This window comes from Trichosurus vulpecula, chromosome 2 (assembly GCF_011100635.1).
Source record: "Trichosurus vulpecula isolate mTriVul1 chromosome 2, mTriVul1.pri, whole genome shotgun sequence".
In the NCBI taxonomy this organism is placed as follows: Eukaryota; Metazoa; Chordata; class Mammalia; order Diprotodontia; family Phalangeridae; genus Trichosurus; species Trichosurus vulpecula.
This window is the reverse complement of record NC_050574.1, coordinates 370440635-370584813: the sequence shown is the minus strand read 5'-3', so window position 1 is coordinate 370584813 and position 144179 is coordinate 370440635.

The following is a 144179-nucleotide window of genomic DNA, read 5'->3' as shown; positions in this document are numbered from 1 at the left end:
GGAGATCAAAAAACAGAAGGATATCTTACAGAAAAGGAGTCTTTCTGATTACTTAGAATAGAGAGTGAGTTAGAGGTAGAGTGAAGACCTCAAATGACTGAAAGACAGCAATACTTTATTGTAAGCAGTTTACTTGGCAGAAAAAGAGCCCCACATTTTCTATTCTTATCATATATATATCATATATGTTCATTATTCAGGGACTCAGGATACTCTTATTCATCATCTCCTAGTTAAAGAAAAATATTCTAAGATATCTTACATTTCTGATATCTTGTCAGTGGAAAATCCAACATGCAAATCACACCCAGGAGTTGGTTAGCAATGAACCATTTCATATATGTATATGACATAATATGTAAAATACAGTTGTGATTATATAAATATGATATATGAGTATGTTACTGTTAAAAACTGTCATGTAATTATAAAAGATAAACTTTTAAGACTAATGATTTCTAGTGTACCATTTTGTGTTTTTATGCTAGTATAAGGGTCTGCGTTTTATCCCTACCTCTATTAATTTAAATAGAGAAAGCCCAGGGCTATCAAAAATCCAAATAATTAATGAAAGGTGCAAATATTTGCAAACATATTTTTAAGGAGTTTGAGATGAATGAAGTTCTTAGGTCATTGGACAAGAGCAGATGACTGCACATGACAATTTTTTATGATTAGCTGAAAAATCAGCCACATCTCTGGCTATATAATACAGTAATAACACACACACAGACACACACAGACACACACAGACACACAGACACACATATATAATACAGTAATACAGTAAGCCAGTTTGAAGGACAAACCCCAGCAGAGAAGGAATCAAACTTCAGAAGCTTTCAGTCTCAAGGGGCACCTTGAAAGGGCATATCCTTATATCTCTACTGGGAGCACTGCACTCTTATTCTCATTGACCAAGTCATCAAAGTTACTGGACAAATAGGAGCATTGCATCTAACCTGTGCTGAGAGATGCATCAAGAACAAACTAGACACATACAGGAAAGATAGGTTCAGGCACTATCAGAAGAACAGTGTCTCCTAGAGCCCAACAAAATGTTATGCCTATAAGGAGCTTCACAAGGGCTCCTCTGGGGTACAAAGAACTTCTAGTCACATGGAGTTGTGAGCAAAATTTTTGCCACATGTGTTCTCTACGTATTGTTGGACCTTAAATTTGTGACCACTTTCCCCAAGGGCCTTGTGTGTGTGTGACTGGGGAATTGTGTGTCCTAGAATTTTAGGGAATTATTCTTTCTGCTATCTGTTCTTATTGTACCATATTAACAAATTCACTTCCTTAAAAAAAAACCCCTGGGTAACGGTAACCAAAGACACGATGACATGTAAATTATTTGCCTAGATGTTCAAGAAAAAGGTGTTATTTTGTGCATCAGATCATATCGTGGGATTAAATTGCCTGACCATTTTATTTCAGTATAAGTATAAATAATTTTGGAATAGGAAGAGACCTTATAGATTATCTAATCTAAATCTATATGATAGTTGAAGAAACTGAGATTCAGAAAGGTGAAAAGGCAGATCTGAAGTTATACAGTGAGTTATTGGACTAAATAGAACTAAAGCTCAAAATTCAATCACTCTATGATTTAATACAAACTTATCAAGTGCTTACTATATGCCAAACATTGTGCTAAGCACTGCAAAAAGAGGCAAAAGACAGTCTGGCCTCAAGATTACATTCTAATTGGGGAAATAACATGCAAATTAATATGTACAAATAAATTGTGAACAGGATAAATGGGAAATAATTAAGAGAGAGAAGGTCCTATAATTAAGAGGGGTTGATAAAAGTAAAATATTGGATTTTAATTGGGACTTAAAGGAATTCTGGAGATGGAGTTGAGGAGGAAGAGCACTCCAGTTATGGGGGACAGCCAGAGAAAAAATGCCTGGAGCCAAGAGATGGAGTGTCCTGTCTGTGGAACAGCTCTAGTGAGCAAAACATTTAAAATGCAGAAATAAATGATTCTAATCTTTTTAAAAATTTTATTTTAGACTTAAACACAAATGCAGAATAGAGAAAAGAAACAAAAACACATCATAAACTTAAATATTGGAAATTAAATACAAACTAAGAAAGGAAAAAAGCATGCCATGTGCATAGCAGAACATGAGAGGATTCAAAATATGTAACGATAAATTTTTATTTCAAGAAAGCCTGTATGTAAATACTACACATTGTGTTGAGAGCTATCGATCTTTTCTTTGCTTCCTTTTAAGTTTTTCTTTTGTTCTCTTCTGTGAACTTTTTTACTTTGTTCTTTTTTCCCCTCTCTACCCCCTTCTACCCCCCAAAAGGCTACAATTAAGTGCTGATATATTTCTCTATAGCTACAGACATAGGTATATACACACATATACATATATACATACATATACAGACATGTACTTTCCCAAACACATTCTACTCCTGATCTTTGTTTTTATGTTTGTGCATATCTCTTGTTTCCTATCCTTCCTGCCTTCGCCACTTTACCTCTAGCTGCTATCTTGCCCTCCTATTACTTGCCTACCCCCTTCCAAGGGTCCCTCCCCTATTCTTCCATTCCCATAAATCTAAACACCCTTCTATACCCCACTTTAACCTATTCTCTCACCCTCCCCTCTAAAGATCCCTCTCTTGTCCTTCCCCCTCCTTATCCCCTTGCCATTTTATTTCTTCTGAATTTAGAAGACTTTTATACTTTTCTAAATATATATGTTTTGTTCCCTCTTAAACCCATTCCCAATGACAGTAGCTTACCAGAACTAACAACCCTCCTCCCCAATCTAATTCCTCTGTATCCATTCTTCCTCTTGCACTTCATTTGTATAAAATAATTACTCTTTTTAGCTGTTTCTAAATGGTTTTGCTTTTAAAGTTCTTAACATCATCAGGTTTACCCCAATCTTATGAGCTATCCAATTATTAATAAGAATCTTAGACATCCATTTTGCATTTTACATATATAAAAAGCAGATGGTCTGTCCTTATTGAATCCCTTATAATCAGTCTTTGGTATGTACCTTATGTTTTTCTTTGACTCTTGAATGTCAAATATTCTATTAAGTTCAGGTCTGACAGTTGATCACTCCTTTTCTTATTATAAAAAACCAAGCCCTAGTATATTCCATAATAGGGAATTACTAGAGATCTTCCATATGAAACCAAGGGTAAAGCAACAATGTTCATTGTCCCCATTACTATTTGAAAGAGTTCTATAAATATTAGCGATAGCATTAAGACAAGAAAAATAAATTATAATAATCATCACACTTTTTGCATTTGATAGGATGGTTTATTTACTTACAGAACCCTAGAGATTTCACTAAAATTAATAGAAACAAGTGCTGACTTCACTAAAGTAGTGTAATATAAACTGACAGAATCATCTGTCTCTCTGTATATTATCAAGAAAATCCAGAAGAAGAAAAATAAATTATATTCAAACTACTACAAAGTATATAAATCAAGGTAATTTTTAGCCATGAGAATTATGTAAGTAAAAATACCAGGCATTTTTTCCCCACAAAAAGTATGATATAAATAATTGGAGATGAATGAATTGGGTTGTGCTAACAACAATAATGATGATACTAATAAATTAATTTACAGATTTAGTTCCACATCAAACTACTAAAGAGCTATTATAATAAAATTTAGCTGGAACAACAAAACTTCAAGGATCTCAGGAGGAATAATGAAAAAAAGGATGAAAGAAGGTAACTTAACTGTACCAGATCTCAAACTATATTACAAAACAAAAATCATGAAAGCAATCTGGTAGATTGTTTAAAAAGTAGAAAAGCTGATCAGTGAAACAAATTATATATACAAAACACAGAAGCAATTAACCAGAATAATCAAGAATATGTTCATTGTGTCCTCAGCTCTTAGCACAATGCTTATCACATAATAATGTTTAATCAATATTTGAACTTTGTTCTTAAAGAGGACCAAAATGACATAACTGTGTTGGGCTCAAGGCACAATGGCTCTACAGAGCCATCTTTAGTTTGGTAGGCAGCTTTCATTCAGAGCCTCCCAAATGTCAAGCTAGCTCTGGCAACATGTGGGTCAACCTCATAACTTATATGCATATATCTGGAAAGCATACTGCCAAGGTAAGTGAATTTATTCATAGTATGAACTTCTCCATTTGCTGTAACCAATGGTTCCATACATGGATGGTGTGGTGTTGGCTGGTGCTGAACCTGTGTTTTCTTGGTGTTAGCACAAGTAGCATAGAATTGATCCATTCTTTGTTATACTTCAACCTCAGTAGCTGCATTGAGTGCACAATCATCTGCAAACAAAAAGTCATGCACCAATTCTCCCTTCACTTTAGTCCTGGCTTGGAGCCTTTTCAAGTTAAATAATTTCCTATCAATGAGGTAGCCGATTTTCATCCTCGTTCAAGGTGTCTGACAACGATATTGAAAACATCATGCTAAAAAGCAAGGGGACAAGCACATAGCCTTGTTTCTCTCTGTTGGTGACTGGGAAAGCCCAAGAGCATAGTCCATTATTCAGAACCCATGCAAGCATGCCATCATGGAACTGGCATACAATACTGTTGAACTTATCTGTGCAACAAAATCTTGCCATAACTTTCCACAAGCCCTCATGACTGACAGTATCAAAGGCCTTGGTCAGATTGATGAATGTTGTGTATAGACCTTTGTTCTGCTCCTGGCATTTTTCCTGGAGTTGTTGGGCAGTAAACACCATATCAACCAATCCTCAGTCCTTTCTGGAGCCACCTTGGCTCTTAGGTAGATGATCATCTTCCAGGTGAAGGATAAGTTTATTAAGGATGACTCTGGCAAGAACTTTGCCATCAATAACTAAGAGAGAAACTCCCTGTGATTGTCCCTGGACAACCTATTTCCTTTACTGTTGTAGAGATGGACAATGGCGGCATCCTTGAACTCCTGAAGGATAACTTCCTCTTGCCATATAACTCAGAAAATTTCAGTCACCTTTTTTTATGAGCAGTGGACCATCTGCCTTATAAATATCAGCTAGAATAGAATAGTACTAGGTGCTCTGTTGCAGGAGAGGGAACATGGCATTCAAAATTTCTTCTTTAGTTGGAAGTTTGTCTAGAGAGGTTTATCTAGAGACTTCAACCTGAGGTATACATTCAATGGCTTCAACGTTGATTGATGATAGTTTGTTGTGAATACTATGGAAGTGTTCAGCTCATCTCTCTGTGATCTTGTCCTTATCACTAATCAATGTGGCTCCATCAGTACTGAGTAGATGAAATGCATCATAGATCTTTGGCCCATAAATAACCTTCAAGGCATCACAAGAGAACTTTGGATTGTTACTATCAGCATAAAGCTGCATCTCATCTGTCCTTCTTACTGAGCCAAGCATCTTGCATTTCTCTTAAGTTTGACTTGCACTTTACTTTTGATGGAGTTAAAGGCTGCCTACTTAGAGACTGATGAACTATTCTTCTGGTAAACCCTGCGGAGTTCTCATTTCTCATTTAGCTGCTTCTCAATTTCCCCATAATTTTCGCCAATGCATTCTTGATGTTTGCGAGTGTCCTGGCCCAGATTAGTAAATACAATGCTGTACAGCAAATCTCTGAAAGTTGTCCACTCCTTTTCTGCTCCGCTGTTGCCAACCATGTGTTGGCTCAGCTTTCCCTGCCAGTTAGCAGTGAACTTCTCCTGCTCAGAGAATCTCTCTAATATTTTGACATTGTCTTCTAGTAGTCCTCTTGCCTTAAGGCTGCCACTTTTGTTGAATGAGAATATTCAGTTTGGAGAGGATAAGTCTACAATCAGTCTAGCACTTGGCACCACCAATATATCCCCTTTGTCACTTTCACTCTATTAAATGCCAATGTTTGCTCTGAGGGTACATCCACGAAGTTTCATCTTAAGGTAAGTGGAAGACATTGTTATGATGAAAAGGTCTTGAGGTACAAAAGTCTTCAGCAGTAAATGTCTGTTGCTATTGCCATTTCCAGCTCCATTCCTCCCAAGGACTCCTTGCCATGTTTGATAGTCTGTTCATACTCTGGGGGCATGGGGGCAAGCACATAGCCTTAAAGTAACCAAGAATTATAATCTTGTCCTCTTTAAGCACATTGATGATGAGGGTCTCCAAGTCTCCTTAAGTTTTTTCTTTGACCTCATCAGGGTTTGTCATGGTGGGTGCACATGCATTGATGACGGTGGCATAGCACTTTGTTGCAAGTGGCAGTCATATTGTCATGAGCCCATCATTCACTCCCTTTGGGAGGCATACAAGCTTGTTGACTAGATTAATTTGATGGCAAAACCTAGGCCAGCTTCACAGTGCTCCCCATCAATATGGCCACTCCAGAAAAACATATCCAACTCTGACTTTCTTAAGCTGGCCTTCATTTGCCAGCCTTGTTTCACTCAGAGCTGCTATTTGGGTATAATACTTGCTGAGGTTTCTTGCAATAAGAGGTGTTCATCTTTCAGGCCTGCTGGATTTCATGTTGTCTGTAAGCATGTGCACATTCCATATACTGATGGCGAATGAAATTATCTTTGCAAATGTTTCTGTACTTTTTTTTGTATTTCAACCTCAAGGTGAGATTCCTGCCTGCTGAGGTAAGCAGACTAGAGTTAGGTATAACAGACAACATTTGGGGCACCTTTTCTAGTCCGTTCCTCTTGTCAGGAGATGAGCAGTACAATCCTTTAAAAAGGCTGCTTAGATACCCATCTGCCTGCTAAATCCCATTGCTATTTCAGTCCAATGAGAAATCAACCTTATGACCTTATGGGCAGAGTTGTAACTACACCTCCCAGCGTATCTGTGCCTGTTATTTCATCACTTGCCGGCTTCCACAGGATTTTAAGATAGGTAAAAATGGTAAAACGGTACGGGTGATGCACATAAATCGAATTGAAGGGAGATAGAGTGGCAAGAAGTCTTTGGCCTCCCTCTCTTCCAGAGTCATGGGAGTCCAGTGACAAGACAAAATTCAGGACAACTGGTAAAGGCTCAGGATGCAGTGGATGACCTTGGTATCTTTGATTTCTAACCAAACTCTAAGCACTCTACAATACCTATTTCAGCTCCCTTCATGGCCATTGGAACAAATTATTCTCATCTGCCAATTCAATCAGGGGAAGTCTTCAAATGCTTGTGTAGACACCCACCCAACTCACTGAAAGGCTTGAGATGGCTTAGTTAGTCTTAACCTGGTTTAGCCTGTCTGCCAAAATGGTTTACTGGAGTGTGGCCGCTGAGCTTGCTTGGAGCCCCAGGGGAGAGTTGGGTGAATCAGGTAGACACCAAAGGTGGAAAGTAGTCTGGAAAAGGGCTCAGTACACTCTCATACTAGAGATACCAGTCTTCTCTGAACACACCCTACACCCCTATTATTACAGTACCTGAAGGCAAAAGTCATGAGCTAATGGTAGATGAAACTTAGTCCCAGGCAAAGGTGTACATGACTAAAACTCTCCACTAAGATGCAAAAGTGACAAGAGTCAGACCTTACCAATCATCTTGGCCTAAATACATGCTTGAGTAGACAAAACCAAGAAACCATATCAACCTCCAGCTTTAGCTTCCAGAAAAAAGCCAGAAGCTGCCTGAAGCATTTCTGGAAAATGATGGCACCTACCCACAATGTCAGAAGGATTATCTTTTCTACCCTGAGCCATAGTGCCAGCAGAAATGCCTCCCCTCTCAGAATCCTTTGTTTCAGGGGACCACTTGTTACTGACCTCTCTTCCACTGGGAGGAGTTTTTGGCTTAATCCAGGTAAATAGCAGGCAAGGCACCACAGGAACCTTATCCACTCCAACCTCCCTACTGTGCCCCACCTCCTGTTCTTGGTTTGAGTGTGCTGTATCAGGGTGTGGAGCACAGCTGGGACTGTTGGAGGAAGAGATGCTCCATTTTGAATTCCCTAGATCCTTCAGGGTCCTGTGTTTGCTAGAGTAGTTGGCAGTGTGTCTTTATACTTCCTTTCCTATTTTTATCCTCTACATTCAACCCTGACTCAGGTAGTCAGTTTTACCTCCCATTCTAGTTACTGCTTGGCTTCAAAGATAAGCAAATCTTATTCTCATCCTTAGGACACCATAATAAGTTTAGAAAAAAATTTTTTGTTATCTGTGAGGAACTACATATTTGAGAGAAAAACAAAAACTGCTTAATGACATAACTTATGAATAAGTATTTGTCAGATCTGTTGTATACACTCTTGGAAGATTTAAGGGAAACACTACCCTCACTTACAATTTATATAGCAATCTTTCTTGAATAGCACTTCCATTGATTTCCATTTTGGAATATACTCTGACAGTGAGTAGATGCAACTTTGAGCCAGACTTTTAATAGGCATAAATCCTCTTTGGAATTCTAGGCAACATTCTGGCTTTGTGTGCGTATGCCCAGAAGGTTGGTGTTGCTGGCTTGCAAGGGTGTTGATGTTTTAATGAGATAGTAAGTGCCATGTTGTGGCAGGGTACTTATCTGCTAATTGCCATTTAATCACAAAATGAATCTAGTTATTTCTGTTCTCTCCATCAGAGTGCCAGTTATGCTGCAATTACTTTTGAACTGAGTACTCTGAGTGCTGATGCTATGGAACTAAACAGGGCTGCAACCTCGGACAATGGTTGTGATTGCAAGACCTCTCCCTGAAAGAGCCTGGTAACCTAAACAGTTCTTTGAAAATAGAAACATCCATTTTGGTATTCATTCTTCATCCCCAACTTCTCATTTCATTAAAGGATAGGAACATGAAATATGAGACAACTAGAAGAGATCTTAAAGGGTCATCCTGTCCTTCCTCTCATTTTGCAAACAAGGAAACCCTAAGAGATTCAGTAAACTGTGCAAGGTAATACAGACAGCAAGGGTGAAATCTGAGTCCAGAACCATCACACCACAGATTCCCCCCCCCCCAGGGAAATTTAGATAACATGAAAATTATTTTTAGGCTGCATGTTGAGATAATGCAAAACAAACCAGTAAACAACATGCCAACCTTCCGAGTAACTTTATGGCTAAAACAAAATGCTGGAATTCGGGATACTCGATATTTTGTTTGATTAGTTCTCTTCTAAAAATGAATTCGTATGTAGAATTAGCTTTCTGCAAGGTCTTCATGGACAATATGTTGCTATCTACTACATGGGGTTGTTAAAAACACATTTTTAAAAAATTCTAGGTTTATGATAATGAAAGATAACATGGTGTAGTGGATAGTGTACTAACCATGGAGTCAGAAAACCTGGGTTAAAATTCTGGCTCCACTATTTATTAGATGAAGTCACTTAACCTCTATAAGCTTGAGTTTGTTTATCTGAAAAAGTGGGTTAATATGCAATATCTTGCATGATTGTTATGAAAAACAAATGCAATACTCTTAAATTTAATCAAAGATTTTGTAAGCTCCTATTACTTGCAAGGGACTTTGCTAGGTGGTAGATGTACATGAAAGTGCTTTGCAGACTCTCAAATTCTCTATAATTACAATTTGTCTTTATTCATCAATTTAATTAAGTAGAGGAAAGTACCACTTTTGTACAAGTTCTTTTTCTGAGTCATTCAAGGGCTTTATCATGGGGTGGGTTTTAATTACTTTTACTGAGAAGGCAACTAAATCAAAGTGGTTAAATGAATTGTCTCAGGCTACTCAAAGTGAACAAAGTATACCTACTTTTGAATCCTGACTGCCACAGACTGCCTATGTGACTTTGGGTAAGTCACTTTACCTCACTGGGCCCCAATCTCCTCATTTGTACAATATGTGGCTTGGACTTAGATGGCTGCAAAGATCTCTTCTAGGTCTAAATTCATGAACTTCTTATTCCCAGTCCAAGAACAGAAAGTGTTTTAGGCATCTGGAACTATACTTTGAAGACACTAGCAAAGGCAAAATGTGTGCTAGGTAGACAAAAGTGTAGTAGAAAAGCATCCAGGGTGTAGTGGATAGAGAGCTGATCTCAGAACAAGGAAGACCTCTGGTATTCAAGGAAGACCTTTAACATATACTGACTACGTGTCTCTGAGCAAGCTGTCACTTCTCAGTGCTCTACACAATGCTCTAAGACTATAAGTAGCAAAGAAGACATGGACCTGCGTTAACTGTTTCCACATCCAGGAATTCATTATATCAATGAAATCACGGCACAAGTTCCTATCCCTAGGAAGTAAGACATTCTTCAGTAGGAACAACAGAAAAACAGAGAAGTTTTTGTCTGAACTTTTGGAGGATTTGCAGTAGGGAAGGTTGAGATTTTGTTAGATTTTTAAAGTCTTAAATGGTTAATCCCCTTAATAATTAATAATAATTATAATTAGTAAGAATTATATTAGATTTAATATATAATAAATACCTAATATAAAAATATATAATATTTTATGTATACATAATATATTATATAACATAACACAATATAATATAATATATAATATACACTATATTATAATTCAATATAATATAAAATATAATATACTATATATAATATACATATACTATATAATAATTAATTAATTAATTGATAATTAATAATAAATAAATTAATTGATAATTGCTTTCTTTGAAGGGGATGACACTTTACAGTTATTTGCTTGATTTTTATAGCAATCTTTTCTCCACCTTTTTTCTTTCCCACCAGAAGTGCTGAATGACTTAACTTTATGAAACATCTTGAACTGAATGGGAGACCTACCTACATGTATGTAGTTCCTCTTTCTGAAGACCATGCAAGTCACTATACCCACTGACCAGATATGTTTTCATGTGGAGACAAGGAGGTAGAGGAATGTCTAGAGAAGCTAAGGACCACTGTGTACTTGTTGCATATCCTTGGTATATTAGGGCAAAGTAAACCTCCTTTTGTTTACTCTCCAATCATTTCTGAGTGCCTCGTTTCTTCTGAATATTGAACCTGAACTAGCAGATTGTTAACATTAGGCCTTTCCTCAATGACTTTCTTTTATGGGAAGACTGCTAACAAGACATAGTCAACTGAGGTGAATGATCAGCCTGAACTAGTGATCAGTATAAAAGTTCAGAGAACTCCCAGTTGTCTAGTGTATCTTTAAAACAAAATTACTTTTATTTAACATGTTTATTTTAAAGAGCAAATTTTAATCAGCACTGTGATATTATTTTACACCTAGTGGACAGTTATGGTATTTGTGGTAAGGTTTAATTTTCTTGCCAGACAGACATCATGTGATTGAAGAGAGATCATGAGGACAGAAGCAGGAAAGAATCCACATACTTATAAGTCAAATTATATAGCCTAAAGTCTTTATTTTTTTCCATTTAACTTAATTTAATTTTCAGTTCCAGGTTCTCCCTCCACCCTTTCTCCCACCACTGGGAAGGCAAGAAATACAGAGCTCATTACAAACATAAAGTTATACAAAATAAACTTCTTTATTAGTTGTGTTCCGACAAAACAAAACAAACAAGAAAAAGAAAGAGAGGAAAAAGTATGCTCCATTCTGTATTCTGAATCCATCTGCTCTCCAGCTGGAGGTAGCTAGCTGTAGCCTAAACTTCTAATAATTAGATTATTGGAATTTCAATAATCAGATTATTATCTGACTTGTATAATTGTATGTCCTTGACAGCAAGGAGCTTAGATGGCAGCATGAGGAATTAGTGAGTGTGCTGTGTTCCTGTGGGATCAATAACAGACACAAATCTTGCCTCTGGTGTTTTCTTTGGGCTATGTCTCAGGGCGCAACCATAAATGAACTATTTTCCACTAACAAATCTACTACTTTGGCTTGTTTTTGCTACTGCTGAAGCTATATTTCAAAAAAATCTAAAAAAAAAAGATAAAAATCATAGGAACCATTTATGGTCTAATTTTAGGCTTCAGAAAGGGAAATGTCAGGAGGTAGTAATAAGGAGAAATCCTAGTCAGCTTTAGCTATTTAGTATTTTGTTTCCTTAGAAGTGGATGAAATCAGGGTGATAGATGAAATTCAACTTGCTTAGCTTCTAATAAGTTAATCTCAATTTCTCAGTAAAGTCCTAGCTAAGGACTTGAGACCTGGGAGGGAAGAGCTCATACCTCATTGACAGTTGCTTACATGTTGTTGAGATACACTAGGAAGGTGCCCTTGATTAAAAATCCCTTCCCCACTGTCACAATGTCTGAAATTTCACCATTGTAGTTAAACGTTGCTCTTTTCAGGGTCCTCTTTTAAATGATAAGTCCTTAAGAGAGGAATAATAACTCACATTTCTATAGTTCTTTAAGATTTGCAAAGCTCTTTCCACACACAATGACTTTGTCAGATAGGAAGTATAAATATTATTTAACTCATTTACAGATGAAGAAATTGAGGCTGAGCAAAGTGAAGTGATTGGCTGAAGATCACACAGCTAGTAAATCTCAGCCCTGCTTCAAACTGAAGTCCAGGATCCCTACACTAGCCACACCCACTCTCAAAATAAAAAAAAAAAAGTGCCGATATTTACAGAAATCGCACTTTAAGATTTATAATGCATTTTCCTCAAGTAACCCTCTGAGGTGATCAGTGCAAGTATTATGGTTCCCATTTGGCAGTTGAGGTAATTTAGTGGTCACATGGCTGGTAGGTGTCACATTCCAACCCAGATCCCTATACTCTCAAGTCCCTAGATCTTTCCCTGCTTCAAGCATGCTTTATACTTCACTTTGGTGTGGGGTACTTTATCAGATCACTCTCTTCAAGGGCAAAGCAGGAGGAAAAATATTATTAAGAGGATCCTAGAGTCTCAGGAGAGAGGGAAGACTAGAAAGGATGATGGTGACTGAAAGGGAATGAGAATTTGAAAGGAAATTGAGTCTTGCTGAGGTTCTCAGTGCTATGAGACTCCAGCAAACTGCCTATGTGTTTTATGTGAGGCTTTCTCCCCATCCAACAGTAAAAAGACTGTGACAAAGAATGGAATTTACAGTGGGGTTTCTCCTGAGTTCTGCACACAGAAATGCCAATTTTAACTGATCAGTCTTTCAAAAGAATTCTCCATTGCTACTTTTGATTATTTTTTCTTTCTATGACGTTCTTTAATTGCTGAGCTCCTGATCTTATTCTTAAGTTGTCATGAATGACTCTTTAGGCCTGAAGCAGTTACTCCTTATGTAACATCTTTTTACTACAGGGACAGCGTGTTGAGATGAATTTATATCCGAATTGTAGGAAATTCTACAACTGTAAAAAAAGGCAGATCCCCCTCTTCATCTTCATTGAAAGTTAATTTGCTGGCCATGATTATGCCTTTATCTACACTTAGAATTCCACTCATTTACACTGCAGGAAGAAGGAAGACTCTTTATGACTCTTTTATTTAAATTATTGATGCTTAAAACCCTGAGCCATTCATTTCCTGCTCTTTTCACACTGGTAATTGACTAGTTCAAGTCAGGTATGGGTTTGTGAAAGCTGTTTAGTTGGAATGAGGAGTGATTGCAATGGAAGCTGGGCTGTTAATTTTGTCTACAGATGATTATAAATCTTATAAACACTTGCTTTGATTTTGTAGGCTACAGGTAATCACAGCTACATTTTTATTTTCTCCTAGCGCCGATGATTAGGTGTAGGGATGTTTAGGGCAATGAAATATTGAAGTAAGTCCATGAACTTATGTAGTTTTTACTACCCCACACTGTCCCCTACCCCTGCTATATTCTGCCTTGATCAGGCTGCGTTTAGAGGACTATGTTTTGTTCTGGACACCACATTTTAGGAAGATCACTAATAAGCTGGAGTGTGTCAATAGGAAAGTGACCAGGTTAATGGAAGGCCTCAAGATCATGCTATGTGGGGATGAGTTGCAGGAATAGTCAGAACAAGAGAAGACTTACGAAGGGCTATGGTAGCTGTCCTTAAGAGTCCTGCATGCTATTTAGACTAGATTCTTATTATAAAGGATGTTCAGTTGGGAAAGAACAAGAGGAGAAAAAACCCAAATCCCTTAGATTTGATTATTCAAAATAACCATGGCTTAGACCACAAATTCTTGAAATCTTTAAGTATTAATATACATTATTCTAACTCTAAGAGATCAGTAGCAATGAGTGCTATAGTTCATCAGTAATACAATTATCCCTTCCACATTGCAACTCTCCACATCATGTTTTTGATATATTGGGAACAGCATAAGAAATTAAATGGAATTTTTTGGTAGTTTTATGGAAATTGCAGATAGCACATGAAGGCCAGCAGATGACACAGAGCTTGTGATCAAATACTTAACCCAAATTTCATAAGGTACTATAAACACCTCATAAAAAAAAAGAAAAAAAATCAGACTGCTTCTCTGGTATGAAGGTAGGGCCAAAATATTTTATGTGGATTTTCCAGATCATGGGGGTGCTGTGGCCCTAGCCCCCATGATGTGGAAGGGCTAACTGTAGAATTACAGCCTTAGAGGTTGAAGGGAACTCAGAAGATCTATAACTCAAATCTCTTCATTTTATAATTTCCAATATAGAAACTCAAGACTGTGGAGGTTAACTGGCCTGCCTGAGGTCACACAAGTAATATGTATCAGAATAAGATTCAGTGGAGTGCTTTTTTTTTTTTTTACTACCCCACACTGTCCCCTACTCCTGCTATATTCTGCCTTGATTGGGCCACATTTAGAGGATTGTGTTTTGTTCTGGGCACCACATTTTAGGAAGGTCACTAATAAGCTAGAGTGTATCAATAGGAAAGTGACCAGGTTGGTGGAGGACCTCAAGATCATGCTATGTGGGGATGAGTTGCAGGAATAGTCAGAATAAGAGAAGACATATGAAGGCTATGGTATCTATATTTAAGTATTTGAAGGGTTGTCATATGGAAGAGGGATCTGATTGTCTCTGGAGGACAAAGCTAGGACCAATGGTTAAAGAGGCAGATTTCACTTCATGCGAGGAAAAACTTTCTAACTATTAGGACTATCTTAAAGTGAGATGGGCTGTATCATTGAGTAATGATTTCTTTTTCTCTTATAGTCTAGATGAGTAGTTATCTGGAAGCTTGTAGAACTGACACTGTTTCAATGGATGGGTTGACCTTGATGGCTTCTCTTGTCCCTTCCAAATCTAATATTCTGTGATTTCACTCTCCCTTAAACACAAACATTCCATGCTTATTCCTTCTTCTACATTTTTCATCATGCTTCCCTAGACTTTTTCTTTTTTTTCCATCTGTATCTAATCCTAATCAATCCTTCAAAGCCCTACTCCGGTTCCACCTTCCATGAATCCTTCCTTCATTACTTCAGCCTGCACTGAGCTCTCCCTTTCCATGTCATTTACTTTGACACATAATTATGTTCTGCCTATTGTTGCTATTTAAAGATTTTTTCTAAACCTCTTAAACATTTATTAAGTGCCTGCTATATATAGGGTATTGTACTAGGTTCTAGGGACACAAAGGCAAAATGGAAAATAGTTCCTATCATCAAGGAGCTTGTACTCTATGGGGGAGACACAACATATAATAGTGTAACATTATTCCTCTAATGCTGTTATATAACAACAAATCATGGAATATCACAGTCTCTGAAAAATTAAAATTAATGGTCATTTTCAAAGGTCAAGGGAGAAACACATGCTGGACATGAATAGGTAACAGCATATTAACAAGGAAATTTTTGGCACTTCTGGTTAAGATGGCTCTATGAAAGTAAGAAGGTGAGTGATAAGGGACGACAAGAAAAAAAAGAATGAAAATACCAAAGCTGTCAGGAGGAAGAAAACTCAATTAAAGAACTTGTGCATAAGCAGATAAAGCAGATAATAATATCAAAAGAGGATATAGTCTCTAGATTACATAAAAGAGTCCAGATATCTATGAATAAATATTCCAAGGAAAATGAAAATAAATTGACACCTGATGACGCAGGGGGACCTATGGATTCCCAAGAAAGGATTGAGCCACACTAGTGTATTACTATATCATTTAAAAAGAAAATAAGGAAAAAAAGAAAAGAAATTCTGTGAAAGCAGAATTTATGACCTGCATAATAGAAATAATTGGCAGAATAGAAAAAGTCAAAAACATAGTTGGCAAGTTTTCATCAAAGAAACAAATAAAGAATAACTGAAATGGAATGCAAATAGACAGAAGTGGGAGTGTTATGCACTGGGATACCCTCCCATGATTAAAATAATTCTCCCTTTCTTTCCCTTGTTTAAATTCCTCTTGTTATTTCCACATGCATTCTTTTGTAGGCCTTCTTCTTTCTGAGATATTATAGATGTTATTTCCTTCATTGTTAACCTTTAAATTGATTAAGATGTATTGTACTTTCCCCTGTACCTTCTTCCTTTTCTCTTCCTTTTTCTGCATTCTCCTCTTCTGTAATTTAGTGCCAAAAAATCATAAATTCAACTGTAGCTATGGTTATTGTGTGGTTTAATCTATGTCACTTGAGGCTAGTTCTGTTATAGTTAACTATTTCTTTTATTCTGGTCTCTTTGTGTATTTTTAGAAACGAATATTTTAGTGATATTGTTTGTTGTTGTTAATCCCTTAAGTTTCTTTCTCTTTTTAGCTTTTCTCCTTTTTTTTTTTGAGAGGGAAGATAAGTTATTTCATTACCATTACATATATTGTATACTTTTTAAAATATTTACCTTTATATTTGTTTACCTTTTTTTGACTTTCTGTTATTTGCAAGACAATTTGTTCAGGCCTGGTTTTCTTTGTAGAAATGCTTTGAATGGCTCTTTCTATTGAATATCCATCCGTTTTTCATTAACAAGCTTATTTTTGCTGCATATGTTATCTTGCATTGCATTTTCATCTCTTTTGCTTCTTGGAATATATTATTAGATTTCCTCCTCTGTTTTTTTTTTTTCTGGGTAGAGAATAGTCTTGTGTTATTTGAATTTCCTTCCCTTTATGTTTGATCACTTGGCAAAATTTGTTTGTCAATGGAATTGTCAAATTTAACCACTATGTGTCTTGGAGTTTGCAATAGTTTTTCTTTTTCTATGGATGGGGTAACATGGTAGGGGATCCATGGATTCTTTTCATTGACACTATATTTTCTGTGTTCAGAAGTTCTGAGTTTCTTTATATTAATTCTAGCATTATGGTATTAAAGTTATTTTACTTTTGTTCTTCTATAAGACCTTAAATAATAGATATATTATCTTCAAGATAAAATATTTGCCTGTGTGACAACCACAATTTCTCTTTACATTATTGAAGAGGTTTGGGGTTGAGGGGTGCTTGACACCCCAAAGTACTGACACACCTGGTCCTGCCAAAAGAATTCGACTCAAGCCTTCTCAGCCAAGGCAAAAGACAAAGTTTATTGAAGGTTTGCCATAATGGGTTGTCTTTAGAAATCCCACCTTTTGTGACAAGTGTTTTCACAAGCAGGCCAGATTCAATCTACTGAGCTAGATTGAATCTGAGCCCCTTCATGGAGGCAAGATGGAGATTATATACACAAAGACTGTGGGAGGGATTGAGCAGTGGGTCTGGGGTGACTAGTGAAGGGGTTTAGGGAGGGACTTGAGGTGGAGTCTAAGGAGGAGCTTGATGGGACTGGGATGAGGTCAGACTCCAGGGTGGGAAATAGCTGAAGGCTACATGGAGATGACAGACAATAGAGGGCTAGAGTAACAGAGCTAGGGTATAGATATTTTGATCAGGATTAAGGGTGGGAAAACAGCTGGACAATAGAGAGCTAGACTAGGCAGAGTTGGGCCCAATGATAATGCAAGGCCCATGGCCTTAGGAGAAGGCCAGATCCAGTTGGAAGACTCAAGGAGAGTTCAAGGGGGCTCCTAGAGACTGTACTCCAGATTCAAAGGGGTTCCCAGGAACTGTGCCCTCATCATCATTGTTTTTTGCTTTTCCCCTTTTATTCTTCATTTTTATGTATTCATATCCCCAATCAGCTGTTATCTTACTTGTTTCTTTGATAAGATCTGTCATCAAGTTTTTCTATTTTGCCAGTTTTTTGTACCCCAGAGGAGCCCTTGTGTAGCTCCTTATAGGCATAACATTTTTCTGGGCTCTAGGAGACAGTATACTTCTAGAGTCCTGCCTGAACCTATCTTTCCTGGATTCTCACAACTCCTGGGTGTGATTTGCATGTTGGATTTTCCACTAACAAGATATCAGAAATGTAAGATGTCTTAGAATATTTTTTTTTAACTAGGAGATGATGCATAAGAGTATCCTGAGTCCCTGAATAATGAACATATATGATATATATATGATAAGAATAGAAAATGTGGGGCTCTTTTTCTGCCAAGTAAACTGCTTACAATAAAGTATTGCTGTCTTTCAGTCATTTGAGGTCTTCACTCTACCTCTAACTCACTCTCTATTCTAAGTAATCAGAAAGACTCCTTTTCTGTAAGATATCCTTCTGTTTTTTGATCTCCCTTCACTTCACTACTTTAATTCGTTTTTGTCACTGAGTTATCTCATTGAGTTAAAAGAGAATTTACAAGTCACAACTATATTTTACATATTATGTCATAATATATGTATAGAGTTGGTTAAAAAGTATGGAACCAAGCAGAAATGTTCTGAATGGCTTAAAAAAAAGAACTAAGACTTGTGAAAACAGAATGTATTGTCAATACAGCAAGTATACATACTATAAGCTATAAAGTGGTAAGAAAGACAGTAGTAGTAGAATAGAAAAAGGTAATGGCCTACTACCTGCCTCTTGTTGCCTTCCCTCCCCATCTTTCTGCCATGTGACTATGAACACAGAGTGTTATTTTTGTTTTTTTTCTTTGTTGTCTTCGTTCTTTCCTAATTTTAGGTGAATGGGTATTAAAAATCAACTAGACCAAGCTATGACCTTATGAACTTTGAAAAGTTGAAAGAGCCATTAGAAATCTTGCAAAAAAGTAGTCACCTGAGTCATCTGGTAGCCACAGAAACTGAGCCCAGTGTGAATCCATCCTTAAAGAGTGACCAACTTGACCCACCTTTTAGTCCAGACATCAGATTCAAACTTTCAGATTTGAGTTTGAATTTGGCTTCAGACTCTTACTAACTATGTGACTTTGGGCAAGTCACTTAACCTGTTTGCCTCAGTTTCCTCAACTGTAAAATGGGGATAATAATAGTACTTACCTCTCAGAATTGTTGTGAGGATCAGATATGATAATATTTGTAAAGCACTTAGCAAAACGTCTGGCACATAATATGGACTATAATTACCTATTCTCCTTTCCCCCTGATGTTAACATTGATATTTATTTTCATATTTTCATTTCTAAAGATATCTTTGCTCCTTCCTTTTCCCAGAATTTGATTCTTCATGATGAAAAATTTAAAAAGAAAGAAGGAAAAAAGCACATCTACAAAACTAAAAAAATGCGCAAACTGAGCCTAACAATATATGCACTGTGACACACCAAATCTCCTCCTTCTGTCCAGTGGTTTTCTGCCACATGATTGGGAACCAATCCCTAAAGTAACTGGGAAAGGAACAGAAAGATTTTAACTATGAATACTCTGAGCTCTATCTATTATCTTACTTAAAGTTCAGGTTAATATAATACAGATTATTATAATAATTTGCATTTATATTGCACTTTAAGATTGACAAAATGCCAGACAAGTTATCTTATTTGACACTCAACAATGACTTGTTCTATTTGTTCTGGTTCTGACCTTCAACATGACTTATGGCATGATGCAGTTATGGTACATCTATGGAACTAGGTCTCTGTGTCCAGGACCAACTGACTGAGAGTAGATGGAGGGAGAGTAAGGAACTTAGGCTTTTAGGTAGCAAAGTGATTGGAGTAGTCAATAAAGATTTAATAGCAGATTGTAGAGGATGTCAGTGAACCTCTGTTGTTCTCAGTTTCCACATCTTTATAATAGATAGTTGGATGAGGTCAATCACTCAATAAGTGTTTAGTGATAATCTACAGTGTCCCGTAGTCTGTTCTAATTGTAACTCTATGATATAATCAAATAGTAGTAATTTTGGCAGAAAGCATATTTACTTAAAATGACTTTAAATATAACTTAACTTTGTCAGAAATCAGAAATAGCTGCTTAAAAAAAATGACCTCCAAGAATGTAAAGCCTGGTTCGAACAGCTGCTAGAGTAGAGAATGACAAACAGAGCTTGGGAATTTGGATTGGCTGGCATTCTGGCCATTTCTATAACTTGATTCTTGGGGGCGGCACCTCTTTCATTTTTTCATAATTGTATGAGGAGAGCAGTCACCTCTGTGCAGGGGATTTCAGCAGTTCATAGCCAAGATCAAGTGCTGCCCTGAGACTCTGTACACTGAGAGAAATTGATACACATAAAATGTAATTTCAACAAAACTCTTCTCTCTTTAGGTAGTAGAATAACTAAAAGGAGAAATACCATTACTATCCATCACTTAAGGCCAGCAAGGCTCAATTGCTCAATCTTCTGAAGGGTCTATGATGACATAAAACTGCTGTAGTGGAGAGTCTAAAACTAACAAGGGTATTAGCTTCATTGATTTTCTGAAAATGGAAAGAAAAAAAAACTTAGTTAAGTCCAGGAAAGAGATTTAATACAACTGTCTTTTAATAATATTAAATTTCCAGAAATCAATATTTTCTTCCTCTTATATTATAACATAGGTTGCTACACACTAGTTGCTCTGTGGGAGAATAAGGATCGATAGGAAGCCTACCTGTCTACACAGATGGTTTCAAAGACCTGCATTATAGACCCTAGATTCAGAATGGTTAGAATGCATTTTAAGCATACTAGCATAGTGCTGTTATTTGAAACCCTCTGAATTATAGAAACCCCTGGATTATAAATTGTTGGGAAGAAGGGTTGGCTGTGCCCCTCAAACACTCTTTCCTTCCATCAGAGTGTGAAGGAAGTGGAAAGGATTGTGTCATGGATTACTAGTGCTGATTGGTTCCACTGGGACTGTTTAATGAATCTTGAAGTTATTTGGATCCCTCAGGAGGCTTCATTTGTTTTAAAATCAACTTGAAGTACTGAACTATATGACTTGGATTCAGGCATTTATTGGATAGAGATTAATTTGTGTCTTCTACAAAAGTTAGTGCCTTGGCTTCGAAGGTAAAAGATTAAATTAAATTATTTTAGCCAAAATTTATGCTAGATCAAAACTCCTTGTCACTCCCTGTGTTTAATGAATAACTCCTCAATAACACCACTGGATTTTTAAGAAATAGAGCCAAAGTAATTTTTATGAGTATTTGTGGAATAAATAAATCATTTGTAGTCCTTTTCCCCAAAGGTGTTAACTCTGTCCAAATTATGGGAGGAATGATGGCTGATTCCTAAGGTTAGTTTTTAGGAATGGCATTACTAGTTCACCAATTTCTCCATTAACCCCCACCAGAATTGGTCTAGAAAGAAGAAAAAGAAACAATCCTTAGCATGTGCAGGTGTAATATTGAATGTTTATGAAATGATCCATGAACTGATCTTACTTAGAAACAGCTGAGTAAATATTTTCTGCCTATAAAAATACATACTGTGTCCTATATATGGAAAAAACATTACATCTTGACAGTAACATTCAAGAACACAGCTAAGTGATAGAGAATTTTAATTTCTCCTTAAAGTCATTTAAGGATTTCATTCCATTTGGGGGAGCTATAGGAAAGATTTCATTATATTTCATCAATATGGCCAAAGCATAACATAGAAAAAAAATTTTAAAAATTATTTTATTTTCCCAGTAAGTAAGTTTATCAAGCTACTTCTCTGCTTCTACAAGTGACTTGGACAAAAAATCAGATAAGATCTCTGTGCAATTATCATATAAACAACAGAATGTTTTAGTAATTGCGAAGAGTGAAGCCCTACACTTAATCCTATAGTGTCCCAGTCCTTTATCGTGCAAGGCTAACTACATACTGAAAAGTCACAGTGTATTAATGGGACATTGTCAGGTTCTGTTGAGGACATGGTCAGGAGTAGGAAAGTCCCATGGGCATCATAGTATAGGGACATTATTTGGTCAATAGAGGTCATGGTTAGGAGTAGGAAAGTTTAGGGTGCATCATGGTATACCATGAAAGAGAACTGAATGTCAGATGATCTGGGTTTACAGTTCCTGTTTGACATTTACTCTCTGCACACATTTGGTAAATCACTTAGCCTCCATGGGCCCCAGTTTCCCTGTCTATATAAGGAAGTGGTGGAATTTGATGACATCTGACATCCCTTCTGACTCTAGATTTATGATCCCATGATTTCCAGAAATAGATAGAACTATTTTATTTAACTTTTTATACTGTAGTTTTTCCATACTCAAAAAGCAGGTTTTAACTTGAATTTGTTTTTAAATGTATTTTTCCTTGGGTGAAAGGCAGTTGGTGAATAAAATGAACAAAAATGAAATGTAAGAAAGAAACTATAAGTGCCATGTCCAGTATGGCAAACCAGGTATCAGAGATGAATTCTGGGTTGCAATAGCTTTTCAGGTGCTTTGAGGGCTGGGCTCTGGTCTTAATCATTCTATTTTGGAATAAAGACTGAGTATTTTGTTTTTAATCAGAGAGGGGGCAGCACTAGCCAGTAGAAGCAATCTACATTTATTAGTGGAACTATGTTTACATGGAAGAAAGAGTAGTGTTTTTCCACCAGCAGTTACACAAATCATAAATCATAGAGTTAGAGCTTGAAGGAACATTAAAGGTCATCTAATACAACCCTCAATTTTTGAGGATCTTGGAGCCATAACCAGAGAGGCTAAATCATTTACCTAGGGTCATAAAGGTAGTAAATAGCAGAGTCAGGATTCAAAATCGTTGTCTTCAAATCCACTATGCCTTCCTCTGTATGATGAAAAAAAATTGATAAAGATATATTCTTTTTTAACTCACTTAATTACCTATTATTATTTAATATTAATTATCAATTATCAATTAAACTTTACAATTCTTTTCTGCTTTTAACTTGTTGCATCTGACATAAGAAGTATGATACAGAATTGGATTTAGAGCCAGCAGAGGCCTGAGTTTGGATCCTCGCTATTTTACTAGCCTACGCTACCTTGTTATACCAGTAAGGCAATAAACACAACATCGACGATAATCGTGAATATGCCTAGTTCTGTATTGCAAAGGATGATAGACTTTCCATAAAGAAGGTAAAAGAAGTATAACATTTATTCAGACACCAGAAAATCATATCCCATAACCCAATGTTCAGCTCCCACAGCCAGTCAGTCCACTTTATCATAACAAGAAGGAACTTAAAACACCATAGCACAGCCTGGAGGCTCACCATCCCAAAACCTCTCCAACCCCCTGCTGGGGTCTTCCCCCAAACAAACTCACAGTATAACTAAGTCAGCCTGATCATTTCTAACAATCATGATGGCAGCCATTAGTAGCCATTAGCAGCCATAACTGCTCTCTCTCTCTCTCTCTCTCTCTCTCTGTCTCTCTCTCTCTCTCTCTCAGCATTTCTCTGTGACACAGCTTCCTTTTCTTGTCAGGAAGCTCCTCCCACCACATATGTCTCAGGCTTCCTGTGACGTAAGCAGGTCACATGGCCTATTAATGGGTGGGAAAGATCTTCAAATCCAAATTGCTACTCCAGCTGGGCAAATCAATTAACCATTTTGCGTTTCAATTTCATGTATACATTGAAGGATAAATAAAAGATAACAAACCATGTAAAGAAGTGGTAAAGCAAGTAATCTAACCTCCTACTTATTGTAAGAAACATCTGTGGCATTTGTTTAAATAATAGTCTCAACCCTGCTGTCTTCAAAGACTTCTCTATTTCTATTTATTTATTAATATTTTTGAATTCCAAATGCTTGCCTCCTAGCTCCTCCTCTGTCTATGGAGAAGTAAAACAATACAATACTCATTGTACATGTAAAGTCATATGAAACATTTCCATATCAACCATGTTGCAAAAAAGAAAAAAGAAAAAAAAGGGAAGAAAAAGAAAATCAAGAAAGTATGCTTCAGTCTACATTGTGAGTTCATAATTTCTTCTCTGGAGCTGGATAGCATTTTTCACTATAAGTCTTTTGGAATGGTCTTGGATCATTGTATTAATCAGAGTAGTTAAGTCTTTCACACTCGATCATTGTTACATTATTACTGTTACACTATTGTACAATGTTCTCCTGGTTGCACTCATTTCACTTTGCATCAGTTCATATAAATAAAATTTATTTAACAATTACAAAATATTTGGTCACTTCCTCCTCTTTCCTACTCTTAAACAAGAACTATTTTCTTATTCTGATAAAAAGTCCTTACACCTATATGACATACATGCCCCCAGAAACATCTCCATTTGCATTGGCTGATTCCCTTCTCTCTACCTCTCTATCTCTTGTGAAATATTTTGCTTCTCTTTCTTGAATTGCCACAAAATGCTGATGTCTGTGTACTTTAAGAGGGCATAAAAACCAAATCTGTATCTGGGAAGTTGATGCTACTGCCAGCAAGTAGTCTTCCTTAGCATGATAGTATTTTTTTCTTTTCAATTTGGCTCATCAGTCAATCAGCAAGTATTTACTAAGCATCTACTATGTGTCAGGCAGTGTGCTAAGTACTGGGGGATACAAGAAAGGGAAAAAGAGAATCTCTTCTCTCAAGGAGCTCACAGTCTAAGGGGAGAGAAAACATTCAAATAGCTACATATGATATAGGTAAATTGAAGATCTCAGGGGGACTGGCACTAAGGAATTTTAGGAGGATTGGGAATGGTTTCTTGAAGTAGGTGAGACTTTATCTGAAACTAATTATCATATTATTTTACTCCCAGCTAGTGGATCCAGCTAGTGGGTAAAATTCTTCCTTGGCTCTCCAGCCCGGACTAAGAAAGTCCCCAGTAAGAACAAATGAAGTCTTTTCCAGTTCTAAATCCTATGATTCTACATAAAAAGTGAAAGAATGTATGATGTGGTTGAATTTGTGATTATATCCTAGATACATATAGCCTAGTTTAATGTGATGAAAACAGGTTAATTTCTTTTTTTGCATGGTATCATCATCATCACCATGTAACCCAGCCTTGTGGGGCCTTTGGGTCTGCCCAGTTTGTCTAATATGGAACCCACTACGTCCCATACCACCTGGGTAGAGGTTTTCTTGACTGGCTGCCTGTGTTTTAAAAAATGATGAGATCTAGCATTTGCTTTCTTTCCACCACCTTCTCTGCTATTCTCTTTTCAGAGGCTTCTATCTGTTGTACCCAGCATGGATGTCATGAACTGAATTGGTGAGAGGGGAGAGACTTGCCTTACCCAGCTTGCCTCTCTTTTACCCTTAACTCCTAGGAGTGTTTGTTTCTGTTCTATGTCATTTATCCTCAATTTCAAATGCCTGAAGTGACCCTCAGAACCCAGTAGTTCCAGCCATGATGATCTTGGAGCTAGGATCACAGGCAGGATCATGCATCCAGCCAGATTGGCATGGAAGCCCTGAGGAGCCAGGGTGCCAGGGATCTGAGCCCTGGGAACTGGCACTGTGCTGTCTGGAACTGGGGTAAAGTACGAATTCAGTACCCTTCTTCTCCCCAAAGACTGAAGTGTTCCAAGGGAGAAGGTGAATTATACCTCCCATGTGAATGGGGGAGTAGGTTTGTATACTTGTGATCACACTTTTGAAATAATTATTCCCTGTAAAAGCTACTCTCACAATAATAATAATGTAGTAGAAAAAGTCACTAACTTGAGAGTCAGAAGGCCTACTTTCAAGGCCTGATTCTGTTACTCTGCAAGTTACGGGATTGGAGTAAGTTATTCAGCTGATTTTATTTCATTTACCTAACAAGAGGGTTAGATTGGACAATCTCTAATTTTCCTTCCAGTGCTGACAGTCAACCTAAAGAAGGAAGAGACATGGAAACATTCGAGTAACAGTTGTGTGTCATCTCCCATTTCCTTGGAAAATATTTTTAAATGTTATAATCAGTAGATTTTCCAGAAATATTTGAGTGAACATTCTGATCAGAGCCAATTGGGAACCTATTTTTACAGGCTAGTGTAGTGAATCTTCCTCATAAATCAGTGTATTTTCTCATATTTCTTTGATGACAATGTTATATTCTTTATGTAGCTGTCCCTGGGTTATACTTCATTGAGAAGGCTGTGCGGAAGAAGAAATGGATTAATCCCTTTCTGTGAGCACTGCGGGTATTTATATTTCTTTTCCATTTTATCTCTTATATTGTTTTTTTTTTTAATGCAATTTATTTATTTAACATATTTGGTTTTCAGCATTGATTTTCACAACAGTTTGGATTACAAATTTTCTCCCCATTTCTGCCCTCCCCCCCCCACTCCAAGATGGCGTATATTCTGGTTGCCCTGTTCCCCAGTCAGCCCTCCCCTCTATCACCCCCCTCCCCTCTCATCCCCTTTTCCCTTCCTTTCTTGTAGGGCAAGATAAATTTCTACGCCCCATTGCCTGTGTATCTTATTTTTTAGTTGCATACAAAAAGTTTTTTTGTTTTTGAACATCTGATTTTAAAACTTTGAGTTCCAAATTCCCTTCCCTCTTCCCTTCCCACCCACCCTCCCTAAGAAGTTGAGCAATTCAACCTAGGCCACACCTGTATTATTATGTATAACCCTTCCACAATATTCATGTTGTGAAAGGCTAACTACATTTTGCTCCTTCCCAACCCATCCCGCTTTATTGAATTTTCTTCCTTGACCTTGTCCCCTTTCCAAAGTGTTTGTTTTGATTACCTCCACCCCCATCTGCCCTCCACTCCATCATCCCCCTGCCTTTTATTTTTTTTTTATCTTCCTCCCTCTTTTTTCCTGTGGGGTAAGATACCCAACTGAGTATGTATGGTATTCCCCCTCAGGCCAAATCTGATGAGAGCAAGGTTCACTCATTCCCCCCTCACCTGCCCACTCCCCTCCTCTCCTAGAACTGCTTCCTCTTGCCACCTTTATGGGAGATAATCCACCCCATTCTATCTCTCCCTATCTCCCTCTCTCAGTAAGTTACTCTCTCATCCCTTAATTTCATTTTATTTCTTTTAGCTATCTTCCCTTCATCCTCAACTCACCCTGTGTCTGCTCTCTCTCTTTTACATATATATATATATATACACATACATACACATACATACATATACACATAGATACATGCATACATACACATTCACTTATATATATACATAAACATATATATATGCATATATATATATGCATATTCCCTTCAACTACCCTAATACTGAGGTCTCATGAATCATACTCATCATCTTTCCATGTAGGAATGTAAACAAAACAGTTCAACTTTAGTAAGTCCCTTGCAATTTCCGTTTCTTGATTACCTTTTCATGCTTCTCTTGATTCTTGTGTTTGAAAGTCAAATTTTCTATTCAGTTCTGGTCTTTTCACTGAGAAAGCTTGAAAGTCCTCCATTTTATTGAAAGTCCATATTTTGCCTTGGAACATGATACTTAGTTTTGCTGGGTAGGTGATTCTAGGTTTTAATCCTAGCTCCATTGACCTCCGGAATATTGCATTCCAAGCCCTTCGATCTCTTAATGTAGAAGCTGCCAGATCTTGGGTTATTCTGATTGGGTTTCCACAATATTCAAATTGTTTCTTTCTGGCTGCTTGCAGTATTTTCTCCTTGATCTGGGAGCTCTGGAATTTGGCAACAATATTCCTAGGAGATTTCTTTTTGGGATCTATTTGCGGAGGCGATCGATGGATTCTTTCAATTTCTATTTTGCCCTGTGGCTCTAGAATATCAGGGCAGTTCTCCTTGATAATTTCCTGAAAGATGGTATCTAGGCTCTTTTTTTGATCATGGCTTTCAGGTAGTCCAATAATTTTTAAATTATCTCTCCTGGATCTATTTTCCAGGTCAGTGGTTTTTCCAAGGAGATATTTCACATTGTCTTCCATTTTTTCATTCCTCTAGTTCTGTTTTATAATATCCTGATTTCTCATAAAGTCACTAGCTTCCACTTGCTCCAATCTAATTTTTAAAGTAGTATTTTCTTCAGTGGTCTTTTGGACCTCCTTTTCCATTTGGCTAATTCTGCCTTTCAAGGAATTCTTCTCCTCATTGGCTTTTTGGAGCTCTTTTGCCATTTGAGTTAGTCTATTTTGTAAGGTGTTGTTTTCTTCAGTGTATTTTTCAGTATTTTTTTGGGTCTCCTTTAGCAAGTCATTGACTTGTTTTTCATGGTTTTCTCGCATCCTTCTTATTTCTCTTCCCAATTTTTCCTCTACTTCTCTAACTTGCTTTTCCAAATCCTTTTTGAGTTCTTCTATGGTCTGGGGCCAGTTCATGTTTTTCTTGGAGGCTTTGGTTGTAGGCTCTATGACTTTGCTGTCTTCTTTAGGCTGTATGTTTTGGTCTTCTTTGTCACCAAAGAAAGAATCCAAAGTCTGAGACTGAATCTGGGCGCGTTTTCGCGTCCTGGCCATATTCCCAACCGACTAACTTGACCCTTGAGTTTTTCAGTGGGGTATGACTGCTTGTAGATTACAGAGTTCTATGTTCTACGTTTGGGGGGGAGGTGCCAGCTCTGTCAGAGCCGCACTCCTCCTTCCCCATGGACCCCCAGTCCAGACTGGGCTCAGATCTTCGGCAGGCTGTGCACCCCTGCTGTGATCCGCCACTTAATTCCCCCCACCAGGTGGGCCTGGAGCCGGAAGTAACAACAGCTGTAGCTGCCCCACCTCCGCTGCCCCCGGGGCTGGAAGCCGAACCGCGAACTCCTTCCACTCCCGCAGCTTTTCCCACTAACCTTCTCCGCAGTCTTTGGTGTTTGTGGGTCGAGGGGTCTGGTAACTGCTCACGTATTCAGGGCGCTAGGGCCCCCTCCGCCCGGCTTCTGGACTGGATCGTCCACGCCGCTCAGGCTGGGCTCTGCTCCACTCCATTCCCAGCTCCCAGCTCCGTGTGGAATAGAGCTCACCCAGAGACTATCCGGGCTGTCCTGGGCTGGAGCCCTGCTTCCCTCTGCTGTTCTGTGGGTTCTGCCGTTCTAGAATTGGTTCAGAGCCATTTTTATAGGTTTTTGGAGGGACTCGGATATGGAGCTCTCTCTAGTCCGTGCTTACCAGCCGCCATCTTGGCTCCGCCCCCTATCTCTTATATTGTAAACAACTAATAGGAGCTTGTAGATAAGAATGTGCATGCTTTCTGCTTGGTGTGGATTGTCCTCAGGATCAAGAGTTATCTCTTTCTCTCACCTTCTCTCCCTTTGCTCCCTTCTTCCCTCTCCCATTCCCTAACTTATATAAAGGAAAGAGTGAGTTCTTTTTCCCTGCTTCAGGTCAGGGGTGGAGATGACAGCTTTTCCCCTCAGAAAATCTATAATTCTAAAGCATTCTAGTGCTATGGAAATGACACTTAGATTAATGCACTGGAATGAACTTTGGGGAACACTGTTATTCCTAAAATGTGGCATGAAGAATTGAACACAATACTTCTGAAGTAGTCTGACCAGAGTTGAGTTCAGCAGGACTATCATCTTCTTCTTTCTAGACCTAATTAATGTATTATTGAAAAATTGTATTAACTTATTTTGCTGCCATATCAAATGTTGGCTCATACTGAAATTGTAGCCAATTAAAAGTTTCTTTTTCAGAAAAAAAAAAACTGTTGTCCATTTTGTACTCATGAAGTCTATTTCTTGAATTCACATGTAAAACATTACATTTAGCTCTATCAGCTTTCCTAATTAGACCCAGTCCTGTACTCTAACTTTTTTCTTTTGTACCCTGACTTTATCTAATGTATTACTTATATTTCCCAGATTTGTAGCATCTTCATATTTGAGAAATACCATGTATTCTGTTATCTAAGTCACTATCCTGTCCTGTTTTTCTATCCATTTCCATATTTAAGTGGTTGTCGATATGTTAATGTTCATTGATTTCACTGTTATATTTTTTGTTTTTTAAAGTTATTTTCAAATGTCTTTAGGAAGAGATTATGGGGAGGCAGGAATTCTCTTTTAATTGATTTAAATGAAAATATCAAAGTTTGTTGTTTTTTTCCTATGGCATTCTGAGCATGATATTTGTCAGGCTTGGAAATCTGCTTTATCATTTTCATACTTGACAAATTTGTATTCCACATTATTTGACTTTATATGTGCAAGACAATGTATTAAAGCACAATCTTTATTACAGTTTTAAAATGTTTCATTTCTGATTTTGAACAAATATACTTGGAAAAATCACACTGAACTTTTCATTTAGGTTTTCTTCAGATCATCACCTTTGCAGGAGAAAAGTTACTACATGTTTCTTTAAGTTAATTAGTGATACAATTCATGATGAAAAATTGTTCTCAATTATACCATTTCTTGCAGAAATTATACAAATAAAATAAAAAATGATAACACTATGATAAAAAATTAGCAAACATAGAGCCACACAAGGTCACCATTGAAGACCACTCTTTAAGTTGTCTCTGTATCATTAATGACTGCTCTTTGGGTCTGAGCACTGTCTAGTCACTTAACCTTTCTTCACTCCATTTCCTCATTTACAAAGTGAAGGGGAAATCAGTCAAAATGATTTTTCAAGAAGGAATGCAGCTGTGCTCTCTTCCACAGCTCCTCTACAAAGATCTAGAAAATGCACTAGACCACTCCCTATTTGGGAAAGCCAAGGGAAAAAAAAACCTACAGTGAGTACTTTTTTCCTAGCCCAAATTGTCATAAAAGACATACAATTGGGAATGTGCACCTATGAGTGGTAGTGCAGGGTGAGTTGCATCACTGGGTCTTAGCAGTATACTGCACAAAAAGCAAGTTCAGAAAAAAGCAGTAGCCATGTGACTCTGAAGTCAGGAGTAGAGCAGGGTCTCAATTCCCAGTTCAGTCTGAAGCCTGAAGTAGAATAATCAGGGCAGACATTCAAAACCAAAGGGTAGCATGCAGTTCTGTGACTCTGAATCTGTAGTTTTCCAGCTAGTTGAAGGTGGCTGAATCCAATGGCTGAATCCTGAAACTACAACCAGGGATAGGCCCACAATTGTGTTCTCAGACTCAACCTGAGGTCAAAGACTTGCACAGTTCAGACTAAGGGGGAACAATCAGACTTTACTCTGGATCAAATCATTTTGAGAGCACTTATGTCACTCAGGTTCTCAACCTGAGATGTCCTTGAGATCATAGAATAACATGATGCTCAGTACCCAAATTAAGCAGGAACATGACCACAAGAACACAATCTCAGTCCAAACATTTCCCATAGAAGCTCACAAATACTGGTTCTGATATGAAGTCCAAAGTCTAAAAGTAGAGTGGAAGAATTAACTTCCACTGCCAATAACAATAAAGAATCAGACCTTAAAGAGGGATTATGGTGACAGGAGTGCTTAAGACACAAAATTAGAAGAGAATGACTCTAAAATAGCTACAAGGAAAGCCTAAAACAAAACAAAAACCCTTCATAGTTTAGGCAATCTAGAAATGAAGCAAGAGTTTAATAAAAAGAGCAAGAAAAAGATTTTATAAATGAAATGAGAGTACTAGAGAGAAAAATAGGAAAAGAAATGAGAAGTATGGAAGACATTATTAGAAATAAAGTTAACAGCTTCTAATAAAATATACAAAACCTTGCCAGAGCAATAAATTGACTTGAAATTAGAAAGGACCAAATACAAATGACTGATTCCAGGAGACAAAGTGAAATATGAAAACAAAGTAAGAAGACTGAAAAACAGGAAAAAAAAACACATATGCTATCTCAGCAAAAACTAATGACCTGGAAAGCAGACCTAAGAGAGATAATTTAAGAGTCACTGGACTATTTGAAAGCCATGACTAGCAACAAGAAAAACTAAACATCATATTTTAATAGATCATGAAGGAAAATGCTCCAGGTGTTTTAGAACTAAAGAGGAAAGTGAAAATAGAATTAATCCTCTGGTCTGGTTAAAAGAAATTCCCAAATAAAAAATTCCAGGGGCATTATTAGCCAAAAACAGAGCTTATGGGTTTAAAAGGATTACTTACAGCATATATCCAGAAAGAAAAATTTTGAGTACTGAGGAATCATAGTCATTATCATACAAGATTTAGCAAACAGCATTATAAGGAAACAGAGATCTTGGAATATTATTTCAGAAAGCAAAAGGTGTAGGCTTACAACCAAGAATAACCTACTCAGCAAAGTTGAGTATGGTATTACAGGGGGAAAATGTATCTTTAATGAAATAGAGGATTTGTAAGCATTCCCAATTCCTGATGAAAAAACCAGAGCTGAGTACAAACTGAGAAATTAAGCACAGGAGTCAAAAGAAAAAGCAAACAAAAAGCTAAATATGAATCAGCATTCATAAGGGACTATATAAAATTATACTGAACTTTAATAAAGAGAGATGATACATGTGTTCCCTCAGTACCTTGTTATCATCATGGATAATAGAGGGAGTGATTTCGTTATGTTTTGTTCCACTTTCAAAGTAGAAATGAGAGAGAAGAAAAAAAGAATTCACTGAAGCGAGAAGGTTGGAAAAATATATCTCATTTAATTAGTGTGCCCAAAAAGAAGACTACAAAGATAAAAAAGTGAGGGAAGAAGGCAGCTTGTATTGCCCTCACTCTCATCTGAACTCATCAAAGGAGAGGAGAAAACACAAAATGGTGTCTGTCGGGAGGCCACGATCCAAGCATGACCTGGCCCAGGTGATTAGAAAACCAGACCCAAGACTTACAACTGAGTGTAACCTCCCATTTAACCCTTAATTTCCTTCAAGTCCCACAGATTTCCCTGTGGAAGTTTCAGTGGGAGGCAGAGGTAGGAGAGACCTCAGAAACCATCAATTTCAACCTCCTCACTTTATATATGAGGAAACTGAGGCAGGGAAGCTAAGTAACTTTATTTAGTTCATAGCTCTATAGCTAGAAGGGAAGTGAACTATGATTAATTCCACATAGAAACCACAGAGAAAGGGAAGAAAGGAGAAGTAGGAATAACAAGGAGAGCAAATTAAAGATGGGGTAAGTACTAAGCAAAACAACCTCTAAGGAGGGTACATTGGGAAGAATTTAAAGGGACTTTGATAGATTTAAAAGGGATAAAATGATAAGAACCTTTTTTAAGTTAGACTATTGGTGAGGAAAGAGACAAGGGCAGCAGTGTAGAAATAAATTGCACCAAATCTAGAGCACTGTCACTGAACATATTTCTTCTCTCTCATCAGTCACTTCTTTTAAGAAGAGGGGAAAGGAAACATAGAGGAGGCAAACTATGAGAATAAGATGGTGGAAAATATAAAATTAGCAATTGTAATTGGGAATGTGAATGAGATGAACTCAGCCCCTTCCCCCCCCAAAAAAACCACCAAAGAATAAGAGAATGAATTCAAGAATTTATTCATTACAAGAAACTCTTTGGAAGGAAGATTCACACAGAGTTAAAATAACAGGCTGAAGGGTGGATCTATTAAACATTAGCTGAAGTAAACAGTAGAGATCATAATTGCACACTGGGTGACAGAACAAACAGACTTAAAAGAGATAAAAAATGAAAATACATTTTGCTAAAAGATATCATAGAAAAATACTAGTATTAAACATATACATCCTAAGTGGTTTAGCATCTAAGTACTTAAAAGATATGGTAAATGAGCTACTTGGAGAAATAGACAGTAAAACTATAATAGTGGGGGAAATTCATTTTACCTCTTTCAGTCCTAAGTAAATTTAACAAAAAAGAAAAAGGAATAGAATATTAGAAAGTTAGGTATGATAAAATTCTGGAAATTAATGAATGGGAAATATTGACATGGAAAGTGAGAATAGAAATATTCATTACTCAATACTTCTGAGATGTGCATGCCACCTTTACAAAACTTGGCCATTTATTAGTGCTTAAAAATCTCACAGCCAATGTAGAAAGGGAGAGATATGGAGCATCTTTTTAATGCCACACAGTGCTACAAAAGTTATATTCAACAAAAGAATGCTGATAAAGTGATTAAAATTAATTGTAGTGTAAATAACTCAATTCCAGGGAATTAGGAATTCCAAGGAATAAATCTTAGAAACAAATTGCTAATTTTATTTAAGAAAATGACAACAATGAGAGAGCATAATAAAATTTCGAGGATACCACAAAATCCAGTCCTTATGGGAAAATCTATAACATTAAACAATTTCATCAAAAAGATAGAAAGAGCAAGTCAAAGAATTGCCCATGCAACTAGAAAGCCCCCTCAAAATTAGTCACGTGAAAAAATGTTCTAGACCACTAATAATTAGAGAAATGCAAATTCCCCACAAGCAAATCTAAGGCACCATCTCACACCCATCAGATTGGCAAGGAAAGGAAAATGATAAGTGTCACAGTCGCTATGGTACAGCTTGATACAGTTGGTTCAGCTGTGAACTGGTCCAGCCATTCTGGAATTCATTTTGGAGTTATGCTTGTAAAATTTTTACACTCTGTAACACTTTGACCCTGTGATATTACTACTAGGTCTATACTCCAATGAGATCAAAATAAAGGAAAAGGACACATACACAAAAATATTTATAGCAAATTTTTTTTGTAGTAACAAAGAATTGGGAAGTGGATGGTTTCTATCAATTGGAAAATGGCTGAATAAATTATGGCGTACGAATGTATTGAACTATTAGTATATTGTAAAAAGTGCTGATGGGAAGAAGTTTTAGAGAAACATGGAAAGACATATGAAATGGTGCATGGTGAAGGGAGCAGAACCGGGAGAGCAATTTATACAATAACAACATTATAAAGACAAACAACTTTGAAAGATTTAGGAACTCTTACTAATGCAATGGCCAAGAAAGGCTCTAGAGGACTCAGGATGAAATATATTACTCACCTCCTGATAGAGAAGTGAAGGACTCAGGGTGAAGTTGGTTGCAGACATATTTGGACAAAGCCAATATAAGAATTATTTTTCCTTTGCTTGACATTTTATTCATGTTTGTAACAAAGTTTTTGTTGTTCTTTCTTTCTCAATAGGGATACAGGATGAGAGAGAGATATTAATTTTTGTTAGTTTATATGCATGTATTTGGGAATACATAAATATATATATGTTTCACATATAGTGCCTCTAATTTATCAATCTAGCAATCCTTTAATAAAGGATATATGATTAATATATCATGATTTTTCTTAATGAAGCTATGAAATTCTTTTTATCAATATTTCCTTTTCAATAAATTCACTAACTTTTAAATAATTTATTCTAGAATTTTGTCAGGATAAAGTTAGACTTATTGGCATATGGATTGCAAGATTTATTCTCACCCATTTATTTTTTTGGTGGGGCGTTAGGATATTTGCCTTTCTATCATCTTGTGGAGCCTCTCTTGTTCTCTCCATTCTTTTCAGAAATCACTACGATGTCCAAGCAATAACATCTGATAATTCTTTTGTTATCCTAGGATGTAGTTCATCTAGGCCTGGAAACAAAAACTCACCAAAATTATCTAGATATTCTCTTTACCTCCCTACATATATTTGGTCTTGAATTTCTGTTAGCCACTTTTGCTCAGTCCTTATCAGTCTAAAGATTATCTTCTTTGAAAGGAAAATAGAAGACCAATGAGACTTAAGCTACTCTGTCTTTTTTATATCATCCATTATCACTGTCCTAAAGATTCTGAGCTCTAGTCCTCTTCCTTTTTGAGCCTTTTCTTAGATTAAAAACATATTTTTTGGTCCTTAGCTTTTCCTACGGGCCTCATTTTACACTGAATGTTTGCTTTCTTGACATTACTCTTTTAAGAGCAAGCCATGCTTTTGAATTTATTCTCCATTACTTGCCCTTGCTTCCATCTTCCGTATGTGACTATTAAAAATCTAAGTTACTTTATGAATTTTATTTCACCTTGATCTATACCTTTTCTTTATCCTCTTCATCAGACTTATTTCTCTTTGTGTCTTAAGAATATTTTCTTGAGAATTTCTCATTCTTCCTGGCCTGACTCCTTCCATAGAGTTTTAGGCCATGGGATCCTATTTATCCTTTATTTAAAATTTTTGTAATTCATTCTTTGACAATCTAGCATGAATGTCAGATTATAACTGACTTTCCTTTCCTTCTCTTTTTCAAAAATTCTAATGTAGCATATCATTGTAGATTAGAATTGACTGGTGGACTGAAAAGTTTCTACTGCTTGTCTACAAATGATACCACCAAAGACCATGAGACTGTGGCTGATGAGATGACCATTTTCCCATTCATACAGGAGGGAGGAGAATCAGAATTTCATCAATGTGAGAAGTGTGCAGATTCATAAGAGCAGAAATCAGGAGGTCTGGAAGACCTGGGTCACCCCTCAATGCACTTGCATTCTTCTCTCACGAGAGTTAAACTCTTATATATCCTACAGTAATAGGAGAAGGCTACTCATTAGCAGGAATGGCATGATTTCCAGGGACTTAAGAAGACATGCACTGGTAAATTTCTTTCTCCTGGTGGACACTTGTCTCTATTCTTCCAAACCAAGCTAGAGCAGACAATTTCCTACAAGGTTCCCATTATTTCTACCCTATCAAGTCATTCTTCTTTGTCGGTGAGAATCAGATCCTTTTGAAGAACAGAAATTATTATTAAGATGAATTTTAAAAATCATTAGATTCTTTCTTTTAGGCAGAGAAAAATTTACCCAAATAGATGTGCAGATAGTTGAAGACCTACATTACTACTCTATATTGGGGCTTATGGGGTGTTCAGGGATGACTGGCACCTTTGGTGTAAGGGCTTGCTGAGTACTTTTTAGGGCTGCTCATTCACCTTTGGTGTGTACCTGGCACTCAACTCTCACCTGTGGCTCCAAGAAGCTGTAGCATGGCTAGTGGCTACAGCCCTGTCAAACCATCTCAGCAGATGGGCTAAACTAGGTTGAGGGTAACCATCATGCCTCAAAGTCATCTGTGAGTTATGGTGTATCTACCCCAAGCATGTGAGGATGTCCCCTAGAATGAGCAGATGAGAACAATTTGTTTCAATGACCATGAAAGTGGCTGAAGTAGGCACTATGGAGTGCTTAGAGCTTGGTCAGATTTTGAAGACTCCAAGATCATCCACTGTATCCCAGTCACCTTGACTTTTGTCTTACTACTGGGCTTTGATGATTCTGGAAGAGAATAAGGCCAATGACTTTGTGTAACTCTGCCTCACTTAAATCCAATTTACACTTAAGTGAAAATAGCACTCTGTGATGTCATTGATCCTCTTGGAAAAAGAAGGATAACCAAAGACAGCATAAAATACCAGGGAACCAAAATAAACCTAGGAACTATAGAAACAATTATAAAATACTCTTATATCAATAAAGTCAGATTTTAAAAAAATGGATAAATATTCATTATTCATAGGTGTACCAAACCAAAATAATAAAAATGAAAATTGTACCTAATCTAATAATTCAGTGCCATCCCAATTAAATTATCAAAAATTATTTTATTGAGCTAGAAAAAAATCAGAAAATTAATTTAAAAGAACAAAATGTTAAGAATATCAAAAGGATTAATAAAAAAGTAAAGAAAGGAGGTCTAGCAGTTCCAATTTAAACTGTATTAATACAGTATAAACTGTATTAAGGCAATAATTATCAAAACTATTTGGTACTGGCCAAGAAATAGAAAGATGGATCGGTGGAAGAGAGTAAACATACAATATGCACTAGTAAATGATTACAGTAACCTTGTGTATGTGACAAATTAAAGATTTAACCTTTGGGGATAAGAATTCACTATTTTGTAAAAATTATTGGGAAAACTGGAAAGCAATCTGACAGAAACTAGGTATAGACCAATTATCTTACATCATTTACCAAGATAAAATCAAAATGGATACATGACTTAGATATAAAAGGAGCTATCATAACTAAATTAGAAAAACATAGAACATATTACCAATCAGACTTATGGAAAGGAGAAGAATTTATGAATAACCAAAGATAAATAAGCATTATGAGACATAAAATGGATAATTTTGATTATATCAAATTAAAGAGTTTTTGTACAAGTAAAACCAATGTAGTGAAGATTAGAAGGAAAGAAGACACTAGGGAAAACTTTTTAATAGACTTAATAGACTTTTAATAGACTTTAATAGACTTAAGAACTTTGTCAAATTTATAAGAATATGAGTCATTCCCAGTTGGTAAATGGTTAAGGGGTATAAATAGGCAGCTTTCGGATGAATAAATCAAAACTATATATAATCACATGAAAAAATGATCTAAATCATTATTGATCAGAAAAATGCAAATTAAAACAACTTTGAGATATTATCTCCCAGCTATCATATTGGCTAAAATGATGCAAAGGGAAAATGACATATATTGGAAGCGATTTGGAAAAATTGGGACACTGATGTATTGTTGGTGGAGTTGTGAACTGATCAAACACTTTGGAGAGCAATTGGAATTATGCCAAAATAATTATCAACCTTAATATATCCTTTGACCCAGCAATAGCATCATCATCATCATCATCATCATCATCATCATCATCATCATCATCACCAAAAGGTTATCAGGGAAAAGGGAAAAGTACCTATATGTTTTAAAATATTTATAGCAGCTTCCTTTGGTGGCAGAGACCTGCAAATTGAGGGCACAAGTTATGGTATATGATTGTGCTGGAATACCAGTATGCTGTAAGAAATGATGAGCAGGATGATTTCAGAAAAACATGAAAAGACTTGCAGAACTAAGAGAACATTGGATATGGCTATTAGCAATATTTTTCAAAGAATAACTGTGAATGAGTAAGCTATTTTGAGTATTATAAATATTCAAATCTACTATATATGACCTATGAAGGAAGATGCTGTCCACCCCAAGAGAAAAAACTGATCACTAGAAGTATGCTTAATATGGTTTTACGTATCTACAAATATGTATGCTGTGTATGTCTACATACACATATATATATACACTTACATGTATGTGTGAATCTATAAACGTACACATATATGTATATGCATATGTTTGTATATAAATGTATACACACATATATAGATGTGTACACACATGTATGTATATATATATATATATATATATATATATATATATATATATATATATATATGTACACATATAAAAATGGTAGCCTTCTCTAGTTTAGGGTGGAGAGGGAGGGAGACAAATTGGAATGTAACAAAAAAGAAATTAAACATAAAAAAAGAAAATGAAGGACGAATAACAACAACATTGCTGTCATGCCAGGATTCTGATCTGTATTCTAAAGTTATTTCCTCTTTCTGTCCAAGCAGACTGTCATATACTTTGATAAATCATTTCTCTTTCAGTTTTTATCTTTACCTAAATATTACCTTGATCCTCTATTCTGTCTTCCTAGATTTCCCCACATGAGGATACCTTCTAAATATATAATGCCATTCTAATTACATTTTTAATCTATAGTGGTTGTTTGAACACTATACACACATATGTATGTATGTATGTATTTGTATGTCTATCTATCTATATATCTATCTATCTATCTATCTATCTATCTATCTATCTATATCTCCTTTCAGATTAATATTCCAGTCAGTCATTGACTTCAACCTACCATGTTTCAGGGATGTTTACTTCTTGTACTAGGAGCTCTCAGTTAATCTCTTTTTAATGCATCCTTTCATAATTTCTACATAGATATGTGGCTTTGAGTTTTGTTATTTCTAGGGTATTATCTCCTATGACTTTCTCCTTTTCTCTAAGGCTTTCTAGGTGTATCTATTTCTATATCTATTTCTATGAAACTCAGCAGATTTCTGCATCAATGTGAGTAGTTTTCTTCTTCCCTCTTCTTTTTTTCCAATTTAGACAATCTTTATTAAATTTGTAAGCTTCAGGCAAAAGCATTTTATCAGTCCTTTTTAGGTGTACTCTATCTGTAGCCAGAAGCTGTCATTCTTCTATTTTAAGTTGTAGGCCTGAATCCAAATTCACGCTACAACACTTCTTTTAGTACTACTTGAATACCATCTAATCCAGCTAGGGTAACATTGCATGTTAAATTTGGGGGAGGGGGGTTGATATGTCTCTGTGCCTTCTCTTTTTCACCTATGTCAATTTTACCCATCTTTAAAAGCTTATATTGTTTTACCTCTTTTATTGAATCTTTAGTGATTAATTCATCTTAAAATGATTTTCCTGTGTTTCAAAACCATCAAAAATAGTCTGCACTCTTTATTCTGGCATATATTACATTCAAGCCCTATCTGCTTCATTGAATCTGTCTTCTGCATTCATTCGTTGTGAGCCATTAATTCAATCATTCATTTAACTAACATTTAGTCTCCTCTCTTTTCATTCTCTCATCAACTTCCCTGAGTTTAATTATCCTCTCTAAGCTGTTAACTCCCAGGTCTATATATTCATTCCTTATCTCTATCCTGAGCTCCAATCCTATATCACCAACTGCCTGCTGGACTTCTCTACATGGGTATCCTATATGCATTTTAAAGTGAACATGTTCAAAACAGAACTCAGTATCATCCTTTCTGAAATTTCCCTTTCTCCTTTCCTATTTTTTTTATAGAAGGCCCCACCATTCTTCCAGTCATCCAATTTTATGATCTTTGTATCATTTTCTACTCTTCACCTTTTGTCATCCCCCCTATCTAATCCATTGTCAAATCATTAATTTTACCCGCAAAAAATATCTTTACTTTTTTCTGCACTCATATGAACATTACCCTAGGTCAGACACTTATCAGGCCTCCTTTAAACTATTTTTATAGCCTTTTAATTGATTTTCTTGTCTCCATTCTCTCTCCTCTCTAATATAAACTCCATGAAACTATTAAATTCATTCTTCTAAAGCACAAATGAGACCATATCATCCCCTGCTTAAAAAGCTTCAGTGGTTTTGTAGCCCTGAGTATAAAATACAAATTCATCTGTCATTCAGAATCCTCCAAAATCTGTCTCCAATCTAGCTTTCCAACTTTAATGTACTTTACTCCCTCTCATATTCTCCATATTTCATCCAACTGGTGTACTTGCTATGTCCTTTATATGATATTCTGTCTCCCTCTTCCATGCTTTTTGCAGAGATTGTTCCCTATGACTAGAATGTTTTCTCAACTCACTTCCATTTTTCTGGAGACTCTAGCTGAAAATTCAAAGCTCCTTCAAAGCTGAAATTAAGCTACTACTTCCAAGAGTTTCCTCAGTAGCTCCTTGATCCTGAAATTATTTTTATAATTCTTTTATTTATGTTTTTTGATTTACCCAAATGTATACATCTCCAGTAGATTGTAGGCTCCTAGTGGATCAGAACACTATATCCTTCATCTTAGGATAGCGGAAAGATTGTTGGCTTTGGAGTCGGGAATGATAGTTTTCTATCATGGCTCTCCCACTTCTACCTGTGTGACACAGAACAAATCGCTTAACCTACTTGGACCTCAGTTCCCTCATCTTTAAAGTAAGGAGATTAGACTAGATCTTCTCTAGAAGATAAGGGGGTTGGAATAGAACCTTCTTTGAAGGTTCTTTGCATCTCTAATACTTATATCAAAGATTTCTATTTAATGGTTCTGTTCTTTGTTATTATTTTTGTGGGGGAGGATGTTGGAGTGGGGCTACCTTAGTTGGGACAGAACTTGTCAGAAATTATGTATGGAACTAGATTCACAATGTAGAAGACATTTCTTGATAGTAATTTAGGAAATTATTTTTCATATGATTCATATGTTATAAAAAAGCATGTAAGAACCTTTCTAGGTACAGAATTTAAAGCAAGATTACATTCTAACAGAAACAGAGGTCCATTAAGTCTCTGGCTCCCCTTTCATTCCTTTATTTTCCTTGAATGATTTACATTATTATTAGAAACTACATATTTTATAAGAAAAGAGATAATAAGTACTTTATTGCTCTGTATAGTAATTCCTCTGTGCTTTTTAATATGTAATTCATTAAAAACTACAGCATTTTGCTAAACAATATCACTTTAACTGATTAATTGATAGATTATGATCCACACATCATAATTTCTGGGATACCAAGAAACTTTCCTGTATATCCTTCCTGTGACACATTCAACTTTAGGCCAGATTTTTCTGCTATAACCCTTTGTATAAATGAAAAATAATTTGTATTGGCAGGAAAACCAGGTTAATTTTGATGTTCCTAATTCAGTTCCCATCACTGCTAATTATATTTAATGCACTCAAATTATATTTAGTGCACAATCCTTTAAAAGAAAATACATGATAAAATTGCACAAAACAAGCATGTTTTATGGGAAAAAGCCTAGTTGTTCTAAATTATTATTTGGGCACTTGTGACTTTCCAGTGGGAACAGCAGTTGAAGTTGAGGTTAATCGTTGATTATGAATTAATTTTCTTCATGTTCTAGTGTTATTCAGTAAGGTCTTCAGAAGTATTATTTCTGTCAATAGGAGTAAATTTGCTATTTTCCCAGGATGAATAAAGATGCTGCACATCCTTCGATCCTTAAATTCTGTTCCTGGAGAAAGCATAATGGTCCATTCCCATCATAAAGATATGTCCACTTATAGTGACATTTCCTCTAGGGACAGCATTGATGGCAACACTCAGGCATGCTGCATTTGAACATTATGTAAATGCAGATACACACATGCAGTCTTACATTGAAGTTTTCTTCCTGTCCAGCATAGAACTGCATGGTTACCAAAACGAACGATTAATGGTTGAAAAAGTCTGAAAAATGGATATCCCTTTGACCTTTCTAAGGTTTGTCATTTAGTTGACATACCCATTACCTCAAAAATCAAATGTGTTTGTCTAAACATTATTCTGATGTTTAGTTTGGGCACTAAAGGGCAGACAGATGACCAGTAAGGCGCTGACAGTGATCAATTCAGTCTCAAATCTTGTCACTTTCACTGTTTATTCTGCTATCCATCTCCTCTTGGCCTGCCACCACAGCCGCTTTCTGCTGTTCAGGCACTTTTAAAACTAACAATAATCCAATTTGTAATTGATCAATGAGAATGTGTGGTCGGTAAGCAAAATGACAAAGTCTGCATGCAACCACTGACCACAATCAGGTGGTGTATTTTATATAGGGCTGAATACAAAATTGGAAATGTTAACAGTTTTCACTTTCCTCTCAGGAGTTTGCAACCAGACCTCTAACTTCCCTTACTTGGGTAGAGATCTATGATCTGAAGGAAAATCAGTTGTAAAACCACTTAAAAAAACTGATAAAATACGATCCATAATGGAACTTTGGGGATTTCATATTATCCAAAGAAGACACACACAGGATATACACACATATGTATATAATATATATGTATTCATACATATATACATGCATGTATATATGTACGTTTATGTATGTATATATATACATCTTGTTATTGTGGTTCAGTTGTTTTAGTTACTTCTGACTCTGTGAGCCTATTTGGGGTTTTCTTGGCAGAGATACTGGAATGGCTTGCCATCTCCTTCTCCAGCTCATTTTATGGATAAGGAAACTGAGGCAAACAGGATTAAGTGACTTGCCCAGGATCACACAGCTAGCAAGTATCTGAGAACTGATTTGAACACACAAGTCTTCCTGACTCCAAGCTTGGTGCTCTATCCACTATTCCACCTACCTGCACACACACACATAATGTATATTTATTTATATGTATATGCACATATGTGTGTATATGTATATGAATATATGTACATATATACTATATATGCACACATACTTCATTTTCATTCCAATGAATGTTTGTTTAATGGGATGCATTGTGCTAGGTGCTGCGATAGTAATAAGAGACAACAAAATAAAGCAGTACCTTCTGGATATGAAAAATAAGAAGTGGCAGGATGACTGAGTTTAAAATCTCAGTAAGTGCAAAGATGATAGTGCCCTTGGCAGAAATGGAGTTGTTAGAAAAGATACAATAATAACTTTTGTTTTGGATAGGTAGGAATTGGTTTATTCACAGAATATTCTGTTCTAAATATCCAATAATCCTCAAAGAATTAATAATCTATTAGAGAAATAATACACACATGAATACATATGCATATATAAAACAATGTTAACATAGCAAAAATATAAATGATCAAAATGATCACATAGAAGAAACACAAACAAACTTCTATGTGAAGTCTAACTAATCATTTCTAAAGAAGGGATGAGTGAAGTCTTCATAGAGAAGTTTGTTTTGAGTTGGGACTTTAAGGGTGGGTAGGAAGTTAAAAGGGTGGAGTAAAGGATAACTTAGGGAATTTATAGTAAAGACCCAGTGGTAGGAATGCATGTTTGGTAGATACTAAATTGTATAGTTTCATGAGGTCAGAGTGATATCAGAGTGTGAGGGCTATTGAATGTCAAGCTAAGGTGTACTCACTCTGTTAAGTAAGCATTAAGTCATCATGGATGAGTTTTGAGTAGAATTGTATAATTACTTCTATGCATTAAGAAGATTAATTTAGGAGTGATGTGTGGTTGTTTTTGTCCTTCATTTTCGAAGAGGACCATGACATTAGGGAAATGATGACATGACTTGCAGTTGACTTGGATTTGAGTGAGGGAGGGCTGTGCAAGGTCACCGACCTCACTTTCTCCTCCAGAGCCATCTGGATCTAGTGACCTGATATTCATCAGACTAACTGGAGATGACCCAGGATGCAATGGGTGACCCTGGCCCTTTTAGGCTAAGCCTTTTCATGCACTCCCTTAGAGTGAGGTAATGCCCATTCATTCAATAGGCATCTTTAAGAAGTGAGTCAAGGGATGGTCCCTTTAATTAGAAAAAAATCAAGCAGGTAGAGGAAGACTCTCAGAGCTGCACAACAGGTTCCTGCCCAAGTTCCATTTAATAGTGGTATTTTGGGCCCTCCTGGCTTAGAGTGAATGTCAATGGTAACTGTTTCTCTTTAGGAGTGATGTGAAGAAAGTATTGAAGGAGAGACTCATGGCAGAAAGCACCATTTTAGCAGGAAATATTCCAGGAAAGATATAGTGAAGATGTGGTGGCAGTGGGCCTGGAAGGGAAGGGAAGGAAAAGAGATCTAGAATCAACAAGATTTGTAGGAAATTAGGTAAAAGGAATCCATAATAATAATGGCTAATATTTATATAGCACTTTAGGGTTTGCAAAGCATTTTACATGCATTATTTCACTTTATCTTAATAGCAGATTTGTGAGGCAAGTGCTATTATCCTCATTTTACACATGATGATATCAAGGCTGATAGAAGTTAAGTGATTTGCCTAGGGCCGAACAAGTGTTTGAGACAGTTCAATACTCTCTCTTTTTCCTATGTTGTTAATGCAAAAGTAATGTCATGTTTGTAGGAATATAATTTTCCCTCTGATAATTGTTTTATGTTTCTCCCCAAAATGTTGGTATTCTTGTTTCATCATTGTCCTTTTCTTTCACATAACTGTCAATTGTTTCTTTGACTTGTTCTTTGAGTTATTCATTGGTGTCTCCATTTGGGTCCATGTCTTTTGTTTGTAGTTCCTGAACTAATGACTCATTTTGTTGCATTATGGTTTGTAGAGGATATGTTTACATATCTGCTCTTTTACATTTGCAATATCTCTGTGCTCTAATAGGTTGTCCATTTTTGTAAAAGTTCTATGTGAGAAATATATGTATATATTTATGTATATTATATACATATATGGTTCTATATTTATGTATATATTATATATTTCTGCATATATATGTATGTGTGTATGTATTAGTAGTCCCATTTAGAAGTTATAAGTTTTTTAGCTCTACTTTTTCCAATACTTTTTTTCAGTTCTTTATTTTTCCTTTTAGGTAGCTTTCTGTTAGATTTGTTAAAAACTGAGAGAGTGACATTAAAGTCTCCTGCTGTTACTGCATTACTACTTATGTTTTCATGTAAGTCAGGTCATATTTTTCCTTTATGAATTAAATGCTAAGGCATTTGGAGCATTTGTTTTCTATGATTCCTTCAAGCATAATATAGTTTCTTTGTTTATGTCTTTTTATATTGTTAATGTGTGTTTTTGTTTTGTCTGATAGCATAATTGCTACTTGTATTTCTTTATATTCACCTGATGCATAGTGAAATTGCCCTAGCACCTGATTTTTATTCTCTATATGCCTCTATTTTTTAGTTTAATCCACTTTAAGGCAACTCTTTTTCCACAAGTTCTCTTCCTCTTCCTCTCAAGCCCTACTCTACTTTGAGTTTGTCACCCCTTTCTCTAGTTTTAGAGTTTTGCTTAACTTATTAATTCCTTTTTCTTTCATCTATCTTGTGATTTAATTCTTCCCCTCTTTTTTTTTGCTCAGTTAAATAGCTAAAGTGTTCCTTCTATTTCTTTTGTTTGTTTTTTCATTTTCCATGTTTTTTTCCTAAAGATTTCTTCCCCTTATTCTATTTGTGAATCTTTTTACCTTTATGTTTATTCTATACTTTCCCCTTTAGATTTATTGTTCTTATACTTATTTATTCTTTAGTCTCTGTATTCTTATGGAATTAAAGTTTCTGAAACAATAATTTCAAGTTTTCTCTTTTAAATACATTTTTATGTGTTTCTGTATATGCTTTTAGATCTTACCTGTTCATTTTGATGTTGTTGAGTCATTTTTCAGGTGTGTCCAACTCTTCATGATCTCATTTGCACTTTCCTTGGAAAGGATACTGAAGTAGTTTGCCATTTCCTTCTCCAGCTCATTTATAGATTAGGAATCTGAGGCAAACAGTATTCGGTGATTTGCCCAGGGCTGCACAGCTAGGAAGTATCTGAGGCCAGATTTTAACTCAAGATGAGTCTTCCTTACTTTAGGCCCAGCACTACATACACTGTACCCCCTATCTCCCCATATCTATCTATCTACATATCTATCTATCTATCTATCTATCTATCTATCTATCTATCTATCTGTCTGTCTGTCTGTCTGTCTATCTACACATATCTCCCCATATATACATATAGATAAATGTATATAGAAGTTTTCCTGTGTTGCTGGTTGTGTTGTGTTGTTTTGTTCATTACTGTTATCTTCCCCGATCATTTTTTAAACATTTATTCTCTCTGAGACCAAGACCTTTCTCTACTCTAGATGTCAGTTGCCCCCAGGAACCTCAGTTCTCTTTCTTCTAAGACAGAATGTTCCCATTAGAGGCACAACACTCTCTCAGTGGTAATGAATTTTTTAAGCATTTAATGTTTTCTCCTATTATAGAACATTTCTTTCCATCAGGGGAGTTCTTCAATGGTTCCCTCTCTGAATTTGGAATTGAGATTTCTTTCTTTCTTCCCCTCACCTATTTCAGTTCCCCCTTTGCCCCTTCTCTCATCCTCCTGTAGCCTCTCCTCTTCCTGAGAGACTACAGAGATAAGTTTCCCTTTATTTCTTATTATTGACTCGATTAGGGTACAAAACCCATTCTCCTCTTTTGTATTTCTCCCTTCTCCTTTTTTATGTGCCCCTGCATTCTGCAGTTTTGTCCTCCCCTCATATAAAAATACTTTGATATCTTAGGCCTGTTCCTTTCCATTTCCATTTCCATCATTTACATCCTTTACACATCCTTTACATCATTTCTTCATTTGAAGTTCCACTCTCACCCTTAACTCTTTGTGCACTATTAGAAAGTCATCTCTTAATTGTCCTCTCGATGTTATTTTGTTCCTGTTGTTGGACTCCATAGGTATTTTCTCCTCCTTTTTAAATTTTGGGGAGGTTTCTTGGGGTGATTTATTTCATTACTTGTTCTTTCCTTCTTTGTTGTATTTGTTTATCTTTCCTGTGCCAATTCTGTTTATTGGATGATTATGTCAGGTTTGTAATTCTGTCACTTTGGTCATATCTTGAACTCCCTTGCTCTCCAGAACACATTATTCTATTCCTTTCTTCAGTTTCAGAATAGTCTTATGTTACTCTAATACCTTTTTCTTACATTAGAAAGTTTTTTTCCTGGTCTATTGCAGAATTTATTGTTTGTCATTGGAATTGTTCAATTTGACCACTATATGTCTTGGACTCTGCAGAATAGATTTCCCGTCTCCACCTCTCATGCAAGAGATGTGTAAATTCTTTCTGTTAGAAGTTCTGTAAGGTTTTCTTGTATCTTGTTGTCAAAGTTTGTTGACTTGTCTTGTTCTTCTGGAGGCCTATGATCCTTAAGTTGTCTCTGTGCATTGTTTCTTTGAGATCAATGTGTTTTGTTTGTATAGAAATCATGTTTTCTTTTACAATTATCACTTTTTCCTCCTCTTCTTCCAAATTTTCCTTTATTTCTGTGTATTCAAATTTCTAACTAGTCATTCCTTCAGTTCTTTGGAGAAACTTTCTATTATGAATTCATCTTGCTATTTTGCCAATTATTTGTTCTATACTGGAAAGACATTTTGCATTTATGGCTTTTATTTCTCTCTTGAACTTTTTGGAAACAACATGCTATGGCTCTGTTACTTCTTGGGAATTCATGGGGTCTTCTGCCCCATTATGCATTGATTAATTTTCCCTTGCCTTGCAATATTTATTCAGAGATGTATAAGAATCATTTTAATTTTAGTTTTTTCCTCTTTTATCTTGATTACTCTTTGGGGTATGAACCTAAGGGTGGTATAGCTGACTAAAAGTGTATGCAGAGTTTAGTAAATTTCTGGGCATTATTCCAAATTGTTATCCAGAATGGCTATACTAATTCACAGCCAAGAGTGCATGAATGTACTTATTTTCCCATGACACCTCCAATTTTTGTCATTATTCTTCAGTCATCATAGCTAGTATGATAGGTGTAAGATGGAATCTGAAAGTGGTTTTAATTTGTATTTCTCCAATAATTAGTGATTTTTTTTAAAAAAAAATGCCTCTTCTTTTCCTCTGACAATTTATATATTGGGCAATGACTCTTACTCTTATAAATTTGAATCAGTTCCTTATATATCTTGGAAATCGGACAATTATAAGAGAAACTTGAAGCAAAGATTCTGCCCCCCCACCCCTGCCCAACTCCATTATCTATTTCTCTTCTAATTTTGGCTGCACTGGATTTGTTTGTGTAAAACTTTTGATTTTGTGTGATCTAAATTGGACATGTTTATCTTGATTCTCTCTATCATTTTTTATTCATGTCTTCTTGCCCTATCCATGGCTCTGAAAGGTAATTTCTTCTGTGTTCCTCTGATTTGTTCATGATGTGTCCTTTTATATATTTAGGTCTCATATCCACTCTGAGCTTATGTTGGTATACTATGTGAGGTGTTGGTCTAAGCCTAATTTTGGTTAAGCTGCTTTCCAATTTTCCCAGTAATTCCATTCCCCAGTTACTGGAGTCTTTGGGTTTATCCCATGCTGTGTTTGTTTGCTTATGTAGGTTATATACCTAATCTCTTCTACTAATTGATCCCTCTCTCTTTTTCTCTTTCTCCCATTACTACTTTAATGATAACAGTTTAAGATCTGATACCAGTACACCTCCTTCCCACATTTTTCTTTATTATTTTAAAAAATTCTTGACATTTGTAAAATGTTCTTTTGAGAGTTTGACACTATGATGAATAAGTAAATTAATTTTTAGGTTGTCATTTCCTTTTTCTTATATTGATTAACCTACCCATGAACAATTAATGTTTCTGTAGTTATTTGTCTGTCTTTATTTTTGCAAAAGGTATTAAAGTCCCTTGGTAAATCTTAGTAGATCCTCCCCTAAATATTTTATAGCTGCTGTAGTCACTTTTCAAGGAATATCTTTTTTTCTTGGTATTGTGACATTAGCCTTCACTGAACTTTGGGAGTCAGTAACAACTTCTCTAGCTGCCAGGCCAATTTGCATGTTGCCTTGTTTTCTGACAATTATTTAAACTCCTCTTTAGCAATATTTTGCTCCTTTGTGGGTTTGTTTTTGCTTTGCAGCCTCCTTTCTCATCTCTCAGGAGTGATTAATCATATTTCATTGTAAGACTTGAATCCTTCTTGAAACACTTGACTTTCCACACCAACAGCTGCTGCTCTGTTTCTAATTTTGAAGGGTGCTCTTTCAGAACTTCAAGGTTTGTACCTTTCCTTGCCATATTATACATTTTTTAAAAAATTAATTTTTAATTTATAGATTTTTAAAAGCATTTCTGTAAAATAAAAAAGATGATAGTATATAAAACAGCAAATCTACTGTGCACAGTTTGCTATTCTTTCCAAATATACAACAAAATTATCATGTACATTTCTTTTTCTCCCTTTTTTTCTTCCCTCCCCAGTTTGCCCCTGCTCCTATTCTAGAGCTGGCTACCATTAGACACAAACAGGTGTGTGTGTGTGTGTGTGTGTGTGTGTGTGTGTGTGTAAAATTGTTCTATATGTACTTCTAATTTTCAATTCTTTCTCTAGATGCAGATAGTATCTTTCTTCATATACATTTTATAGTTAATTTGGGTATTTTTAAGTCAAAAATATTTTGGTTAAAGTCATTCTTAAAACAATCTTGCTATTACTGTATACAATGTTCTCTTGGTTCTGCTCATTTCACTCTTCATTATTTCATGCAAGTCTTACCATGTTTTTTTCTAAAATCATAGAGCTCAGCATTTCTTATAGCACAGAAGTGTTCTGTTACAATCATATACCACAACTTGTTCAACCATTCCCCATTTGATTGGCATCCTTGCAGTTTCCAAAACTCACAACTTTTCTGGACCTTCATTTCCTCTACTGTATAATTAAGGGGTTAGACTTCTCAGTTTGCTATCTTCCAAGTGGATATTTTTAAGGGACCAAAATAGTAAGGTGTGAAGTAAGGCAGCATTATATAGAGGCCTAAATGTCAGGATGACATGGATTCAGGTCCTGTTTCTGATACATTGCCTTTGTGATTCTGGGTAAGTCACTGAACCTCCTCATGTCCCAGAAAAACCCTTTAAGACTATAAGTGAGAGAGCAGGTTTTGCTGGTATAGATGGAGAAAATATAGATGGAAATCTTCTTATTAGGAATTTCCTGCACAAATATATATTAGGAAGGCAGAATTTATGATTTCAAAGAGAATCTCATATGTGCCTAAAAGGTCCGGAACTGCAGGATATAAGGAATTCTCTAGGCAGAAGGCAGGAGAACTAAAGCATGTATTTACACTACACAGTAACAAGCCCACAAACCAGCATCCCCATTTTGATATTTGCATCAAAAGCTTCCAGGCCCAATAAGTCCGCCTCACAAGGGTAACCAGGAGTCCACAGAGAAGTGAGATAGTATAAGGCAAAATCGTATACATGCTTCCCCTCTACGGTATGAAGATTACCTGCTGGCCTCCAGTCAGCTCTGCTACTAGCAGCTCAGCTTCGGCTGTAGGCGTCTCTGGCTCCAATCGGAAAAGGAAAAGGAGATCTTCAAGCTGTCCTCTCCCCTCTTATAGAGTTTTTGACATCATCAAGCACTGCCTGAATGACCAGGGCTGACTGGTTCTTGATTTGGCCCCTCCCCCTAGCGTAGACCAGGTTAACACACCTCCCCTCAGCCAGCCCCATGACTCATCACACAAGAAGTTCTCTGATTCCTGGCATTGTCGCTGGGCTTCCTGCCCTGGAAGAGCAAGCCCCAGTGTCCAGGGAAGCTCAATGAGGTAAGCTGAGTCATTCAAAGAAAACAAAGTCCATTCTGGTTACAAAATGAAATCAAAATGCCTTCTTTCTTTGACTTAATGAAATACATTCTGTCTTTTATTCAGTATTGCTAGCGTGAGGGTGTACTGTGGCCCTTTTGTCCACCTCTGTAAGAGACCTAGAGAAGATCTATCTTCTGAGATTCCTAAAGGAAACCCTGAATTGATATAAACCAGCCAAATTCTCAGGTCATCAGGGAAATTTTTGACAAAATGAGTCAGAGAAAGAAAGTTTTTAGAAGACCTAAGAATTTAACCCGATCCATGCAAGCCCAGAACTTAGAGATGAGCTTTACATGTAAAAATAAATAAAACAAAAAAGTCTTACAAGCACTTGCCATGGGCAAATTTTCTTGACTGAATTATTCGTGTAGCTACAAATATTTCAAAAAGAGAAGGTCTCTCCCGTAGATGTTCTTTACCTGATATAATCAGAATAGAAAGGACATAAGGAATCTGGTGTAACACCTTTGCTTTGCAATAGAAGAATTTGTGGTCCGTAAAGATTAAATAATTTACTGAACACCACACAGGCAGCATGAAGCAGAATTGGTATGTCAATCTACAGAATGGAAATAGGGAGTAGATGTGCCTTTCCTCCTCCGTCCACGTATCTCAAACTTGCTCATCATTCAAGGACTAGGACATATCCAACTCTTCTATCAGGCCACCTTGATGATATTAGCCCATCCTGATCTTGCATTTCCGTGCAGTTGTACTGCTCACTATTTATAGAATATGTTTTGAAACTCAGCCAACACTGCGCAGCACTATCCCTGAATAATTTCATGTGTTTTATTCCCAACTAGATTGTCAGTCAGAAAACATACCCTATAATTTTTACCTATCACCCTCAGGGGCCAGTACAATTCTATACTACACATATAGAGTGGGTGCTCAATAAATTCTTTTTTTTTAAGGGATTAAGAATCTCAATTTAATCCAGCATACAAATATCATTAACTTAGTTCAGGGGGAAAAGCCAGCACCCTGAACTTCAGAGCAAATACAGACAAATTACAAACATACATTTGTGAACAGAACAAATACAATTCATAGTTACCAATATCTGAGTTCAGCTGGGAGCTTGACAATGGCTGGACCAGAGTCACGTGTAACTCCTGCTGTACCTGAGAGCTCCGAAAAAAGAAAGCCAACCTCTGGTTTTATATATCTTTTTTTTTTTAAACAAGCATTTATTTATTTTTAGAATTTTTTTTTATTTTATTTAACATATTTAGTTTTCAGCATTGATTTTCACACGAGTTTGAATTACAAATTTTCTCCCCATTTCTACCCTCCCCCCCACTTCAAGGTGGCATATATCCTGGTTGCCCCGTTCCCCAGTCAGCCCTCCCTTCTGTCACCCCACTCCCCTCCCATCCCCTTTTCCTTCCTTTCTTGTAGGGCAAGATAAATTTCTACATCCCATTGTCTGTGTATCTTATTTTCTAGTTGCATGCAAAAACGTTTTTGTTTGTTTTTGAACATCTGTTTTTAAAACTTTGAGTTCCAAATTCTCTCCCCTCTTCGTTTCCCACCCACCCTCCCTAAGAAGTCAAGCAAGTCAACATAGGCCACATGTGTATCATTATGTATAACCCTTCCACAATACTCATGTTGTGAAAGACTAACTATATTTTGCTCCTTCCCAACCCATCACCCTTTATTGAATTTTCTCCCTTGACCCTGTCCCCTTTCGAAAGTGTTTGTTTTTGACTACCTCCACCCCCATCAGCCCTCCCCTCCATCATCCCCCCCCCATTTATTTTTATCTTCTTCCCTCTTCTTTCCTGTGGGGTAAGATTCCCCATTGGGTATGTCTGGTATTCCCTCCTTAGGCCAAATCTGATGAGAGCAATGTTCACTCATTTCCCCCTCATCTGCCCTCTCCCCTCCTCCCACAGAACTGCTTGCTCTTGCCTCCTTTATGTGAGATAATCCACCCCATTCTATCTCTCCTTATCTCCCTCTCTCAGTATGTTCCTCTCTCATTCCTTAATTTGATTTTGATTTTATTTCTTTTATATATCTTCCCTTCATCTTCAACCCACCCTGTGTCTGTTCCTTCTCTCTCTCTCGCTCTCTCTCTCAATATTTATATATATATAATATATATTATATGTATATATACACACACAGATACATACATACATACACATTCATCCATATATATACATAAACATATATGTATGCATATTCCCTTCAACTACCCTAATACTGAGGTCTCATGAATCATACTCATCATCGTTCCATGTAGGAATGTCAACAAAACAGTTCACCTTTAGTAAGTTCGTTGCAATTTCTTTTTCTTGTTCTTTTTCTTGATTACCTTTTCATGCTTCTCTTGATTCTTGTGTTTGAAAGTCAAATTTTCTATTCAGTTCTGGTCTTTTCACTGAGAAAGCTTGAAAGTCCTCTATTTTATTGAAAATCCATATTTTGCCTTGGAGCATGATACTCAGTTTTGCTGGGTAAGTGATTCTAGGTTTTAATCCTAGCTCCATTGACCTCCGGAATATCGTATTCCAAGCCCTTCGATCTCTTAATGTAGAGGCTGCCAGATCTTGGGTTATTCTGATTGGGTTTCCACAACACTCAAATTGTTTCTTTCTGGCTGCTTGCAGTATTTTCTCCTTGATCTGAGAGCTCTGGAATTTGGCGACAATATTCCTGGGATATTTCTTATTGGGATCTATTTGAGGAGGCGATCGATGGATTGTTTCAATTTCTATTTTGCCCTGTGGCTCTAGAATATCAGGGCAGTTCTCCTTGATAATTTCTTGAAAGATGACATCTAGGCTCTTTTTTTGATCATGGCTTTCAGGTAGTCCAATAATTTTTAAATTATCTCTCCTGGATCTATTTTCCAGGTCAGTGGTTTTTCCAATGAGATATTTGACATTGTCTTCCATTTTTTCATTCCTTTGGTTCTGTTTTATAATATCTTGATTTCTCATCAAGTCACTAGCTTCTACTTGCTCCAATCTAATTTTTAAAGTCGTATTTTCTTCAGTGGTCTTTTGGACCTCCTTTTCCATTTGGCTAATTCTGCCTTTCAAGGCATTCTTCTCCTCATTGGCTTTTTGGAGCTCTTTTGCCATTTGAGTTAGTCTGTTTTTTAAGGTGTTGTTTTCTTCAGTGTATTTTTCAGTATTTTTTTGGGTCTCCTTTATCAAGTCATTGACTTGTTTTTCATGGTTTTCTTGCATCCTTCTCATTTCTCTTCCCAATTTTTCCTCTACTTCTCTAACTTGCTTTTCCAAATCCTTTTTGAGCTCTTCCATGGCCTGGGACCAGTTCATGTTTTTCTTGGAGGTTTCTGTTGTAGGCTCTTTGACTTTATTAATTTCTTCTGCCTGTATGTTTTGGTCTTCTTTGTCAGCAAAGAAAGAATGCAAAGTCTGAGACTGAATCTCGGTGTGTTTTCGCTGCCTGGCCATCTTCCCAGCCAACTAACTTGACTCTTGAGTTTTTCAGTGGGGTATGACTGCTTGTAGACTACAGAGTTCTATGTTCCACGTTTGGGGGGGAGGTGCCAGCTCTGCCACACCAGCACTGCTCCTTCCCCAAGAACCCCCAACCCAAACTGGGTTTAGATCTTCGGCAGGCTGTGCACCCCTGCTCTGATCCGCCACTTAATTCCTCCCACCAGGTGGGCCTGGAGCCGGAAGCAGCAACAGCCGTAGCTGCCCCACCTCCGCTGCCCCTGGGGCTGGAAGCCGAACCGCGAACTCCTTCCACTCCTGCAGCTTTTCCCACTAACCTTCTCCGCAGTCTTTGGTGTTTGTGGGTTGAGAAGTCTCGTAATTGCCACAGCTCACTGATTCAGGGCGCTAGGGCATGGTCTGCCCAGTTGCTGGTCTTGTTGGTCCACGCCGCTCAGGCTGGGCTCTGCTCCACTCCCAGCTCCCAGCTCCCAGTTCCCAGCTCCGTATGGGATCGACCTCACCCAGAGACCATCCAGGCTCTCCTGGGCTGGAGCCCTGCTTCCCTCTGCTGTTTTGTGGGTTCTGCCATTCTAGAATTGGTTCAGAGCCATTTTTTATAAGTTTTTGCAGGTTCTCGGTACAGAGCTCACACTATTCCCTGCTTACCAGCCACCATCTTGCTCAATAAATTCTTAATGAATAAAGGAATGGATTCATATATCTCCAGAAAGGATATTCAATTGATACATACTTCTTTGTAAACCTTGATAAATCACGATAAAAGTGTAAAATCCCAACATAATATGATTTCTGTTTCTGACTTGTGTTATAAACCTGGGCTAAATGTGAGAGAGGATTATTTGCTCCTTGGAGGCTTCTTGAAGAAGCTGTTGTTGTTTATCCCTTGTTCTCCTTCTTGAAGAGGATCCATGACATCAGGAAGGTGATGTCTTGACTTGCAAGTGAATTGGATTTAAGTGAGGCAGAGCTGTGCAAAGTCACCAGCCTTAATGTCTCTTCCAGAGCCATCTGGGTCCAGTAATAAGACATAAATCAAGATGACTAGAGATGACCCAGGATGCAGGGGAGACCTTGGCCTTGTTAAGCTAAGGTCTTTCCCAGGTCTTGGTTTGTCTGAGGCAACACTCATTCAGGGATTAAGGCCAAGTAAGAAATGAGGCAAAAAATGGCTTCTTTTACCTACTTAAAAAAAATCAAACTGGGAGGGGAAGCCCCTTAGGCTTTCTGGCCAGAACAGAAACAACTGTTATTTGCACTTACCCTGAGCCAACAAAACTTAAACTGTGACCAACTAGGACTTGGGTTGGGGTTCTTTATTGGCCAGTCAGTGAAAGCCAGAGTGATTTGGGTTTTAGGTGTAGTCAAGCACCTCCATTTTAATCTGAATGGGCTTTATCAAAGTCTAGTTTAACAGAGCTCTATTTCAAGTAATATATATTCCTTTGGGCAGAGCACCCACATGTAAGTGTATGATTCCACATTTAGAAGAAGGGAGGAAGAAAGTAAGGAAGAGAAGGGGAACAGAAGCTTGTTGAGGATCATATCACAACCTTTGACTTCATTAAATGAAGTCAAATAAGGGTGTTGGTGTCAAATGACTTTCACTTCACGTTTTGATGTAGTAAAAAAAAGACAAACTTCTGTAAGTGATGGTCACAAGCAGTCCTTAATTTGCCTTTTATTTATTCAAGGAGCATTATTGATTGTCCGTCTTTGTTGTTGATATTATTGGTGTTCGGTTGTTTCCATTCTGTCTGTCTGACTCTTTGTGACCCCATTTGGGGTTTTCTTGACAAAGGTAATGGAGTGTGTTGTCATTTCCTTCTCCAGCTCATTTTATAGATGAAGAAACTAAGGCAAACAGGGTTAAGTGACTTACCCAGTGCCACGCAGTCACCCAGTCACGCAGTGACTTATACAGCATCACTAAGCATAGGAGATTGGTTTTAAACTCAGGGAGATGACTCTTCTTGACTTGAGGCCTAGTGCTCTATCCACTGGGCCACTTAGCTACTCATTGATTGTCTAGTGTATGCATAATATTGAACCATTTTGCAGAGTGTTATGGGGGATCTTGGGCCTGTGATTTCTAAATGTGAGGAACTCTTTATGTGGAAATTCTTCCTACTAATGCTGATAGGCATCTACTCTGGAATTTATGTCTGAGACAGTTACCTCATGAATTGAGGGGTTAAGTAAGACTCATAGTTCACATGGCTAGTATGTGTCATAGGCAGGCCATGAATCCAGTTACTTCTGACTCCAAGGCTACCTTTCTATCCGTTGTTTCTTAATACTGAATCATGAAAGAAAGCAAAGAAGCAAAATATGGTCTGTTAAATTCAAGCAATTTATGGTCTAAATGGGGAGGCAAAATTCATATACCTGAAAAGGGAAGAGAACAATTACAAGGCAAAGTACAAACAGGCTGCAAACACAAGTAACCTTGGCAATAAGAAATGAAAGAAACATAAATGAGACACTTGGGGCATTTTACTGGGGTGTTTGGAACTAAAATGTCCAGATTTAATGACAGTTTTGTGTGTGTGTGTGTGTGTGTGTGTGTGTGTGTGTTTAATGACATTCTCTGGAGCCACATTTGGCCTATTCCCAGGAAATCAAATCTGTATTTCCACATTCTCTTCATGGAACATTGTGTGTGAATTCTCTACAATGATATTTTTCTTCTGTCCAGTGGGACACTAGTTTTCTTTTTATTTCCTTGTAAGCTAACATTCCATTCTTTTCTGCTCAGCCTTGTTACAGTGGTTTTACAAACAAAAGAAAACAAAATAGAAGTTTGCTCCTGTGATTCAGCACCAGTCTGTTAAATCAGGCTTCTGCTGCATTAGTCATCCTGGAGAGTGACTCTTACAGACTCAGAGCTGCATAGGTCTTCAGTCCTAGCAGATGAGTAACATTTGTTCACCTAAAGCAGTGCTATTAAACTCAAATAGAATCAGGGCCATTAATCCATACAGAAAAGATCCCTAAGGGCAGCATATCGACTTAGAAAAACACAGATTAACATTGCTTCTGTTCTATTGCATTTTTACTTATTTTGTTAAATATTTCCCAATTGTATTTTAATCAGCTGCAGGACACATGTGGCTGCGCTGTCAGCTGCAACTGTGTTTGACAACTCTGACCTCAAGTTTCCTGAAGTTTCAAAGAATAAGGCCAAGGTTAGTCATTGGTGTTACAGGATTGTGTTTGACTGTGTGGGGAGTTGAGGCCCAGACCTTTGGTATTCTTGAGAAGGCACAACAGCTTCATGGAGTAGCATAGAGTCCTGGGACTGGGAATCAAGAGCCGTAGATCCTAGTCATGATTCTATCAATAATTATCCACATTATGAGAGACCTATAGTCTCCCTAAGATTCAATTTCCTCATCTATAAAACCTGGGGACTAGACTAAATGAATTTTAAGGTCCGTTCTACCTCTAACAACCTCTAAAGATAAAAAAAGCCTCCTTTGATTCCTGGTGAAGAAGGATAAGATGTTTTCTAGCCGTGTGTCAACTTTGCCAACTATTCCTAGCTCTTAAGTAAAACTGTGTTTTTCTGGTCTCAATGTATTTCTGGAATTGTTCTGTTTCTTTCTGTGTCAGTGTTACAGGCTGCAAGAACGAGGGGAGTATGGGCAGAGCAAAAGGGAAGTGTTCTTTGGAGACAGTTAATAGGATCTGAGATGCTTAAAGATAGCTTGTTTCTTCAGTGTATTTTGGAGGAGAACTTATAACAAGTTCTGTGTCTGGAGCACGGTGGACCTTGGACTTAAATGTGAGGCAGTGACAAACATGAACTATTTATTACTTGATAACTTTTTTTTAAATCAGCCGCTTGTGGTGGTGGTGATGAGGGGTGGCTGTGCCCTCTTCTCCTTTTCCTACCTGCCATCCCCCACGATTCTGATACTAGCAGACATGCCCCCTCCCTTACCCCATTACCTTTGTCCTGGAGCCTGAGTCACTCAGCACACCTAGGATCATTCAGGATCCAGAAATGAAGGCTAAGTGCACCAGCCTCCCTTTTCTTCTTCCTCCTCCTCCCCATCCTCTATCACTGGAAAACTCTTTGGGAAGAGGGAATACTTCTCATACTTCTCCCTAAGTCTTCCTAGCACTTTAAGCCCCACAGAGTAACCACTTGTAGCATTAAGATAGAACTGCCTCATCTCTGTTCTGTACAGCTTCATTCCTATGGGAACCTATCCTCTGGTGAGATGGCATCTCTTTTCTCACACTAATTGGCTTGTTAAGTCTCCTACCCTGGGGAAAATTTTACTGACAGCTTAGGTCTTGGCTCATGTCTAGGATCCCCTATATAGGGGGAGGAAAAGGATTACTCAATACATAGTATGAATCAGGGCATGAGACAGGTAATTTATTCCTGTACACAAAAGGAACACTAAGCAAAAGAATCATTAACAAAATGAGCAAAACAGGATTTGGTAACCTAACTTATTACTATTATTATAGGCTTTCAAAAGGCTTATATTTAGCATTCATGATAACAAAGCAATTTGTAACACTACTAATTAGCCATTTTACATTTCAGCTCAGCTCAGCACTGTCTGATGCACTGGTAAAATGGACAAATTTGGTTTCAGTACCTTTCTGGTGATACTTTCTCCAATGTTAAAACTTCCAGAGCCATCTGTCCATTCCTGTCTCTGCTATAACCAACTACTCTTCTCATTAGTCCCACAACCTTTAAACTTTTCAAACACACAAGGTTACTGCCAGTATTGGATAAATCCACCATGGAATACTGAAGTCTCCTGGCCAGGTAGGAGACAAGGTAATTACCCCTTCCCTCAACAACTCTCTGAATCCAGCTTAAAATAGTCCTCACAGCAATCATAGCTGAAGTGTCACTCTCCACTCCCCACTATTGTTCATACTCATATTCAATCTTTTGCTAAGGTCTGTTGATTTCACCTTTGCAACAGCTCTTGAATATGTTCCTCTCTTTCCTCAGATACTGCCACCATCCTGGTGCATACCTTCATCACTTCATGCCCGGACTATTACAATAGCCTTCTGGTTGGTCTAGCTGTCCTGCATCTCTTCCCATTACTATCTATCCTCTATTCAGCCTCAAAATGATTTTTCATAAAATGCAGGTCTGATCATGTCACCCCTCTATGCAATAAATTCCTTTGACTATCTATCACCTCCAGGATCAAACTCAAAATCCTCTGTTTGATGTTCAAAGTTGTCCATAACTTAGTCCCCCTATCTTTCCTGTTTTCCTATAACTTACATTCTACTGCCTAAGTACTCTTTGATTCACTGGACTTCTTATTGTTCCCCAAAAAAGATGCTCCATTTCTCAGCTCTGGGTATTTTCTATGGATATCCCCCAATGCCTGGAATGATCCCCCTCCTCATGTCACCTCTGTCTCTTGACTTTCTTGGCTTCTTTCACTTCCCAACTAAAATCCTACCTTCTACAGAAAATTTTTCTTAATCTCTAGCATAGTACATGGCACATAACAGATACTTAATAAATTCTTATTGAGTGAGACTTTGAAATTCAAAATGAAGAAAGAAATGTTGAGTTAGGTGAATTTCTTTTGTACATCCTATTATGAGTCATCAACCCCTCCAGTTCAACAGTCAATCAGGGGACTCAGTCCTCTCAGATTGAGAACCCTCTAACTCTGAGTTAGAACTCATAGCTAGAACCCAGACCTTCTCAAGTTTTCACATGGTTGATTATATATAGTAGTGGTGACTGAGCATGGTCTGTTGTTGTGGGAGGAAGCATCCCTACTATAAGATCAATAAGTATTTGCTGATGATTATAACTTTTTTTTTCTATTGAAAAATAATCTCTTTCTCTTCTATAATCAACTGAGAGTTTTCCATCTAAGAGTGGGGAACTGCAGAGGCAAGTATCTCTGTTCTAATTAGAATTCAGGAGGTAATTTAGTTTTTCTAAACTTGGTACTCCCCATGATTTGAGTGAGGGAGGGCTGTGCAAGGTCACCTCACTTTCTCCTCCAAAGTCAACTGCAAGTCATGTCATCATTTTCTTGATGTCATAGTTCCAAATACAACCTGCGAGTAGTCTGAGCTGCTTGAATGGGAATCCAGTCAGTTGGGTAACTCAGCTTGACCTCTTCCTCTCCTCCTCTCCAAAGGGAGGTAAAATTTGATGGCCAGAAGCTCCCCAATTAATTTGGCATTTAATGGATAGATTCCTTCCTTCCTTCTTTCCTTCCTACCCGTTTGACTCTGAAGCTCATAGATTGGACCACCATAGGTCCCTGCCCAAGATCCACTTAATGGCTATAATTTGGGCCCTCCTGGCTCAGAGTGAATGTCAGTGGTAACTGTTCTGTTTTGACTAGCAACCCTGAGGGTCTTCCCCGATCTGCTTGATTTTTTTTTCCTCATTAAAGGGGCCATCCCTTGACTCACTTCTTAAAGAGGCCTATTCACTGAATGGGCTTTACCTCACTCAAAGTGAGAACCAGAAAAGGGCCAGGGTCTCCCTTTGCATCCTGGGTCATCTCCGGTCATCCTGATGAATATCAGGCCACTGGACCCAGATGGCTCTGGAGGAGAAAGTGAGGCTGGTGACCTTGCACAGCCCTCCCTCACTCAAATCAAAGTCAACTTCCAGTCATGTCATCATTTTCCTCATGTCATGGCCTTCTTCAAAAACAAAGGATGAACACAACTCCCTGTGAACTAATGACTAGCAAATTTTGACTTCTTGCTCTAATTCCTATCATTCAGAATTGCCTTCTTCATAGACAAAAATTCCTTTGCCCTGCTACTTCTTCTGGTGCTCTCATCCCTACCCCACTCAGCATCCCCCCATTCAATTCCTATCTTCTGCATTCCCCACCCATAGTGCCCTTTACAACTTTCCTATCTTACTACAAATTCCCCTTTTTCCTAGATCTTTTCCTTTCCTATATTTTTTAATCTTTAACTCCTCATTGAAATCTAGCTTCCTTCTGAAGACCACATCTCTCACCATACTCTGCAAGGCTTGGTTCTATTTCTTTCTTATCTTACTATTCTCTCTGACACAGGTGGTGAGAAGAAAGAATTAGCATACCTGCTGCTCATTGATACTTTCAGGTTCTCCCTTTGCCACCATAACTCAATAGCCACTTATTTTCTATCCTATTCAGATCCTTGTTTCTGTCATACTCTGTCATTCTGACCTCTAGTTCTTCTAGAGACCTCTCCTAAGCTTCCTTGTACCTATCCCATAGTCTTCTTCAGAGCAACTGTTAATCTTTTTGAACATTTTGGACTTTCTCAAATTGACGTCAGTTTCCAGTCTATTTCAATAATGCTCAGTATGGCTGAGCTGGTAGTCAGAATTGCTTTCCCTCCCCACCTCACTTTCCACCCAGTGCATACCTGCACCCACACGAATGCTTATGAGCATACACACATGCACACACAACTGAATTTGAATTTGCTCCAGATTCCAGAATTCTTTGTTACATGGTTAGAACTTTTGGTAGGTCACATTTGTGGAGTATTAGCAATGATGCACTATTTCTTCTATTTCTTTGATCTTTTCTTCTCTTTTATGGATTTATGCATTCCAGTTTTCCAGAGTTCTTTTTTTGGGTTACTCTTCTCAGGAGGAAATTGATGAGATAAATTAATTCATACTATTAGGTACTTAATTACTTCTTCTGGAATATGAATCTCTAGTGGCAGAAAGTTGAGTAGTAGTGGATGAGACATTTGTTCCTTTCTATCTTTCTATGCTCTCACCAGCTATTTATTACATTACACTTCTATAAATGGCCTACTATGTCACCTTTAAAAACACATTCTTGATGCCTGATATCTCTGGTAAAATGCAAGCCGTGGTGGATTTGCCATCAAAAGACTGCCATCAAAAATGGGTTATGTCACTTGCTAATTGTGTGAATTTAGATAAGTCACTTAACTTCACTACTCAATTTTGAAATTGCAAATGGAGACCATAACATCTGGGTGTACAACCTGTCTCTTGGGATTTTGTGAATTTCAAATGATCTAATGTTTACAAATGACTCCGTATACACACTGATAGATAACAGTCATCTGGTGCACTAGACACCAGGTTAGAACTTGAAGTCTTGATTCAGGCCTGTACTTACTTTTTGGTAATTGGCCAACACAAGAATGATGTCCTAGAAAAGCTATCTTGGGGGATTAAAATCATAGTTCTCTTGACTTACTGTAAGACCTTGGGAGAGCTGTAGAAAAATCTTAACTAGAATAGACTAGACAATTATGAATTTATCTAAATTTCTCTCTCTACCTTTGAATGGAATTCAGTATGGGCTGAATATGGTATATGCTATGAATAAATCTCCTTTACTTGAGAAATCAATAAGTGAGGGAGAACTATTTTTGTTTGGGTAATTTTGCCAATCAGAGTCATAGCAGAGATGATAATTTACATCTTTTATGAAAAGAAAGCACATTTCCTGTCTGTTTTTAGAAGAGAATTCTTAGCCCATTAAAATTATAAAAAGTTGAGCTTCTTTATGCTATCTGAGATCTATAATTTAAATTAATATTAATTTTGAGAGCAATGTGGTATAGTAGACAAAGTATTGGCCTTTGAGCAAAGAAGACTTTGGCTCAAGTCCCACCTATGATATATACTGGTCTAATCTCTATCCTTGTTAAATATTTAGCAACAAAATACTGTCCATAAGTTTAATTTACTTGAAATTCTACTGTCAACATTTTGGTGTTATTCAGAGATTAGTCTGAAGTGAAATTAATCAAGTGAAATTATTTCTAGACTTTCCCTTTGTAAGTCTCTTCAGCCTACTTGCTATTATGAACCTGAAATAATTAAACAATCCTAATTATTATACTTTGGGAAAATAAAAAAAATAGAAAAGAAAGGAGAAGTATCAATTAAAATTGATGATTCAGTATAGAACCTTTCAGTTCATATGATGAAAACATAGGAAATGGATTTATATTCACACCTTGAAGTTCTAATTGCAAAAGTATACAGTCACAGTAAATGGTAAGAATCAGCATAAATTTGGTCAAATTTAACATACATGTGCATATATGTACATATCCCTGTGTATATTGCATATTATTTATGTAGATTATATAATATACGTTATAATACCACATATGTATATGTGTATGTATATATGTACATACATATGTATATGTATTTTTTCTTCTTTTTTCCAGCTAAAGAGGCAGATGTGCTGGGCCCTTCTGTGTCCTTTGCTAACTTTATTAAAACTGTATTGTGGCCAATGATTTTGTTACCACCAATCATTTGCAGAAGGACTAGTAGATTCTTTAAAAGACATGAACAAATTTCTGATGTTTCCAGGGCATAGGGGTACAATGAGTCATAGAAAGGTTTCCAAGATTGACTGCAATGTGTCTGTCAAAAATCAGGCTCTGACCTTCATGTTACATATGATACCTGACCATTGCTTTTGTATGACATGATTTTCATTGAAACTTCCCTGTGTGCTCATTGGACTACATGATCCTGGTTATTGGAACATAGATAAGAGTTCAAAGTAATTTTTCAGGTCATCTAATGATCCCCAGAGAGATTTAAGTGACTTGACTAATGATATACAGTTAGTCAGCGGCAGAGCTGGAATTTAAACTGAAATCTTTTGATTCCAGATCCAGCATCTTAGTTCTATCATTAAGAGGTTTAACATGTGACCTTTCTTGTGTGTTACTGGAACAGAAATGAAATTTCCTTATTGAATTTGAGGAATTGTGTGGCTAGAAGCAGAAAGGGTCATCAACCAATCATGGATTTTATATTCACCAAGCATGACAGCAGGAGATAAAAAAAGAGAGCTTGACAGTGAACATTAGAAACAGTGAAGAAGGTGGTGGATATCCCAAAAGGCAAGATATGGAAGCAGTAAAAATAAAGCGTTTCCCAAAAGTTCTAGTGTAGTCCCAAAATTCAATTGCTGTGTATATTCTGTACATAGAGGGGTGGTACAATATAATGGCATAGACTTCAAAGAAAGAGACTTTGTTGAGAGATGCTGGTGAAATAATTGTCTGAAAGCAGTGGGTAATAAAGAACAGGAGTTGTGGATGGGATGGGGAAAGAATGTTCAGGGATGAGAGACTTCCATCAGATATCATTAAGAAGGAGATTCTCTAGGGAGGTGTAGTGGTAATCAGGGAAGGATTTTTTTGTTGTTGTTGTTCTCTTTTGGAATGCTAAGGCTATCAAGTGCCTTTAATGAGTGTGGCCTTTGTTTGAACAGGGCAGGTAAAGTGGGATCTTTTTGTTTTGGAGTGTTTCTCAGCACTAAGGTAATCAGGAGTCATTGACAATGATGTATATGATATATGTATGTATGTATGATGTATATGATATGGTGCTAGTGGTTGAAGAACATTCCCACACCTTAAATGCTAAGTTTGGCCCCAGCCTTCAGGGTCCTGGACAGGGTATAAGAGCTCTGAGATTGACATTTTGCCTTTGGACGTACACTCATTGAAAGAGTATTGGTGACGAGACTCTGGGTAGCTGCTGGAGCCCTGCTGGCTTTGAATATCCAGATGTTGATGCCTCTCTCTCTGGTAACGATATAATTCTTTGGTCAGGCAGCTCAAGGCCTGTGTGTTGATAACGGTTTGCTCTGTTTATATTGTCTCTGTTTGTAATTTCTGTTTGTATTTGCTCTGAAGTTCAGGGTGCTGGTTTTTCCCCCTGAACCAAGTGAATGATATATATATATATATGTATAAACTCACTTTGATCAAACACACACACACATATATATGTGTGTGTGTTTGATCAAAGTGAGTTTGTTAACCCCTTAAGGTTACTTTCCTTAGAAAAGCAGATCAAGAGACCTGTGCTGGCAGCTCTGCTGTGTGCTGTTGTAGGTCTTACACAGCCACAGTGGTGGCAAGCCATATAGTTGTTACAGGAGAGAGCCACACTTCCATTAACATGAAAAGATAAAGGGAGAACATTTGGAAATTGTAGAAAATACAAGGGAGTTTGCTTATAAAAGAAAAAGGATGTGAGAGGCCAAAACAAACATTGGTTGATTGGTTGGTTGTTGTCCTTTGAAGAGTAGCAAAATGATATCATCGAGATTCAATGTGTCTGACTGTGGCTGATAAGGCCAATACAAGCTCAAAATGCTCTACCACAGGGCAGGCACAAATAGTCCTTGTGAACATTTGGGGTGGATACTCCAAACTTGTGCATCCTGTGTTTCCTTTGAGCTGTTTCAATTCTGCTTTGCTCATAGAGCACAGAACCTTCTCTGATGTGGGCACGCCATGCTGAACTGTCCTGTGCCAGTGTCTCCCATGTCACACAATCAATTCCAAAGTTCTTGAGAGAGACATTGAGAGTATCCTTGTATCATTTCTGTGAATGCTCGCCCTGTGTGAGTTCTCCATAAAATAGTTTTTTTGGCAAGCGTGCATTTTACATTCAAACAATGTGGCCAGCCCATCAGATGCGTGCTCTCTGAAGCAGAGTTTGAATGCTTGGCAGTTTAGTGTCTGGTACCTTATCCTGCCAGGTGATCTTCAGAATCTTCCTAAGACAATTTAAATGGAAGTGATTCAGTTTCCTGGCATGGTGCTGGTAGACTGTCCAGGTTTCACAAGCATACAACAATGGGGTCAGTACAACTGCTCTGTAGACTTTCATTTTGGTAATCAGTCTAATACATCTTCTCTCCCACGCTTTCCTTGGGAGCCTCCCAAACACTGAGCTAGCTCGGGCGATGCATGGATCAACCTCATTATCAATGTGTACATCGCTGGAAAGTACACTACCAAGGTAATTGAACTTGTCCACAGCATCCAAATTTCTCCATTTGCTGTAACTGATGGTTCCATGTATGGATGGCGTGGTGGTGGCTGATGGAGCACCTGTGTTTTCTTGGTGTTAATTGTTAGACCAAATTTAGTACAAGAAGCAGAGAAATAATCCATACTTTGTTGTATCTCAGCTTCAGAGGCTGCATTGAGTGCACAATAATCTGCAAACAGAAAATCATGCACCAACACTCCCTCCACTTTGGTCTTGGCTTATAGCCTTCTCAAGTTGAAGAATTTCCCATCAGTGTGGTAGTTGACCTTGATGCTGTGCTCCTCCTCATTGAAAGCATTTGACAGCATGGCTTGAAAACATCATGCTAAAAAGCATGGGAGCAAGCACAGAGCCTTATTTTACTCCATTGGTGGCACAAGGGCATTGTCCATTATCTAGAAGCCGGGCAAGCATGCTGTCATGAAATTGATGTACAATGCTGATGAACTTCTCCAGGTAACCAAATTTTGACAAAACTTTTCACAAGCCCTCACGACTAACAGTCTCAAAGGCCTTGGGCAGATCTACAAATGTTGTATACAGACCTCTGTTCCGCTCCTGGCATTTCTCCTGGAGTTGTCGGGCAGCAAATACCATGTTGACTGTTCCTTGGTCCTTTCTGAAGCCCCACTGGCTCTCAGGTGGATTACCATCTTCCAGGTGAAGGGTCAGCCAGCAATGACTAAGTCTTTTTCAGTAGATGGACCCAATTGGTGTGATAGTGGTAAACCGCTAGGAAAACAAAAAGACAAAAAGGTGTGCTATGATTTTATTGTTGACTGCAGTTTGAGTTTCTTCTAGAGTCAGTTTGGGATTTAATGTCTGGAACAAGCCAGTGTAGTGTATCAGCTTTATGTATACTACCTTATACTTTTCTAGTCACTTACATCTATGCTACATCATTTACTTCTCAAAACAATCTAGTGAAGTGAGTTAGGCCACTGTCATTATCTTCACCATACAGATGAAAAATTTGAGATGAGAGGGGTTATCATTTGATTACAGTCAGTTAATATTACGGCTGAGATTAAAATCCAGATCTTTTCATTTATAATCCAATGCTCTTTTCAGTATACAATATTGCCTCCTACTGTTCTCTTCTTAGAGACTCATTCAAATGGGCTAGTCTTATTATTGCTTTTCCTCCCTATTTATAGAATTAGTTATATCTCTTGCCCTTTTCTTGAAGTGGTCACTATAACTTAATCACTTAAAAAAGCCCCAGTTGCCATCAAGTAACCAAAAATCAATGGCAGCTTAAAGTTTTGCCAAAGAGAAACAAGAAGTTATGAAGTCCATGTGCTTTACTGAAAACCATTGTCAATTTTTCCATTGGGAATTCCATGGTGTTCAATCCTTCTGTAATGATTAGACTTCAGCTGAAAGTGCTTTGGTGGAACATATGCAAATTGCTTGGATCTTTAACTAATCTAACTTTCTCACTGAACAAGAGTGAAATAGCAGAGCACCTTGGTGACAAAGCTAAAATAAAAGAATTGATCCACCCAGCTTTGTACTTATATTGCAAAGAAACATTACTCACTGGCTAATATATTTTTTGCTAAATATGACTTGGAACTGAACAACATAAAATTGGCATTACAAAGTTTTAAAATACATTTTCCATAAGAAATAATCATTAATTTGTATCAACTCAAAATGATTGCTAATCTTCTAGACCAGGGCAGAGAACCTATGGCCTCAAGGCCACATATAACCCTCTAGGTCCTCAAGTGTGGCCCTTTAACTCAATCCAAAACTTCAAAGAACAAATCCCCTTAATAAAAGTAATATCCTTTTATCATAAATAAATAAAATCCTTTTATTAAGGGATTTTTTTTCTGTGAAGTTTGGATTCAGTCAAAAGGCCACACTTGAGGACCTAGAGGGGCCACATGTGTCCTCGAGGCTGCCGATTCCCCACCCCTGTTCTAGACATATGTGTCTGTGCATGTCTACCTTTCTAGCTATCTGTTTATCTATGGAGAGTACTTGGTTGTGTTTTTAATGAGACTGTTGGAAAGCTATGTTGTACATTGTCAACTCATCTCTGTATTCAGATGTATGCACTACACATAATGTTGACACAACCAAAGTTTTTTTTTTTTTTGTAAGAACATTGTTAGCAAATTTGTATAAGTCTACAAACCCTGCTATAAAGTAATCAGACTGACCACCTGTTCGTAACTGTTTCTTGAGCAGCATTAAATTATACTGGGCTTGTTTTCAAAGCCATCCCAACTTGATAGATTCTGTCATATCTTGACAAGATATCAGATAAGATTTCAGATGAAGCAGCACAGTACAGCATTTTTTTCTGATGGAATATAATGCCAGTTCACTTAATGTTCTGTTTTCATGAAAGTGATGAACAACATTAGGTTGCTCTTACACTATCGAATAAAACTCTTAAATCTAAAGACAGGCATCTCCCCAGAGAGATGAAGGGAGAATAATAAAATTCAAATCAATTTTGCCACCTCTGTCAGAAAAAACTATGGAATGGGAGATCTAGGAATGACTGCTATTATTATTACTACTGCCAATAAAAGGTAACATTTCTATCAGATTTAAGGTCTATAAAACACTTTACATGCATTATGTCTTTGATCTTTTTAACCTGTGGGTAGGTGTTATTATTATTATCTATTTTATAGGTAGAGAATTGATGCTCAGAGAGGTTTAGTGATATGTCCTGAATCACAAGACTAGCAAGCATCTGAAACAGGAGTCAAAATCAGGTTTTCCTGACCACACATTCAGCTCTTTAACCACTCTCCATAGTTATTTTGATTATTGTAGAATTCAAGAAGATGTCAATTTGAATTTTTCCTCAGGCAGATGAAAGGTTCTCTGAATCTCAGTTTACTGGTAAAATGGGTATAACATAACTTTTGGTGTAATTAGGGAGAAGTTCCCCCAATTGATCTCTGCCATGGCAAAGCAATAAGAATTGAATTTTACGCTCAATCAACATTGGACAAGAAGATGAGGTCTGCTTAAAAACAGGAGAAAATATGAACATTTGTTAAAAAAAGGACAGCCAGTCTGCTAGTCTACCAGGTACCTGCTTTAAGGGAAGCATAACTCAAGTCTTGTCGCACTCCCAGTCTAATCAATTCCTACTTTTGTTAACTTTTAGGGAAAACATAGACCAACTCATGTTGAGGACAGAGAGGGACAACTGTGGTAGAATTGATACCATCATACCTTAAAGGGGGGCAGATATAGCCAGGCAAATTTTGGGAACGCAACTTATTGGTACTTACCTCACTGAGTTGTTGTGAGGAAAATATAGATGAATACTATATAAATTTCAGATATTATTTAGTATGCCTGTGCATTATAAATTCTTTCTGCATTTTGCTATTTTGACATCACTAGCTTAATTCATTTTTTTGACCACTGGTACCTTCAATAATCAGGAGTTCACCCCATTCAAGATTAATTTCAGAAGATATTTAAGAAATGTGAGCAAAATATTTTCATCACATTTTCACTCTGATTAGATTTATTCACTCCCTCTTCATGGTCTCTGATCTCCCACCCCTTCTAATGAAGAATGAGTCATAGCTTGTGTTTTTACTAAAAATGAAGTCATCTGTGCAGTGGTCACAGGTGTGTTTTTAGGGAGCACATATTTATTTGTGCTTAAAAAATCCTCTGGCCAAATGAATCCATTAATTATAATTTTTTTTCAATTTTGTTGTTATCATGAAATATATGTAAATCTTGAGAAAAGAGCACAGTAGCCAAGTTAATGAAATAAACCAAATATATATATTTAATTTGAATATGGATAATAATAAAAAGATTCCAAATAGTTATACTTTGTAAATAATGTTAACTAAAAATAGATTGTGTTCATTTATAGTAATTCTTACCTTTTATTAAAGAAGTTGCAAAATCTTCTAAGATATAAACCACTTTGCTGCTCCCTATCTCTATCAGCAATGTAGTAAATCTATCTGAAGCAATAAAACAATATTTTATTAATTATTTTCTGTGACTCAGTCTCTCCACTAGGCTTCTGATTAATGAGGGCAAACTTATAAGATTTGGTTGACCTTATGCTGAAATCTAGTAACAAGCAGAAAGCTGGTGCTTTAATTTTCTTAGCATAATTGTTTTATGAGTTTGAATCTCCTAGAACAAAAATACTCAAATAGTATGAACAAATATTTGGAAGATCTAATTATTACCTTAGAAATGCTAAATGTTCTTGATTAGACTAAGTTAAAGTTGACCACACTTCCAAATTAATCTCTAGATCATGCAATATGGACCAAAATACCAACAGTATTTTTTATAAAAATAGATAAAATAATAATAGAACTCTGGGTCTCCTTGCATATTGATCACTTGAAAGCTATACTAGGTTAGGAGAAGTTTCGTGATTATTCACTCAACAAACTCCTACCGATGTATTTATTTTATCAGACAACCACGGAACACATTAGCTCAACGCAAATGACATGACATTAAACTGAATAGAAAAATAACAATGAAAATTGCTCTGTAAATAACAATGCGTATTTCTCTGTCCATACAGATGTGAGACGGAAATGACACACAAGGTACATATATTACCAGGGAGTGTGTGTAGCCAGGGCAACTCATGCTGATAAAGTGGTATCCCCTTAGTACCCTCTAACATTGTTGTCTTCTACTGTGTAGAAATAATATCTTTTTTGACTGATTTTATTTAACTAAAACAATGCTTTTGTACAACAGAAGGCAATGCACCTAGACTGAGAAATACAAACAGGTTAATTTAAAGGAAAACAAATTCAGAAAAACTCTCAAACACATCCAACTCTGCCAAAAAGGGGATAAGCACTTATGGTTGATTACTCAAGGATTGATTCTAGGGGATCTCAGATAACCTGTCATGATTCAAGTCACAAACAAGGCAAGATGTTTAGAAACATATAAAAGCAAAAGCAAAAAAGGAGCATATATGAGTGTTTATCGGGTGCTATAAGTAAACTGTTGGTATCAGTATTTTAGTGATTCAAAATCCATACATCTAATATTGGCTTTAATAATAAAGATTCACAAAGCTTTCAATAGTCATAAAAAAGTTCTCTAAGTCACGATTGACTAAAGAAATACAAATTAAACAACTCTGAGGTACCACCTCAAACCTATCTGATTGACTAACAAGACAGAAAAGAAAAATGACAAATAATGAAGAGGATGTAGAAAAATAGGAACACTAATGCACTATTGGTAGAGTTGTGAACTGGTCAAACCATTTTGGAGAGCAATTTGAAACTATGCCCAAATGTCTATAAAACTGTGTATGCCTTTTGATCCACTACTAGGTCTGTATCCCATAGAGATCAAAGAAAAGGAAAAAAGACCTGTGTGTACAAAGATATTTATAGCAGCTCTTTTTGTGTTAGAAAAAGAATTGGAAATCAAGAGGATTTCTATCAACTGGGGAATGACTTTACAAGTTGTGGTGTATGATTGTGATGGACTACTATTATACTATGAGAAATGACAACCATGATGATTTCAGAAAAACCTGGGAAGTCTTACATAAACTTATGCAAAATGAAGTGAACAGAAGCAGAATGTTGTGCACAGTATCAGCAATATTGCAAGGATAATCAAATGTGAAAGACTTAGCTTCTCTGATCCAGACAATGATCCAAGACCATTCCAAGCTACTCATATTGAAAAATGCCATTCATCTCCAGAAACAGAACTGGTAAAGTGTGAGTGAAGATTGAAGCAAACTTTTTTCACTTTCTTTATTTTTCTGTGTGTGTGTGTGTGTGTGTGTGTGTGTGTGTGTGTGTGTGTCTGTATTTTCTTTCATGACATTGATAATGTAGAAGCACGTTTTGCATGACTTTTTTTGATGTCATATTGCTTGCCTTCTCAGTGAGTAGGGGAGGAGTGGGTGGAAGGGAGAGAATTTGGAACTCAAAATTGAAAAATAATAATGATAACCATAGTCTTGGAAGCTGACGAGATCACCAACTTAGATTGTGTAGAGAGAGAAGAAAAGAGGACCCAGGACCAAACCTTGAGGGACACCCACTGCTGGTGGGTATGACGTAGAGGAAGATTCAGCAAAGGAGACTGAGAAAGAGCAGTCAGATGGGTAGGAAGAGAATCAGGGTAGATCAGTGTCATAAAAACCTAATTATGAGACAATATCCAAGATAACAGGGTGATCAACAGTTCTACAAGTTGTAGAGAGGTCAAGAAGAATGAAGGCTAAGAAAGGGTCAATAGATTAGCAAAGAAGATCATTAGTAACTTTAGAGAAAGCAGTTTCAGTTGAATGATGTCTGTAGCCAGACTGTAATGTGAAACCTACAGATAAGGTTGTTTCTCAGAGTACAGGAGATCGTCTTGTCATTGACCTTACTGTGTCATTTAATTATGTATTCTTTGCTTTGAGCTAATAAATCCTCTGGTTGACTGCTAAAAAGAAATACATCGGCAAGACTTATGAGCTGTGGTTTTGAGTGGATGCCTCAGAGTTGAGGTGCTATTCAGGGTGTGAGAATGGGCACCCAGGGCTACATAACTATATAAAGAACATGAAATGTATAATTACTGAATACAGGAACACAGGACCCAAACCATATTATCTGAACTTTGACATCTTTCATCACCCAAAATTTACTTTATATACAAGAGGATAATGATAGTGACAGCAATTTCTTTGTTTAAAGAAACTCCCAGGTGATAAAACCCCCTCTATCGATGCTGGTTAGCACTTTCTCTACAATTTATAGTCTTAGAGAGTTTCCTAAATCCTTGAGATTAGATAGCTTGCCCAGGACCACACAGCCAGCATATATCTAAGTTGGGACTCAAACCTTGGTCTTCTTGTCTTTGCCATATGATGTATCATATTGCACTGACATTCTTTTTCTGAAGAGGATGTCCATTTGCCATTTCAAAATTAACTGAAAATCGCAGGGAATATATGATTCCATTGTGTTGATTGTTGATCATGGGAAAGCATATGATTTGGTAAAAATAAGACAACACCTTACAGGCTCTTTTGCAACAATATTGATATTTATTATCAGATGGCAGTTGAAAAAGGTTATTTTTGTTGATACATCTTCCATGGAATCTTGAATGATGTTGCTATGTGGATAGCAGTCATCTTAACAGAAAATAAAATTGAATGAAAAAATAGCAATTAAATACAGTGGCAAATGAAAAGATAACTACTAGCAGGATTTAGATAAGTTATACATTTGGAGTGAACCTAAGAGACAGATCGACAGACAGACAGACAGAGACACACACACACACACACACACACACACAGAGAGAGAGAGAGAGGGAGAGAGAGTGAGAGGGAGAGAGAGAGAGAGAGAGAGAGAGAGAGAGAGAGAGAGAGAGAGAGAGAGAGAGTACAGTCACTGATGGTGACAGGGAGAGGGTCTGGACATAGTAATGAGGAACAAAGAGTACACTTACTTCCTTGACCTACACTGTGTTGGGGGAATTAGAGGCAGTGTGTTCAGTAGTGGAAGGAATAACTAAGAGTGTCTTCTCAGGTAAGCCAACTTTCCACAGTTGTGGGAAAATGGATAGAATTTGACAAGCAAAGGTCTAATATAAAGAGTAATTTATTAATAATACAATTGGAGGTACCAAAGACCACAACAGAAGAGAAGCACAGAGTGGAATAGGGATGAAATAGATGAGAGATTAGGAGAATGAAGTTTTCACCTAGGCAGCCTTTGGTCTAGCTATTCATAGAGAAAGAGAGAACTTACTAGCCATAGGGTGATACATTTTCCCACTTTTCCTAGTAGCAAGAGAAGTTTTGTCCCAGGTCTCACCTAGAATATTGATTTATTTCTAGATGGGGAGTAACAGCTAATAAACCTCCTAAGCTGTGTTGAGGAAAGGGACTTAGAAGCTTTTGGTTGGTGGCATAATTTCTGCTTCTGGGAGCAGTTAATTTACTCCTCCTTGTTCATCAAAAAAGACAAATGTGTTCCAGGTCTAGGATATGAATGCTGATTGGATTCTCACCCCATAGGTTAGAGGGGAAGGGGGCCAAGTCTATGAGTGTTTGACAACTTACAAGCAACTTTCACAGGCATTAAATTATTTGACCTTCAAAAGACATTTGATCCTACAGTAACTCATTGCTCTTAACTGAAACTTTGAGTTGACATGGACTGGATTCCTTTTGGATGGAGTTTCTCAATAATTATTCCTTTTTCTGATTCATGTACCACTCAGGATTTTTCCTGGTTAACATCCAGTTAGGTGGTACAGTGGATAGAGTACTGGGCCTGGAGTCAGAAAGACTCATCCTCCTGAGTTGAAATCTGGTCTCAGATACTTACTAGAGTCCTGGGCAAGTCGCTTAACCACTGCTTGCCTCAGTTTCCTCATCTGTCAAATGAACTGGAGGAGGAAATGGCAAACTACTCCATATCTTTGCCAAGAAAACCCCAAATGGGGTCACAAAGAGTTGGACATGACCGAAAACAACTGAACAACAACATCCTTTGAGATTCATTTCATCCAGATATCTATTTCTATCCAGTCTTGGCAGATATCTACTGGTCCTGAGGTAATTTTTTTTCTTTTTCAAGGATATCTGGCTCACTGTCATCTCCTTTCCTCATTCTCAGAGACTTAAATATACATGTTGATGTCCCTTTAAATATCCGGTCTTCCCAGTCCATTAAAGTGTTTCCAGTGCTCTAGGATCTGTCGAAAAGGGTTCTAGCTCTGGAATCTACAAAAAAGGTTCATCCTGAGGGGGCGTGACTCCAAAGAAGGGAGGGCCAGGCTACTCTCTCTGTTTCTCTGGTTACATTGCCCTCTGGTTTCATAGCGACTTCAGAGAAATCTCTAAAACAAAGCTGACACATATATCCTATAGGTAGTCCCCTCCCCCCCAAGTGACTACCCTTCTAGAAAAGACGCTTAATTGTACAAAATGAATAGCAAACTTGTTGGAGCCCTCTGAAATAAATGGGAAAATCCTGTCATCTTATAAAAGCACACATATTAACTAACAATAATGTTGGAAATGCTGACACGAAAGAAAGACTCATATTCACAGCCATAAATAGTCAAAACAACACTTGCTCCCTCTCTAGTGGATCTCCATTTCTCTAAGGGAAGATAGTTTGTGGGAGAAAAATATTCAGGTTTATTAATGAGGCAGTATCCCATCTCAGGTCTTGAGCTTCACCAACACAAGGCGAAAAGCCTATGGAGTTAATATCAGGTTGATTCTTTTCCCCAGACTGGCATAGTACATGTACACAACTATACACCAGAAAAGTGCAGAGCCTGCCTTTTTCCATCTATGTCATGGTGGTTTTGTCTCCTGCTGCTCTTTTGCTCCAGCTGCTCCTCAGTCAAGAAACTCATTCACTTGGTCAAGGGGGTTTGGTGCAAGAATTCCTTTGCTTGGCCAGTTACTCTTCAGTTGCTCTACTGTTGTCACTCAGTACCTCCCAGTTTGTGCTCCTGGAGCTCCAAGCTTGGCTCAGGAAGTCCTTTCCACTTTCCAAGTACCTATATCCATTGCTATTTCTGGGACCTTGTGAATACTGGGATGGCTCTTCCTTGCAAGAAGTGTTGCAAAGGAATCTGATTCTCTTTATCGTCCCTTTCTTCTTGGTACTTCTTGGCCCTAGTCCTTTACTGTTTCCTTTTTCCCTTTTTAAAGGCCTTGTCTAAGCTCAGTCCTTAATGAATGGGCAGTGAAGTCTTGTTGCTGTTCATCCTTGTTCTCCAAGAAGACCGATGACGTCACAGGCTAATGTCTTGACTTGCAGGAGTTGGATTTAATTTAAGTGAGGTGGAGCTGAGCAAAGTGGTCATCCTCATACCTGCAGAGTCATCTGGAATTAACACAGTAACACTAAGGAAAAGGCAAGCTCATAGTGGGCAGAAGAAAAATCTTCAGCACCCAAACTAAGGGCTTGTTTAACTTCCTAACAGGTAATGAGCCTGGTCAAGAGAATTGCATACCCTGTTAGGAAACACCAGAGGGACTGAAGGACCTGATCTCTTTGGCCTGCTCTCTATCTTATAATGAGATGGGAAAGGTGGAGATTGTCATCACCTTGTCACTTTGTAGATAAGAAAAACTAAACCCCAAACAAGCTGAGTTAGTTGTCCTGGTTCTTTTGTTCGGAATGGTTGAGTTGAGACTAAAATCGTCTTCTGACAGTCTAGTGTTCTATCCATTAAAGGATATTGTATGCTTAGTGACTAATGTAAGGAGTGGATAGGTCAATGAAAGCCCAGTCCTTGGAGCATGTACAATAGGGCCTGGCTTGATTCCATCCCATGTAGGGGTTGTGAGCCTACTTTCTGGTATGGTTAATGGAAGGGCACTTTCTCTCATTTACTACATTCAAGTACCCTCTGACCATTTCCTATCGGCTTACTAATGGTAATAAAGAGCTTTTTGACTGGGCTGGAACTGTGTGCATACAAAAGATTCAAGGGGACAATCTTTCCCTCCCTCCCTCTTCCTCACTTTCTCTCTCTCCTTTTCTTTCCTCTTTTTTTCCCTCTCTATCCCCTTCCTTGTCTCCATCTCTCTGTGTCCACGAATCTATATGTCTCTGCCTCTCTATTTCTGTTTCTGTCTCTGCCTGTCTCTTTCTCTGTCTCTAGTCAAGACAGATTATGGACAAGCCAAGAAACTGCTAGAATTAATGGAAAGCACTGTCTCTGTCTTTCTGTCTTTGTCTCTGCCACATCTATCTCTGTCTCTGCCCATTTTTATATGTCTCTGTCTCTCTGTCTTTCTACCTTTGTTTCTCTCTTTGACACTTTGTCTTTCTGTCTTTGACTATCTCTGTCTTTGCGTCTGTCCAACTTTGTCTCTTTTTGTCTCTGTTTCTTTGTCTCTTTCACTGTGTCTGTTTTTTCTTTCTCTTACTCTGTCTCTTTCTGTTTCTTTGTATCTGACTCTTTGTCTCTGTCTCTGATTTTGTCTGTCTTTCTGTCTCAGTTTCTCTCTCTGTCTTCATCCCTCTCTGTCTCTTTCTTTGTTTCTCTCCTGTTTCTCTTTGTCTCTATTTCTTTCTCTGTCTCTGACAGTCTGCTTCTCTTTATCTCTCTGTCTTTATGTCTGATTCTGTCCCTCTGTCTCTCTCTTTTTCTGTGTCTATCTCTTTGTCTGACACTATCTCTGAATTTCTGTCTCTCTTTCTCTGACTGCAACTCTGTCTCTATCTGTCTTTGAATGTCTCTATCTCCCTGTTCCTGTCTATCTTTGCTTCTCTCTGTGTCTCTATCTCTATCTCTCTGTGTGTTTATCTCTCTGTCTCTGATACTGCTTCTCTATCTCTCTGTCTTTCTGTCTCTCTGTCTCTGATTCTATCCCTTTGTCTCTTTTTCTGTCTCTGTCTCTCTGATTGACTGTCTCTCTGTCACTGTCTCCTTTGTTTTTCTTTCTGTCTCTGACTCTGACTCTGTCTCTGTCTGTCTTTGTCCTGTCTCTATCTCCTCATCCCTGTCTGTCTTATGTCTCTGGCTCTGTTTCTGGCTTTCTCTCTCTCTCTCTCTCTCTCTGTCTCTGTCTCTCTGTCTCTCTCTCTCTCTCTCTCTCTCTCTCTCTCTCTCTCGGACTCTCTCCATGTGACTCTCTCTTTGTCTCTCCTTTTCTCTCTCTCTCTCCTATTAGATTTCAAGGGGGAAAAATTTTGGTAAGCTTTTGGGCAAGAGAGGAACAGGACTGTTACTCAAGAACGATGTGTTTGTGAAAATATGGTACCTCTGTCCTTGATTTCTTTTGTCTTTCTTGATCTTATGTGAATGAGTACCCTGAGCTAGGCATTTCTCAGGGCAGCCAGTGCAATCAGAAGATCCATCAAAGTCATCTAAGGTCCAATCAACAATTTGGTCAAATATTAGAAGTCCCTTACAATTTGGAGATACTGTGATCTCACAAGCTATCACTATTGTGCAAACTATCCTTCTGCATCATTTGAGTGATTAAAGGGGAGACAGGAAGGGGAATGCTTTAGCACTCTTAGGTCATATAGTCTCATCATCTTTTAGTTTCCCATTCCTTATGCTTCTGTGATTTTGTTTAATGCAACTCATGGAAAATGGTAAATATCTTTGGATTATGACTCTTAATTTATGCATCATAGGTTAGAAAATTATATTTCAACTTTCCCTTTCAGCAGCAAAACAGTACTAGAAACTGCAGATAACCTTGGCATTTAAATTTATTTTTATTTTTTGCTTTAAAATTAATTAATTTTTAGTTTTCAACATTCATAGCCATAAGATTTTGAGTTCTAAATTTTCTCCCTTCCCTCACCTCACAAGATGGCATGCAATCTGATATAGACTTTACATGTATATTCATAATAAATTTATTTTCCCATTAGTCATGTTGTAAAGAAGAATTAGAACCAATGGGAGGAACCATGAGAAAGAAGAAACAACAACAAATAAGAGAGCAAATATTGTACTTTGATCTATATTCAGACTTTATAGTTATTTCTGTGGAAGTGGATTGCATTTTGCATCATGAGTTTTTTGGAATTGTCTTAGATCCTTGCATTGCTGAGAAGAGCTAAGTCTATCAAAGTCTGTAATTGCACAATGTTGCTGTTACTCTGTACAATGTTTTTCTGGTTCTGCTTGCTTCATTCAGCATCAATTCATATAAGTCTTTCCAGGTTTTTATGAAGTCCACCTGCTCATTATTTCTTATGGAACAATAGTATTCCATTCATATACGACAAGTGGTTTAGCCATTCCCCAATTGATGAGCATCCCTTCAATTTCCAATTCTTGGCTACCATAAAGAGAGCTGCTATAAATATTTTTGTACATGTGGGTCTTTTTTCTCATTTTTATCATCTCTTTGGCATAGAGATCTAGAAGTGACACTGCTAGGTCAAAGGGTATGCACAGTTTTATAGCCCTTTGGACATAGTTCCAAATTGCTCTCCAGAATGGCTGGATAAGTTCACAACTTCACCAACCATGCATTAGTGTTCCAATTCTCCCATATTTTCTCCAACATTTATTATTTTCCTATTTTGTCATGTTAGCCACTCTGACAGGTGTGATGTGGTACCTAAGAGTTGTTTTGGTTTGCACTAAATTTATATTAAAATGAAGCTTAGAAATTATAAACAAAAGGTTAGTCTATACCATTCAAAATAATTCTGTGGTATGCATTAGTATGTCCTGTTTTTAAGTTAAAAACTAAGAATTAAACTACTTTCAGTTTTCTTAAATCCTATTGGAAACTTAGTCAAGCAATATTTAAGTTTCTTATCTATAATCCTACCATTAAACTCAGATATTTTAATTTTGTGGTATTACAACTTGCTTGGGTTTTAACATTAATGTTAGCTAAAATAAGACACTTTAAACGTTTTACTAGGGATTTGTCTTTCTTGGACAGAGTATAAGCAAACCATCATCTGTCTATGACTGCATAGTTACATATTCTTTATAATCAAAATTGTGTTACTGAAACATCATATATCTATTACCTAGAGCAGGGAGCAGGGTCACTAAAACCTTTTTCTCTATTCATCTTTATCTTAATGCAACAGCCCTCTGGCAAAGCATAGACTGGCCACAAAACCCTTAGGAGTTTTATTTCTTTCCAGAGGATGCTAAGGTAAAATCTGGAGGTCAGGGTCTGCCCTGCCCCAACCTGGAATTTTTGGAGTGTCTTGGGAGAGAATTCATGAGGAGAGAAGAAGAAGGAAACGGCAAGGTATTCCCTGATATGTGGAGCAGCATTGAGGCTGATGGGCAGTTAGCTACCTCAAACCAAAGCTTCCAAGTGGTAGGGAAAGAGGTAAAAGTTAAAGAGATAAGTGTGAGGTAATAGAAAGTATTTTAAAAAAATTTGTATCCTCTCTCAGGTGTCTTATCACCCAGAGAAAAACAGAGGGTCCTCCCATTCTCCGCCACCCCACCCCCTTACCTCAAATCTGTGCAACTTTCCTTGCTATGTCCCACTGTTTGCTTCATGAACATGTATGGAATAGCTCTGGGAGCTATACAGGAGAAAGTGACCTTTTCTAGCCCAGATCTGGGGCCCTAAATCCTCACTCCATCATTAGAGAGTTTTCATTCTCTAACTAGGGGCTCTATCTCTAAGAAGCAATTCATTACTGTGAACTTTTAAAAATCTCTCTCATCAGATACAAACCTAGCACAGTGATCCCTAGGATCCTACAATCAATCCTGTCTTAGTTGAGTGGAATGTATTTGTCCTTTATGTATCTTGTAACTTTTGCTCATTGGAAAGAGAAGTAGAGTCCTTGAAGTCTAGACTTGTGTATTATTCATTTTACCTTCCACAATGCCTACCAGTGTCTTTTATGTTGTCTATGCTTACTCAATATTTTTGAATGAATGTAAAGAGAAAAATACGGGTTTTGTATGTTAGTTTTTGCTGTTTGTCTGCCTTGGCAGACAAAAGATGTAGTAACATATGCATAAGGTTAAATGCCCTATGAGGTAAGGGGTGGTGATTTTCTCAAAGTTGATCCTTTTTGCCTTATTAGTAACTAATATATTATCACATACCCAGTGGGCCCTCAGTAAATATTAATTAATGATGATTTACTTAATTATTGTTCCAGTATCCTAAATGATCCCCTAGTGGCTACCAAAGAGTTAATGTACCACCCAAAGTATCTAACTTTTATCCAGGGAGTAGTTTATTCACTGAAAGGCTCAGAATCACTCTGATGCTTGTTAGATTTGGCAGCTCAATGTCTCAACTGGGATTGACTTGAACACAAGAAGAAAGAAAATAAGACTGGGCCAAAAAAGAGAAAACCATAATATCATTTCCCTTCTGCTGATAAAAATCATCTTTTGGTTGAAATATATAGCATCTATGTATTATTATTCTTATTATCATTGCCACCTCTTTTCATAGTTATAGATCTCTCCATCAAGATTTAAAACAAAAGCAAACCACTTAGAATCTTCTAATTTCTGACTTGGTCTATGCAGATATAATTTCTTTTCTAACTCGTGTCTTTTGTTTTGTTATTTTAAATATTAATAGCATCATGTATTTTAGGTCAAGGAGGGCTTTTACACAGACACATATTTATGGCTGGAGAGAAAAGGCATTCTCTTGCCATAATCTGCATGGCTAGGGATTCTTGTACCCATTTGAAGGTGTCAGGTAAGTCATCAGAAACCACTAATGCTGATTTTCCTTTAATTGAACTAATAATGCCTCTACTTTGGGATGTGGTTTCTGGTAGGCTTTTGACAATGTCTGGGATATGGTTTGCTCACTTTAATTGAAGCAGTGAAACATTCAAGTCTTTTCTGGTTCCCTTTTGTAAACTGAAAGCATATCAGCACTCAAACCTTTCAGGCAGCAAACGACCAAGCTAAAATGAAATCAGGGAGCATTTTTTGTTCTGGAATAGTATATGTATTTAAAAAAATTATTGCTACAAATTCAGAAGCTGGGTTATGTTTAAGGATGTTACTTATGCATAGGATGGTGAACAAGTGGTGAGTAATCTGTATAAATTATGTGAACTCAAATAAAGGGCATTATGTAGAAGAATTATTTTAATTGTAGGGAAAAAATTACAAGTTGAATGGAGTATTTTCATGTGTGGATTCTTTTGTTGTTTAAAGAAAATAAGAGCTTAAACAATAAAGGTGCATTAGTAGCTATTCACTTTTGTTTTCGTATTTTCCCCTTTCATCTTTCTCAATGGTTCCATCATTGTTTTTCTTAAAATTTCTTTTTTTTTATTTTCCATTAATTAATTATCCAAAAAAAATTCGATACAAAAGGAGCTGGAAAGAGGATTGTATATGAGAGCGTAAACTTGTCACATTTTTAAGTGTGTATAAAACTTAGCAAAATAATAACAAAATCACTGTTTGTTTACCTTTCTGGATTTCTATCTGTGATTTGTTTTGTCTTATTGATGTTTTTCAAATTATACTTGGGAAGCATTTCATCATCTCCCACAAACTCCCTTGTCCTTTTGAAGTTCTCCCTTGTAACAAACAAGTGTAGCCAAAATAAATACAAAATGACCCTGTCTTACAACTTATTTAATGTTTGCTCCAAGGTAAGTTCTTTGTTAACAGCATTCCACAGAACTATATGAGATAAGATGAAAGATGAGTTCTGATAATTCTGCCCATTTAAATTGATGTATTTCACATATTGTTGGTATACCATATATTTGAGAGTCTCATTACATGCTGCATTGGTATTGTCCTCTAATTGTTTCACATACATAAATTGTATCTTTTCCAATGACCTGGTAAGTTCCTTCTGAGTAGGAACTTTTCTGTATCCTTCAATAAAGCAAGCATAGTACTGGACCCATAGGTAGTATTCAATAAATATTTATTGAATTTTATTTCACTGGCCAGGGGAGAAAATTAATGAAATTGGAGGAAAACAGATAACAGTTAAATATCAAACCCAAAGAAGAGGATTTAGACTTTCTGACTTTAGATGTTTCTCTCCCCTTTCCACCTTATTGTATATTTTAAATATTGAAACTCATTTCTCCACCATTATTTTAAACACAAAGCAAATTTCTAAATTTGTGATATATTTTAATATTTGATGATTTTGGGCAGAGGATACCTAGACTGTTTACATTTTTGTGGAAGAGAAAGTCACTTTAATGGTTGTCCAATGATGATAGAAAAAAAAACACTTGAAATTCAAGCTGAATGAAGGATGGAGTCAAAATGCAGTGTCCTTTTCAAAGTTTTCTAAAATTACTTTCTTTGTTTTTAAAGATTTGAACAATTCACCTGAATATTTGTCCAATATCAAAGAACAGGTATGGATGTTGACAATGGACATTTTCACAAATCATTTTTATGCTCTTTCAAATTTGGAAAGTTACAAAGACTTTCACATGGAAATAAAAGTAATATATTAAATGCCTCAATTACTAAGATGAATTCCTTAAACAACAATGAAAAGCACAATTAGTTTTGTCTGTTTATGTATTCTTTTCTAATCTCTATTTTAGAGGTGTAGTTCAGTTCTCTATTTCACCTTTGAGGAAAGATAAGTTTTCTCCTAGACTCTGTCGAAATTTAACAGTGGCTCAAGGGCTTTGGATCACAGGGAAACATAACTACTAGTATATAAAGAGCTTAACAAGAGACTTTAAAGCTTTTTTGGGTTTTCCTACTTTTTTTTAGATTACTATTTCCATCCTATCATGGAAGGCCTCTCTCTTTTCTTCTAAAAAGTACAGGTGCACCAGGGAAGGCATGAATAAAGTGAGAAAAGACCTAGTGGTTTATGCTATTGAGATGAAGGAGCATTATTTGAAAATCCCAGTGTGGAAGGAAAAAAGGTTGTTTGCATGGAATCTTCTGTCCTCGTGGGTAACATTTTCATTCATTCCTTCTAGACTTTCCTTGTTGGGAAATTACTTTATAAATGGTGAGAGTGGCACTAGGTGGTGCATTGGATAGAGTGCCGGCCCTGGAGTCAGGAGGACCTGACTTCAAATTTGACCTCAGATCCTTACTAGCTGTGTAACCCTGGTTAAGTCACTTAACCATCTTTGTCTCAGTTTCCTCATCTATAAAATGACCTGGAGATGGAAACTGCAAACCTCTTCACTATCTTTGCCAAGAAAACCCCAAATGGGGTCCCAAAGAGTGAGGCATGACTGAAATGAGTCAACAACAGTGACCACAAATAGTGAGAAGTGTTTTCTGTTCTGGGTGAACTGACTATATGAAGGACGTGGATCGTTATCACTCTTAAGAATCACAAGTAACACCCAGGATGTGGGGGAAGATGAGGCTTCTCCTATAAGGGGTCCTGCAACTGAACTTACACAGAGCTAAGATGAATTCTTTATGGTGAGAAAGACCTCTGATATCTCTGATAAGGAGGTCAGGCTTTTCTGACACTGGCTCGATGGTACTCAAGGAAAATATAACAGCCTAGCTTGACACAACTCACATTTCAGGTCTTCCAAAGCAGACATTCATGTAATCCCTCTTAGAAAAGTTGATGAATAAATAAAGTAGTCAATATTTTAACATGAACTATTTCATCATTTAATATAACAGGTGTTATTTCCACCATTATAAAATAAATGCATAAAGAATAAAAGAGTGCAAAAGAGATACTTATGTTGCTACCCCTTCAGTGAACACTCATCCAACTTGCCCTCACACTCAAAGATTGGGGTGTCCAGAGGGTCAGTTGCTTATGATTGCCCTCAGTATTGTAGGGGTAACTCTGAGGAGTTGTGGTTTCTAACAATGTCCATCGTAAGTTCTCATTACTATGTTTCCCATTGAAGATCAGCCAGTCAGACATAATTTGCTTTAGAAAAGGTATTTACTGAGATATTATATGGAGAACAGTGGTTACAAAAAAACATTTTCCCCAAACAGAGTACATTTTATCCCTGAACTCACAAGGTTCCTCAGGAAAATAGTATCAAACTTAAAATACAATGGTAGTGAGGCACACGTGTAGACAACATGCTAGCAAAGGATTATCTCAAAATTCCTGGTAATTCAGTCCTTCTCTTTCTTCAGAGAGTCCTTATCAGGTTCACTTTAGGTTGAATTCTTTGCTGGGCAATGAGGGCCAGTATTCTTTAAGAGTCCAGAGATGACACTTTTTTCTGAGGGTGTCATGTCCACTAAATCTACCTTTTCTTGGTGTGTCTAGTTTTCCTTGCTGTTTTCCTCTTTTCCTAATTTAGATCTGGCTTCAGCCAGCCACCCTTGCTTTCATGGACCCTTCTACTTCTGATGACACATGTGGATCTTCTGACCTTTTAAAGGTGACCAGGTTGTAGCCTGGTCAATCCATCTCTTTATACTCAATTGCTAAGATCAAGAAATAACAAATCTGTTCAAGAAATAACAAATTTTGCATTCTGCAGAGCTGTGTGCTTATAACCAGAATACCAGATTGGAGACAGGGAAAACTCCCTTCCTCTTTGGCTTCCTCATGGAGGGAGCATCTATCTTATGCTTTCCCAGTAGGTGGGAAAGATCTTGAGAGACTTATAGAACTACTTTCTTATAGACTTATGGAACACTTTCACCATAATCTATATTGTCAGAGTAACAACTCAAGGTCCCAGTCTTCTGTTGATCAAGGAAATCATTCATCCTCCTGATTATGATCCTCTTTTCCTCTGAGAAGTAGAGTTTCATGAAGCATCTCCTGAGGACAGTCAGCACCAAGGAGTTCTCCCTAGCTTCTCAAATTTATGAGATAATTATCAGGGTTGGACATATCCACATCTCAGGATTGCTGTTCCCAAGCACAGTGAAAACAACAAGAAGAGGCAGCCAGAGACCTCAAGGTCTATTCTTAGGCTCACCCAGTCATGCACATAGTTTCATGGCCGTTTGAGTGTAGCTCTCATATTCGTTGCTAAGGAAAAGGAGAGGAAAGAAATCTTCTCTAACCCCAATTGGCAGAAGTCCAAGGGAGAGTTAGGGGCTTAAGAAAAGGGTAATTCTGGAGAGATTGCTTTTCAAACTCTTATGCCTGCATGGTCTGCATAGAATCCAGCTTGATATTTATTTTTAACTGAAACGCATGAGTTCCCAGGTAACGTAGAAAAAAGCTCTGCACAGAGTACATTTTAATGAATGTTCAGTGAATTTGAATTTCAAGTCTTTTTTTTTTAAACTGAAGTTTGTAAGTGACAACTCTTAATGGAATTAACCATTGAGGGCCTTCACCTATAGAATGACGTGATGAACAAAATGCTGGCATGAGGTTTAGGGCGTCTGACATCTGGTGTTGACTCTACCACTTAAGATCTGTGTAACTCGGTCACTTACCTTCTTTAGGCCTCTATAAATTAAGAATGTAGGACTAAATGATTTATGGGGTTTGAAATGACATTATTCTAGTGTTTTCTCTGGGAAACAGTAAGAAGTGAAGGTCTACTCAGGGTATATAAGTTAATTATGAAGCAGCCACAGAGAAATCATTTTTGTAGCAGTGATTTCTTTTGTTTCTAACAACAACAGCAACGACAACTCCTAGTCTCAGACACACCACTTTCACAGAAGAGACTTCTGAAGCCTGGGAGGTTTCTGCTATTCTTCAACAATAGGAGACATTTTCTTTTTATGTAAGAAATCAAAGGTAGCCTATAATATCTATTGCATCACTTGAATAACAATACTTGCAGAGTGCTAAGTTGAACCTGTTTTACTACAGTAATCTAGCACAAATGAGTGGGTGACTGAGTTTATAGAATGAATGGGGTGGGGGAAGGGAGATAATTAAGAACATTAGCCAACTTTTTATTTTTGCTTCAATGGTGGAGAGTCATGGGAAGTCAGTTTTTTTTCCTCAGAAAAATTCAAGAGCGAACAGCTTCACCCTTGAAGCTGGATAATATTCCCCAAAAGCCTTTGTTTGCCCTAATATTCCATAATGTTATGCTTTTAGAGCCAATAACCCATTAGTAATCAAGAGATGTATAATTTATTAATTATGCTCTACATTAATATTTAATTTTGGGTTGCTGAGCATATTTCTAAATCTACTTTTTAATTACATTTTAGGAATATAAATCTTCCAGGCAACCATTAGAAAAGTAATTTTTCTGCACATTATGATTTCAATTACTTGAAAACAGCTGGTTGTGAACTCTTGGAATTGTACTTGGTAAAGTGGCCATCTAGGATCATAGATATTCTTCACTCATTTGAAAGCTAATTGAGTATTAGAGTAAGAGGACTATTATGAAGGATTTACAAAGAAAATACATGCACTGAGAAGAAAAAGGGAGAATAATTAGAAAGTGTATTATCCACCACAACCCCTGGGCCCTTCTCTGATTTGCAAGGCAATAGCGGTTGATGGTGAACATTGACTGATTTCTAAATTTGTCTAAGCCTAGGTTTAGGGAGGCAATAGTATCAACACACTCTGTACAGGCCAGCTCACCCCTGGAGTATTGTGTTCCATTCTGGACATCATATTTTAGAGAGACATTGTTAAAGGGGAGACTCTTTTGAAGAAGGCAATCAGGATAGTGAGGGGCTTTGAATTTGCATTCAGAATGGATTAGCTGAAGGAAAATGAGATGTTTAGCCGGGAGAAGAGAACACTTAGGTAGGACGTGATAAGGACCTTTAAGTATTTAAAGGGCAGTCTTGTGGAAGAAGGATTAGTGTTTTCTTTTTGGCCCCAGAGGGCAAAGCCTAGAGCAGGGGTGTGGAACCTGTGGCCTCGAGGCCACTTGTGGCCCTTTAGGTTCTCAAGTGGGGTCCTTTGATTGAATCCAAACTTCAAAGGGCTACACTTGAAGACCTAGAGGACCATATGTAGCCTCGAGGCTGCAGGTTCACCATCCCTGGCCCTAGAACAATAAGTGAAACTTACAAAGAAACACATTTAGTCTTGAAGTAGGGAAACATGTTCGAATAATTACAGCATTCCAAAAGCAGGCTTCCCAAGGGGGCAGTAGGTTCCTTTTCACTGAAGGGCTTTGAGCAAAAGTTGTGTGGTTATTTACTGGAGAAGTTTTAAAGGTGATTTTCATTTCTGTATGAGTTGGACTAGATGCCTCCATTTCCCTTTCAACACTTCCCTTCCCCACAGGGTATCAGAAGCAAACATTATTGGTTGCCTCCTACTTTCAAAGAATTGTAATAAGCAGATTAATTCTTTTCAGTGCCTTGTACCACAATAAAACCCTTCTTTTTGCCAATGAAAAACAATTAGGAAAAATTATCTAATAGAGTGACCACATTAAACAGTGTACACAGCAGTCTTTTTTTGTAGTCTTCCACCTATCTTCCACCTACATGTATATGTCTGTTTCATTATCTGTTCTTCAGATCTTTCATTGGTTTTTTATTTTTAATTACTCAGTATGCAACTTCCTTTTAGTGATCTTTTAATTTACATTGTTATGTTCATGGTGAACATTTTTTTCTTGGTCACTGGGTTTATTTTCCTCTCGGTTCTCCTCATTTTATCCTATATGTGTTCATACAAATCTTCCCATGTTTGCCTGAATTTCTTCTAGTCATAAGTTCTTATTGCACTACTATTCCACTATAGGAACGTATACATATAATAATATTTACCTATTATGCAATACATTATATATTACTTACATAATATTATATAGCACTAACATATGATTCCCTGGTCAGAGTACATCTGCATTATTATTTATTTTGTTCAGTTTTGGAAATCATACTTTAGATAGTCATTATTAAACTAGAAAGTAACTAAAAGAATGTGACATAATTTATATCCATATCTGTATTTATCTATCTACCACAGATATGTGTGCATATATATTTCAGGAGAAGAGGACTTACTATGAACAGGCATTTTATTTTGTTGTTTTTATCTTTTCAATAAAAGAATATCTCTCAAAAATATTATCAGGAATCAGGTTTTTTTCCCCGTAGTGGATGGATACTCAGGTTCTAGTACTTTGCTACTACAAAGAGTAGGAATATATATGTGTATATATGTATGTATACACACATATATACATATGTACACATATATGTATATCTATGTGTATGTATGTATACACATGACTTTTGTTTCTATCTTTTACTTCCTTTGACTATATAAATGGTAATGGGATTTCTGGGTGAAAGCTTATAGACTTTAAGTTAAATTCTTTGTGTTCCATTATTTGTAGAATTCAAGTTGTATGGTTGGAGAATTTCACATTTCTAGCAACCACAGCTCTTCCACTTGTTCTTATTTTTTGCATCTTTGTTGATTTTCATAGTATAAGGAGAAACCACAATGTTATTTTAATTTGTATTTTTTTATTACTGTGGTGGAGAATATTTTCAATTTTGACCCATTGATTTTAGAAATGCCTCAAGTTGTATGCACTAATAATCGAGGTAGTATATGTCAGGGGTTCTTAACCTTCCTCTATCTTGGGTCCCTTGAGCTGTCAGTTGAACCCTTCTTAAAATAAAATTTTTAAATAAAATACATAACATTACAGAGTAAACCAATTCTATATATGTTTCCCATTCAAGTTTATGGAACATCTGATATCTGTTGACTGGACAAGAATCTATGAATCCAAGGTTAAGAACCCCTAATGTAAGTTAATACACTAAAAGGGAGACTTTTGTTGTTTTGCTTCCTTATGTGGCATAATAAACTATATTAAGTTGGCCTTTTTCTGGCTTTTATGAAAACTCAATTATAAATAGATCGTTGTTGTTCACCCTTCATTTTTGAAGCTGACCAATGACGTCATGGGGTGATATTTTGTGCATGAATTGGATTTGTGAGACAGAGTTGTACAAAGTCATGGACTTCATTTTCTCTTCCAGAGTGATTGAAGTCCAACATCAAGATAAAAATCAAACAACTGGTATTGGCCCAGGATGCAGTGGATGATCCTGGCATCTTCAGTATCTGACCAAGTTTAAAGTGCTCCATTGTGCCACCTTCATGGCCATTGGAAAAACTTATTCACATCCATCCATTTTGCTTTGGCACATCCATCCATTCTTCTTGAGGAAGTCTTCGCATGCTTGAGGTAGACAACCCTTTAACTCATTGATGGAGTTGAGGCCTTTTGGTTACTTTCAATCTGGTTTAGCCTGTCTATCAAGGTGGTTTTTACCAGGGTATGGCTCCTGCACATGTTCCAGCTATTTGGAACCACAGGTGAAAGTTGGGCTACAGATGGACACCAAAGGTGGATGAGCAGCCCTGAAAAAGACTCAGCAAGCTCTCACAGCAGAGCTGCCATCCTCTCAGAATACCCTATAATATAGATATTACTAGTATTTATATAAACTTTATTTCCATGGCACCTATGCATTGTATTTACTTTCAAATATATCTTACCCTCCCCCTTACATGTTACACTTACACATTTTAAAAGCAAACATATTAAAATAACTAAAGAAATAACTTCCGGTGGCTTGGACTAAAGTGCCAGGTTTCATTTTAGCAATGAGCCATTCTGGGACAGAATTAATATTTTTAAAGTATTTAGAGAAAGTAGAAAGAATGATTCCTGAAATCTGGGGGCAACCTATGAAAAGCACAAATACATATTGGCAGGAAGAAAGGAAAATAAATTTAAACAGAATTCATTTCAATAAGTTTTTCAAAAGTTTCTTTTCCCATATCACAAATATTAGAGCTTATAGGGACCTCAAGAAATCACCTGGTTGAGGGTCTTGTCTTTAAGAAATACAATTGCTATAATATTCATTTTGCATATTACATACCTAGAGACAAGGAGGATTTAGTGATTTGTCCAAGTTTGCACAGTTAGTGAATAGCAGATTGTGGACTAGATTGTGGACTCATGTAGTATAGTGCTCTTCATATTAAAAACATGTAGACACACAAACGTAAACACGCACACATAAATAATGCTGGAATTTTAAGTTACTATTTCCTTAAAATCATGGCCTGAGAGTGTGGAATTACCATGCAGTGATGATTCTTTTTTGTGATTAAGAAGTTCAGTGTTTTTGGAAAGATAGTTTCATATCTTTGTTATTCACACTTTTCTCTTTTTCTTGATGCACAAAACAATACAGAGTAACTCTGATTTCATTTCCTAATCTATCTCCATCATAATTATTCTCTCTCTCTCTCTCTCTCTCTCTCTCTCTCTCTCTCTCTCTCTCTCCCCTTCCTCTTCTCTTTCTTTCTCTCTTCTTCCTTCACCCAACTTGCCCTCTTTCTCCTGACTCTTGATCATTCTTTCTTTTCATTTTCCATTCTGGCCCAATTATTCAAACAATCAATTTTTATTACTCATAATGAGCAAATGCCAATAATATACTGGATACATTGCAGAAATGGGTGTTTATAAACTATACGTTGTATAAAGATCACATCAGTGGTCCAGTATTGATGGTGAACTGATATTTTTGTTAATATTAAGAAGTGTAGATGAAGACCCCCTCCATGTTGAATGGATCTCTTGTGGAGGATTTAAGAGAGATAGTGGAGGAGTCACATAGCCTCATAGTTACATGGAGCCTGACACATGGTAGTTGTTTTATAGTAATCACTTCATTCATTTATAGGTTGAAACAGTACAAAACATAGATGGTTGCTGGCTACAACATTAAAAACACAAAATTGGAATTGCTGGCTGTATTATGCAATCACAGACTCACTGAAGCATAGAAACACCCTTCTATTTTTCTACTAGTGGCAATTGGTTTCTAGTAAACAATCCTACTGTCCCATACCATTTCCCTTATGACTAAAGACAGGTATTTTTCAGATGGTTAGTTGTTATTGGGGTTAGTTTTACAATGCAAACTTGAGTGAAAAGACATTAGTGAAGGAGAATCACTCCTACCCTCTGTAGCAGTAATGGCTTTTCCCATCAGTCCTAACGTAGTCCTTTGTTTTTTTAAACTCTGATGCAGTGATCATATATTATTACTATGCACGCCATCTCCCAGCTAGAATTTAATTCGAGAAAGTACAAGAATAAGACCTGGATCTGAGTCAAATTTTGTATTTTTCTTAGAGCCTACTATATGTTTGTTGAATAAATGTAAAAAAAGGATGGCTGTTGCCATAATTAAACATATGAAAGAGCTGAGTTCTTCCTGTTTATATTAAGGGATTCAAAGGTATCTAGGGATTGGCTTGATTAAAGATGTAGAATTCAAGGAGGGTTTTTCTCCAGATGAAGGAATTGGTGGTGTACTCAGGGCAGATGAAACAGATATCAAAGTGTCAGTTATGTGAACAGGCATGCAAAGAATGTAGGCTGGCCCATATTCTGTGCACTCTTATGGTTACATGCAAAATATTTATCCATAGGCCTTAATTATTTGTATTTTGTTCTTGACTTCATAAAATCAGGTTATGTACTCCTAAAAAAGTAAAAAAAAAAGTAATTTTATCATATTGTTGATTTAAACTGGATTGTCATATTGATATGAATCAGGAAAAAATTGAAAAAAAAACTATGTATAAACTGAAATAATTTTATCTAGAGCAATTCAGGGTATTGTACACTTGTGGAAATATGTTGCTATTTCCCTAAGGGAGACCCCACATGGCAAGCTTGCTAAATGATTTTGGGAATGAACTTCTTGGAATTCTTTGTCTCTTTTTTTCCCATTTGGAGGAAACCCAAAATTTCAGCCTAATAAAAGATCCAATAAAAAATTGATTCTGATTTTTTTTAAGAATATGGTCAAAGGTAAATTCAGAATTAGATCCTCAGTGGGAATGACCTAGTGTTAACTTCTCTCCAGATTACTTTGTTCTAATGTTTGGTGTTAATGTTCTGTGAATCTCCAAGGGGCGGGGTATGTATTTATCTTTCATGATATATATGATTAAAATTAAAGTTGATTTGTCCATTAAGCAGTGCAGTAACAGGTCCTCTGACTTTTCATAAAGCATTAAAGGAATGATGCATATCATAAAGACATTCTATTACAAAAGAACACTAATCAATGCTGAGAACATTTCCCATAAATTATTCACATTGTTATAAACTACTCAATCCCTTTAAAAATTAACAGTACACAGCCTATAATTTGGAAACAAAAGTAGGACAACCTCACCTTGAAAATTCTTATTTGAAGGCCCATTGCTTACAGCAGCACAGCAAAGATGCCACTAAGGCATTCAGTGTATTATGAGAAATAAATCATTGAATGGTCTTACATCTGATAAAACATGATCTTTGTTCCTAGTTGTGTGTTCTTCTTTCACCACACATTAATTTTTAATGTAACCATTTCAAAATAAAGTAATAATGTGAGCCATAAATCACAAAACAGTGGTAATAAACCACTTTGGTTTATATTAGCTAGATACCGATGATACTTAAGTATTTCCACCATTAGCAGGAACGGTCTGAGCTTTCTGCCTACCACATTTTTCAATTTCTTCCATTTTAAGTGGGGGAAATGTGGAAAACAAAGTTAGGTCCATTCATTAGGGATGAAATGATGCAAATTGTTCTCATAATTGAATTCAGTTCAAATTTGAACCTGTGAAAATGATTGAACTCTAGCAAATCATAACATTTTTAACCCTTGTATTACCACATAAATCAGCCTATTACAAGCTAATAATCCTGAGTGAGAAAAAAATCATATGACGTTAAAATGATGGAGAAAAATATAGAAAGCATTGAAGATTAGAGTGATTATAAATGTGAATCATTTATTGATTATTAAGCTGTCATTTATGTATGAACTGATCAGTTATCATGATCTTGGAGTGACTTTTCCAATTGTTTTATATTTGTCACTCCCTTTCTCTTGTTTATTCTTGCTTGTGATTGGCAATAAGTGAACAACACATTTAAAATGGCTGATCAGGATCATGGATAAAAATTAGCTATGAGACAGGGTTTCATAAGACTACTTAGCCCAGAAATGGATTAAACCCGACCTAAGTGGCATGTTATAGTCAACTCAATGAGCCCAGTTGTATATGCACATTTAAAAAAAAATCATGCATTATGTACTGAGGGGATGTATATTATGTGAGACACATTGTAACATAATGAATAAAGGTCTCCCTTTGGGATTAGGAAGACCTGGATTTGAATCTTGTTTCTGACACATACAGGTAATGAGACCATAGATAAATCATATAACCTCTCAGGGCTGCAGCAACACTCTAAGAATAAAATTAAAAGACCAATTACTTACCTACATTGATAGAAGGCATTTTTACATCAAGGTTTCCTTATAGTAGAGGTATCAAACTGGTAGCCTACTTGCTGCTGCAAAACTCCTGAGTGTGATAGAACCAGATTGAAATGTAATTGGGAAATGTTTAGCAAAAATTAATAAAAAATATGACATAGATAATGTGAATTTGTGATTTTCCAAGGCAATATGCAGCCCACAGGGATATTTTTTCTGTTTGGATTTGATGCCACTGCTCTCTACCAATGAGATTACAAGAGATTTGGTCACTTAACCCCCAAAAAGTATAATGCAAGAATTATATTTTAAGATGTCTTCTTTTTATGGTAATCTTTGTATTCCTTATGCTAAATCCATCTTCATCATCAGGTATGAGAACAAAATTGTCTTCAATAATTATGGCTTTTCTGTGACCATGTGCCTTTTAGCATGTATAAAAAGATTTTCTTTTTGGCCAAACAGCACGGGCTACTAATAGAAAGTTCCTAGTATACTTCCTTTGAAAGACGGTAGGCTATTGAAGGAGATGTTAATACTGAAACACAAAAAGGATATTTTGTTGCCTTTCATCTGATGATGAAAGCATTTTTTTCAGGCATTATAATTTATTAAAGAGAAGAAGCTTGGTGTAGTAAAGAGAGGCTGAGCTTTGGAGTCAGGAATAACTAGTTTCACGTTCTGCTTCTGGCTTAATACTGGCCATGTGATCCAGAGCAAATCACTTAAAATCTCAGTAGTCCAGACAACTCTCTAGGAATATAAGTTACAGGTGAACTATTTATCTACATAGGCGACAGAGTTTCCACACAGGAATGTCCCCATGATGGTGAATGATGTATTTGGCCCCATCAAACCCTCAGGAAACAAAGTAATCATTACGACATCCTTGTGAGATGGGCCACCATTCTTTTTTTTCTTTTGGCTATCACATCTTGAACATACCAGTTCTGCCTCTAGCAAGTAAAAGAGAGAATACTGAGATCAAAAGTTTAAGGTTTTTATAGGAATGGAAATTTTAGAAAATGCATGCACTCTCCAAATCTTGCAATTTACACAAACATAGTAAGAATAGAACAGGAAAATGTAAATCCTTTCTCAGGTACTTCTGCACTGAGGGCAAATGAACATCATTATGGTTCATATCTACTTTACAGCATGTAATCTGCTTTTATGGAGGACAAAAGAGAGCAGAATATCGTGTCACTGTGGGCAAGAAGAAAGCTGAGCTTTGACCTTAGAAAGGAATTAGTTCTGGATTTCAAGAAGGCATTTAAGAAAATAAACTGACACTTTGGATTATCTAATGGATGGTGGAATCTGCGAGAAAACCGCAGATGGTATTTGGTCAAAAAGAAAGTAGTGGGAGGTGTGTGAAGGTAAGGAAGGAAATAGAGGGGAATATTGAAGATATAAGAGGGTACAAATGTGTTCAGTTCTGAAGTATTCATAATGTTGTGGTATAAGAATGTGCTGGAGAAACAAAGGCTGCAATACAGAATATCCAAAGCATTCAATCATCCAAAGAATTGGGAAGAGTTCTACATCTTTTCAAGGTAACCTAGTTATGCTTTGGGACCCAAGTTGCACAGTAGGAAGAGATTTTCTAAAAGGCCCAATGCTATTGGTTTTGAGCTTTTTAATGGCTCCTCGCCACCGTGATAATATATCTGGCACTCCTCTACTCCTTTTGCTAAGAGAACTTAAACTTGACATGTTTCTTGTCCTCCAAGTGGGTACATATGCATGGTTTTAAAAATGAAATATTGAAATTTGGTAGTTTAAATCACTCCACACAACCCAAAACTAACCAAACATATTTTCAGGTCTTATGATGACAGTGGTAAACCAGGGTTCTCAAAGTCAGAATTCAAGCTGTGGCAGGTTTTATCATATTGGAAATGTTTTTGAGTGTGGTCTTTTCAATGAACAGTCTGTTGTTTAAAAGCCATTGTAAATACAGTCTCATCACCATTAGATTTGCTACTAGGTAATGAATTGCCCTTGGCAAACAAGGAAATAAAGCATGGAGATACACCACTCCCCATCTATCCACAATGACATGTATAGATAGATATACACACACACATACACACACAAATCATATACATATATATATATATATATATATATATAAAGTGTATATATATGCATGCATGTATGTATCTCTGTGTGTATGTGTGTGTGTGTGTGTGTCTATCTGTGTGTGTGTGTGTGTAGTTACCCATACTTGAAGGTGATGAAAATGGCATCATTACTTTGGGATCAAGGTACGGTACGTCTGACTGTGGCTGATCAGACTAATAGGAGCTTGGGAGGCTCTACCACAGCTATCGCCGGTCAAGCACAAACAGTCCATATGAACGTTTGGAAGGTAGATGTCTCTAAATTTGTGCATCTCATGTTTCTTCTGAGCTACTGCAATTCTGATTTTCTCATAGAGCACAGCACCGTCTTTGATGCAGGCATGCCATGCTGAATGGTTGTATGCCAATGTCTCTCATGTCTCACAATTGATTCCAAAGTTTTTCAGAGAGAACTTTAGAATGTCCTTGCATCTTTTCTTCGGACCTTCATATGGGTGCTTGTCTTGTGTGAGTTCTCTGTAAAATAGTCTTTTAGGCAAATGTACATTTGGCATTCAAACAATATGGTCAGCTCATCAGAGAGCACTCTCTGCAGCAGAGTTTGAATGCTTGGCGGTTGAGCTTGAGAAAGGACCTCAGTGTCTGGTATCTTATCTTTCTGGGTGATTTTCAGAATCTTTCTAAGACAATTCAAGTGGAAGTGCTTCAATTTCCTGTCATGGTGCTGGTACATACTGTCCAGGTTTCACAGACACACAATAATGAGGTCAGCAAAATAGCTCTCTAGATCTTCAGTTTCATAGGCAGTCTAATACGTCTTTTCTCTCACACTTTCCTTTGGAGCCTCCCCAACACTGAGCTAGCTCTGGCAATGTGTGTGTCAACCTCATCAACTATGTGAACATCCCTGAGAAGCATACTGCTAAGGTAAGTGAATTTATCCAAAGCATTCAAAATTTCTCTGCTGAAACTGATGGCTCCATGTGTTCATGGTTCTAGTTGGTAGAGAACCTTTATTTTCTTGGTGTTACTTGTAAGGCCAAAATTAACATTAGTGTCAGAGAATCAATCTATATTTTTTGTGTCTGCCTCGGAGGCTGCATTGAGTGCACAATCATCTGTGATCAAAAAGTCGTGCACAAACTTACTTTGGTCTTGGCTTATAGCCTTTTCAAGTTAAATAATTTATTGTCAGTGTGGTAGCTGACCTTGATGTCATTTTTGTCCTCTTTGAAGGTGTCTGACAATATCTCTGAAAACATACCAAAAAGCACAGGAACAATTACACAGCCCTGTTTCACTCATTAGTGATTGAGAAAGCACGAGAGCGTTGTACATTATCCGGAACCCATGCCAGCCTGCTGTCATGAAACTGACATACAATACTGATGAATTGCTTTGGGCAACCAAGTTTTGCTGACTTTCTGCATTTTCTTGGCAAAGACACTGGAGTGATTTGCTGTTTCTCTCTTCATTGTGTCCCCATTTTACAGTTGGGGAACTGAGGCAAAAAGGGGGTGAGCAACTTGCCCAGAATCACACAGCAAGTAAGAGTTTAAGGCCAGATTTGAACTCAGATCTTCCTGTATCCAGGTCCAGTGCTATATCCACTAAATCTCTCTCTCTCTCTCTCTGCATATATGCACACACACACATACATATATATGTGTATATACATATATTTATATATGTATAAACACATGCATATTTGTGTTTTGTACATATATATTTATATATAAAATCACCATACTGATGTGTGTATGTAGATGCATATCTATAGATCTAAAGTCCTTTTTACTCTTTGTCAAACCAGTTTCTGCATTAGAATAAGTATAGAGGAACTGGGCTCTGCACATCTGTCTTAGATATAGGGTTATTTAGAGATTTTTTTTTTCAGTTTCGTCATCCCTCTTCATTAGGAGAGAACATAGCTAACATTTGACTCTGTAGGAGTCCTAAACTCTTTGGTGCTCCTTGTGTTCTATGTGCTTCTGCCATTTCCTGGTTCAGAGCTAGAAGGCTGGACTAAATGATATCTCAATTCATTTCTAGCTTTCAAGCCTCTAGCCCTATTATAGAAAAGCAAGGTGACAGAGGGAGGTAAGATTTCAATATTAGTGTGGGCAGCTCCTTATTTATTTCTGTGCATATAGGACTATTGCTAGTTTGTTCATGGAAGTTTATCAGAGTTCATAAGAATTGTGAAACTTAGAGTTCATTTACTTGTAGCTATCTGATTAAAATCCACCGACCCATCTATTCACAAGCATTTATTACCTCCCTACCATGTGCCAGACAGTGTGCTAAGTGCTAAGTACACAAAGATAGAATGAAAGACATTCCCAGTCCTCAAGGAGTTTACATCCTATAGGAGGATAATTGTGTATGTGTGTGTGTATGTGTGTATGTATATATATATATATATATATATATACACATATACACACATATATACATATATACATACATACACACACCCATATATATGTATGCAGGGAAAACAGAAAAAAATAATTATTTAAAGAGGGAGAGAACAATAAAAACTAGTTAAAAACATGAAAGGTTTCCTTTAGAAGATGATGCATGAGCTAGGCCATAAAGTATACCTGGGATTTGAAGAGGTGGAGATAAAGGGGATTTGGCTTTTAGATACTGGGAGACAGACTATGCAAATGCATAGGGGTAGGCTATGGAATGCCAAATTTTGGTAATGGCTGCAATAAAAAGTGAATAAAAGAACACCACACAAAATACACCTGGAGAGATATGGTGGAACCAGATTGTGAAGGATTTTCTAGCCAAACTGAAATTTGTATCTTATCTTAGAGGCCATAGGAAGTCACTGATGGTTCTTGAGCAAAGGAGTGAGATGGCTAGGCCAGGGAAGTAGCGTGGTGAAGTGGAAATAATTTTGGATTTGGAGTGAGAGCATATGGGTATAAATTCTGGCTCTGTGACTCACTGCCTATAGGCTAGCTACTCTTTGGACCTCAGTTTCCTCATTTATAAAAAGAGAGAGTTTGACTAGAAGATCTCTAAGATCTCTTCCAGCTCTAAACCATTGGTCCTATGGCTTGTAGTTTTGGTGATTTTTGTGTCTTTCATTACTTTTCAATTTTCAATTCACTGAGTAATTATGTGGCAAAAGCTGATGAGAAAATGTAAAAACAAACTTCATATCACATATTGCAATAGGCTCCAAAGCTTGTTGTACTTACACATAACAGGCACATAAACAGATTTAGAGAAATAGAGAAGGAGACTACTTTGACAACTACAGATAAACAAAGGTTTCAGGATTAAGCAAGGGATAGAAATGATCCCTAGAGACAAAATAGACTATTTTAAGCACAGAATTTTATTTTAATTACACAAAATCAATTTAATTAATATCAGAATGGAAACATTTAAATGGGGAAAATTTTCACAGCAATTTTTAAAAAATAAAGGTTTGACATCTAAGATATACAGGGAACTAATTCAAATATATAAGAGCAAGACCCATTCCTCAACAGGTAAATAGTCAAAGAATATGAACAGGAAAGAAATCCAAGGTCTCAACGATCACATTAAAAATAAAACAGCACTCCAAATCTTTAACAGTAAGAGAAATTGAGACCACTCTGAGGTTGCACCTCATACTCATTAGATTGATAGAGATGACAAAAAATAATAAAAATTACATCTATTGAAGGGGATATGGGAGTATGAACACACAAATGCATTATTTGTGGAGAAGTGAATTGTCCAATCATTCTGGAAATCAATTTGGAACCATATTTAAAAAGTCACTAACCAGTATACAACTTGAGACCCAGTTACACCATTATTAAGTATTTTCTCCAAAGATATAATAGACAGAATAACTTTTTCTTGTAACAAAGACCTGGAAAATAAGGAAGTGTCCATCAACTGGATAATGGCTTAACAAATTACGGTATGTGCGCATATTTGGAGTGTAAGAAATGATAAAAGGAGCAGATTCAGGGAAACTTAGGAGGAATGTATGAATTGAACTGAAGTAAATTGAACCAGGAAAAAAAATTGCACAATGATGATACTATTGTTGTAAAGAAAAGGAAATTTGAAAATCACGAGAACTGTTCAATGGAATGACTAATCAGAGCACCAAAGATAGAGCGTGTTCTTATTTCCTGGCAAAGAGATAATGTGCTAAGAAGTATCAAATGAAATACACAATTTTGGACATGACCAATATGTGATTTTGTTACCATTGACTATATTTTTTTACAAGGTAAGGGAGGTTTAAAATATGGAGGTAGGGGGTGGGCAATGGGGTGAGGGCTAGTGATAATGGTACCCCCCAAAAGAGGAAAATAAATAAAATGACATCAATGAGGCATCCAAAAAGATGCACAGAAGTAAACAGAAAGATATATGTAGGGAGCTAGGGAGACATGGAAAAGTAAGACAGCTCTGAAAATATAGAATTTTTTATACTGGCTGCTAAGTGGTACACTAGATAGAGCATTGGGTCTAGAGTTAGGGAGATCTAAGTTAAATTTGGCCTCAGACACTTACTAGCTTTGTGATCTTGGACAAGTCTTTTAACCTGTTTGCCTTTGATTCCTCAACTATAAAAATAAAATGGCGATCATAATAACATCTACCTCCCAGGGTTGTTTTGAGATTCAAATGAAAGAATAGTTATAGGGAGCTTGGCATTATGCCTAGCATTTAGTAGGCACTTAATAAATTATTGTTTCTTTGCTTTATTACATACTTTTAAAAAGGTAACAAACTGGATATATTGAAATTTTGTTGTTTCATGTACTAGATGAACATATGGGAGATTCATTACTTTGTAAGCAAGCTCCCCCATCCCCCTGCGTCATCCTCTTTGTATGTGGAAAATTCACATTAGATGACATTTGTCAAATTCAGAATAAGAAAAAATAAAAATTAACAAAATTGAATGCACTAGAGATGAAAATGGTAGATATAAGCCAAAATATGTTGTCTGGATAATGCTTCTACATGGTGAAGAATTATTTTCAATACTATTAAATTGCAAGTTTCAACCCTTTGGTGAATGCTTGAAAAATACCAGAACTAAAATTTTATATTTTTGATATAATTACTGTTCCATGTTTGCATAGCATGCAGACTGATGGGACTAAAGTTGTGGCTAAATTCTCTAATCTCTGAAAAGAAACATCCATGTTTCTAATATTGGGCCAGCGTGTCCATGTGATAGTAATTTCCAACTTCTGGAGCCTCCTGAGCCACTAGTGGACTGTTTATTAAATTTTAAGGAAGTGTTCTTCCTATCCCAACCCCTGGCCACTTCTCTTTATATATGTACATAGTTGAGGTAGAGGGAGTTTGCTTTTCTTAATGGAAGTCTTTTTTCCAAGACATCAAAATAATTTCGGGAGAGGAAGAGATCAAGTCCAGGACATTTGGCTCTATCTATCCCACAAATTAGAAAGACTATGGTCATTTTGAACTATTGACATAATTTACGTCTAATAAAATTAAAAAAATAAATTGCAATTACTTATTTATTAGCTTGTATCCTGAAACCATTAACATAGTTCTTTTAAAATGTAAACAGTAGAGTATTGATTAAAATGTTAGTGAGTGCCTGTTGACTCCACAAAATCTTCCAACCTTTATAACTTGGATCAGCACAATCAGATTCCTTTTAGCCTCACCTCCTCTTAGAATTGTTTAAGCAATGCTGCCACTTAATTGCTAACTCATTGGTAGCAGGAAACAATTATTCAAAATAAGCTCATGTACTTGCTATGGTTTTTCTAGCAGATTATTTAAAAACAGTATTTCCTTAAGATAACAATTTTGATAATGATTCAGGAAGGAAATATATTTGCAATTAAATGAACATGCTTTAGCACAACAAGCAATAAAAAGCTTAACACTGAGCCTCTGTGAATTAGATGCCGGAACAACATTGGACACAAGTCAAGGTTTTGCTGACACATTTATTTCTTGGTAAATGAAGACTGTTTAGGTTTAATGCATTTGTGGTTAGTAATAGTTTAAAAGATCAATGTAAATTCATTCTGAACTAGTAAATAAGGATTTAATGAAACTTCTGACAGCAAGCTTTCACACCTTGGATCTTTTTATCTTTCACAGGTGACACAACATACTTCTCCTTGGGCTCAATGACACATCCAGAACATTATGAAGTGTTTGACAGGTTTTATCTGATGTTTATTTGATTTGTGGGATTGATCCTGAATTTCAACATCTCTTTCTAAGACTGTGTTAAAGCTTAACCCAGTTTTGCTTGTAAACGTAAAACAACTACATCTGTGTGCTTAACAACAAAATACGCATATTGATGAAAGTGAGATTTCACCATGTAGGAGCATGAATAAATCTTCTATTGTAAAAGAAACCCATATTTTATGTATCAGTATTCTACTTTCCCTCACCACACTATTCAGAGTAAATAAAACACAAGAAACTTGTTTCTGTAACCACTGAAGCTCTTTAAATGATGACGTTTTTCAATAAAGGTTTTTATAATTTGAATGTAGCACTCTGAGCAATTTTTTTTTTCATTGAAACTACAGACTTTAAAATGGTCATAGTTCATTATGCTAAAATTTCTCATCATGGAACTCACTTTGCCAATGGAAGTCTGGTGGATTTCTGCTTGGGCTTTGGTACTACCAAAAGTGGCAAATTTATATACATTTTATCAGACCAAAAGGAAAACCACCCAAGCCCCTTGTTAGGTCTCTTCATCTCTGTAGCTTTTGACTCCAGAGGAAGAACTTCTGTGTTATGCAGGTGTGTCTGCTTTGGCCTACCATGAAGTAGAGGCTTAATAAATACTTACTGGCTTGTCTTTGGCTCACAATTCTTGAAGGAAATAGCTCTCTTGTCTAGCCTGGGATAAAAAAAGGACAATGGCAGCATATGCATATCAACAAATATTTGAAATAACAACAAAAGATTGTCTAGGTTTAGAATTTGATTTTTGACAGCTTTATTGTTTAATAGCTTTCAGTCATGTTTGATTCTTCATGACCCGACTTGGGATTTTCTTGGCAAAGATCCTGGAGTGGTTTGCCATTTCTTTAACCAGCTCATTTTACAGATGAGGAAACTGAGGCAAACAGGGTTAACTGAGTCACCCAGGTTCACACAACTAGTGAGTGTTTGAGCCCAGCTTTGAACTCAGGAAGATAAGTCTTTCTGACTTACGCCCAGTACTCTATCCACTGTCTCACCTAGCCACCCTATAACGATAGCTAATGATATCTAAAAGTTAAGATTGGCACAATCCGTGGCAATGCCAAACAGTCTGGAGGAAAGTTTTGGAGATATTTATGACCTTGATCTCTGTAGATTATTTGAAGAGGTTCAATTGTTTGACCTGAGTGCTATGGGTGACTTTTGGAGGAAGAATGGCACAAATAATTGTGGCATTGCTAGTGGTTCCAAATGGCGTTGTGCTTTGAGCATGCATGACATTATTTTATCCATTGTTCTATTCTTCTGTTATAATTTATGGTTTGGGAATAAAGAGATATTTCTTTAAATTGACTTCATAAATATTAGACATGTGTGTATTTACCAAGTCTGCTATAGCCTTTTCTTGGTGAAAGACTGTTTTTCCAGAGAGATAGAGCTTTGCTATAAGATCGAGGTTAAACCTTGGGATATTTGTCCAGAGGCTCCCTTTTGTCCTTCCCCACAGTTTGGTCTTCTCATTTAAGGCAAACATTCCACTCAGATTTCAATAAAAATTAGCATGGTTTCATTTGGGAAAAAACTGATTAAGAAAATACAGGAAGAAAATAAACAAGATTTAACAGTAAGGATGCAACACATTGGTGGGACAGAAGAGAGGGAAGAAGTACAGGAATACATTAAGCCAATCCCTGTGTGGCAGCAAATTCTGCCTAGGTAGGTCACTCATAGTGAGCCATTCTAGATTATAGCTGCTGCTCATGATTATATTCAATTCCGGTAGCAGTGTCTTTCCTTCTGTGTTCTTCTCCTTGCACAATCTTCAGTTGAGAGTTTGTTCTGTCTCTTGCTGTGACCCTATTGCCTCAGCAAGGCGTTGGAAATCTTAGGCTTTCTTTGGTTCACATTTCCTGAACTAAGTAGCTCTCTTCTTGTTTGGTTTGAGGGGAAAGGAGTCCAATAAAAACATATGCATATCAATAAATATTTGAAATAAGAACAAAAGATTGTTTTTCCCATCCTGGACCAAAGTTTCTTACCCCTATGTTGGACCTCTTATCTGCTGTGATTCACAGTGTTCCATGGAATACCTGGTTAGGCTCTATATTTCTGTGTGATGGCATAAGAGCACTGGCTCTCTCCTCTTCCATTCTGAGAGACCAGGACTGGGATATAGCTTCAGGAACACCTTTCTTGGAGCTCATTCTGGCTTTGAGATCCTCTGGAGCATCTTTGCGGAGTATCTATTTACTTCAGACCCCTTTATAGGAACAAGAGAAAAAAATGAGATTATAATTGAAATAGCTTCTCTAGAGAGAGAAAAGGAAGGAGAATAAATAGCTTAGAAAAGAAAGTAGACATTTTATCCAAGAAGAAAGGGGAAAGGTGGAAAGATGGGGCATTATGATCTGAAAGGCTAATGTCAGAGTTCAAAATTATAGAGCTGGAACAGTTTTGAGTGATGATGATTTATGAGCGCCTGTGTAGATGACCAAGGAGGAATGAAGATGTGGATATGGGAGGTGAAGTGATTGATTAACTATGAGGTCAGAATGTTTGAAAGGACCTCAAGCCAAATATTGTTCCCATGTATGAGGACAATAGTTAAAATGGAGAATAACACTGAGCATCTTAAAAAAAATAATTCTCCTGGCAAGTCAGCCTTAGACTTTTCATCTATAATATCTTCATATGACTGGTAGTCTTGTTTGAGATGAGATCACCACCTGTGGGTCATCTAACACCTAGTCTTGAACATCTTGAAAAAATAGGAGGTTGATGATAACAATAGTTTTAAACATGATAGTAAACTTCAAAGAAGCATAACTTGATCATTGAGGACTACAGTGGAGAGCTTTGTTTAAATGGCTTTGAAGAACACGGCATATGTCCACTTTTATTCCTAGCCCAGCTTGTCAGGAGCATGGGAGGAGTGGCTAGTTCTAGAAAGGGTAAAAAAGTGATACAGTATCTTCCAGAAAAATGCTGCCATTTGTGAGTGGCAAATGATAGAAAAAAATGTTCTATGGCTCCAAAGGCAGTGGAGAAAGGAAGAAAGGGAAGAGAACAGGAATGGGTGAGGTTGACAGAGCTAGTTTGGGATGTCAGTATGGAAGATGTAGTAGAGGAAAATAGTTTTCACCTTGAGAAACTTTTCTTGTGAACTGCAAGAATTAGGAGAAAAAAATGGATGTATTACTCATTTCATTATTTTGAATAAGGTCAGTGATAGTGGACATTAGGAGGTGAAGGGCAATGACAGAAGTACCAGTGGAAGTGGGAATGTCGGGGGCTGCACCCCGACCACCGCCTACCACTTACCCTGCCCTCGGGTCTTCGGACGTCTCCGGCTCCTCTCGGGGGATGCGAGAGGAGAATCACCAGGCAGTACACCGGAATGAACAAGCAGCAGCTTTATTGCATGGCCTGCCAGAAATCTCAGACAACTCCCCCACACCCTCTCTGGGGCATGCCTTATCTATCCTCCCAGGGTGTTCCGGGTTGGCTCCTCCCCAGTTCCTCCCCGAGGGTGGAGCTCCTCCAGTTAGAGCCGCCCCGGTACTGACGTGACAGAAGCCACACAGGCACTGCTGTGTCAGCAGGTCCAGACTCCCTGGCATCTCACTACCCTCTCAGGAGGCCCAGGTCCAGAGCGCCCCTAACATGGGAACTACATTTTCTCTGTTCTTGGTAGCAGCAGCCCTTATTCTCCTGCATCATGTGGTAAAAGAGGAAGAATATGTTCTTTCTGTAGCTGTTAACTTTTGCTGTATCACTCTTTTTGTCTGTTAAACATATCAGCATTCTTCTTTCTTCCTCAGAATTTCATGAAGGGAGAGGAGGGTATCTTAGCACCATCCCCTTTCCCAGGAAGCAATGGCTCCTACATTCACATGAGTTATCCCAGATGAACCTCACACTAGACTCCAAATCTCTACCTATCCCTTCTGCTATGTTTTTCTTCTTTGAGAACAGACAACCAAACAGTGGATACTTTTCTCCATAGCTACACCCTTATAGGTTTGAGACATTAGGAGATCCTAGGTCTAGATGTTAGATGACCTGCAAGTGGTGATCTCATCTCAAAGAAGATGACCAGTCATATTGTGGGAAACAATAGGAGGAATTTTGTTTCCACAGGATTAAAACTCCCCCCAGCTTTAAGTGATAGCAGAATGAAAGTCTGAGATGACTGGTTCTGATCAGAACCAGTGACCTAGCAGAACCAGGCTTCTGATCAGGTGAAAGGTCTGAAGCTTGTGTGCATGCTTAGCAAGCTGTTTGAAGAGGAACCTATCAGGGAGCAGAGCATAAAGGGGGAAGTTTGGGAAGTTGCATCTAGCCATTGGAAAGCAAGGCAAGAAATTCAAATCTGGATGAATTATAAAGAGTTTCTGTAACTAGCTTGAGCTTTGCTTGAGGCAGCCCTTTTTCAGAAGGGTAGAGGCCAAGTCACCCATCAGATAATGATGGGAAATAAAAATCTTGTTTTTCTAAATTCACTCGTGGCCAGGTGGCATTCTTGGTAAGTTGATTATTTCTAACAATTTGAGGATAATATAGATGAAAGGACTAAGGCTGGCTTTCCAGAAGAATTATTTTGAATTAGTTTTATAGATGCAGGGTGAAAAGAAAAATGTGCTTTAGTTTTTAGCCTCCTGGGAGAATATAAGGAGTTATACATCTGTTTCATATTTATTTGTCATTGTATGCTTATGAATCTTTAGTGTTTCAACCATTTCTTTTGTTGTAGAGGAAATAAATAGCTGTCTCATACCTGATCTACTTTGGATATTGAGCATCCTTTCTAGAAAGCATCCTGTTAATCTGTTTTGGGGAAATTAGATATAAACCATTCCAAAACTTTATTTAACATATTTTTATCCACTGATTTTGTCTGCAGTAGTGGCATAAAAACCCAGAGAGTTCAAAAATGCCCTCTTTTGATGCATCAAGGTCTTCCAGGACTAAAGATGATACATGTAAGCACAGAGCTGGGGCCCATTAATTGGAAAGGATACCCCTTCATAGTCCATAGGTCTTTATAGCTGCTAATCAGATCTAGGACTGCATCAAAAGAATAATTGTACTCACAATGGCAGATGATAGTTTCATAATAATCTTCCCTAATTATACCATATCTGAAGTGCTGAGTTTAGTTCTGGGTCCCTCATTTTTGGTGGGACATAAACAAACTGGAATATCTTGAGAGGAGGGTGACTAATATGTCACTTAATATGACAAGAAACCATTCCAAAATTGAGGGGAAACCGAGAATATTTAGCCTGCAGAAGATGACTTAATATGTGAATGGGAGGAAGGGTGTGTGTGTGTGTGTGTGTGTGTGTGTGTGTGTGTGGTGCATGATGTCTGTTTGAAGTAGCTGAAGTATTATCAAGTGGAAAAGAAGTTAGAAGCATTAGCTGTAGCAATAAAAGAAGAAAAAGAAATTGAAGGAATTGGAATAGGCAAAGAAGAAGCTAAATTATCACTTTTTGCAGATGACATGAAGATTTACTTAGAGAATCTTAGAGAATCAAGTAAAAAACTATTTGAAATAATAAACAATGTTAGCAAAGTTGCAGGATATAAAATAAACCCACATAAATCCTCGACATTCCTATACATTACTGACAAAGCCCAACAGCAAGAGATAGAAAGAGAAATTCCATTCAAAGTTACTGTAGACACTATAAAATATTTGGGAGTCTATCTGCCAAGACAAACCCAGGGACTATATGAACATAACTATGAAACACTTTTCTTGTGAATAAAGTCAGATCTAAATAAATGGAAAAATATCAGTCGCTCATGGTTAGGCTGAACTAATATAATAAAAATGACAATATTACCTAAATTAATCTATCTATTCAGTGCCATACCAATCGAACTACCAAAAAATTATTTTACTGAGCTGGACAAAATAATAACAAAATTCATCTGGAAAGAGGGGCGGAGCCAAGATGGCAGCTGGTAAGCACGGACTAGAGTGAGCTCCGTACCCGAGTCCCTCCAAAAACCTATAAAAATGGCTCTGAACCAATTCTAGAACGGCAGAACCCACAGAACAGCAGAGGGAAGCAGGGCTCCAGCCCAGGACAGCCTGGGTGGTCTCTGGGTGAGGTCTATCCCACACAGAGCTGGGAGATGGGAGCTGGGAGCTGGGAACGGAGTGGAGCAGAACCCAGCCTGAGCAGCGTGGACCATCCAGACCAGAAATCGGGCTGAGGGGGCACTAGCGCCCTAATTATGTGAGCTGCGGCAGTTACCAGACCCCACAGACCAGACCCAAAGACTGCGGAGAAGGTTAGTGGGAAAAGCTGGGGGAGTGGAAGGAGTTCGCGGTTCGGCTTCCAGCCCCTGGGGCAGCGGAGGTGGGGCAGCTACAGCTGTTGTTACTTCCGGCTCCAGGCCCACCTGGTGGGAGGAATTAAGTGGCGGATCAGAGCAGGAGTGCAACAGCCTGCTGAAGATCTAAGCCCAGTCTGGACTGGGGGTCCTTGGGGAAGGAGGAGTGCGGCTCTGACAGAGCTGGCACCTCCCCCCCAAACGTAGAACATAGAACTCGTTAGTCTACAAGCAGTCATACCCCACTGAAAAACTCAAGGGTCAAGTTAGTTGGTTGGGAATATGGCCAGGCAGCGAAAACGCGCCCAGATTCAGTCTCAGACTTTGGATTCTTTCTTTGGTGACAAAGAAGACCAAAACATACAGCCTAAAGAAGACAACAAAGTCATAGAGCCTACAACCAAAGCCTCCAAGAAAAACATGAACTGGCCCCAGGCCATAGAAGAATTCAAAAAGGATTTGGAAAAGCAAGTTAGAGAAGTAGAGGAAAAATTGGGAAGAGAAATGAGAAGGATGCGAGAAATTATCAAGGAGAACTGCCCTGATATTCTAGAGCCACAGGGCAAAATAGAAATTGAAAGAATCCATCGATCGCCTCCTCAAATAGATCCCAAAAAGAAATCTCCTAGGAATATTGTTGCCAAATTCCAGAGCTCCCAGATCAAGGAGAAAATATTGCAAGCAGCCAGAAAGAAACAATTAGAGTATTGTGGAAACTCAATCAGAATAATCCAAGATCTGGCAGCTTCTACATTAAGAGATCGAAGGGCTTGGAATATGATATTCCAGAGGTCAATGGAGCTAGGATTAAAACCTAGAATCACCTACCCAGCAAAACTGAGTATCATGTTCCAAGGCAAAATATGGAGTTTCAATAAAATAGAGGACTTTCAAGCTTTCTCAGTGAAAAGACCAGAACTGAATAGAAAATTTGACTTTCAAACACAAGAATCAAGAGAAGCATGAAAAGGTAATCAAGAAACGGAAATTGCAAGGGACTTACTAAAGTTGAACTGTTTTGTTTACATTCCTACATGGAAAGATGATGTGTATGATTCATGAAACCTCAGTATTAGGATAGTTGAAGGGAATATGCATATATATATGTATATATATGTGTATGTATATATATGTGTTTATGTATATATATATAAGTGAATGTGTATGTATGTATATATCTATGTGGATATGTATGTATGTGTATGTACGTCTATATATATATGTGTGTTTATATATGTATATGTGTATGTATGTATATATATATATGTAAAAGAGAGAGAGCAGACACAGGGTGAGTTGAAGATGAAGGGAAGATAGCTAAAAGAAATAAAATGAAATTAAGGGAGGAGAGAGTAACATACTGAGAGAGGGAGATAGGGAGAGATAGAATGGGGTGGATTATCTCGCATAAAGGTGGCAAGAGGAAGCAGTTCCATGGGAGGAGGGGAGAGGGCAGGTGAGGGGGGAATGAGTGAACCTTGCTCTCATCAGATTTGGCCTGAGGGGGAATACCATACATACTCAGTTGTGTATCTTACCCCACAGGAAAGAAGAGGGAGGAAGATAAAAAGGCGGGGGATGATGGAGGGGAGGGCAGATGGGGGTGGAGGTAATCAAAACAAACACTTTGGAAAGGGGACAGGGTCAAGGGAGAAAATTCAATAAAGCGGGATGGGCTGGGAAGGAGCAAAATGTAGTTAGCCTTTCACAACATGAGTATTGTGGAAGGGTTATACATAATAATACATGTGTGGCCTAGGTTGAATTGCTCAACTTCTTAGGGAGGGTGGGTGGGAAGGGAAGAGGGAAGAGAATTTGGAACTCAAAGTTTTAAAATCACATGTTCAAAAACAAAAAAAGTTTTTGGCGTGCAACTAAGAAATAAGATACACAGGCAATGGGGCATAGAAATTTATCTTGCCCTACAAGAAAGGAAGGGAAAAGGGGATGAGAGGGGAGGGGGGGAGTGACAGAGGGGAGGGCTGACTGGGGAACAGGGCAACCAGAATATAAGCCATCTTGGAGTGGGGGGGAGGGTAGAAATGGGGAGAAAATTTGTAATTCAAACTGTTGTGAAAATCAATGCTGAAAACCAAATATGTTAAATAAATAAATTGCATTTAAAAAAAAAAGAAATAAAACAGTGGATCTGGAGATCTTAAAAGATAAAAAAAAAATTCATCTGGAAAAACAAGAGGTCTAGAATATCTAGGGTATTAATGAAAAGAAATGCTAGAGAAGGTGGCCTAGCCATACCAGATATTAAACTGTAGTATAGAGCAGCAGTCATCAAAATTACCTGGTATTGCCTAAGAAACAGAGTTGTGGATCAGTGGAATAGGATAGGTACACAAGATGGAGAAGTCAACGACTATAGCAATCTACTCTTTGATAAACCCAAAGAGGCCAGCTTCTGGGCTAAGAATTCACTATTTCACAAAAACTGCTGGGAAAATTGGAAAATGGCAGGCCAGAAACTGGGCATAGACCAATATCTTACACCATATACCAAAATAGAGTCAAAATGGGTTCATGATTTAGGAATAAAGGCTGAAACTATAAGTAATTTGGGAGAGCAAAGAATAGTTTACCTATCAGATTTATGGAAAAGAAAACAATTCATGACCCAACAAGAGATAGAGAGCATTACAAAATCCAAAATGGATAATTTTGATTATGTTAAATTGAAATGTTTTTGAACAAAAAAAGCCAATGCAACAAAGATTAGAAGGGAAGCAGAAAATTGGGAGAAAATCTTTACAACTAGTGTCTCTGATAAAGGCCTCATTTCCAAAATATACAGGGAACTGAGCCAAATATATAGGAATACAAGTCATTCCCCAATTGAGAAATGGTCAAAGGATATGAACAGGCAGTTTTCAGAGGAAGAAATTAAAGATGTCTATAGGCATATGAAAAAATGCTCAAAATCACTACTGATTAGAGAAACACAAATCAAAACAACTCTTACATACCACATCTCTCCTGTCAGATTGGCTAAAATAACAAAACAGGAAAATGATAAATGCTGGAGAGGATGTGGGAAAATTGGAACATTGTTACATTGTTGGTGGAGTTGCGAACTGATCCAGCCATTTTGGAGAGCAATTTGGAATTATGTCCAAAGGGCTATAAAAATGTTCATACCCTTTGACCCAGCAATACCACTTCTAGGGTTGTATCCCAAAGAGATCACACAAGTGGGAAAAGGACCCATATGTACAAAAATATTTATAGTGGCTCTTTTTATGGTAGCTAAGAATTGGAAATCAAAGGGATGCCCATCATTTGGGGAATGGCTGAACAAGCTACGGTATATGAAGGTAATGGAATACTATTGTGCTATAAGAAATGGAGATGATACGGACTTCATAACAACCTGGAAAAACCTACACAACATAATGCTGAGTGAGCAAAGCAGAGCCAGGAGAACATTATACACAACCACAGATATATGGATTCTGTGAGGACTAACCCTGACAGACTTTGCCCTTCTCAGCAACACAAGGTCCAAAGACCACTCCAAAGGACTCTAAATGGAGAATGCTATCTACATCCAGAGAAAGAACCATGAAGTATGAATGCAGATTGAGGTACACTTCATGCTTGCCTTCCTGCCCCCCCTTTTTTTTCCTCTCTTTTTGTTTTTGAGTTGTTTCTTTTTTGGTTCCGTTTCTTCTTTCTCTTGATTCATTCCATTGGTCATAATTCTCCACAACTTGACCAGTGTGTAAATTAATTCAATGCAAAGTTATATGTGGAAGTTATATGGGATTCCATGCCATCTTGGGGAGGGAGGTGGGGAGGGAGGGAAGAAAATCTGGAACTCAAAATTATGTAGAACCTAGTGTTGTAAACTAAAAATAAAAAAAGAACATCATTAGGGGACTTCAAAGCAGAGAGACAGGGCAGGTAGTAAAGCCTGGAGAAACTTTGGAAACATTGACTGGGTTGATGGTAAAGGCTGGTTATCTTCCACCTGGTAGGAAGGAATGAAGTTATTGATTCTCACTTCATTCAGTCTCTGTAGACAAGCAGCCTAAGGCAGAGAGGGAAGCCAAGAGAGGTTATCTCCAGTGGCGGCAGTTTTTTTCACCATCTAGGTATCTTAATGCTGTATTGTGGACTCCAGTTTTAGCACTGCCACTAGCTAGCTGTATGACTAGTTAAATCATAGCCTCTGTGGGCCCAAGCTTCCTCATCTATTAAACGAATGAGGGCAGACTGCATGATGTACAAAGGCCTTTATATCTTAAAATCCTATTATTTAAAAAAATATTAGATTGAAAATATATTAATAAATGGAAATTTTTAATTAAAAAAAGGAAAAGAAGTAGATTTGTTCAAAGAAAGCAGTGGGAAGGAGGTGAAGAGAGACACACATTTACCTCAATATAAGGAAAAACTATTGGCAGTTAGAGTTAACTTTCATTTTCCAAAAAATTGAATGGAAAGTAGTGTATATGGATAACCACTTTCTAGGAAGAGAACAGAAAAGATTGCCCTTCAAATACGAGTTGGACTGCATGACCTTTGAGGTCCCTGCTGAACTTGAGATTCTTCAATTCTGAAAAAAAGGGAAGATACCTAAATAGCAGATGTGATTGCATAAGATATTCACGAAGAAAACTTGGATTTTTAAAAAACAGTTAAGTACATAAAGTTGAAGTAAGTGCAGATAACTGATTTGATTATAAGAATGAAACAGTTCTGTAAGAGTATCAGGAATTCTAAGGTCCAAAATTGCCCAATGTTTGAAACAAATGTGGAGTACAACAAAAAGGTCATCAAAAATTTATTATAGAGTTAAGAGAGTAATCAAAGAAAGGAAATATCTATTCACCAAGGTGGATGAAATAGTGACAATGAATGTCAGAGAGAATACTAAATGATTTCTATTTTCATTCTATTTTCTCTTCTATGGAAAACGATCTTTATTCTATGAAATAGTGAATAGAATTTGCTAACAAGAAATTGAAATCCAAGACTAGTGAGAAAGCACCTACTTGCCCTGAGCAAGTTTAAGTTGTTAAGCACCAGAACAAAAGAAATTGTGAATGTGAAAGCAGAGTCATTGACTTTTTTTTAAAAAAGCACAGAAGTGTTTAGAGCAGAGGTTCCCAACCTTTCTGGTTTCATGGACAACTTTGGAAGTCTCATGAAACCTATTCACTCCTCATAAAATGTTGTTAAATGTAAAAAAAAAAACATACATAGGATTAAAAGAAAGAAACTATGTTGAAATATTTTTTAAATCTTGTTCATGGACCCCAGGTTAAGAATCCCTGATTCAATGAACACTAGGTTGGGAAGGACTAAAATAGGTTATACAGACCCTAGATCATGAAGAGCCTTCATCCAAAGAGAAGACTGATGATGAATAGCAGGCCAGGTGAGCTAACAAGAGAGACTTTTGCAGGTATAAACTTATTAATTTACAGAGAAACAGAGCTATGCCCTCATCCCTATCACTCTTCGAGAGAATTCTGACCTAGAAATAAGGCATACATGGGTTTGTACCCTGACTCTAGTACTTTCTCATTTTTTTCTTTGATCTGTTTCTTCTTTCATAACTGTGATTAATATGGAAATATTTTTACATGATAGCGCATGTATAAACTATATCAAACTGCTTACCATTTTCAGAAGAGGGGAGGGGAAAGATGGAGAGAGAAAAATTTGGAACTCAAAATCTTGTAAAAATGAATACTAAAAAGTTTCTTGACATGTAACTGGGGAAAAATAAAATACTATTTAAAAAATGAAAACAAAAACAAACAAACAAAAAAGAAATACAGCTACCACATGCTCAAAGAGACATGGCAACCATATGTGAGATAGAGTAGCTAAGCTTTTCTCCACTAAGCATCTGACAACAATTCTTCCTCATTCATCCTCAGGAAGGAGAAGGACAAAAAATTGACAGAAGACAGTTCATACATTTTACATTCATGTTCAGTTTTGACACAGCAATTCATGAATCATTAGTCCTTCCAGCCAACCAGAAGACATAGTCACTTATTGATGGAAGTAGGCTTACCTAGCCTCCATGCATTGAATTGGAACCAGACTTTGTATAACCCATCAGGAGGGACAAATCCAAGCATGCTTTAGGCTCTAGACCCTTATTAGCCAAGCCCCATTACACTGTGCTATATTCCTTTTATAAATCATTCTCTTAGTTTTGCTCATTTCAATATGAACTAGTTAATAGAAGTCTTCCTAGATTTCTATTAATCTGTCCCTTTTTGTCCTTTCTTACTGCAAAATAGTATTTCATTAGAACCATATCATACTTTGTTCAGTCATTCCCAAGTTTATGAGCAACAACTTTATTTCCAGTTATTTTCTATGACAAAAAGTGCTGCTATAAATATTTTTATACAAAAGTTTTTTTCTTATTAAAAATCCCAAAATGTTTCTTTGGGGTATAAGCCTAGTAGAAGAATCACTGGGTTAAAGAGTATGCATAGTTTAATGAGAATATAGTCCAAATTTGCTCTTGAGAATGGTTAGAACAATTCATAGTTCCACTAACAGTATATTAATGTGCCTATTTTCCCATAACCCCTGTAAAAACTTTCATTTTTTTTACTTTTCTATCTTTATGAATCTGATGGCTATGAGGTATTTTAATTTATATTTTTATTTAGTAATTTAGAGAATATTTTCATGCAGTTGTTGATAGTTTGCCCTTCTTTGAAGAACTATTTGTTCATGTCCTTTGACTGTATTTTTTGATTTACTGGAGATGGGCTAGTTGGTCAGTCAATAAGTATTTATTAAATATTTGCTTTTTGTCAGGCACTGCGCTAAGTGTTGGGGATAGAAATGTAAGTAAAAATAAAGATAGTCCCTGACCTCAAGGAGCTTACATTCTAATAGAGGAAGATAACACAACATGCAAATTAGAAGCAGAGAAGCATGAAGCACCAGGTGAGGAAAAGATGCCCAAGAAGAGCCATAGTGATGAAATCTGAGAATGAGGGATGACTAGCCTGGGACTTTTCCAAAATGGAAGTTTTGGGAAGAACTCAACAATAGGAGAGTGGCTCCTAGTCTCATCTATTTGTGTCAATTCCTTATAAATATTGGATAAGAGACCTTTATCAGAGAAATTTGATGTCTATATTTTTCCAGTTAAATGTTTCCTTACAAGTCTAACTCATTGATTTAGTTTATCAGAAGCATTTAAATTTTATGAGGTCAAAATCAACAATTTTATCTCCTGTGATCTCTATCCCTTGTTTGGTAAAGAACTCTTCTCCTTTTTATAGTAGTGATCTATTTTATCTGATTTATTAGTGATGTGATCTTTTGTATTGAGGTTTTATAACTCTTATAGCCATTTAGGATTCATTGAAATATATGGAAAGAGATGTTGACTTAAAACCAATTACTATCAGACAGTTTTCCAGCTTTCCCAACAGTTTGTTAAATCGGAAGTCATTAACCAAGTAGATGTTAACCAAAGGTTTATCAAATGCTATGATCCTATATTGAATTGTTTCAGGTTCTTTTTTGTCCAATTTCTTTTACAGATCAAATTTTCTGGGCTTTGACCATAGCCAAATGATTAGTATTTCATAGTATTGTTAGAGGTCTGTACTGCTATAACCTTTCCCATTCTTCTTCATTATTTCCCTGAATATTCTTGACATTTTCCTCCAAATGAATTTTATTATTTTTTCACATTTCAGTAGTTCTATTAGTATGACACTGGATCTGAAATTTATATTGATAGTATTGACGTTCTTATTATATTTACATGATCCAACAATGAGCGGTTATCTCTATAACTATTTAGATCCACGTTTATTTCTGTAAACAGTTTTTCATAGTTGTATTCCTCTAATCCTGTTGTATGTCTCAGAAGCTTAACCCTCTGAACATTTTATGAATTCTCTAATTATTTTTGATGAAATCATGTTTTCTCTCTCTTCTTGATGGGTTTTCTTGTAATAGATGCAGGAAGGCTAAATGTTATTGTGGTTTTAAAGTTGGCACAGTGGATAGAGTGCTGGGCCTGGAGTCAGGAAGACCTGAGTTCAAATCTGGCCTCAGATACTTACTAGCTGTGTGATCCTGGGTCACTTAACCATGTTTCCCTCAATTTCCTCATCTGTAAAAAGTGATCTGGAGAAAGAAATGGCAAACCACTCCAAGTGTCTTTGCCAAGAAAACCAAATAGGGTTAACTGAACAGCAACAATAACAAAATTTATATCCTTTTACTAAATGAAAAAAAATGATTTGTTTTTATTAATTTTAGTTGAATCTACATCATTCACTAAGTAAATCATGATATTCTCTGCAAAAAGTTAATTTTGCTCCATTTTAATCTAAATTCGTATTTTTGGTTTATTTTTTCTTGTATTATTGCGATAGCTCCCATTTATAGAATAATTTAAAATAATGATGATAATAGACATCCTTATTTTACTCCTGTTCTTCTTGGAAAGGCTTTCTGAGTTTCTATAGTATATTTATTTCTAGTTCTTGATTTTAGAATCGCACAATTTACCACATTAAGTAATGGTCCATTTATTACTATGCTGTTTAATGAAGATAATATAAAAAGGAATTGTATTTTATCAAAAGTGTCTTCTGTACCTATGTATATAATCAAATATTATACTTATGAACTTAATATTAATATAATCATCTTAATGCTGTTTATAGTTTTTCTAATGTTGGATCAATCTTGCATTATTGCTATTAGTTTAACTTGGTCATACTTTATAATCTTTTTCATATTTGCTTTAGCTTCTTTGTTAATACTCTATTCGTTGATTTTTATGCGAAAATTAACTTGAAATCTTGGTCTATATTGCTTTATCTCATAGTCTTCACTATCTAAAACTGGCTCAGGATCTTATTTGCCTGGTAGAAGGAGACTGGCAGCATCTTTCCTTAATTTTTTATCTCCTGAATATCTCTGCCGTGTTCTTCTAAATGAATGAATTGAATTCTTCCATTTTTATAAATACACACACACACACACATATATATGTGTATATATATATATATGTATATGTATATATATATGTCTTTGATGTTAGGTTCAGCTTTATATCTTACGTTATTTTTAGCAGATCAAGCTTTTTTCTTCAGAATGTCTAATTTTTATTTTAAATCCAGAGAAGTTCTTTTCCATTCTGGTAGGTTCTCCTTGGAACTGAAGGGTTCTTTTCCCCCCTTGTTCCCTTTATAGTGTGTTATTTGATGTTGTATTTCTGAAATTTTACAATGAAGATTCTCAGAGAGTCAAACTTGGGGTCCTCCTTATTGATGATCAATAGATTCTCTTTATCTCTGTTTTGCTGCCTACATTTAATATTGGCCAATTTGATCATATGATTTTTTGAATTATCATATTTAAGTTTTCTTTTTCATGATTTTTTGGAAGACCTATAATCTTTAGATTATCTCTCTACATCATATTTTCAAGCTCAATATTCTTGTTTTGTAGAGCTGTCACGTAATCTTTCAGTATGCTTGTCATTTTTATTCTGTTTAATTAATTTTCATTCCATCTCTGAATTTTTGCATTGCAATCCTGGACTCCCTCCCTTTTCCCCAGATAATATGTTGTTATGGATAGTGTTTCTGTCTTATGTTCTAACTTCTCTCATATCTGCTTAAACTCGCTGATATCTTCTTTAAGACCCCCAACTTCTATCCTTTAAGAAAATGAAGATGTTTCAATTTTTCTTTGCTCTCTTGAACCATATTCCAAAACATATTCTTGGAATTTTACCACGGTCCTTTCAACAAGTCTTAAAAAATGTGTTGTGATATCTTTATTCTCTTCAGAGAAGTTTAATCCAATTTCTTGTGTCAGAAATTACTTGTCCATTCAGATTATTCTTTTTTTTAAATGTTTATTCCTTTCTCCTCAGTCTTTGCTTATCTTTATAAATCACTCTTCTTTATTTTTCTATTGCATATTTCTGGAGGACCAAGGCTATTGTCCTGCATTCCTAACTCTCACTACCTAATTCTCTCAGATTAATAGTTAGACAAACTTTGTGTCATTTATAAGGTGAGGTTAGCCAGTTGGGGACACAGTTACAGGGAGACTCAGAATGGCCACTATAGTTTGGCTTATTTCTACTTTTACTAGTTGAACTTTTCTAAGTTCTATCCTCTACTTAACAACTGACTTTCCTTAATTGCTTTGCTGTCAGCAGGAGTTATGAAGCAGCTCACCATTGTACCCTGTGGCATTCCTGAGAAACATGGTCCCACAGCCTTTGTACTTAGATCTCTTCTCCACCTTTCTCTTGCTCCCATTGGCTGCCTATTTCTTCCTTTGCTGAATTAAATAGTGATACATACATACACACGCACGTACACACACACACACATATACATATACATTTACATATGTATGTATATATATATATGTATATGTATATATACACAATCTCCTCCCTACTATGAAATCTTTCTTTTAGTTCCATACTTCTCCATAACCAGCACCTTTTGTTTTCAAATTTGGGTTTGGTCTGTTTCACTTGCTTTGAGAGCAAGATCCTCCCTGGAATGCAATTAGCTTAACTCCAAAAATTTGTGACTGTAATTCTAATTGACAAGAATTGTCACAAGATTTGTAGGGTCTCCCTGGGTCACTGCTGAGGAGAAAGGAGGGAGATGTGTGAACAGGAGCCTGCAGGACACATGAAGAAATGTGTTCTGGTAAGTTGGCCTTAAGTTTTTTTTAATTATAAATTTTAAAAATTTGATTTTAAATTTTATTTTTTCTCATGGAGAATTCTTTCACCTTTCCTCTTTTTGCCATGCCTAATTTTTCTATATTTGTGGGCACTTTTTTTGGTATTATTTGATGTATTATAGGGCCAACTCCTCCTAGGATACTCTTACACCTTCCTCTTCCAAGGATCCTCAGTACCATCGTTTTGCCAGTGAGACTGAGGCTTATATTTTAGGTGTCTTATCAAAAGTCACAAAGCTAATTGATTGCAGAGTGACATTAGAATTAGTGCCTTGCCCCTCCATCTAGTGTTTTATACACATTTAAATTTTGTAAGAGAGCAAAAGTAGAGCTCCTTAATTATATTAGCAACATAAACTACTATCTCATAATGAAGTGTAATTGAGCCTTTAATAAAACTAGATAGAAAAAATTAGCATGATTATGTGAAAATCTGATGGAAACCATCAAGTTAGATGGAGGTCATATAAAATATGGCTAAAAACTTCCAGTAAACTATCTTCTAGAGATTACAAAAAGCTGTGTGCACTTTTAGCCCAATAGCCATCGGCATAATATCATACATATTTTGTGCTTGGCCTGTGAGATCTCATTTCATAATATCCCTAATTGGAACTGTTCAGAGATGTGGTATGCATGTTCATTACAAGCAATATACCTGATGCTATGAAAATATTATTGCCTGCAAATCCAATTAAATTCAGACTACTAGCATACTTTGTGATAAGTACTCATGAATTTGTTCACAATGGAACAGTAATTAATCTCCCTAAAGGAAAGATGAGCAGCTCTTCTTATAATAAAGAGTGAAGCATTGTGCTGTTCTAGCAATGGCAAGGAATTTTCTTCCTTTACAGCATCTGCATTTAAACATGGTTCTTTGCGACTTTGACTTGACCAAGTAAGAAGAAATTAAAACCAATTCTTATACCAAAAGCTGTCAAGGTACTCGGAAGGTTTTGAGTTTAAGAAAAATTAAGGTCTGTTAGACAGCTAAGGTTAGAAAAGCTAGCTGCTGACAACTTCTCTATTTAACCTTAATCTGAAGGGTGATAAACTTAGATATGTTTTCAAAGGGGCAATTGTTTCAATAATATATCTTAAATGTGTTTTTCATATAAATGTAATAGCTTTTCTATTTTGTTTTGAAAGGAAGAGTCTATAAAAGAAAGATTCCATATGAAGAAGAAGACCGAGTTCTCTGTGGTCAGGCCAGCCCAAGAAGGTAAAGAGGACTTATGGTCTTGTGTCCCCCCACCTTCTCCCCAACTCCCTTTTGAAAGTCTCTTGCCCTGACCTGTATCTATTATCTTTTCAGATGAACAAGGTTGTTAGAAAGTGATTATCTCAGTGGGTGAGGTTAACCAAAGGAGTAGTGATAACATGAAAACTGAAACTGTATCTACTTTGCTTGCACTTGGTTGACCCCCTCTTCCCAAATTATCAAGTGGAGAGTTAAAATTCTTCCTCAGACACTAGCTGTGTGACCTTGGGCAAGTCACTTAACCCGTGCCTGCTTCAATTTCCTCATCTATATAATGCTTATAATTACTGCACCTATCACACAAAGTTGAGGTAATATTTGGAAGTAAGGTACTATTTATAAAGCACTTTGTAAATTTTCAAGAGCTACATAAATGCTAGTTATCATGATCATCATCATCATTTTAATTATTAAATACTTCCTACTTATAAACCACTTTGATGACATAGGCCTTTCTCAGCTAAATAATTAGATGGGATTGTGTTGTTTGTTTGGGAAGTGTAAAGTGGGGAGGAGTTTAAAAAAAAATTTCAGTAGCTTCCTCCTAACACCTCTCCTTAGTTGGCCATTGTCCCTTGTTCTCAAAGGACCAAAATGGCATCACTATTTTAGAGTCAAGTTATAGTGTGACTGTGGCTGATCAGACCATCAAGAGCTCAGAATGCTCTATCACCTGTTGGGCACAAATAGTCCATGTCAGCATTTAGCATGGATACTCTAAATTTGTACATCTCATTTATTTTGAGCTATTTCAATTCTGCTTTGCTCATAGAGCATGCATCTTCTTTGATGCAGGTACGCCATGGTGGGTGGTCCTTTTCCAAGTCTCCTATGCCATGCGATTGATTCCAAAGATTTTCAGAGAAACCTTGAGAGTGTCTTTGTATGGCCTCTTCTGACCACCATGTGAGCACTTGACGTGTGGGAATTCTCTGTAAAATAGTCTTTTAGGCAAGCATACATGTGGCATTCAAACAACGTGGCTAGCCCATTGAAGTTGTGCTCTCTGTAGTAGTGTTTGAATGCTTGGCGGTTAAGCTTCAGGAAAGACCTCAGTATCCAGTACCTTGTCCTGGCAGGTGATCTCAAGAGTCTTCCTAAGACAATTCAAATGGAAGCAATTGAGTTTCATGGCATGACACTTGTTGAGACATGACAACAGTATTACACTTGTCCAGATTTCGCTGGCATACAACAATGAGGTCAGCATTACAGCTGTGTAGACCTTAGGATTTTTTTTTTCTTTTTAAGTAAAATCCTAACCTAACCTCTCCTTACTCATTTCCCAAAACATATACACACACATATACACACGAACACATTCTGAATGATAACTTTATTGAAGGAGTTGTGCTTGACTAGTATTAGCAGCAGGTCTGATGCCAGTATCCTATTATTTCAGGTTTGGTTTGGGGAGGTGGTGTGAAATGAGACACTCACAAATCATTGAGCACTTAATAAAAGACTTACTTTGCCCTAGTATAGCTAGGCTCCAGTGGCACTTGGCTTCTATAGATACGTCTCTTTTCATCTCTATGTGGAAATGCTTCTTATCAGCATGATGGCTAGTTTGGTCTTTAGGTATCCACAAATTTGGAGAGATTCCAACTCAATAGGGTTAGGACTTTTTCTTCCATTAAGTGACCAAGAAGCTGCATCAGGAGAGGCAGAGGCTAATTGGATCCTGGGGACAACTTTATTGCCTTTTAGGGAAAGCTAACTTTTTTGCCTGAAAATGGGGAGAATTGTAGTCCTGTCACAACTGGTTATTGACTGACTCCCCGACTAGATTCAGTCTCTGACCTCACTGTTATCCAACATCAGAGCAATAGATGTTACATTATGCTAAATGGAGCAAATTGTTGCTGAGGGAGGAGGGAAATACCAGAGGTGAAGAAGGCAAAGGGAAAGGGAACAAGAGAAACTTTTTAATATGTATACTGGAATTCCTGGAAAGTATGTGTAGGAGGGTGTCCATCCTGATTAGATTAGTAAACTTGGTCCCTGCTTGCATACAGGAACTCATTAGATTAAAGTACTATGCTTTACCATATTCCCATGTCTGGTCTCCATTTACAGTAATCTTGATTAACATGGCACTTAAAACATGATTTCTCACAGTTGCATTTGAATTTTAACAAGAAACTCTAAAAGAATGGTAAGTCTTCAAAATTCAAAGGAATGACTCACTAATAGTGCAAATTTAGGCACGATGGGAAGAAATAATTTGGAGCAGTTCTTTGTAAACACTGTTGACAATATAATCTTCTAATACTCCTCTGATCTTGTCACTCATTAGTGCCTAAATATTTTATAGCTCCTTGTTGACTTCCAGGTTAAGTCCAAACTATTAGTCTGACATTCTAGGTCCTCCACATTTTCAGCACATCCCAAATGTGAACACACAAGATAGTTTTCTTATTAGCAGGCTAGAACTTTAACTTGTAAAGATAGGCAGTCAATTATATAATTATACAATTGTATATATATATATATGTATATATATACACACACACACACACAACATATATATACACATATATATGTACACAATTATATAACAGAAGCTGACATTTGATATCATTCCTAATACAAATGGATGAGCACCCAGTGGATAGAATGCCAGGCCTGGAGTCAGAAAGATCTGAGTTCAAATCCAAACTTGGACATTTATTAGCTGCGTGAATACCCTCATCTTGCCACCCTGGGATACTTTGACGACAAAATATTTAAAACCTTGCTGTGGCTCAATGAAGTCCTAGCTATTACTATGTTTGCAATCCTTCCCTATGTAAACTGATGCTTTTGGATGACATTGGAATGATTTTAGAAAGGTCAGTAGTGTGTGTTGCTACCAGTCTGAGGTCAGGACAGTTCTACTAATGAGAAAAATTTATTTGAATCTCACTCATATTTAAAGATGGCTTCTATTTTCATATTTTTTAATTGATCTTTTTTTCAAATAAGTGATCAAGGGGATTCACCAATTGACTTGCTGTCTTATAGGGTGGTAAGCATTTTACTTCAGTATGTTAGCAAATTTCCAAAAGAATTACAACTGTACTTAGATCTGTCACTATTTACATGAAGTGTTTTATAACTGTGTTCATATAATTCCTCTTTGTGTCTTAGCAGGCAAACTCAAGTATTTTACAGAGTTTGTAATTATTTTCAAAGGAATTTCTCTATCTCTTCCTGATGGGTTTTGTTGATAGTATATAGAAATGCTAATAATTTATATGGGTTTACTTTTCATCCTGCAACTTTGCCAAAGGTGTTAATTATTTTAACTAGCATTTTTAGTTTACTTTCTAGGGTTCTCTAGTTATACCATCATATCATCTGCAAAAATTGATACTTTTCTTTCCTCATTGCCTATGCATATTCTTTCAATTTCTTTTTCTTGTCTTATTGTTATAATTAGTATTTTTAGTACAATAGTGAAAAGTCATGGTGAAAATGGACACTCTTACTTCACCCCCAATCTTATTTGAAAGGCTTCTAGTTTATCCATTATAGATGATGCTTGCTGTGCATTTCTGATATAAATTCAGCCTCATTATATCGCATAATCTATGTGATATAATACTGTAATGTCTTTGTTAGTATTTTATTTAAACTTTTTGCATCAATATTTATTAGGAAAATTAGTCTATAGTATTCTTTTTCTGTTGTTGCTCTCTCTCATTTAGTTGTTAAAACAAGATTTGTGTAGTAGAAGAAATTTAGTAGCACTCTTTTTTTTTTTTTGCTTATTCTTTCAAATAGTTTATCCAGTATTGGAATGAATTGTTCTTTACAAGTTTGACAGAATTCACTTGTAAAACAATCTTAGAATTCATTTATAGTTTGTTCAATTTGTTTTCTAAATATTTTACTTCCTCTTTTGCTATCTGGGTATCTTATAGTTTTGCAAATATTCATTGATTTCATTTAGATTGTCAGTTATGTTGTTATATATTAGGGCAAAATGTTTCTTTAATAATTGTTTAAATTTCATCTTCATTGATTGTGTATTCACCCCTCATACTGAGTAATTTGGTTTTCTTCTTTTTTAAATCAAATTAGCAAATCTATTTTCCCCCACAAAACTAGCTCCTTCTTTTAATTTTAATTTCTTTCTTTATTTATTTATTTAACATATTTGGTTTTCAGCATTGATTTTCACAACAGTTTGAATTACAAATTTTCTCCCCATTTCTACCCTCCCCCCCACTCCAAGATGGCATATATTCTGGTTGCCCTGTTCCCCAGTCAGCCCTCCCCTCTATCACCCTCCTCCCCTCTCATCCCCTTTTCCCTTCCTTTCTTGTAGGGCAAGATAAATTTCTATGCCCCATTGCCTGTGTATCTTATTTTTTAGTTGCATGCAAAAACGTTTTTTTTGTTTTTGAACATCTGTTTTTAAAACTTTGAGTTCCAAATTCTCTCTCCTCTTCCCTTCCCACCCACCCTCCCTAAGAAGTCGAGCACTTCAACCTAGGCCACGCATGTATCATTATGTATAACCCTTCCACAATACTCATGTTGTGAAAGGCTAACTACATTTTGCTCCTTCCCAACCCATCCCGCTTTATTGAATTTTCTCCCTTGACCCTGTCCCCTTTCCAAAGTGTTTGATTTGATTACTTCCACCCCCATCTGCCCTCCCCTCCATCCTCCCCCCCCTTTTATTTTTTTTTATCTTCCTCCCTCTTCTTTCCTGTGGGGTAAGATACCCAACTGAGTATGTATGGTATTCCCCCTCAGGCCAAATCTGATGAGAGCAAGGTTCACTCATTCCCCCCTCACCTGCCCTCTCCCCTCCTCCCACAGAACTGCTTCCTCTTGCCACCTTTATGCGAGATTATCCACCCCATTCTATCTCTCCCTATCTCCCTCTCTCAGTATGTTGCTCTCTCATCCCTTAATTTCATTTTATTTCTTTTAGATATCTTCCCTTCATCTTCAACTCACCCTCTGTCTGCTCTCTCTCTTTTACATATACATATATATATATACACACACATATATAAACACATATATATACACATACATACACATACATACATATACACATAGATATATACATACATACACATTCACTTATATATATACATAAACATGTATATATATATGCATATTCCCTTCAACTACCCTAATACTGAGGTCTCATGAATCATACACATCATCTTTCCATGTAGGAATGTAAACAAAACAGTTCAACTTTAGTAAGTCCCTTGCAATTTCCATTTCTTGATTACCTTTTCATGCTTCTCTTGATTCTTGTGTTTGAAAGTCAAATTTTCTATTCAGTTCTGGTCTTTTCACTGAGAAAGCTTGAAAGTCCTCTATTTTATTGAAAATCCGTATTTTGCCTTGGAACATGATACTCAGTTTTGCTGGGTAGGTGATTCTAGGTTTTAATCCTAGCTCCATTGACCTCCAGAATATCGCATTCCAAGCCCTTTGATCTCTTAATGTAGAAGCTGCCAGATCTTGGGTTATTCTGATTGGGTTTCCACAATACTCAAATTGTTTCTTTCTGGCTGCTTGCAGTATTTTCTCCTTGATCTGGGAGCTCTGGAATTTGGCAACAATATTCCTAGGAGATTTCTTTTTGGGATCTATTTGAGGAGGCGATCGATGGATTCTTTCAATTTCTATTTTGCCCTGTGGCTCTAGAATATCAGGGCAGTTCTCCTTGATAATTTCTTGAAAGATGATATCTAGGCTCTTTTTTTGATCATGGCTTTCAGGTAGTCCAATAATTTTTAAATTATCTCTCCTGGATCTATTTTCCAGGTCAGTGGTTTTTCCAAGGAGATATTTCACATTGTCTTCCATTTTTTTCATTCCTTTGGTTCTGTTTTATAATATCCTGATTTCTCATAAAGTCACTAGCTTCCACTTGCTCCAATCTAATTTTTAAAGTAGTATTTTCTTCAGTGGTCTTTTGGACCTCCTTTTCCATTTGGCTAATTCTGCCTTTCAAGGCATTCTTCTCCTCATTGGCTTTTTGGAGCTCTTTCGCCATTTGAGTTAGTCTATTTTTTAAGGTGTTGTTTTCTTCAGTGTATTTTTCAGTATTTTTTTGAGTCTCCTTTATCAAGTCATTGACTTATTTTTCATGGTTTTCTCTCATCCTTCTCATTTCTCTTCCCGATTTTTCCTCTACTTCTCTAACTTGCTTTTCCAACTCCTTTTTGAGCTCTTCCATGGCCTGGGGCCAGTTCCTGTTTTTCTTGGAGGTTTCTGTTGTAGGCTCTTTGACTTTATTAATTTCTTCTGTCTGTATGTTTTGGTCTTCTTTGTCAGCAAAGAAAGAATGCAAGTCTGAGACTGAATCTCGGTGCGTTTTCGCTGCCTGGCCATATTCCCAGCCAACTAACTTGACCCTTGAGTTTTTCAGTGGGGTACGACTGCTTGTAGATTACAGAGTTCTATGTTCCACGTTTGGGGGGGAGGTGCCATCTCTGCCACACCAGCACTGCTCCTTCCCCAACCCCCACTAGCTCCTTCTTTTATTTCATAATTTAATTTTTTTCCTTTCAATTTTATTATTTCCTCCTTTGATTTTTCCCAATTTCTATTTTGGGGTTTAATTGGAAATTTTTATTTTGCTGTTCTTCCAATTTTTAATTGAATGCCTAATTTATTGGCCTGCTCTTTCTTTCTTTTATTGATGTAACCATTTCTAGACAAAAAATTTTCCTAAGCACTATTTTGGCTACATCCCACAAATTTTGGTGTGTTGTCTCATTATTTTCATTATCTTGAATGAGATTTTTCTTTGTTTCTATGATTTGTTCTTTGACCCACTCATTCTTTAGGATTAGATTATTTAGTTTCCAATGAATTTTAATCTAGACTTCGATGGTCTTCTATTGAATGTAATCTTCATTGATTGTGGTCTAAAAAAGTAAATTTAATATTTCTGGAATTCTGCCTTCGATTATGATGTTTTTATACACTAAAACACTAAAATATTTTTGAAGATGCAATACAAAATGAGAAGTAGGCACAATCCTTTCTATTCATATTTAATAGTTTCCACAGTCTGTCATATTTAGCTCCTCTAAAATTATATTCACTTCCTTAAGTTCTTTCTTGTTTATTTTATGATTAAACTTATCTAGGTCTGAGAGGGGGTAAATTGAGTTCCCTATTAGTATAATTTTAATGTCTAATTTCTCCAATAACTCAATAACTTTTCCTCTAGGAATTTGGAGTCTATGCTATTTGGTGCATATATATTCAGTATTGACATTAATTCATTTTCTATGGTACCTTTTAGGAAAATATAGTTTCCCTGATTATCTCTTTCAATTAAGTCTATTTTTGATTTATCTGAGATCATGTTTTCTACCCGTCTTTTTTTTTTGCTTCAACTGAAACACAATAGATACTTCCATAACCCCTCATTTTAACTCTATGTGTATTTTTCTGTTTCAAATATGTCTCATCTGAAATCACATTGTTGGTTGAATTCTGGTTTCTTATCCATTTTGGTTTCCTCTTCCATTTTATAGGTGAATTCATCCCACTCACAGTTATAATTGCTAATTGTATTTCCCTTCATCTCATTCTTTTCTGCTTATTCTTCTCTTTCTACCCTGCCTAACAATCTGTTTTTATTCTGGCCACTACTTCGCTTAAGGTACCCTTCTTATCACCCCACCACTTTCAGCTTTTTAGCCCCAAACTGTCCTATTTCCCTGTTGGGTAAGACAAGATTTTAAAATTTTGTTTTGAATTTATCAAATAAAACACATATTTCCATAACACAATACAATAAAAAAGATGATTGTACTTCCAGCTGCAACTCTACTATGCACAACTTGCTATTCCTTTCAAATATATGACAAAATTATGATATGTGTACACACACACACACACACACACACACACACACACACACACATATATATATATATATTTCCCCCTCCCATTCTGGAGAGGGCTACCATTAGATCCAAATAGGCATATGTGTGTAAAATTATTCTATACACATTTCTACTAATCAATTCTTTCTCTGGATGCAGATGGAATATTTTGTCATATGTTCTTTGTAATTAATTTGAGTATTTATAATAGTCAAAATAACTTATTTGTTCAAAGTTATTCTTTAAACAATATTGCTGTTACTGCATACCATGTTTTCTTAGTTCTGCTCATTTTACTCTTCATTGTTTCATGCAAGTACTCCAATATTTTTTAAAAAATCATTGAGCTCAATATTTCCTACCGTGCAGCAGTATTCTGTTAGAATCCTACACCACAACTTGTTAAGCCATTCCCCAATTGAAGGGCATCCATGCAACTTCCAGTTCTTTGCTACCACAAAGACAGCTGCTACAAACATTCTAGAACATATAGGTTCTTTTTGTTTTTCTCTAATTATCTTCTGAAATAGACCAAGCAGGGCTGTGTTGCTGGGACAAAGGGTATAGGTAGTTTAATAACTCTTTGGGAATAATTCCAGACTGCTCTCCAAAATAGTTGGATCAGTTCACAATTCCAATTTTTCCATATTCCCTCCAACATTTGTCAATTTTCCCTTCTTTCATTTTAGCCAATCTAGTAGGTGTAAAATGATATCTCAAGGTTGTTTTAATTTCTCTAATCAATAATGATTTAAAGCATTTTTCATATTATTATAAATTGTTTTGATTTCTCCATCAGGAAACTGCCCATTTAATAGCCTTTAACCATTTATCAATTGGGGAATGGCTGATATTCTTATAGATTTGACAAAGTTCTTTATGTATTTTATATATGAGACCTTTATCTGATAAACTGACTATAAAAACTTTTCCCCAGTTTTCTGCTTTCCTTCTGACCTTGATTTCATTTGTTTTATTTATAAAACCTTTTTTTTCTTTTTTCTTTTTTTTTTTTGCTTTTTGGCAGGGCAGTTGGGGTTAAGTGACTTGCCCAAGGTCACACAGCTAGTACAAAACCTTTTAAATTTCATGTAATTGAAATTACCCATTTTATACCTAACTTCTCTCTCTCCCTCCCTCCCTCTCTCCCTCCCTCTCTCCCTTCCTCTCTCTCTCTCTAAGTCTGATAGGTAATATGTTCCATGTTCTAATTTTCTTGCAAAAATCTCTCTTTATATCTTGGTCATGTATCCATTTTGATCTTATCTTGGTAAATGGTGTAAGATATTGGTCTATGCCCAGTTACTTTTATTCACTATTTTTCCTTCCCAGTCTCTCTTTTCACCCTGTCCCTGTAACCTTATCTCTCCTCTTCTTTTCTTATTCCTTATTTTACTCACCTCACCCATCTAAAAGTTTCTTCCCCACACTATCCCCCAGTTTTCTTGCCTCTCTAGAAGTTCAGAAGATTTCTAAATTTCTTCAGATGTATATGTTTCATCCTCTTCAACCCACATGAGAACAAGGTTCCAATATTAGCAGCCCTTCACACCCACCCACCTAGTTCTCTTTTGATGCCCTGTTTTCATGAGATAACTTCTTCTTTTAACCTTTTCCTACCCTCTTTTGTTTTTTAGAATCACCTCATCATGTACAACTCAGCCCCAACCTTGCTTTCAAACTGCTTTAGTAATGATAATAGTTGTAAGAATACTATCACTAATAACTATGAATTATTCCTAACATTAATAACATTTTCATATATCATAAATGAATCTTGACCTTAATCAATGCCTTAGAATTAGTCTTTAATGACTTCCTTATATTTCTTCTGCATCTTTTATATCAAATTTTCCATTGAGTTCCAGTCTTTTTGTTATAAACACCTGAAAGAGTTTCAGCTCACCAAATATTCATTTCTTTTTCATTCAGGATTATATTCAACTTTGCTGGACAAGTTTTTCTTGGATGCAACCCCAGCTCCCTAGTCTTTTGAAATGTAATGTTCTAACACGTGGTCTTTTAGTGTAGGAGCTGCCAGGTCTTGTGAAATCCTGATTGTTTTTCCAAAAAATTAAATTTCTTTTCTTGTTGCTTGCAATATTTTCTCTTTAACCTGGAAATTTTGAAACTTGGCTATGACATTCCTGTGAGTTTTCTTCCTAGGATCTCTTTCTGGTGGTGATGGGTGGATTCTTTCCATTTCTACTTTCCATTCTTGTTCTAGAACTTTAGGGCAATTTTCCTTAATAATTTCTAGTAATATTGGATGTAGATTATTTTTTATCATAACTTTCAGGTAATCCAATAATTCTTGCATTATCTTTCCTCGACCTATTCTCTAGATCAGTTTTTTTTAATGTGATGTGTCAGATTTTCATCTATATTATTATTCTTGGTGTATTATAATGTCTTTCAATTCCACTTGCCCAGGTCTAATTTTTAAGGAGTTATTTTCTTCCTTAAAATTTTCTATCTCACACACTTACTAGCCATGTGACCTTGGGCAAGTCACTTAACCCCAATTGCCCTGCCTTCCCCCCTCAAAAACAGATTTTCTATCTCTTTTTCTAATTGATTAACATTCTTTTCATAGCTTTCCTAAATTGCTATTATTTTCTAAATTTTCTTCTTTATGATTTTGTGCCTCTTTTTCCAATTGGTTAACTTTCTCTTCATAATTTTCTTGAACTGCTTTTTCCCTTATTTTTCCTTATTCTCTCTTATTTGATTTTTGAATTCCTTTTTATGTTCTTTCAAGACTTCTTTTTGTTCTTGTGACCATTTGATGTTAATCTTTAGAGAAGGAGTGGCTTTTTTTTAAATCTCACTCTCTTCTTCTGAACATGAACCCAGATCTTATTTTACATCAAAGTAGCTATCAATGGTTAGGTTCTTTTTCCTTTGCTTACTCATTTTTAATTTTAATCTTATTTTTCAGCTTAATCAAGCTATAATCCTGAGTTGTGAGTAGTTGCCCTAGGTTTTAGGGCCTTTTTACTGCTCTTTTCTAAATTATGTCTGGGGCTCAAACTCAGGGTCTCCTCATTTTCTCCCCTCAGCCCCAGCCAGCCAAGATATCCTGAAAATTTGCCAACTGCAGTATGGGCCTCGCCAGGCTTGTGCTCACCCCTCCTTGCCTACAGCCACAGCTGGGATCATTTCTGGTCAGCACCACTGGGTCTGGCTTCTGGAAACAGCAGGGGAATCTTTAATCTTCCCTCCCTCAGCTGTCTGCTATTCTTTAGATGAAAATTTGTGAGGCAAAGGTTCATGAAGTGAAAGTTCCTGAGGTTGTGAGGTAAAAGTTCCTAAAATGAAATTTCTCAAGGCCATGAATGATGTGAAAGTTAAGGTGAAATTTCTTGAGGGCTATTCTGCTTCTCTCAGGGCCTATTGTTTGTTGATTCAGTGGAGGTGTTGACAATTTACTCAGGCCCAACCTCAGCACTTGGAGTCTTCTCTGAGGCCCTCTAAAGATTTCTTAGGAGAACAACTGATATACCTCTCTATTTTTGCTGTTCTACATTCATTTTTAGAAATTTTATGTCTGTGGAGGGAATCTGGAGTCCCTGGAAATTTCTGACCTACTCCACCATCTTCCCAGAATACCAAGATGAATTAGAAAAATATTGCATTTCCCCTCCAATTGCATGTAAAAATATTTTTAACACTCATTGAAAATTTTTTTCAGTTCAAAATTGTCTTCATCCCCTCCCCTTTCTTTCCCCCTTGAGAAGGCAAGAAAATTGATATAGGTTATACATGAACAGTCATGTAAAACATATTTCCATGTTAGTCATGTTCTCTAAAACACATAAAACACACAAGAAACACAAAGAAAGTAAAGAAAAACTATGCTTCAATCTGCATTCACACTCCATCAGCTTTTTCTCTGGAGGTGGATAGCATTTTTCACCATAAGTCTTTCAGATTTGTCTTGGATCATTGATTTGCTGAAAATAGCTAAGTCATTCACAGTTAATCATAATACAATATTGCTGTTTCTGTATACAATGTTCTGGTTCTGCTCATTTCATTTTGTATCAGTTCATTTAAGTCTTTCCATATTTTTCTGGGGACATCCTGCTTGTCATTTCTTAAAGCACAATAGTATTCCATGACAGTCATATACAACAACTTGTTCAGCCGTTCCCAAATTGATAGACATCTTCTCACTTTCCAGTTCTTTGCTACCACTAAAAGAGGCGCTATAAATATTTTTGACTGCTTGCAATATTTTCTCTCAAATTTGGCTATAATTGGGAGTTTTCGTTTCAGGATCTTTTTCAGGAGCTGATCAGTGGATTCTTTCAGTTTGGATTTTGCCCTCCTGATCTAAGATATTGTGACCAATTTTAATAATTTCTTGAAATATGATGTCTAAGCTGTTTTTTTTTATCATGGCTTTCAAGTAGTCCAATAAGTCTTAAATTACTTCTTCTGGATCTATTTTCCAGGTCAGTTGTTTTTCCAATGAGATTATTTCACATTTTTTTCTATTTTTTTTTCATTCTTTTGATTTTGTTTTATTTTTCTTGATGTTTTGTAAAGTCATTAGCATCCAGTTGTCCAATTTTAATTTTTAAGGAATTATTTTCTTTAGTGAGCTTTTGTATCTCCTTTTCCATTTGGCCACTTCTATTTTAAGGAGTTTTTCTCTTCGGTTTTTTACAAATATCTTTTTCAATTTGTCCAATTCTGCCTTCTGAGGCATTCTTTTCTTCATTGGATTTTTGTGCCTTTTCCACCATTTGGCCTATTCTGTTTTTTTAAAGTTTTTAAAACTTTCTTCAATATTATTTTGTGACTTCTTTACAATGCTGTTGCCTCTTTTTTCATGATTTTTTGCATCATTCTCATTTCTCTTCCCAATTTTTCCTCTACCTCTCCCACTCAATTAAAAAAAATCTTTTTTGAGTTCTTCCATGGCCTGAGACCAGTTCATATCTTTTTTTGAGACTTTAGATGTAGCAGTTTTCACTTTGTTGTATTTCTCTGAATTTATATTTTGATCTTCCCTGCTGCCATAATAAGTGAGATATTTCATATTTTCTTCTATTTTATTTTTAGTTTTTTTATACTTTGTTTTATTGTTTCTTCCTTTCTCATGGAATAATAAGCTTCTGTTTTTACTGATTCTTATTATTAAGGAGTTATTTTCTTCAGCAATATTTATACCACTTTTAAACCGAGCTATTAATTTTCTTTTCATAATTTTCTTGCATATATCTTATATCTTTCCCTAATTTTTCTCTACCACTCATTTGAGTTTTGAAGGAAGGAAGGAAGAAAGAAAGAAAGAAAGAAAGAAAGAAAGAAAGAGACTTGACTGAAATTCTAGCTTCTTTTAAAAACTGGAAAGTAGCAGTTCGTGAATTACCAGCAAAGAATTTACCAGCCTCTTGTCTGATGCAAAACAGAGCAGATATTTTTCCCCCTTTTAATAGAAGGCATAGACAATCAAGAGTGAAGATTTCAGCATAAGAACTCACAACTGACAAAGATTCTTCCAAAACTCTTCCACAGTGACCACAGAAAATGTGCCAATTTGAGCTCTCAGCAGGAAAGAAAAGAAAAAGTAACAGTAAGTCATTTTTCTAGCCCAGAGCAGTTTGGGAAGATAGAAACAGATTTGTGGACACTGAGAAAGACCACAATGCAGGAGCAATGTAACAGTGGTGGAAGGACCACACTGTAGCAGTGGTAACAGAAGGAAGAAGCAGCTTAGTGCCCATCTGAATAGAAAGAGATCCCAGAGGACCCCTTTATGAGCACTAGGTGCAGAATGAGGTGTATTTTGGCAGCTCTGTTCAACCATTACCTAATTCTGAGTTCAAGAGTAGATGGGAGTAGTCACCATCACAGGGGAGCAAGGGCATTACCTGTGTAAGTTTCAGTGGACAGCTTATTGTAGTCTATGCAGTAGGAAGTTAGGTCTGAGTATAATTTATGCAAGATGACTTTCCAGCTTCCCTAACCATTCGTTATTGTGGTGGAGGTTGTTGAATAATGATTCTTTACTCCTTTCCATTCCTATTCACTAATTACAAGAGATCTACCACACATAATTGTTCAAAACGTCTATTAATGTACTTTTTCCCTAATTTTCTTTTTGTTAGAGTTATCTTGTTCTAGGAAGTGTGTGTTGAGGCCTCCAACTACTATAGTTTTGATGTCTATTTCTTTCCGTAATTTGATTAACTTTGTTTTCTTTACAAAGGAAATAGAGAAGAGGAAGAGAATGTATTTGTTCACCACTTGTAATCTTGTGTGAAACATCTTGTGTAGAGGGAAGTTGGAATGTCATGTATCGTAAATAGTAAATTGAGCTGGAAATTGAGTGCATAAAAGTGATTAAGGCTAAAGTCAAAATTGAAATGTCTATACATGATAAAGAGAATAGTTTGTACTTTATCCTGTAGGCAACAACATGACATTGAAGCTTTTTCTCAGGGGAGGAACATACTTCAACCTATTGCTGTTTTTGTCACATTTTTCCTGCTGATGCTTTTCATCAACCATTTTAACAATAAGAATATATAATTGCTTTAATGTTTGTGGTATTTCAGGCAGAGGGTTGAGTATGCATTCAATGCCATGAACTTTATATTTAATGGCTGGTAAAGCCTTCATTAAGATTTCACCTTAATTATATAAGGCATTTGATAATGTACTAGTTTCTTGTCCATCATCTATTAGAGATGTAAATACTAGAGAATGACATGTATGTGTTGAATTAAGGGCATTAGGATTTGCTGCCAAGGCTTGAGTTGCAGACAAATTATGCTGCCTCTGCTTTGCAGGTCAAATCCTAAGTAAAAGAGGCTACCCTCATAGAAAGTATGTCTGCTTGGCTTGAATAAACTGAGGGCAATAGCTGAGTGTGGTCATTTTGTTTCTTTTAGGTTATTTGGCACCACTGGTTCCTCTGAATATGTAGCCTGTAGCCACTGGAGCTGAACAAAGGCACTTCTTTCACACAGAACAGGGCCTCATGTACTGTGAACTTAGCTCCTTCTGTTTGGTGTTACTGATCTGTTAGTCTAAATATGGCACATGGCAGTTTGATGGAAATCATTTCCAGTAAGAGAGGATGTTTCCTCAGCAGTTTTCAAGTTGGCTCTGACTCAAGCATCCTCAAGGGAGACCATTTAACTGGTCATTAGGGAGACAGAAAAAAGGCACAGAGGAATGTTGTAACAAAGATGTACATCCTGTATGCAAGACCTCCAGAGAATGCTCCTGGCCACTGGTTCTGTGCGTACATTGTAGAGATTTTATTAATGCTGCTGGAAAAGTATTTTGCTGTAACCAATCTATTATTTGTGCATAACTTTGGAGATGCTGTCTTGTACTGGTTCCAGGTTTGTGATGAACCACTTTGACTGAAAAATGTGGGACTCAAACAAATAGTAATTAAATGTTTAATGCTGATTAACACCCTATGTCTGAATCCTGCTTGATAGCAAAGTGAATTGGTTCTCTGAAAGGAAGATGAGAATACCTGCCTAATTTTTCTTGGCAAAAGAAAAAAATGTATAAAAGTTATTTAACACTTAGGTACTTCTAAAGTCAACAATTATGTTTACTTATGAATTTTGAAGTTTAAAAATCAGTGGGTATAGAAGGTAAGGGCCTTTTTATGTGGGTTAGACAGGATAATTTCATGAAAAAGCAATCACAAGGATTTAGGAATGGGTTGTCCAACTGCCTACTATTGTGATCACAAGTGTTGGCCTTCAGAAAGATAAAGATCCCTTACAGGTCTAGGATTTGGTAAAAATTAGGACTCTAATATCATTTCTTGAAGGATGGGAGCTAACTTTTATAAATGAAGAACAGACTCATGAAATGTTTAGAGTTATAAATAACTTTATGGCTTCTAAGGTCCCTTCTAGCTGTCAACAGTCTGTATTTCTCCATCATTAACATACCACTTTGGGGGGAAAATATTTTTAAAAATAAGCTGAATTTCAAGAATGGGAGTAAATATTAAAAATCAAAGACTGGGTTGAAATTACATTAATTAATATCTTCCACAGTAGTGATGAAACCATGGCTACTTGCATTTTTTTGATAATAAAATTGCTATGTTTTTGTTCTGTTTTGTCACTATTGTGTCAGTTTGTTTAGGAAAGTTTAGAAGTTTGTAATGGCTACTGGGCTCATAGAGGCTTTCAATTCTTTAATTCCATATTAAACAAAAAATGAAACTTTTTTTCAGTCGGAAACAGGTATCTGATAAATTTAAATTTTGAAATGTCATTTTCCACGAGCCATTTGAAATATGGAAGGTTTTATTTTTATTGTTTTGCTCTTGTTTTTAGTTTAAAATAAATATCTAAGAATGAAAACTGTTGTGTCTCTAACAGCAGGACCAATAAGACCAGTTTTTTTTTTTTGCCTGTGGTAGGGATGACTATGTTTTTTATGTTTTTTATTTTCTGGCATTTTCAACAATGCCCAAAAGATTTGAAATGCACAAAATAAATCTCGGATCTCACCTAACAGTTCTACTCTCTTGTACAGACCATCTCATTCTTCTCTGCCCAAACCCTTGGGAATGGGAACTTGGGGGATGTGTGTGAACCTCAAGAAGCAAATTGAAAATCTACAAACAAGTACCCACCCCAGAAACCTACACCCCATGCTCAGTATTCACCTAGGCACCTTGAATGAATGAGCCCTTTCTTGCTTTAGAACAATGTCACAATCAACACATTGTCTTCACCAGAGGTGATACAGAGCGCATGTAGGCACTAAGCATACAATTGTACAGACATGGATTACTGCTTTTTGTCATCCCAACATGTTAGTAGTGCTGGTGTCATGGTTTAATCCTCAGCATTTCTCCTATGGATTCTATGCCATTTCCATAATACCATATTGCATTTATAATAATTTCAGATGAATTAAAAGCTCCTCTAAGGGCCTATGTAATTAATTATTTTTTTCTTGATATATTTTATTTTCACATTACAGTCATTGTAAAAAATATCGCCCTTTCCCCACTGCCTCCAAATTCAACTTTCCCTTGTAGAAAAGGAAAGTAACAAAAATAGCTGATAATGGTAAAGACTTCTGAAAATGTGTACATAATTCTAGTAGTCCCTTGCCTCTCTGCTGTGAGAAAGGCACCATGTTTCATTATCTGTTATCAGAGATGTATTGGTTAGGGTTCTTTTCATTTACATTATTATAACCACTATGTTTGTTGTTCTCTTGGTTTTATGTTTCACTCCCCATCAGTTCATATAAAATTTTTTTCCTGTTTCTTTCAATTCCTCATCAATACTATTTCTTACTACATAGTAGTAACTTATTACATTCTTATACAATTTTTCAATCATTTCCCAATCGAAAAGAACCTACTTCACTAGCATAAAATATAGACCTACTTAATTTTCTTTACATTTTATAAACTATGCAGTTATAATTTGGTTTGGTGAGCTTTTCTATTGCCTTGAAGAGAAGTGATGATCTCATTTAATTTCCAATGAAAGAAAAGACAAATATTCCTTTTTTTGTTTAATGTCCCTGTAGGTAATGATCTTAATATACACTACCTATATGATGGGCAATAGCTATCTAGACTTTAATCTTGTCAGATAATATTTAGAGTGTTGTGGTCAGTTCTGAGAGCTCTGTATTAGCAAAGTTATTGACAAATTAAAGTGTATGCACAAAAGATAATGAGGATGGTTAGTGAGTGTCAATTCTTGCCAGATGATATTGTTTTGAAGATGTTTAGCACGAAAAAAGGGAGACTTCAGTAGGACAGGATAAAAACAACCCTAATCAAATATCAGAAGGATATCATTGAAAGAGAAAGCAAACTTGTTCTGATTTTGTTGGTACCTACTTTTCATTCAACTCCTCCTTTTTCCTGAACAATCAACTAGTCATTCATAACTACTAGTCAGTCAAAGGTCCTTGTCAGTGGCTAGGCAGTAATGGGAAAAGCATGATCTATAGAAACTTCTGCCCACACCCAGAACATCTCCCAAGTTGGAATCCCTAAACAAGGGGGAACAAAGTTCTTTAATTCTTCATCTATTACAGAAAAAAGAAAGAATTAGTTAAGACAGAATTCTAGAAAGAGGAATTACATGTTCTCATTTTAAGAATGAGGTGTGGAATATGTCCAAGGAACAACTCACAGATGTAACCTTCTGACTCCTGACAATTTTCAAAAATAATCTAAGAAGATTCTTCTATCTGTAGTAGAAGATATCAGAGACTATCTTAAAGGATTTTTGGTTAATGATATCATCAGTGTCCAGTAAGATACAAATATGTGTGGATACAATGCCAGTGTATAATCTGTAAGGGAGGCAGTGGTTTTCAGTGTTGCGTCTATGCAACAGTTACAAGGAAATGCTATTGAAGGCAAAGAAGAGAAAATAACTTCCGTCTGCCCAGATGAATTTTACAAGTCTGAGAATACATCTCAGATCAACTCATGGGCATCTTCCATTTCCAACAAGTAGTGGAGAAAATATTTGGAGATATATTTTATCAGGAAGTGTTTGTATATCATCAACACAATGATAAGCAACATACCCAAAAGAATGAAGATTAAGCATGCCATTCACATTCTGATACAAGGACAGAAAGAGGTTTGGACATGTCAAATATGGTAATTTTCCTTGTCAGAATATATAGATAGGTTTTGAGGAATTTGTTTTTCTTTTTTTAAAATTTTCATTAATGGAAGTGGGTAGTGAAGGGCCACATTAATAGAAAAAATATCACTTATTTGGAAAAAAAATTAAAATAATAAATTAAAATATGAATTATGCTATTACTACTAAATACCAAATGATCTGACTTATGTCTGAATGAAAAAAAATAATTTACTAAAGGCTTATTATTAAATAAGACACTATTATTCACAGGGAATACAAATGTGAAAAAAGGAAAGATCCTAATAATTAAGTAGCTTATATTCTAAGAAGGGAAGAAAACACACATAAAGGATTGGCAGCCAGGGAAAAGGTGTCTATGATTATGGATGTATGATTGAAGAAAGTAAAAAATAGGATAAGAATAATCAATAAACTTTATGAAAGCCATTTGGAGATGATTGCACAGACAAATTAAATAAATAAAGATTCAGTCAGTCACCACATGAATGCCTCATTGTTGGCCCATACTGATCCAAATAAGCCCTTTATCCTCCATAGAAAAGGTAGTTTAGAAGGCTTGGGAATAGTCTTGTAGCTAGACCAGGGGTGGAGAACCTGTGGCCTCAAGGCCACATGTGGCACTCTAGGTCCTCAAAGGTGGTGCTTTGACTGAATCCAAACTTCACAGAACAAATCCCCTTAATAAAAGGATTTGTTCTGTAAAATTTGGACTCAGGCAAAAGGCCACACCCAAGGACCTAGAAGGCCACATGTGGCCTTGAGTCCACAGGTTCTCCATCCTTGATTCAGAGAGTAATGCTCATCAGAAACTGATCACCTTCACCACTCAAGGTCTGAGCGATAGTGAGAATCCCTTTCTCATACAAATATTGAAATTCTTGACTTTAAAATGAGTCACTGAAAAGTTCAGACTATGGAGCTAATTGTCAAGTATAGTCTCAAATAGTTAGAAGACTTATTTTCTCTAGTGCCATTCTGACTAGATGCTATTTGCCAGAAAAGGATAGCAATATTAGACAACTATGAATTCAGCATAAACCACCAACTAGGGCAGGCTAATATGAATACAGATGATCTCTTCTGAATGTCACATGACACCAAAAGTATAATTATATCTAAGGAAGGAGTAAAGGTTCTTTTCAATCTTGATTAAGCTGGGTCACAACCAAATAGCAATGTAACTGAATTTGGAACTTCCACCAGATATCATGTCAGCAGTACATTTTTCAAACTTGTTTCATTAATCAACTCTTAGTTGTCTGTGAATGTCTGGCAAAGAGTAAATAACTGATAGAGGACTTTTAGAAGTGATATAAGCCAAGATGCAACGATGTATAGATAAAGGATTTGAATTCCATTTCCTAGAAGGTATCTTATAGTTAAGGCAATTGTGAAAGTTAGTGCTGTATAACAGATAGCTATACCAGACTTTAATTGATGCCTAGCATAGTATTGGAAAACGATTACTGCTATCCAGTGCTTATCAATCTGGGACCATGAAAATGTGACATGACAATTTCATACATATGAATTGAGAGAACCCTATGACTAGTAAGAAACATTTTAATGGCCTAAGGTAGCAACAGATACATTTAGGAAACGTGAGAATTATACTTTATGTATTCAAGAAAAAGTATTATCAATTCATGCTCAATATTTGGAAAATGTGAGCTATCAATCTTTTGAAATTTGTCTGCATTGCTGGAATTTCTGCATCTCTGGAAGAAGACTGTAAACCATATTTTAGTAGTATAATATAAGTGACTGATTGTTAAACCCATATGCAGAGGCAGCTGGGAAATAGAAAGTTTCAAGAATTGTTAGTGTTGTGGGAGAAATATGTTTTCAGTATTAAAATGTCATGTTAAGACCTACTCCAACCAAGGCAAAGAATTTGAGAACAAATTAATTGGAGAAATGATAGCTTTGGTAGGTATTAAGAAATTAAAAAATATATATCTTGCCTGCCTGAGCAGTTCAACTAAGCATTAATGAGCAGTTGGGAGCACACGAATGGCAGTGGAGCTGACATGTGACATTTTTAGCTCATGCACAAAACTCCACCAGATATGATGCCACCAGATTTACACCATATTTTCAGTTGTTTGGGAAAGAGCTGCACCTGCCTGTCATTAACTTGTGATTTGGATGCTCGGAGTATGGAAAAGATGCAGTTATTTAAAAAGCAAATACATTTATGGGTTTAAGGGAAGTCGAAAGTTTACAAATTAGTTATGTCTTAAGTTTAAAAGAGTTCTGAAAAATAAACAAAGGGTTGATGCCTTAGTTTATTATCAAAAGATGCAGCAAGATGGCAGAGTTCTACCAAGAAAAGTTATATATTTCCTCCCATCTACATATTCTAGTCCATTTCCTGTACCTCATATACAACATTCCATTTCTAATTTCTGCTCCTTTGCCTTGGCTGTCTCATTTACATGGAAATTACTTCCTCTTCACCTCTTGTATTCCCTGATTGCCTTCAAGTTTTAGTTCAAATACCATCTTTAGGAGGAACTTTCCCAGTCCCATGAACTGTTAGGACCTTTCCTTCTAAGATTCCTTTGTATCTACTTTGGATGAATCTTATACATCAATACCTATTTATCCACTTTGTATATTATGCATCTATTTTTATATATGCAAATATGTATGTATAAGCATGTGTGTATATGTGTACATATGCAAAAATGGATACATGGTGTGTCAATGTGTGTGCATGGGTATTTAGTTTTTGCATCCCCAGAATTTAGCAAAATGACTGTCATACAGTAAACACTTAATAAATGCTGGTTGATTGATTGATTAGGGGATGGGGTAATGGAGGCTCAAAGCAAAGGAATCTAGTAGCAATTCCCTACACACCTACAAAAGAGTTGATCACAGATATTATATTTTCTATGAAACGTATTTAGATATTTCATCTAAATACTCTAACCTAGCATAAGGCAATGTCTTACTCAGCTACCAATTTTGGTGAGGAGGTAATGCACCCATGGGTCTGTTATGCATGATGAAGACTTAAAATAGCTTCCTTTCTGTCTCTCCATAGGTTTAAATACTAGCCAAGTATGTGTGGTGAATCAGAAGCTATTTAGTTTGTTACAAAGGGGCAACGGGACCCTTTTGTTTCTAGCTCAAACAATAACTACTTGAATTTTTTTAGAAACTGTTCTTGCATGTGCTGTCGTTGAAATGACAGGAATGCTTTCTTTTCTATAAGAAGTCTATATTGAGAATAGCTTGTCAGAGGATCTCCTTCAATATCCTTCCTCTTGTATTACTCCTTTTTAAAAAGTATCACTGTCTTCCATTTCATATGCTCTCTCATTTTCCCCTCTTACTCCTCAATTCCTATTTTCTTCCTTTCTTTTTCATTCTACTTTGTTATGATTCCCTGTTCACAAACTGCCCCCAGACCTGGACTCTCCCTTAGAGCAGTTCTTAATTTTGTTGTGTGTCCTTTGTGTGAAGTCTCCTTTCTCAGAATGTTTTGAAACATAGGATTACAAAGGAAACCAATTATGTTGAAATATAATTGTCAAAAACTTAAGAAACTAATTCATGGATACCAGGTTAAGAATGCTACCCACTGCCCGGAACATCAGTTTGCTGATCCATAAAGACTGCTTTGCCTTTCAGGCCTTCAATTTCTTCATCTTTCAAACGAGGGCAAAGGTAACATTGTTTTGAAGGTCCCTTCCAGTTCTAACAATCTATGAGTCTATCTGTAAGTAAGGAGGATTTTGTTATCCTTTTTAAGAGTTCAGTTTCTCAGGATCCATGGCCACGGCAATGTCTAGTTTCCAGGTGTTGGATAATAGCTCCCAGAATAGCCCCAAGGATCCTAGATAGTAATTCTCAGAATCATAGTGATAAACAGTCCTATTGCGGTTGTGCCATGAGATATGGGGTTGACATAATTGATATTTACTATCCTTGTGCAGAATGATGATATTGTTGAAGTTAACCTGTGAGCTTAGTGTTGGCAAGATGCCTTCTTTATCTGTTGCCCTATAAAGCAAGTAGGCACCAGTCAGTGCATGGGGAAATCATGGGGAATCCACAGGGAACCCATAAGGGAATCTGCATATGCCTTGACCAGACCCCATCAAGGCTTGAGAGGATTTAGAGGAATGTACAAGCTGTGCCTGTCTTGATTGACCCTGTCGAGACATAGGGGTAGTCGCCTCTCCCTTCTCGCCAGCCCCTGCAAGAAGGATTGTTAGGGAGTGCTTTAGGAGTTAGTGTTCTCATTATCGGAAACCCTTTTGAGAAGACTAGATTAGAATAAAGTAGAGATAATTAACCCCTCCAAAGCTGTCTTCCTGTCCTTCCTGTCTGATCAAAGAGTGAACCTCTTAGGGGTTGGAGTCCAGAAACTCCAGTACCTCCCATGTTTTACCTGTGAAACACTATCTAACCCTCTGAGCCTCAGTTTTTTATCTGAAAAGTAAGCTGAGGTAAGAGGTCTCTTTGGCAGCTTTAATTCTGGTACTTTGTATTGATATTATGTCCTCCCTCCAAAGACCTCAAATCATTTCCGTTCTTCCTCTTAGTTGTTTCTACATTTTCATGAAATAGCCATCAAATTAATTTAGA